Source organism: Pinus tabuliformis, chromosome 5_1 (genome assembly GCF_031772625.1).
Source record: "Pinus tabuliformis cultivar Carrire ecotype Pingquan chromosome 5_1, CPIR1, whole genome shotgun sequence".
Lineage (NCBI taxonomy): Eukaryota > Viridiplantae > Streptophyta > Pinopsida > Pinales > Pinaceae > Pinus > Pinus tabuliformis.
In genome coordinates, this window is record NC_142305.1 from 226,016,998 (window position 1) to 226,161,176 (window position 144,179).

The 144,179-nt window shown below is 37.4% G+C and overlaps 1 protein-coding gene across 1 annotated transcript; it reads left to right on the forward strand.

The window, feature by feature from the left end:
* The first annotated feature begins 63,746 nt into the window (after positions 1 to 63,746).
* On the forward strand, positions 63,747 to 111,607 carry LOC149164234 (LRR receptor kinase BAK1). Its single transcript, XM_089431999.1, has 11 exons — positions 63,747 to 64,225; positions 75,434 to 75,566; positions 75,708 to 75,779; positions 77,330 to 77,473; positions 85,175 to 85,246; positions 85,370 to 85,441; positions 85,654 to 85,772; positions 85,925 to 86,065; positions 86,164 to 86,505; positions 87,206 to 87,600; positions 110,667 to 111,607. The coding sequence occupies exons 1-11, from the start codon at positions 64,141 to 64,143 to the stop codon at positions 110,982 to 110,984; spliced, it is 1,893 nt and encodes a 630-aa protein (XP_089288125.1). The 5' UTR covers positions 63,747 to 64,140; the 3' UTR covers positions 110,985 to 111,607.
* Positions 111,608 to 144,179: the final 32,572 nt, after the last annotated feature.

The following is a 144,179-nucleotide window of genomic DNA, read 5'->3' on the forward strand; positions in this document are numbered from 1 at the left end:
TGAGTCCAACTTAGTTTAGATTCGAACCCTAAGAAGGAGTGGTCCGTTCCTGTTTGTAATCGAACAGGTCCTTTACTGTGAAATTTTAACGAGTCCAGTATAGGAGAAACTCGGCGTTTTTCAATTTTAGAGAGTCTGAAAAACTTAAGAAGACTCCAGGGTTGACCTTTTTCGTAAGTTTGTGTCTCCCAAGCCCGAAAAAGTATAAAATAATACTTGAGAGAACCGCTTGATCTTTACGACCAAGGAGTACTTTCATGATTAGTGTCTCTGATCTGAAAAGTAGAAAGCGATCAAGGACACGTCGTTTTATTTCCAATATCGAATTTGAAACGACAAAAATCCGGCAATCTTTTCATGTTTTTACGGTCAGAAAAGGGCTGTAAGAGGACTGTCTTTTAATTCCGTTTTAACGAGTGTAAAAGAAACGCTCGGCAATCTTTTCATGTTTTAGGAGTCAGAAAAGGGCTTAAAGATGACTCTAAGGTTTCACTTTTTCGTAAGTTTTAACGAGTTCGAAAAAATGATAAAAATGTACTCATGGTTTTCATTTTTTCGTAAGTTTTAATGAGTTCGAAAAAATGATAAAAATGTACTCATATGGCCGACTTTCAATTTAATTTACGAGCAGGAAAAGACGGAAAGAACTCGGCATTTTCATTTGTTTTACGAGAATGAAAGATAGCAAAATAATCTCGGGATTTTCATGAGTTTAACGAGTCTTGAAAATAACTGAAATTGACTCGAGATAGGTTTCATTTTTACAAAAGCTTGAAACAGAGAAAAACTATGCTTCAAAATAGTTTCATTTTTACACAAGCTTGAAACAGAGATAAAACTGTGCTTGATGCCCCCTAAGCATAACTACTAGAGTGCATGCCCCCCTAGCTTCATTTTATTCAACTAAGTACAAGCTGGATGGAATGAAGGTTCATGTACGAGATCATTTGAAAGACTTGACCTAAAACTGTAAGAAAATTATGCAAAAAACTGAAATAACTAACCTAAATATACAACTTAACATTTATGAGATCTAGTCAAACTCTCGACTCAATTAGAGGAGGATTTGTTTCATTTTTTAACGAGCTTGACACAGGAAAAGAACTATGCTCGGATTCAGTTTCATGTTTACGCAAGCTTGAAACGAAAAACTATGCTTGTTATAAGTTCGCATGCCCCCAGCATAATGACGCAAATCGAGGTACATGCCCCCCAAGCTTCATTGCATTCAACCAGGTGGATGAAATGAAGGTTTACTTTCAAGATTTAACTTGAAAAGGGAGTTGTTTCATTTTTTAAGGAGGTTGACACAAGAAAAGAACTATCTTCATACCAACTGATTCATTTTTTAATGAGGTTGACACAGGAAAAGAACTATCCTCATAACCCTTGTTTCATATTTTAAATGAGCTTGACACAAGATAAGGAACTATGCTCATAACTACTCTCTACAATCTACCTAACAAAAAACTCTACTCTAAAAACCTTGATTCATTTTTTAACGAGCTTGACACAAGACAAGGAACTATGCTCATGACGCCTTGTTTCTTTTTTTAACGAGCTTGACACAAGACAAAAAACTATGCTCTAAAATCCTTGTTTCATTTTTTAATGAGCTTGACACAAGACAAAAAACTATGCTCATGACTACTCTCTATAATCTACCTATATAACCTATCCTTGTTTCATTTTTTAACGAGGTTGACACAAGACAAGGAACTGTCCTCATACTCACTGATCATGTCTTCCAACTGGAAGAAAGACATGTCAATGGATACACCTTGATCATGGCTTCCAAGAGGTCTTCATCAGAAGGAAGAATAGTTCTCTGGAAGGAACACATGTCAAGGGACTCAAAAGGGATAAGAACATCGTGTTCAAGTAATCCCATAGAGCTTTCCATGTCAATTACCAGATCTACATCAAAGGACGATGAGCAAACAGTGGGAGGCTCACGTACGTCGGTAACTGAAAACATGGGACCAGTTGCCACATAATTAACCCGTGACGGGGTAGATACCACTTTAGAATCAGGAACATTTAGGGGTGTCATATTATTGGTAGTTGAAACAAGACTAGGGAACGAAAGCTGGTCTACAGTCACAATATTTCCATTGTGAGGGAAAGACATCACGCGAAAGAGTGTCGATACGACAGCTTTCATTGCATAAACATAGTCTCGCCCAAGGAGTAAATTGAAATCCAAGGGACCTTGAACTACCATAAGATCAATACAAACAGTTTTACCTTCCAAGGTAATAGAAAACTTAGGAAGGATCCCTAAAGGTTCACTAATGGTTCTATTAAAAGCTTTCAGATTCTGCGTAATAGGAACAAGCTGAGGGGAACCCAAAGCTTTACAAGCAGTTGAGGATAAAATACTAACAGAAGCACCTTCATCTACCTGTGTGCGGCGTATGTCCCTACCACCAACCTTGACAATGATTTGGAAAGGGATGGAGGAAGGAAGACGAGGTTTTGTCAGTCTATTCCAATCAAAGAAAAAGACCTCAGTACTTGGAGGGGGTTCTGTAGAAATAGGTGAAATGCCCCCCGGCATAGAAGAATCTGATGTAACAAGAAGAACCTAAGTGGTATGAAGTTCACTCTCTAAAGGGAAAGTGGGATCGACCGAATGTGAAATTGAATCGACCACTTGATCAACTAATGGATCATCAATCTGAGTGACATGAGTTTCACTCTCCAATGGAAGAGTGTGATCGACTGTACTTGAAACTAGATCAATCACTCCGTCAATTGACAGTAGGTTGGGAGAAAGTTTACGGTAACCAGTTGGAAATTCTTGCCGTGGAACAATAAGGTTTTCCAACAATTTTTAGGCTTCATCCATGTGAGGGCAAATGTGAGCTTGATGACTCCCTTTGCATAACTTACAAGGAAACCTAACTTTACCCTTTTTCCCAGGAACTTGACTATCACTGGTTGATGGATCAATGGAAAGTTGATGTGATTTTTCTGACCATACTTCCAAGACCTTTGGAATACCAGGACAATTGACAAGGAAGTGGTCACCCTTACAAAGCCTGCAAGGGTATTTGGGTTTACGATGCGTGTTGGAGGTTGCCTCAACACAACTAACACTTACAGCCATGGTTGGTTGGTTGACTTCTTTCTTATCTTGCTTCTTCTTCTTCTTCTTCTTCTTCTTCTTCTTCTTCTTCCCTTCTTCTTCTTCTTAGACACCGGGTTACTAGCGTCAAGGCTTTTACCAAGCGAAGAGGAAGAAATGGAGGAAGAAAAATTAGGTGAAGAAGGTAAAGGGTCAATAGAAGGTTGGTGATGTTGAGATGGTGAACTCTGTTGAGGTGAAGCATTCGGTTGAGGTGGAACAATTGGAGTATTTTGGGCCAACGAAGTTGAAAATAACCATATCGGTAATCCTATTGTAAATCCAGGTAATGACAAAGTAGCCATATAAGGAGGACCAACATTTCCAAAAAAGGAAAAGTACTAGGATCCTCGTTAAGAGGGGTTCCTAGGTTGGTAAATTCCGGAACAGTTGCCATTATATTCAACTTCAGTGAACTTAAAACTAAAATTAACAATTCACAATTCACACCTAACAATTAAAATTCACAATTCACACCTAACAATTAAAATTCACAATTTACACCTATGGTCTCTAAAAGTAAAAACAAACAGATTAACACGCACTATCAAATCTAGGGGTGAAACCACACACAAACAGTAACTTTCCGTACCGAAAACACTATTTGGTGATGAAATCCAACGTCGCAGAATTCAATACAGAAATAGCGGTTGGAACAGTTACCCCGGCAACCTGCTTAATGAATAGACTGGCACAAGTTCCTGCTTAATGAATAGACTGGCACAATTTCCTCCACCTTAACCGTCTCGAGTGAAGTGAACCCCCCAGAAAATCCAAGTGAGTCTAGCCGATGTCTGCTCCAGGTACAGTGCGATCTTCCCTCCACCGTCACCTTAGGAAGAATCCTAAAGATAATAGTCACTAAGGTCACCAACAGCAACAAATATACCTGGGGGAATAGTCTACGATCCGATACACACGCAAGGGCAGAGTAACAAGCTCAATCCCCTTGCCGGCTCCTTGACAATAATCCAAGGTTTACCGACAAGTGACCCTAGGCTCCTCGACAATGGTTAATCCGAGGTTTACCGTTTGTAGTACGTGCATATCTGGTGTCGTTCCCAATGAGGAAGGATTGATTCCCACACTGGTTCAGACACGATCTCGTGCTTCTCCTTTAAGAGGAGCTTTCCCAGAGCATAAATGTAACAATTGGATTTATCCTACCGCAAGATGAGCTACTTGTTTGTTTTTACTGCCTTGGAGAGTTAATTACTCCCTACTCCAAGACACTAGCCTAAGCTATGTTGGTGTATCAGAGCCCTAGAAAATAAAAATATTACTAGATGAATTTTAATTAAGCGTTGTGTTATTAAGGCTGTTATTACTCAAATGGGTAAATGGATACGAAACCAATGGTGTTATGACCCGACTCAAAACTGAATGCAATCGAATATGATAATGTAATCTTTTCAATTCGATGAATCCTAACTAAAGTAAGGAGAGAGTTTCCATTCACTTCCAACAATGCAAGAAATTGATCACTAAGAGAAAATATAACAAATTCTCTAATGCACTAATTTCATCAAGAAAAACTAATGCAAATCAATTCCAAAAAGTTTTTTTTTTTTTTTTTTTTTTTTTTTTTTTTTTTGTATGTTTAAAACAAGAATAAAAATATGTAAATTCAAATCAAAGAAAGCTGATCTAAATCTACAATTGATTTTTCAGAATGTAAACTATGCAATTGTAATCTATGCACAATTCACTTGAAAAGTATGCAAATGTAATCTATGCACATTTTTCATTCATATTCTGAAAATGAGAATTCTAATTATGCAAATGTGATCTATGCAAGAAAATTCTCAAACACAAGATGATTCTAATGTGATCTAGGAACCAATCAAGTGCAAGTCGAGAAAATTGGGCGAGAGTTCCAAAGATCAAAAATTAAAACACTCAAAGGCGATTAACACTCATACACAATTTAGCACCCCCCCCCCCCCCCGGCGAATGAGGGGGAAATTTTTTTTGCAAAAACAAAAGCAAAAAAATGCAAAATTGTGAGAAGACTGAGACAAACCTCCAAGTAATGACCAAAGGAAATCAAATTAAGAATTTCTCAAAAAAGAGACTCAAAACACCCAATTGATAAAAGCTTAAAGCAGGAATGCCAATGAAATTAACCAAGGAAAGTTTCTGACAAGTCACATGCAGGTCTGGGCAGTGGCTAAAAACCTATAAACAAATTCTAAACTGATAAAAAAGAAGAAAATTTAAAATTTCTCAAAATTTTGACAGGGTACGCAGGCAGCCTGTTTACACAGGTGCGGTCACGCTCTGTGCACAAAGTAAAAGTGCGTACAGGTACGCACTGTGCTTAACTCAGAGGGTGCGTACCTCTCCCAAAACTATGAAAAATAAAAACTAACGCAAAATTAACTAAATTCACCCAATCCCACAATCATCAAGTCAAAAACAGAAACAAATCAATGTTTCTCAAATCAAAGTATCAATCAAAAGAGAAATCAATCAAATCCATGGATTCCCCAGTGGAGTCGCCATTTTGTCATGCGAAAAGAGTCAATTTTGCGGACAAAACCGACCTCCCTAGAAGCTAAGGCTTTCTAGTGACAAACAAAACAATCAAGCACTATCTTTCCCTAAATATGCATTTAAAATAAAAGCAACCAGGTGTTTAAGGCTTACCTCTAGTCCAACGCTTGTTTGTAGCAGCCAAGCCTCTTCGATCCAGATGAGCTCCTTCTCCTTGAAACCTGCATTCACTAACAAGCAAACGATTACATAGCACCTGAATAACTCATATAATAAAACATATTCATCATAAAGACCAAGGAGTTTATGAAACAAATTATATATAACAACTTGTTGAGAAAAATGAACTTAATTATATTAATTGGAAACAAAAGAAACCATTACAACCAGTGCCTTGGTGTTGTGCAGGTCCCTCCTAGGGTCCAGCAAGAGTTCTCCTTTACTTTGATCAGCTCACCCACTTCCAAATGAAGCTAAGAAAGGATTGGAATCTCTCCTCTCAAGCTCTAAAAGGGAGTCCTAATTTCAGCAGCATCTACCCTTAGGAATGTTCAGCTTTCAACCTCCCTCCTTCTGGCCCAATGCCTGTATTTATAATGCTTTGGAGGAAGTTAAACAGGTCCACCATCAATGGGATAAGTCCCTCTTTCAAAGGGATAGCTCCCCTCTTCATGGGATAAGTTCCTCTTTCATTGGGATGCATGAACCATCTGGAGGCGCTCAATCCACGTCAAACCATCTTCTAGAATGCTCTAGAATCGACCACAAGTAAGTTTTTTGAAGTAAAACTTGCGCCTTTTGACCTTTACAGGAGTACGCACCCACCCCTTTACAGACAGAGCGTACAAGTACGCAGGTATTATGTACTTGAGGTGCGTACACGCAGGTAAGGGTAGGAGAAACTGCGTAACCAGAGTTATATTGACTTTTAAAGACTTTCTCTCTTTTTTGGAGTTTGACATGAGGAGCAGAGGTATAAGACTTGCCAAGGAGGACAGTATGACTATTGATGGAGCCATACTGACTGCAAATAGTCATGGTGACAAATTTTAGTGTAACAAGATTGTTCATTACATCCATCATGATCCTACTCCAACCTTTTATTTAAAAAGTTTTCATTGATTTCGGGGAATGTTCTGGGCACTGACCACCTACAACCAGAGGTTGTCTCAAGAGTACAACATCAATAATTTAGATTTTTCTTCCTTAAGTAAACTTACACCTTCTCAAGCAAGCAATCTCCCTAGTCCATGAAATCTATGTCCTTACTCATCCCATTTTAATTTAGAAATCCAAATACATGGAAATGTTTACATGGAATTAACAAATAAAAGATAATCGGGGTTGTCATAATAGATTTCACTTCACAAGAAACTTTGGCTAGATCACAAGAATATGTCACACAAAACTATGGCTCTGTCACAAAAGAAACTCAAACCTACAACAATATATTGTCACAGGAATAAGTCACAAAAAATCTCGGCCCCTTTCCATAGAGAACATACCACGAACAATGACCCTTTTCACTTAATATTTATTTCAGAGGAATCAACCCTTTCCATAGAAAATAATCACATATATCTCAGCGCTTTCCACAAAGAATGAGTTTGCTCCTTATATACTTAGGTTTGCTCCGTAATCCCTTCAATTTTCTCATCATACTTCTTTGTATGGTTGAACAGCAAATGTTACATGATGATGATCCGAAATACCCTTAGAGTGGAGATCAAATGGTCTATTTATATGCATTAGATGGGGTATGAATAGGTGTCTCTTGGGGCAAAGCTGACTTTACATCTTGTGGTGTCTAAAAGTTAAAATTTAAAATTCAATTTCCCACTTTTGAAAAGGCCACGAAGAACATGCCTTATAAAAATATTCTTTTGACAAAACAAAATAAATTATCTTTTATCACAAGAATGAAGAACATGAAAAATATAATTTTTCTCTCATCACAAATATAATTTATATTTTGTCTTTACATTTATAAATTTGTACATTATGAAGACCAACAATGGCTACAAAAATCACCCCGATGCGGTGAAATCGAGCTCATTAATGGCGATTAATTGGTTTGACAGTGCTCGGCCCTGCTAGCTGCTGGCCAGCGCTATTACCCACGCCCAGACTTGGCACATGAAGGCTCACCTAAGGCGAGAGCAGGTTCGCCTGCAAGATGTCTTAATGGCTCGCTCCAGCCGAGACAAGGCAGTTGATAGTTTAAACATGGCGCATTCGGTCTTCAACTCCATTGTTTACCCCCCTTCCTTCTGCATATGCCCGCTCCATGCAGGAAACCCCTGCAGCAGAACTGCTACAAGCAATCGCTGTTGGCTCCTTGGCTATTTTGATTTTGGAAATGGGTTTCATTTCTCTCATTCCCAACTCTGCTCTTTGAACCCTGCTCAGGAACCCACTGTGCATTCTCTGCCTCCCATCCAAGAGCCCAATTCTTCTGAGCTTCCCCTTCGCCGCTTAACCATGGTCCGTCACCGCATGAGAAGCCGCCATGGAGGCAGCCGTGGTGGTCGCGCGCGCTCTCAGGCAGCTCAGTCTGTTGATCAGCCACCGCCCCCTACCTCTCCGTCTTCATCTCCAGCTAATTCGCCCCCTCCTAGCCCGTCCCGCAGACCCTTTCCGCACAACGCCTTCCAGTCGACTCATTTTAAATTTCAGAGCAGCCTGAACAGGCCCATTATCACGGCTAATATCACCATTATCTTCTCTGAAGAAGAAGCTCAGCCTCATGCTCCAGCGCATACCTCGGCAGAGCATTCTCAGGGCATTCACAGAATTGCTGGCAGTCATGGCTCTGAGCAGAACCCGGCAGAAGAAGGCAAGGCTGCAAGGCGTGGCGGACAGCATGAGGATGGTGATACTCCAGGCAACCAGGCGGCAGCTCTCTTGGAGCCACAGTTTCGATGGCTCTTGCTGGCAGCTCAAGCGGCACCCGTCAAGCATTGGATCCTCCAGGTGGCAGCGCGGCTGGTGACGTAGCGAAGGATGGCGAAATTTGGTATGGCAATGCTTGCCCCGTCGTTGAGGAGTCACCGGACTAGGACGTCCCCATGTGACGCCACTTGGACTCCCTCGTGTCCTCTCAGAGTTTTATTGCTAATTGGTTATGTTTGGCTGTTTACGGTTCTGTGGTTCTGTTTATGTTTCTGTGTCTCGGTAGTCTGTGGTTCTATTGCTGACATGTACAACAATTCTGTCTTTTGGTGTCTGTCTCGACTGCTTCAAAGGGGGTTATCTCAAGTCCTCATTTTGGTTTTGCCATTGTATTCCCGCTCTTATGCTTGGTTTTTTGCAAACTGTAACTGGTTTTCCCAATTATGGGACAGTTTTGATGACCTGGCGGCACTCAGATGCTCTCAGCTGAGGCTTCTGCCTCATTGTAATTATATTTTTCTTTCCTTTTAATAGAATTAGTCTTTACAAAGAAAAAAAAACAATGGCTACAAAAATCAACAATTCTCAAGTGGAATAAAATTACGATTTTTCCTTTAGAAAAAAAAAATAATAATAATAATAGTGAAAGAGTAATAATCCTTGAAATTTTATATTAAATTAGTGATATGTATTTATTAAAGTTTAATTAAAGTAAACCATTTTAAACAATCTATCATAATGCATATGGGTGGTTTTCCTATTCCAACTAAATCACTTAAACAAAAGCTATCATCATAAACTTATTGGTGAAAAATATCATCATAATTAGCCATTCAAGTGGAGTTAAGAAATTTGCAAAACAATGAAGTTCTCAAATATTATTCTTTAATCTTTATGACCTCTAATTCAGATGAAGCTAAGTATATATTCTAGTTAAGATTTGTTGTCATGCTAATAATGTATTTTGAACTATCATGTATAATAATTAGGCCTTTTAATGTCTTTTTGAGTTATGATTATGAAGAAGAATAATGATATTTTTGAATGAGAAAAATAGTGCAATAATTTTTTTTTAATCAAAAAGTAAGAGCCTTGGAAATGATATTTCACTTTGAAAACCATTTGCATGTCTCTAATACTTAACACACATACTTTCAAGACACAAACTGAATGTCAAATAAGTGAGTCTTAGTCAGATTGTTTTAACTTGCAAAAAAGTGCAACATTGCAAAAATGGCGTTAGTCTTAAACGGAAGTTTAAGGCTCACAAAAATTGATGAGTTAGTGAAAAGCTTGTTTCCATTCTTTAACGTGTATTCTTTTAATATGTGCAATAACCTTTTTAAGAATTGCTTTTTTGTTAAATTATTTTGATTTTCCGAACACTTAGTTAACTCATTTATGAATTGAAAACCAAGTCTTGGTGAAAGTGTCAAAACATTATGTCAACCCAATTTTAAGCACATATAAGTATGAAACCACTTTGAGTAAGTCCAGGTGAGTGGGTAATTGAAAACCAAGTCTTGGTGAAAGTGTCAAAACATTATGTCAACCCAATTTTAAGCACATATAAGTATGAAACCACTTTGAGTAAGTCCAGGTGAGTGGGTAAACAACATTGAATTATTAGAAAGCAAACAGAGTCAATTGGAAAACTTATTATGCATGTGAATAAAATGTGATGAAATAATTAGCTTTTTTGATGCAACAAGCTCGTTATTAAAATTGTGATCATTAAGCTACATGTATTTCATGATTCTTTCTTTTCATTCAACACATGCGTGTAATTTTACTAATGAATTTATTCCAAGGTCATCACACCAAAATCAATCCTAAAGAACTCAAAACTAAAAGTATGAAAAAAAATTGAAAAAGAAATTAAGTCATCTGAGCATAAAACCACTACTTTAAATTTAGAAATGTAATACCATTTGACATGAAAGAGGCAAAGATTTCAAAATTTAATTTGTGGGGTGGGGGCGCCTCTATTTCACTAAAAAATTAAGGGAAGTTTTTTAGGGTTCAACAATTTTGTTGGCTTTGGTTTACATAGTTGTGGTTTGCATAGCTCGGGTTCTCTTGGATTTGGTTCCCATGGCTTAACCTGGTGGTCTAGTAGGTATGTCTCATTAAATTCTTTTTCTCTAGTCTGGTGATTTGAATTTTGTCTACTCCTCCTAAAGCCCTTCAATTCTCTTTATATGGATTTTCAAAATGTCAGTCCTCTCTCAAGTCTTTCGCTTTGCTTCTCCTTTTTCCAAGGGAATGTTGGAAAGGAAATAAATTGTTGGATGTGCTAAATTATTAGTCTGAGTAATGTTAATGTGTTAATTAAAGTATTATGTATTGATAGTAGCATGGACCATAGCCATCCTTGGGGACACCCATTATGTGAGACCATCGATGTTCAAAGGGTCTTAGAAGGAAAGAGGATTATATCACTAATAATAGGAACTCAATTTTCTCATTTACTTGTAGGATGCATTCCCTGAAAAAGTCAAGAATGTTGAATATGCCTTCATGTTGGAAACATTACACAATGAAGAGTGGCAAACTTAAGAACTTCATGCTGAGTATGTTGCTATTTGACAACTAGTTGCGAGTCTAGTAAAAAATACTACATCAACTAATTCAAATCCTAGGCCATCAATTAGGTCTATAATGGAAGAGGTAAAAGAAGGCGAGACTGCAACAACAATAAGAGGATGTGGAAATGTTGCAAGTGGATTAGAAATTTTCAAACCAACTTAAAGGACCAAGAGGAAGTTCACAACCATCGTGCTCATATGCAATAATAGTAAATAATGATTTGCAAATTTTGCTTAATTTTAGGAGTTCTTTTTCAAAATACATATTGTTGATAGTTATCTAAAATCCTTTAGGAAGGATTGATTTGTCTCTTTAGACAATAAATTTCAAATTTTGGACAATTTCCATTTAATCACCCTCTTCCCACATTTACCCCAGCTAACTGATCCACTGGGGTAAACATGTGACGAGAGGCTACTATGATTGATTCAACTCCCCAAGTATAGTTAAGAAAGTGGAACCGACAAAACACAACCAAAGTGACCTTCCCCAGGAGTTGTAGACCCTTCAAGACGTAACCAACCCTTCCAGGTGGTTAACCCCTGAGACAACTTATCTTTTTGTTGTCCTAAAGCCTCATTTGCTCCCATGAAAAGGCATGCATACTAAGAAATCCCTCCAGTTTCTCCCACAACAAAGCATGCCAACAACTGTGGACTTTTCTGGGCAGTTTTGAGCCAGCGACCCCGGATTTTGTGCCACTTTTTCAGGTCCAAGACTCAGGACATTGCCCAAAACTTCATGAAACTTTTAGGAATGATAAATGACACTGAAATAAAGGTACTAATGCAGACACTTGAGTAAAGACTTGATCGGACCCCTACTAGACATGATAGGGATTTCATCAAACATGTCACAAATATGCAATCTACAGGCCATAACAATAAATCTGAACAAAGGGGTATCATACTTATCTGAGATTCGTAAAGAAGCAATGTTGCCATATCACAATAGCTGCATTATCATATATTAGGTCATATATTCATTGCATTTTCAACTAATAATCAAAACATGATGAGAGCCATACATCAAGTTTCTCACAAAACATACTCATAAATAGCATATATCCAACAAAAATAATAGGATATAACAACCATAAGAATCACATATGAACTAGTATATTTACACGTGAAAAAACAAAGAAAAGGAACTCTTATTAATGAATGCAAAATCCAACTAGGTATGGGACTTCCACGAGCCACCCGACCATAGATTGGCTAAACCAAATCTTTCTTTGAGCCAATCACCCTCGTGTCATATTCTAAGCATGAATGTGGGACACAAAACCAAACCAAACCAGGTTTCCTTAGGCTTTACTGCAATCCCCACTAGATCACTAGGCCCTAAACAAGAATGGATGCAACCATATTTCTCCACTTACACCATGAGGAAATTTCCTACCTCCTAGTCTTTAGGATTTACCATATATCCTGCTATACAATGGTCGAGGATTCCTAAGCCTAATCAAGGCTCTACCCTCCACAATTTATTGTATATCTTGGCATTCACTAGTCAAGGATTCCTAGGCCTGATCGAGGGAAAACACCTCTAGGCTTTACCATATATCCCTTCATTCACCGGTCGAGGATTCCTAGGCACACAAAATCTGGCTTTACCGCAAACCCACCTTCTCCAATCCAGGGATTCTTAGGCCTTGTGTTCTTTCTTTCAGAGACCACCTCACTCAGTTTTGAAACCATACAACAATCCAGCTCAACCAAATACAAGAGAACCCATCACACCATGGCTATTCGGAAATGGAAAGTCAAGGTTGAAGAACATTGTCACACCTGGAAAAACTCATGCCAATGAAAATAAGAGAACCAAATACGCACATGCATGTACCATGCATGCCAAATCTAGTAAGGAAATCACACATGCAAATCGATACATGCAAGTAATCCCACTGTAGCTACTTGATCCTGCTCTTTCTTGCTCGATCTTTTCTTTTGTTTGCCTTCTTTTTCCTTCCTTTGCTTTTCTTGATCCAATGCTAGAGTGCTCCAAAAATGATCTAAGTGTCCAAGAGTGAGAGAGAGAGAGAGAATAGGGAGAGCTCCAAAATTGAACTAACAAAAGGTACCAATTGATCCTCATAAGCCTTTTTATTAATAAGGCCTCTAATTTCTTCATTTTCCATTATTTTCCTTCATTTTTATCCTCACATGCAACCTATGACCTTTCACCTTCCCTTTCTCCTAATTTCCATTATTTTCATAAATAAATTTCCAAAAATGCCATTTTTCCTTTCCAAAGCCTTTTCCATTGATTTTTCCAATTTCAGCCATAATAAACCAAATGAACACCAAACTAGGATGTTTTTCCCAACATTAAACATGGAATACATGTCCCGTGACCTTGGTTATTATTTTTCCTTTATTGACTTTATTACGTGAATTTTTTACCAGGGTTGTTACAAAACCCTCCCCCTTAGGGGAACACCGTCCTTAATGTTCAATGACGCCTACAATCAACAAATCTTACTGAGAAGGAAAAAAAACATATTGTCCCATGGAGCTTTATAACTTAGCTCGTTGCAATATTTACGATGATCAAGCTGCTGAGAAGCAAACCAACATGACAACATAAAAACATGACAACCGTAATGACATGACACCCATACCGCTTATTGAAGATTTATAACATAGGTCATGGCAGTATTTACATCCATATACATATGTACATATACCAAAACATCACACCAAAACATATACCAAAAACATTCTCTCAACCAATGAATAAACAAGGATATATAGCCTGCATCTGATCCGCCATCTCCCATGTAGCTTCATTGGGCCCAAAGTGATTCCACTACACTTTAACATGCTTGATTGCTCGGTTCCGAAGCATGGGAATCTTTTTCTACAATATACATTGAGGTTTTAGCTGGAATCCTCCATATGGCTCCACCTGCAATATAGACCAGTCAATCACATGATCAACATCTTTAACATACTTCTTAAGTAATGACACATGGAAAACATCATGGACTTTCATTGTCGGAGGAAGTGCAAGTCGATAGGCTACTGGTCCAATCCTTTCAAGAATCTTGAAAGGTCCACAAAACTGAGGTGCCAACTTGGCACATGATCCAATCCTCAAGGAGCTATTCTTGGGCTTAATGCACAAATACACATGTTCCCCAACCTGAAACTCCTTAAACAACCTATTCCGATCTGCATAAATTTTATGTTTTTCCTGGGTTGCCTTTAGATTATTCTTGGTAACTTGTGTTTCCTTTCCATCTCTTCCAACGTGTTTGGTCCTATCAATACCCTGTTCACTGGATCACTACAACTAATGGGAGTATTACAACTCTGCCCATAGAGTGCCTCGAACGAACTCATCCTCAGTGACTCCTAGTACCCATTGTTGTAAGAAAACTCAACGAACGAAAGGTACTCCTCCCATCTCTTCTGCTAATGCATCAAATTAATCCTCAATATGTCCTCCAATATCCTATTAACCCTCTTTATCTGTCCATCTATCTGTGGATGATAAGTTGTGTTGAATACCAACTTTGTCCCCAAACCTGCAAACAACTCCTTCCAAAATTGGAAGTGAACTTAACATCCCTGTCTCACACAATCTTCCTCGATACACCATGCAACCTCACTACATCTCTGATGAATATATGTGCCACATCACTAGCTGAATACATAGATTTTATTGGAATAAAATCGTGCTACCTTTGTCAATGTGTCCACCACAACCATGATGGAATGATGTTGTCTAGATGTCCTCATAAAACTTGTGATGAAATCCATGGAAATGACCTCACACTTCCACTCTGGAATCGGAATCGGTTGTAGTAGTCCACCTGGATGCTTACACTCTGCCTTTACTTGCTGACAGTCCAAACATCTAGCGACAAACCCTGACACTTCCTTCTTCATATTCGACCAATGATAAAACTTCTTCATTGTTGTCAATGTCTTATGGTATCCTGGGGTGACCTGAATATAGTATTGCATGAAACTCTCGCAATATAGTCTTCTTGAGCTCACTTTCATTCGACACATATATATTGTCCCTAAATCTAACCAAACCATCTATTGTAATACAATAATCCAAATCTTGACCACTTGTACCCTATTGTAACCTATGCATAAGCTCCAAGTACCTGTCATCATGTTGTCCTCCCTATAAAATTTGATCCGGTAAGTCTATCCCATAGGATATCATAGTTGCTACATGAATTACTTGTATCATCTTGCTAAGAGCATCTGCGACTTTTTTTTCCTTACCCTTAATGAACTTGATCTCAATGTCAAATTCACTAATCGTGACCAACCATCGAGCTTGCCTGGCATTCAGATTTGGTTGGTCAAACAAGTATCTCAATCCACTATGATCCCTCATCATTACAAACCTCCTTCTTAGAAGATAATGTCTCCACATCTTCAGTGCATGGATGATCGTTTCCTACTCAAGATCATGTGTCAGATAATTTTTCTCATGCTCATTCAGTTTTCGTGACTCATAGCACACTACTTGTCCTTACTGCATAAGGACTCCACCAAGTCCTCTCTTGCAAGCATCTATACACACCACAAACTCTTTGTCTAAATCTACAATCTTTAACACTGGAGCATTTGTCAACAACTGCTTCAATTTCTCAAAACTTGTTGCACATTCTTCTGTCCATTCAAATTTCTTACCTTGCCTCTACAATGACGTAATAGGATATGCAATGCGAGAGAATTTCTTGATGAACCTCCTATAATAACCTACTAGCCCCATAAATGATCTTACCTCATCCACATTTCTAGGAGTTTCCCACTCCATGATAGCCCTTATCTTCTCTAGATCCATTGTTATGCCTTCCTTGGAGACCACATGCCCCAAGTAATGTACCTTTGTATGAAAGGAACTGCATTTTCTAAGCTTGGCATACAACTAATTATCTCTCAATAATCTCAACATTGTTGCTAAGTGTTCGACATGTTCTTCCTCAATTTTAGAATATATCAAGATGTCATCAAATAGAATGTAAGGACGCAATACATTATTCATCAAGCACATAAACATAGTTGGAGCATTAGTCAAACTAAATGGAACTACAACAAACTCATAATGCCGATACCTAGTCCGGAAAGTTGTCTTGTAAATGTCCTCTTCTTTAATGTGTACCTGATGATATCTTGATTTCAAATCAATCTTCGAGAACATTTCTCCTCCCTTCAACTGATCAAACAAATCATCAATCATTGGTAATGGTGATCCAAGTGGATTTTGGTGTCCACCCACCTATCCCACTTGGACCCCCACAACTGTCTCTTTCAGTTTTCCAATTTCCTTAATTGTAGCACAATTTACTATTTTTGGCAGTTTTTTCGGGTCCTGAATTTCTGGAGCCATTTTGAGGCCCTAAACGACGTTTTTTGGGAAAACTGGGAGCAACATGGGTCCATGGATTAATGTCTCTTCCCAAAGTTGTAGTCCTCGGATAGATTTTTCTAACGAGGTATTGTGCGCATCAAACGGAGATCGTATGCCAAAGTTACGACCCTGGGAAGTTGATGTACCAATTTACCCAAAATGGGGGCCATAGTTTAGCGCTTCATCTCCTAGGGTTAGGTTTTTGGATGTTTGGGTTTTTCCATTGTTTCTCAACAATAAATAGGCCTTCGAGCCTCATTGTAACACAGTTCAAAGGCATGTAGCCATCACATCTCTCCTCAGAGATATGTAACCATCACCCGAGCTAGTTTATTTCCATTTCTCTTTGTAAGCACATTTCAGTATGTTACATTAATGAAATGAAGTATTATTTCTGTTGCATCTTTGTATTTATGGTTATCTCTGTAATTTGTTGCATTCCTGTTTAAATATAGATCAGTGGTATCAGAGTGATCTACTCTTTCTCTGTTTTTCTTTGCATGTCCCCAACGAGGTTGGGATATAAGGAGTTAGGGCTTGAACTGGTCGAGCCTTTGCAAGACCAGCCTCGCAAATCCCAACGGCCTCCCATGGCGGAAGACAAGAAAGACGAGGGGGCAAGAGATCCTATCAAAATGTTGCTCGAAGAAGCCCTCGAGCGACAAAGGAACGCGATGATGGAAAACTTTGCCCAGATCCTTCAACGGCTACCCAGGGGCGACGCATCTACTTCCAACAACTACTCTGGAAACGTCACACCCTTTAATGTACAAGTTAACTTTGAAATCCCCATATTCGAGGGTCAGATAGATGCATATGCCATAGATAAATGGTTAAATCTGCTCACAATTTACGCCGCACCCACTTGGAATTCATTCCGAGATGCCATCAAGGAGCAATACTACCTTGTCAAGAGCTATGAGGACAAATACATAAAATGGACCACACTGCGACAAGGAAGGGACCAAGATGTGCCAGAGTTCACAAATATTTTTCATACCCTTCACATAAGGTTGGGTATGAAGGATTCTGAGTTGCATTTGGTACTCAATTACCGCGACTACCTACACAGGTACATCCAGGATGAGATGGAGTTCCTAAACATCTCCTCGCTCGGCACGGCATAGCAATACGATGTCAAGATCGAGCAGAAGTTTAAACAAAAGAAGCGAGACTTTGGTTCTGCGAATCCAAAGCCGCAAGAAAAGAACAACACCACGAATTCAAAGAAGGGCACAGGAAAGTGGTGTGAGTTCCATAAGTGCCCCACTCATAACACAAGTGAGTGTCGGACCAAGCAGTCGCTGGTGGCAGAGTTGAAGGCTTCATAATCTTATGCATGTTCTGACCCTGAGTCATAACCCAACAAGGGGAATGACAAAGGGAAGCAAATCATTGATGCGGATCCCAGCGCCATTGTTGCCACAACCAAGGTCCGGAAGAATGAGCCTGAAGATCCAAAGGAGGGGGAACATCTTTTCCACTCACAAATGTGGGTGAAGGGTTCGCCACTGAAATTCATTGTCGACAATGGTAGCCAAAAGAACCTCATTTCAGCAGACGTCGTGAAGTGGCTAGGACTACCAACCATCCCACACCCGCAACCATACAGCATCGGATGGCTTCACCAAGGACGAGATCTCTGAGTTCGCCAACAGTGCCGCCTTCCCTACAACATCAAGCCCTTCATAGATGAGGTATTGTGTGATGTTGTATCGCTTGATGTTTGTGATGTATTATTAGGCCAACCATACTTGTGGAGGCGACATGTTGTGTATGATTCAAGACCTCGCATTGTTATTATTTCTTTATGTAATGCATTATACAGGATATCGGAGGTAGCCCCACCTATCGCCACTTCTTTGATCTCTGCTAAGAAAGGCAGTAACTGTCTGGTTCGCCCTCAAAGTAAGGGGAAGATCGTAGCCACATCCATGGCCCCCGGGAAGGGTTCCTCCACATAGCAGAAGCAGGTGGATAGGGTCATGAAAGAAGATAGGGATATCTTCTCCTCACCCACCAGGGTACCGTTGCACTGTCAGATCAAGCATTCGTCTGATCTGACTTCCGGAGCACCTCTACCCAACGGGTTGATCTATCGCCACTCCATTGTGGAAAATGCCAAGCACAAGCAGAAACATGATCAACATCAGGTGCCACACAAGTTTTAGGTGAGTGACAAAGTCTGGTTGCACCTACAGAAAGAATGCCTTTCAAGAGCCCGTTAGAAGCTCAAACCACTACAATATGGTCCTTACACCAGTACCAATGCTGTGGGAAACAATGCTTTAGAGCACAACATTCCCCCATTCCTTTGCTTGCATCAAGTGCTTAATGTGGATCGTCCTCGACCATGCTTCCCACCATTACTGGCCACAGCAGAGGTTGCAGAATGGCTCACTACGGACCAAGTTCAGCAGAAGTTTCCTCATCTCATGGAGGAACTCAACGCAATGGGGACCATTGCTTCCTAAGTGGGGAGGAATGATCCAGATGGATGTTGGTGGCCACCCACCTATCCCACTTGGACCCCCACAACTGTCTCTTTTAGTTTTCTAGTTTCCTTAATTGTAGCACAATTTACTATTTTTGGCAGTTTTTCGAGTCCTGAACTTCCGCAGCCGTTTTGAGGCCCTAAACAACGTTTTTTGGGAAAACTGGGAGCAACATGTGTTAATGGGCCAACGTTGCTCTTCCCAAAATTGTATTCCTCGGATAGATCTTTCTAACAAGGTATTGTGCGCGTCAAATAGAGATCGTATGCCAAAGTTACGACCCCGGGAAGTTGATGTACCAATTTACCCAAAATGGGGCCCATAGTTTGGCGCTTCATCTCCTAGTGTTAGGTTTTTGGATGTTTAAGATTTTCCTTTGTTTCTCAACAATAAATAGGCCTTCAAGCCTCATTATAACACAGTTCAGAGGCATGTAGCTGCCACATCTCTCCTCAGAGATAAGCCACCATCGCCCGAGTTAGTTTATTTCCATTTCTATTTGTAAGCATATTTCAGTATTTTACATTAATGAAATGAAGTATTATTTCTGCTGCATCTTTGTATTTATGCATATCTCTGTAATTTGTTGCGTTCCTGTTTAAATCCGAATCAAATGGGTACTTTTTCTTGATGGTTACCTTGTTCAACTATCTGTATCAATGCATGGCCTGAGAGTATCATCCTTATTCTTCACAAACAACATTGGTGCACCCCATGGTGGTACACTTGGCCTAATGTATACCTTGCCAAGAATTTCCTTCAACTATAATTTAAACTCTACTAACTCTAGTGTGTTCATCCTGTACGGTGCCTTCAATGTTGGTGTTACCCTTGGCACCAACTCAATGGAAAATTCCACTTCTCTAGGAGGTAGAAACTCTAAAATCTCTACTGGAAACACATCTTGAAATTACTGCAAGATCGAGTACCTACTCAATACCTCTGCATCCTCAACATCCTTATCTTTGTCACTGGAAATATGCACTACAAATTATACACACCCTTTTCTGCAATTGCACTTTTCCTGCATAGCTATCACCATTCTAATTGATGTCGCCTTCATCTTACCCTACAAGACTCTTTGTTCTCCATTGTCATCAAAACACTGAATGGCCTTATCATAATAATCCAACTTAGTCCTGTGAAGATACAATCAGTCCATACCCAAAAGCATACTATATTATCCCAACAACAATAGATTCAAATGTGTTGAGGTAGGCATACCATTCAACTCAAATGCACAAGCTCTTCCTCAGTGATACACTCTCTTCTTTGTACATGTAGCCAACTGCACTAACCAAGATTTTGCATGCACTTCTTTATTCAAACCACACTTATCCACCAGGTCAGGACTAACATAACTATTATTAGATCCAGTGTCAATCAAAAAGGAAAAAACTTGATCACAAAGCTTACCATCCATCTCGATAACAGTTGTTTGTTGATCCACCTGCTTGTTATCCAATTCTGCATAAATACGAGGAATACCCTGGTCAACATCCCCAACAATATGCGCCTCCTGTGAACTATAGATTTGAAGCCTACCACCATGATTCTGCAGACAATCCCTCTTAAGATGCTCCTTACCAGCTGTCCAACACTACAATCATCATGTACCATAACCTTTATTATGTTTCCCTCCATGTTGTGACCCATTAAACTTGTAAGGTGCAACATTTTCTTTCTCACCTGCATCCTGAGGCCTTGTTCTTTTTGGCTGCCATTTACCTTTAGCTTTGTCTTTCCCTTTCCAACCTTGCTGAGATTTTGTCTTACGCTTTGACTACTCATAACAATGCTTCAATTTCCAAATAACTTCCTCAAGTGACCGAGGCTCATCATACTCAATCCGATCTCTAAATGTTAATGGCAATCCACTGAAAAATCTCTAAACTTTGGCCTTTTCATCCTTAAGATATGGTACATATCTCAATAACTCCAGAAACTTAGTCATGTACTCCTCATCTGTCATCGATCCCATCTTTAGCTCATATAATTCCTCGGGTTTGTTATCATGACACCGCTCTGACAAATACATCTTCCTGAAAAGTATCTTGAATTCATGTCAACTCAACTATTATGTCCTAATGTCTCTAACCTACTTCACATCTTCCCACCAGATGTTTGCTTTCCCTTTGAGGCTTAAGATAGTTGTTTTGTCCTTCATATTATCTGTGTATTCATGCAACTCAAAGAAATTATTTTTCCCAAGTAGCCATGCCTTTGCATCCTCTGGCTTCTTCAAAGCCCCATCAAAGGTAGGTGGCTTTGCTTTCTTGAAATCATCTAGAAAAAATCCCTTGTCACACCTCCTATAAGGATGATAACGATGAGCATAGATTCGATCAGAACTAGAACTAGAATAGAACCTGTGTCCATCACCTTTCCTTCCGAAGTATCCAAGAGCCTGCCATCTCTAATCATGTCATCCCTATATGACACGTGCACACCATGAGACCTACTGCAATATGATCCATTAGTTATGTCCTCCTTCCCATGGTTGATCTGAAGTGGTCACTACCTCTGCAATTCTGACAAACTTTGAAGGGTTACTACATTGAATTTTTCTTGTTTCTCCTGTGCCTACATGATTCTATCATTATCTGCCTTAGAACTCCTTATTTTTTCCTTCAAACTTCTCAATGTGTATACTAAGTCAGAAGAGTGCCCAACACCACATTGCTCATTTGATCCATAGGGAGAGTCTCGTGAACTGCATTCTACCATATTGTAAGTCATCTTTGATCTCTTTCCTACAATTACACCATGTCAGTTAAAACCAAAACATAACATAATCAACATACCTCAGTATAGTTCAGGGGAGGATATCTCATCCGCAAGATCAACCATATTAGCACGATACATGTATAATCATAATCACATCAGAATATAACACAGTTTAGCCATTATCTAGTTATTAATGCCTGATCATACCAACCACATAACATGACCTCATGCATGAGAAATACAACCATATCAATGTATGCATAACAATACATAAGCACTAACATGCATAACCAATGCATGACCAACATACACTCATGACGACCACATTCAACAACAACACCATCAACTTTCACATGGCGACACAAATGAAACCATGACCAACACCATCCATACACAACAAGTAAATAAACCACAAGCATAAATAACACATATATGCAACTGACATGAATGCATGACCAACACACCGCTCATCCAGTCCAAGGGGTCAATCATGCTCTGATACCACTCTATAACCACCCTCCTCCCACATTTACCCAATCTAATCCAGGTGGATATTGGTGGCCACCCACCTATTCCACCTAGAACCCCCAGTCAGTTTCATTTGTTTCCTTAATTGTAACACAATTTACTATTTTTGGCAGTTTTTTGGGTCCTGAACTTCCGAAGCTGTTTTGAGCCCCTAAACGACGTTTTTTTGGCAAAATAGCAATCACATCAGCAACTGTAGTCCACAGAAAGATCTTTCCAATGAGGTATCATACACGTCAAACGGAGATAATATGACCAAGTTACGACCTTGGGAAGTTGCATGCCCAACTAACCCCAACAGGGCCTATAACTCTTGGTGCTACATCTCCTTGGGTTATGGTTTTGGTTCTTTAGGCTTTTCTCTTATTATTCAATAATAAAAAGGCCCTTGAGCCTCATTGTAACTCAATTCAGAGGCATGTAGCCGCCACATATCTTCTCAAAGATAAGCTACCATCACCCGAGCTATCTTATTTCCATTATGTTTGTAAGCATAGTTCAATATTTTTCTATTAATGAAATGAAGTGTTTTTTTGCTGCATCTCTGTGTTTATGATTATATTTGTAAGTTGTTGTGTTCCTATTTAAGTTCGGATCAGTGGTATCAGAGCGGTCTGCTCTTTCTTTTCTTTTCTTTGCATGTCCCCAACAAGGTCAAGGTATAAGGAGTTAGGGCTCAATCTGGTTGAACAATTGCACGATCAGCCTCACAAAACCTAATGATCTCCCATGGCGGAAGAAAAGAAAGATGAAGGGGCAGGATATCCTTTCAAAATGTTGCTCGAGGAAGCCCTCGAGTGACAGAGGGAAGCGATAATGGATAACTTTTCCCAGATCCTTTGAAGGCTACCCACAGACGATGCATCCTCATCCAGCGACCACTCTGGAAGCACCACTCCTTTTAAGGTACAAGTTAACTTTGATATTCCCATATTCGAAGGCTTGATAGATGCAGAGGTTGTAGATAAATGGCTAAATCTGTTGGAAGGATATTTTTCAATTTGTGACTTTTCCAATCGGGAAAAGATTACGTTTTCACTTCTAAAAGTCGCCCCACACATCAAGGACTGGTGGGAAAACTATTGTGAACAAAAAGACGAGAGTGAACCCTCGCTGTTTTCAGTTGCCTCCACTTGGAATTATTTCTGAGACGCCATAAAGGAACAATATTACCCTATCGGAAGCTATGAAGATAAATACATAAAGTGGACCACGCTACGACAGGTAAGGGACCAAGATGTGCCAGAGTTCACAAATACTTTCTAAACCCTTCACACGAAGCTGGGTATCAAGGATACTAAGTGACATTTGGTGCTCAAGTACCATGGTTGTCTACATAAGTACATCTGTGGCGAGATGGAGTTTCTGGACATTTCCTCGCTCAACATTGCGTATCGGTCCGCTGTAAAGATTGAGTAGAAGTTTAAACAGAGGAAGTGAGACTTTGGATCCACGAATCCAAAGCAAGGAAAAGGTGCCCCCAAACCACAGAACAAGGGACCAAGCCAAGGTGGGGCTACCCAGGATATCCTGCCGAAGCTGCAAGAAAAGTAAACCACCATGAAGTCAAAGAAGGGTGCGAGAAAGTGGTGTGAGTTCCATAAGAGCCTCATCACAACATAAGTGAGTGTTGGGCCAAGCAGTCATTGGTGGCCGAGTTGAAGGCTTCATAATCAAATGCATGTTCAGAACTTGAGTCAGAACTCGACAAGAAGAATGAAAAAGGGAAGCAGATTATTGATGCAGAGCCCAGTGCCATTGTGGCCACCTCCAAGATCCAAAAGAATGAGCCCAAAGATCCAGAGGAGGGGCAGCATCTCTTCCACTCATAGATGTCGGTGAAGGGTTCACCGTTGCAATTCATTCTCGACAATGGGAGCCAAAATAACCTTATTTCAGTATAGGTCATGAAGCGGTTGGGTCTACCGAATACACCATACCCGCAGCCATACAATATCGAGTGGCTTCACCAAGGATGAGATCTCTAAGTCAGCCAGTAGTGTCGCCTTCCCTGTAACATAAAGCCCTTCACAAATGAGGTATTGTGTGATGTTGCTCCTCCTGGCGTTTATGATGTATTATTAGGACAACCATACTTATGAAAGCGACATGATGTATATGAGTCTAGACCTCACTCTATTATTATTTCTTTGGGAAATACATTATACAGGATACAGAGGTAGCCCCACCTATTGCCACCTCTTTGATATCTACTAAGAAATGCAGTAAGATCATCTCCCAGACTAGGAAATTTATTTTCTTTTTGGTTCGCTCTCAAAGTAAGGGGAAGATCGTAGCCACATCCATGGCCCTGGAAAGGGTTCCTCCACGTAACAGAAGCAAGTGGATACGGTCATGAAAGAATGCTAGGACATGTTCTCCTCACCCACAGGCGAACCATTGCACTGTCAAGTCAAGCATTCGTTCGATCTGACTCCCGGAGCACCTCTACAAAATAGACCGACATATCACCACTCTGTTGTGGAAAATGCCAAGTACAAGCAGCGACGTGATCGACATCAAGTGCCACACAAGTTCTAAGTGGGTGACAAATTTTGGCTACATTTGCAGAAGGAGCACCTTGATGGACCCCACTGTAAGCTTCACCCACTCCAATATGGCCCATACACCATCACCAAGCCCATCAGTGACAATTCCTTTGAGCTCAGCATCCCATCGTTCCTTGGTCTGCACCCAGTGTTCAATGTAGATCGCCTTCGGCCATACTTCCACCGTTGTTGGACACATCTAACATTGTAGAACCAACTAACACCAACAGAGCTCAACACGAACTGCATGGAACAGGCCAAAACTAATCAGATCATGGACACATGTATCAAGAACACTTGGCAACAGAGGATATAGCTATATCGAGTTGTCAAAGCAAACCAACTCCTTCACCAGGGCAAGTGGTTCACCAGGGACCAAGTTCAACAGAAATTTCCTCACCTCATGGAGACTCTACACACAATGGGGACCATTTCTTCCTAAGGGGGGAGGAATGATCCAGGTGTATATTGGTGATCACCCACCTATTCTACCTAAACCCCCAATCAGTTTCATCTGCTTCCTTAATTGTAGCATAGTTTAATTTTTGGGCAGTTTTTTGGGTCCTGAACTTCCAGATCCGTTTTGAGGCCCTAAACGGCCTTTTTTTTTTCTTTTTTTTTTTTTTTTTTAGTTGTAGTCCTCGGAGAGATCTTTCCAATGAGGTATCATACGTGTCAAATAGAGATAATATGACCAAGTTATGACCCCGGGGAGTTGGTTGCCCAACTAACACCAACCTGGCCCATAAACTCTTGGTGTTACATCTCCTCGGGTTAGGGTTTTGGTTGTTTATGGTTTTCTCTTATTTTTCAATAATAAAAAGACCCTTAAGCGTCATTGTAACTTAGTTCATAGGCATGTATCTTCCACATATCTTCTCAGAGATAAACTACCATCGCCCGAGCTATCTTATTTCCATTCTGTTTGTAAGCATAGTTCAATATTTTTCTATTAATGAAATGAAGTGTTTTTCTATTGCATCTCTATGTTTATGACTATATCTGTAAGTTGTTGTGTTCTTGTTTAAGTTCGGATCACAAGATAACATGTCCACTAGGGTAAACATGTGACAAGAGTCTAATATGATGTGATTCAACTCCCCTGGTACAGTTAAGAAAGTGGAACCGACAAAACACAACCAAACTGACCTTCCCTAGGAGCTACATACCCTTCAGGAGGTAACCAACCCTTCCAGGTGCTTAACACCTGAAATAACTTATCTTTTTTTATGTCCTAGAGCCTCAATCGCTCTCATGACAAGGCATACATGCGACCAAAGCCCTCTAGTCGCTCCTACAACAAGGCATGACAATGACTGTGGACTTTTCCAAGCATTTCTGAGCCATCAACCCCAAATTTTGTGCCACTTTTTAAGGGTTGGGTCTCAGGCCACTACCCAGAACTTCATGAAACTTTCAGGAATGATAAATGACATTGAAACAAAGGTATTAATTCAAACACTTGACTAAATACTTGACTAGAACCCTACTAGCCATGACAAGTGTTTCGTCAAACATGTCATAAATATGCAATCTATAGGTCATAACAACAAATCTGAGCATAGGGATCTCATACTTATCTGAGATTCATAAAGAAGAATTGTTTCCATATCACACTAGCTGCATTATCATCTATTAGGTCATATATTCATTGCACTTTCAACTACTAATCAAAACATGATGAGAGCCACACATCAAGTATGTCATAAAACATACTCATAACATATAGCCAACAAAAATAACATGATATAACAACCATAATAATCACATATGAACCAGTATATTTACACAAGAAAAACCAATGAAAAGGAATTCTTATTAATGAATGCAAAAGTCAACCAGGTGTGGAACTTCCACGAACCACCCGACCATAGATTGGTTGAACCAAATCTTTCTTTTAGCCAATCACCCCTGTTCCATATTCAAAGCATGAATGTGGTACTCAAAACCAAACCAAACTAAGTTTCCTTAGGCTTTACCGCAATACCCACCGGATAACTAGGCCCTAACCAAGCATGGATGTCACTGGATTTATCCACCTACAGAATGAGGAATTTATCTGCCTCATAGTCTCTAGGATTCACTATATATCCCTCCATACAACGGTCGAGGATTCCTAAGCGTAATCAAGACTCCACCCTCTAGGATTTACTGTATATCTCGCCATTCACCGTTCAAGGATTCATAGGCCTAATTGAGGGCACACACATCTAGGCTTTACCGTATATCACATCATTCACCGGTCGAGGATTCCTAGGCCCACCGAGGCACACAAAATCTGGCTTTATCGAAATCCCACCTTCTCTGGTCCAAGGATTCCTAGGCCTTGTGTTATTTCTTTCAGAGACCACCTCACTTAATTTCAAAACCATCCAGAAATCCAGCTCAACCAAATACAAGAGAACCCATCAGACCATGGCTATTCGGAAATAGCAAGGTAAGGCTGAAGAACATTGTAACACCTGGAAAAACCCATGCCAATGACAACAAGAGAACTAAATACATGCATGTGTGTACCATGCATGCCAAATCCAGCAAGGAAACCACACATGCAATTCGATACCTACAAGTAATCCCACTGTACCTGCTTGATCTTGCTCTTCCTTGCTTGATCTTTGCTTCACTTTTCCTTCTTTTTCCTTCCTTTGCTTTTCTTGTTCCAATGCTAGAGTGCTCCAAGAATGCTCTAAGTGTCCAAGAGTTAGAGAGAGAGAATTGAGAGAGAGCTCCAAAACTGAACTGACAAAAGGTACCAACTAATCCTCATAAGCCTTTTTATTAATGAGGCCTCTAATTTTGTCATTTTCAATTATTTCCCTTCATTTTCATCCTCATGTGCAACCTGTGAACTTTCACCTTCCTTTTATCCTAATTTCCAATAATTTCATAAATAAACTGCCGAAAATAACATTTTGTCTTTCCAAAGCCTTTGCCAATTTCCCTTAGCCATAATAAACCAAATGAACACCCATACTAGAATGTTTTTCCCAACATTAAGCTTGGAATACGTGTCCCATGGTCTTGGTTATTATTTTGTCATTTTTTACTTTATTACATGGATTTTTTACTAGGGTTGTTACATTCCAAACAAGGTTTTTAGGTAATTATCATATACTTGTATTATTGTGCTAACTAGTATGGTTTCAAAGACTTTCTAATACAAAATATATCTTTTTTTTTTTAAAACAACGTTAAAAATGAGAAATTTTAGGTTTTTCTTCTAGAAAAAAATATAAAAAAAAAATAACGAAAAAATAAATAAAATGACATTGACAAAAAATGACAGATAAAAAAATGAAAATGATTGAAAAAACAATATTTGGAAAAGAAATGTTGATACTTTATAGATAAAAAGATTGAAAATGTCAAAATCCACCTCCATAAAAAATGATGAAATCAATATCACCACCTTTTAAAATGAGATTAAAAAACCACTAAATACAACTTTGAAACAATGACAACTTTAAAGGGTTCTTGTCAAATTGATAAGTTAAATATCCAAAATAATATCTACATCAACCATATCTATATAGCATGAAAATCTAAATAAAAATCATATTTATTTATATTAATGTTAATATATTAAAAAAGTTAGACAATCTCACCAACATGTGTGCTTTAAATATGCTTTATAAGTACTTGCAATCTTTTGCAATCTATTAAGTTAACATTGATAAAAATATGCTCACCACTAAGATTTATAAAAATATGAACTCTTTCTTATTTAATGCATTCATAGGAAGTGCTTGATTCTCACGTGTTCTTTATCTTTCTTCACAACATGAGACCACTAGTATAAAAATTCTTACTCATATGCTTCATCTAGAAGTGCCTTAACTTATCATATTCGCGCAACTTCTACCATATGGCAACATGTTTTATTAAATTCATGGATACAAAAGGTCCCCAACTTGTTAGTTATAATTAATCCATTTCATTAATGTATTTTTAAATAGGAGCATTTAGTTATAATACATCTTGCTTGGTATAACCCAAAAATAGATCTAAGAGTTTTTAATAAATAATTTATTTTTCAATAGAGCTCCTTTATGCAAATAGGATTTCAACGTGGCAAATTTAAAATAACCATAACTCCCTCTAACCAAAATAGGGAATGATGTAGCCACTTTGCATCTACAGTTTGATGTAAGTCAAGGCACTATGTCAAAAGAGATCCACTGCAATGTGCATGGTTGTCGTTGAGAAAAAACCCAAAATATTTTATTTTAAATCAACATTAGTTTCACTTTTTGACTTCACATTTTATTTTATTCCCTATTTATTTATTATATATGTATATATTTATTTATTTGTTATAATACTTATGGTATATTAATAATAATAATAATATTCATTTTTAAGGTCACAGTCAAGCTAGACACCAAATTGGTGTATGAGACCCTCTTGTTTGTGGGACAAGGGACCCACTTCCACGTAGCGATTTCACTGCTAAGTCTACGAAGGCATACATGCTCTACCTCCCTTTGGTTTTGAACTTGTGACCTCTTAGGAGGAAACACATGCTCTTAACCATTAGGCCCACTCAAGCTGTATATTGTATATTTATTTATTTATTATAATACTTATTGTTATATGTTTTTTAGTGTAGTTAAAAAAAAATGATTTTTAATTAGTTTTGAAATTTTTAAACCGATTTTATGAAATTTATTAAAATTTTAAAATTTTTACTAAAGTTTAAATATATATATATATAGTAAATTGAATATTTTTCAAATTAAAAAATAGTTTTTAATTTTTTTAAATGTAAATTATTATTTTTAATTGGTTGTGGCTATTTTTATGTGGTTTACAAGATATAAAAATTAAAAATCTAAAAAAAGTTTATATTCGCCAAGTGTCATAACTTTGCACAACATAATGCCATATGGATAGTCGCCCATCATTTTTTATGCAAGAATGCCATGTGGATAAGTTGCTCACCATTTTTTATGCAAGAATGCCATGTGGATAGTTGCCCACCATTTTTTATACAAGGATGTCATGTGGATAACTGTCCACCATAACTTAAGCAAGTATTTGCATAAAAAATGGTGGGAAGCTATCCACATGGCATTATGTTGTAAAGGAATTCTTATTACATTTATTTTCACCTTATGTCTACTAGTTGCAAAGAAATTTCGAAATATGTTAAAACTCTCACATAGTAAAATGTTAATAACTATAAACTTTCTATATTTCTATAATTTTAATAAAATCCATTCATTTCTCTATTGATAACTTCCATACCGTGGTTAGCACGATTAATGATATTGGCCCAAGTGCTAATTATATGACCTTGACTGTCAACTACAAATTGGTTGAAATTGAATCCATTTAGGTTGGAATCTATAGTGCTTATGCCTAGAGTAGTAAACTAGATACCTACTATGGGCCAAGCAAATAAAAATAAATGTAAAATGTTGAAATTTGGGGCAACTATGGGACAAATTTCCCAATAGGATTCCAACTACCCCAAGGAGAAACCATCTTGCCCCATAAGAAGAATTCAAATTATACAAAATAAGTATTATTGTTGATATATTTGGCATTCCTCTTATTATTTAATGTGGCGCAAATTTATTTGGACATGTCATCATCAAGCATGTGAAAAATCTATTTAAAGCAAATTCGAATTTATGTTTCCCTCCTTTTACAAGTCAGCCTCACAAAATTAACAAGTTGGCTTACCCCAAAGGTCTTGACCTTTCGCATATGGAAAAAACTATAAATAAGCATCTAACCTCCATCATTTGGCATGTAATTCGGAATTCCTCTGTGGTGGATTTTTGGCCTCCTAAGGCATATCTCTGCAGTTTATTTGGTATCTCTTTGCAGCCTATTGTAGCAATTATTTTCGGCCTATTTCAATGGATCTTGTGAGGACTATTTCTATTCTATGGTTCATATATGCGTCATTTTCTATGGTTTCTATGTGTTATTTTGAGGATCAAATGTGGCTTGTTGTGGCTTCTATTGTAGCTTATCCAAGGCATCAAATGTGGCCTAAACAGTGGATATTATTTGTGCCCTAATGTTGGTTATCTTTGCAGTATACTATGGTGATTCTCTATGGCTTACCTTGGACTATTTGTGGGATATTTAAGTGGTGATTGTATGGATCTTAACAATGTGTTAGAGGGTCGAAATTGAGGCCTAGTATTATGTGATAAAAGGGTCGAATGTCTAAGACTAAACTTTGTGGTGAAAGGGTCGAGCCTCAGGCCTATATTCTTTGTGATTAAAGGTCGAACCTGAGGCCTATCTATTGTGTATACAGACCTTTCTCTCTATGCCAAACCTTGATATGAAAGTGACTTTGAGATGGCAGTGACCGTGATGAATGGCAGTGGCAATGACCTTGATATGGCAGTGACTTTGAGATGGTAGTGACCTTAATGAATGGTAATGGCAATGACTTTGATATGGCAGTGACTTTGAGATGGCAGTGACCTTGATGAATGGTAGTGGCAATGACCTTGATATGACACTGACTTTAAGATGGCAGTGACCTTGATGTATCGCAGTGGCAATGACCTTGATATGACAGTGACCTTGACCTCTAATGTATGATAGTGTATCTTTGGTGTATGGTTGTATCTCTATATGATACTAATATATGACAGGGATATGAAAATGATGTATGGTTTGTGTCTATGATGATGACATCTTCAAGATGTGTGGCAACAATGCATGTCTCATGTGACTATGACATATGGCAGGGATTCTTGTCCCTAATTAGCATGATACTTGTTTTTTTATGACAGTAATATTTGGTCTAATCCTTCACTGCCAGTAACAGTATTCTAGTTGACGTGGATGCATATAACAATATGGCAACATTACTATGGTAAGTGATCTATAGACTAAGTTCTCATGACAAAGATGTATGATAGTGACCTTGATGCATGACAATGGTGTATATACTTGGTACAAAGATATTTGTTACCTATAATGACTCCCCATGAGTAGTCTTGAAAATTCCTTGATTTATGAGGATCATGTATGATCTCAGGTTGGCCCCTTGAAGCCTAGTGTAATTGAATGAAAGACATATGTCTCATTCTTATTGTATTTTGTATCTCAGATGAAATTTGATGAATAACCAATAGAAGAATAAGAATTGATTTATGGGTTTTCTCCCTTTGGTGTTTTCCCTGCTCTCCAACCAAAATCCTGATGTCTCTATTATGTATATTTCTTTTTGTTCCTTCTATAATTACTTGGAGGAATCCCCATAAGTAGTCTTGAAAATTCCTTGATTTATGAGGATCATGTATGATCTCAAGTTGGCCCCTTGAAGCCTAGTGTAATTGAACGAAAGAAATATGCCCTTATTGTATTTTGTATCTCAGATGAAATTTGATGAATATCTAATAGAAGAATAAGAATTGATTTATGGGTTTTCTCCCTTGTGGTGGTTTTCCCTGGTCTCCGACCAAAATCCTGATGTCTCTATTATGTATACTTTTTTGTTGTTGTTCCTTAATGTTTTGTTGCATTGTTGATGTTATTGTAATTGCTAATGATGATATGATATTATGGGGTGAATGTAATGTGTAAAATGTTGAAAAAGTTTTAAAATGTAATTATCTACAATAGAGAACAATCTAGCTCTAAAAATTAACATAAAGAACATGAGTTGTTGAAACTAGCATATTTGAATATCAATCGGCCAAAATAATCATGACCAGACACAATATTGTTGATTTCTTCCTCCTGACCAAATTTGTAACCTGAATTTGCGAACTGATTCTCAGTAGTTTCCATGTTCGAAATGGAAGTTACCAAAGAACTGTGCATAACACTAAATAGAGAGTTGTCGAATACACCAACTACACCCAACATGTGGAATGGATGCATAAGGATATTGTGCTTAGCTTGGAATACAATCATGAAATTGAAAGTACCAGATATTCCTAGAGGCGCACCGTAAGAGAAGCTTCCTTGAACAATAGGGTAGATCAAGAAAATAATAGTAGCAGCTACAACAGGAGTTGAGTATGCAACAACGAGCCAAGGACACATACCTAGACGGAAGCTAAGCTCCCACTCATGACCCATACAACAAGCTACACCAAGTAGGAAGTGTAAAATGACTAGCTTGTAAGGACCCCCATTATATAGTCATTCATTGATGGAATTTGCTTCCCAAATGGGATAGAAGTGAAAATCGATAGTTACAGAGGTAGGAACAATGGCACCAGAGATAATATTGTTTCCATAAAGAAGAGAAACAAAAACAGGTTCACAAATTCCATCAATATCTACCGAAGGAGTTGCAATGAAAGCACTAATGAATACATATGTTGTGGTCAATAGGGTAGGGATCATTAAGACACCAAAGCATCCAATGTAAAGGCAATTTTCAATGCTAGTGATCCAGTCGCAGAAGCAACTCTATAAATTTGCACTTTTACGTCTTTCTATAATTGCAGTCATGTTCAGAACGTTAGATCCCTGTAATACTAGTGTATTCCCCTTATTGTTAGTGTTAGTGTAGCTCCCTAGTGTTATTGTTGTGCCCATGTATCCCCTAGTGTTATTGTTGTGCCCCATAGAAACTCACTATTGTTATTATTGTTCCCTTACATTATTATTGTTATGTAGGCTCTGATTATATTGTGACCCATTATACTCCTATATATACCAAGGAGGTCTTATCATTTGTATCATCCAAGAATTGTTCATTTATGTAATGTAAAGGAGGTTTCCCTATCAAAGAGGCTAATTTTTAAATTGTTGATTTATCTTTTATTTTATTTTGTTAGTTGGTTGCATAACACAGAACTTCATTAACAAAATCATCAGAGGCTATGTACATACGTATGCATGTACGTATATATATATAACTCATGCCATCAATAACTTTGGTTGTCAATTACTTTTTGCATAAGAGGTAGGTACTCAGAAATAATGTTGCATATTAGACTTGTTCTTTAAATCGATGTTGTTTATAGAGGAATTTGGATTTACAATTAGTTTATTTGGATTCTACAAAAAAAGTTACAAGAATAAATGTGAATCCCATTGTCCTTTTTTTCCATTAAAAAAATCTATATATATATAAAACCAAAAACCAAAAACAAAAAACAAAAAACAAAACAAACAAACAAACAAATAAACAAACAAACAAACAAACAAAACACTTGCACTTTCTTACCCAAGAAAAAGCTCTAATACAACTTGTATTGAACCTTATAGATAAAATATGAACCCTAGACTTCAAAAATCAAACAATTTAATCACAAAAAAATAAAATAAAAATTCATGGAGGCAAGGTAACAACAACAAATATGATCTGGATTTAAGCAGGAACGCAATAGATTACAGAGATAACCATAAATACAGAGATGCGATAACCATAAAAACGGAGATGCAGCGGAAATAATACTTCATTTCATTAATGGAGAATACTGAAATATGCTTACAAATAGAAATAACCCAGCTAGGGCGATGGTAGCTTATCTCTGAGAAGAGATGTGTCGGCTACATGCCTCTGAACTGTTTTGAACTGTGTTACAATGAGGCTCGAGGGCCTATTTATTGTTGAGAAACAATGGAAAACCCTTCACATTCCAAAACCTAACCCTAGAAGATGAAACGCCAAATTGTGGGCCCCGTTTTTGGGTAAGTTGGTACATCAACTTCCCGGGGTCACGAATTGGTCGTACTATCTCCGTTTGACGTGCATGATAGCTCGTTGGAAAGATCTCTCCGAGGACTACGATGGAAAAGACGATTTTTATTAGAAAAATCTAGCGGTAGATTTCCCAAAAAACGTCATTTAGGGCCTCAAAACGGCTCCGGAAGTTTAGGACCCGAAAAACTGCTAAAAATAGTAAACTGTGCTATAATTAAGGAAACTGAAAAAAAAAAAAAAAAAAAAAAAAAAAAAAAAACTGTAAGAAGCACTAGAGGGGATCCAAGTGGAATTAGCGGGTGGCCACCAATATCCACCTGGATCAAAATATTTATTATAAAGAAAAGTCACTCAACAAGCTATGTTCATCACAATGCAATATTTAACATCCAACAATCTTAATGCAATGATACTCATGTGTATATATATTTTTCCATGAATATTCCTAGGTGTCTATGACAACTACCCTTCATTATTATATTCGTTTCCTTTACCTACCTAGCGGTTCTATTTATTACCTACCAATTATTATGTGAGTTTATTCCATGATTATGAACACATTATCTTCATTGCCCCCTTTGGGTACCTCCCCAGGTGCTCCATATTATTCTTCCAAAGTACATTACACCCATAGCCTAAAGGGGCACCACGCAAACATCAAGAGACAAAACACTTAAACATAAGCAATACAGTCTCAAATATCTCAATAACCACAAAAGCAAACAAAGGTACACACAGTTATTAAAATTAAATTTCTTCCCAAAAGACCTAAACACATACATGTAAAAATTCCTTGATTGTTGTTGGATTCTCAAACCACAAAGCCACAGGGATCTCTTTAAATTAATTTCTCTATGAACAATGGAGTAAAACCTTTCTAAGTTTTGTTGCAAGGTATTTATAGGAATTTTGAGTTAGGGAACCACCAATGAGAGGTGATGGTGCGAGAATCATGGAGGGATAGGTCAATCAATTTGGCATTAACCCCCCAAGCCATCAACATTGTCATATTCTATTCACATTAAAATGTCCAAGTGGACCGCTAAAATAATTATTTTTCCTCTAATCAATTAGGTGAAAAACATGTTGCCCATTATGCAATGGCTATCAACACAAGGAGACACACAACCCATTTCACTTTCTTTCTTTTTCATTAAGGTCGTGACTTACATCAAAGGATCTTAGATTGAGCAGTTTTGTTGGCAATTCATTACCCCAGTTGTGTGGATTCAAGTCTCTGTAGACATGTTATAACTGGTATGTTTGTGACATTTATGAAATAGTTGTATCTCGTGTAACAGTGGCAGTCGATCTTTCAAAATTATTGATTCTTTAGAAATTCTCATTCTGCTTTTAACAAAGAGAGAGAGAGAGGTCACAACTTATGATCCTAAGTTGACTTTCAATAAAAGTCAATTACGTATTTCACTTTGGAATAATTAACTTGAGTTTTATTTTTCTTTTTCTTTACATGTTATTTTAACATTCCATTTAAAATGGGTTTCATCTAATTCTTATAAAGTAGGCCATATGATAAAAGAAGGCAATTGACCAATCATGCTATTTTTTATAGGCAAAATTTCATCAATTGGTAATTTTTTGGCTATTTTTTAAAATTATATATTTGTCAATTAGCCATTTTCCCTTTAAAAATTCACACATTTTTAAAAATAAAATATAATTAAATTGACAATATTTTCTAAAATTCACAAATTTTAATAATGAATTATGTGGTTTTTTTTTAAGGAAACAAGTAGCTTTATATTATCAAATTGGAGAACGGGTCGGAACCCTTACATTCACATATCGTTCATCAACTGTTGGAAACCAAAACTGATCAAAATGCATTCTATCGCTACCATGCCTATATACTATATTTTTAAACGAATTAAGCTTATATAGTCTCCTGAACAAGCTGTTATACAACATTGTTTTACATAACATTAAGAAAAATGAAAATTTAGACCAAAATAAACTAGTTTCCTAGAGGTTCTCCACCTGCCATCCCTGTGTCGTTTTCTACCTCTGTGTGCACTGCGATCTCTTCAAATATCGACTCTTCAGGCTCACATGGATTTTCCACTTCAGGAGGGTCCCTAAGTTGTTTAGAGGGTTGCCCAAAGGCGGTGTATAGGGCATAACCAGTAAAGCTTACAAGTAAACAAGATATGGAGATGGTGACTAAGGTTGCAGTTTCCATTATTAGGTGATCCCAATATCATGGTATGTTTACCATATAATAACAAAGTTAATAGATCTCAACCCTTCCAGTGATAGTGTCAACCTTCATTTCCAAATTCACTACTAGAAGTTGAAGCTTCTTAATGTCCTCCCTCATATTTTAAACTTCATAATCAATAATGAGAATTGAGATCTCACCTCCTCCAAAACTTGGGCCCCAACACCACCATGATTTGTAGGATTCTTTGTCATTGACGCCACTTCCTAAACTGCTCCCAACCCGGCTGCACTGGCCTGATCTGAGGATGTCAATCTCAACCTCAAACAAATTGTTACAGAGACACAATGAAGTTCCTCTCCAATTGTTGGCCATTTATAACAAAGCTCGTTGCTCTTACCAATTTTGGCTTTCCCTCCTAAGCATTGTATGCCTTTGCAGTTCATTTGCTCTACAATTTTTTTTTGTCTTGCATCCTTTGCATATTCCAATGATCTATCTTTTCGCATTTACTTCGTGTGCTAAGGAATGCAGGTCTGGCATAAGGGATGTTATATTTTATGCATGGGGAATATCTTCATGCATCCTTTACTATGACATGTTCCTTCACCTTCGTACATCTGGACATGTTTCCTGGAAAGAAATTTGCTCCCGAGGGGCGCCACTTCATGTCTTCCTTTGAATTCATTATCGAATAATTAATGACTACTCGGACATGCCTTAGACCCCTGTCAATCCAACAAGTCCTTGTTGGGTGTGTGTTATATTCTTTCCACGACTAGTTGCACACGCGGGGGGGGGGGCCAATAATCCCCCCCTGTTCATTGGGCGAGCATAGCCCCCTATCGGGGGGTTTCATGGGGGGTGGTAGCCCCCCTACATGGGGTCCAGAGCAGCACCCCGAGAATATATTTTTTTGGACCCTATATTAGGTGGGTGGACCTACCTATGGTTTTGTGCGTGGGTTTTGCACATGGTTTTGGGCATGATGGTTTTCTGCCCATGGTATTTTGTAGATTTGGTAAATGGAACTACCATTATTATAATCCAAGGTTAATGGATTGGGGTTTATGAATGTTTCGACGCGTATATATATGTATTGTAACATTGAAAGGAACATAATGAAAAACCAATCTAGTAGTTCCGATTTTGGGATCCAGGGGCAAATCTCTGTGTATTTGTTTTATGTTCTTGCCATTGTTTATTTTTTGTTTTTACAATTCGTATGCAGGTAATTTATGTACGGGGTTAAAACCTACAGTCCTCCAACGCTTAATGATTCCTATTGTGTCTTTATTAGGATTAATAGATATCATGGGATATGATGATATGTTTGGTCACCCTGATTAAGTAATAAATCTCCTTGTTCTAGGCAAGCAATAATGTTTGCCTGCTCATCGACAAATCCATTATTTTCTCTTCTTATATGATAAAAAACAATGGAGTCAAACTTTGTAATTTGCTCTCTAATCCTTAAATCCATGGGAATCCAAATATGCTCATGATGCTCCTTATCTTTATGGAATTTTTGAATTTTTAACATCGAATCACCCAGAACAATTAGCTAATGTATACATGTTTCAATGGATAGCTTCAAGTTGAGCCATAGAGCCAAAGCTTCTGCTTGATTATTGGTGGGAATTCCCAATCCTCAAGCATATTTAATCTCTATATGTTCGTTGGGGAAAAAAATTACCCCTTCCACTCCTGCCTCCCCCAATGAATTATGTGGCTTTTAATGAATATTCATTTACATTTTTTTCATGTGGAAAATGTTTTTATATTCCATATGAGGAATATACATGTTCCGGTCCTTGAAGAAATATTCATTTTCAACAACAAGGCTCGAAGGCATTACATCAAAGCGTATAATGTCACTTGCATAAATTAAACTTGGGTGGGGAGCATCCCAATAATTTCTCCCAACCACCTGAGATAATCCCAATTGATATTGAATATTCATCTACATATGTATACATATGATTTTTCAAATTGAAATAATTGCCTAAAATACTACACATAAGTATAATATTCGAATCCTAAAAAATACCTTAACAATGACACGAGACTAGTGATATTGCACTTTTACTTGGAAATTGAATTGATCATATGTTATGTTGATATATAGTTGACATCTCAATCATTCTCAAGTACCGTGATGCACTTGAGTCATCTATTACCATGGGCATGAATATTTAGTGTTGTCTGCACATCCATAAAAAGCTTCAATTTGTTCTTGTCAAACACTTAACTTTAGGATATAAATTGAATTAAGCACACAATATCATCCATAGTCCATATTTAATTTAAATGTAAATGAAAAATATTTCAATCAAAGTTGAATGAATGTAAATTATAAGAACATTTTCCTTAGTAAGATGTTCAGCTACAATCAAGGGTAGCATTTGGCCTCATGTATGAGACTAAGGCCAGATGTTACTAAAAAACACATGGCCCCATTAGAGGTAGCCTATGACAACAAAGGGCATTGACTTTCTTGCAAATATTATCTAGGTTGAAACCATCTTTTGGTCCTTGCATAAGAGATAGAACCACTTTTGATGGGCTAAAAACTCATCTTCTTAAATAGATTAATGGTCCAAGATCCAAAAGTCATTTAACAAAAGAGAAAGTCTACCCTACAAATCAATAACAAATAATTTCAAATAAGGTAGTATCTTTAAATAATAATAATAAATCCATGCACATTTACATATACCAACTATTTTGACAAATCATTTATGATCAATTTTACCATTTAACCAAAAACACACACCAACTTAACACCTTACCTAACCCATCTTTCTAATTTAACCCAAAAAAACAATTACACCACATCACTTACACACCTTACCTAACACCATCTTTCTACATGTATTTTATATGGGATAACTACAAAAATATTATTGGATAGAAGGAGAAAATAAAATAAATATCCAATTAGAAAACATGGATCTTTCCACTTAGGTTAGGTGCATCTAGTACACCCTCGCATGGTATTTTAAAAACCTAGGAAAATTCTAAATCACTATTTAGTTGTCACGGTTGTGTTAAAACCATAAGAAAGTAACTTCAATATTTTAAAGTTGCATGTAGTTTCTACCATAGTATAATCTAGATCTTATCTTCTTGGTGGTAGGTATGTGGTTTTCAATGAACCTCAAGTGAAAGCAAGCTAACAACTACAAAAGAAAAAGCCATCCCAACACAAAAAATAAAATGATTTTGACATGAAAATAAGATTTTTGAATATATCTTGTATTTTATGATCAGCATGTTGAAAATATCCCCCATTAATATAGAAGAAGTATGGGTCCACTGAATCTAGGTATAAAGCTCTATACATGGAATTATCCACATAGACATTTAAGTATTTGTTCCTTTTGTCGACATATAGATAGAACACATGGTATTTTGACCTTTAGATGTTTCATTTAAGTATATTTAATTCCTTGTCCATCCCTATCTATATAAGAAACCAAATACAAATAAAGATACAATATTGATCTTTACATGGTCATTCCATGAAGTGACATATAAGTAAAACATGAGAGCATAGTCAAAAAGATCAAAATGAAAGGTTTGGGAATGTGGGCAGACAGTGAAAGCATCATTGACCACACGCATAGTTTTGCAAGCCTTTATTATTATTTTTATATTCCCTATACCATAGACAACTAGTCAAGATTCCAACCACACAATTCAATATTATACATGGCACCCCTTTGAGGTGACATTTGTGCTGTTGGCATGATAACATGGAACGAGATCTCGGAGTCTTGTATCGCCATATATATCACTTTGAATTTAAAAGTGAGGGGAATGCATACTCTCGTGCAATAAATAGCGTGTAGCTTTTCCAATTCGACATGTATTTTTTAAATATTTTAAAACTCAAGGATCTTTATATATTTATATACCTCCTTTTTTGTTCATAGCCTTTTGTTTCTATTGGATGCCTTTTCAACTTTGGAGATGATGAAGATTTAACAATCCAATTTTATAATGGCGTTTAGAGTTTTTTCGAATTCAGTATGATAGAGATGTTGTAATATTTAACATTTTGATTAAATCAAAATAAAATAAATAAAAACATAAAAAAAATTAGTGTGTTAAAAATGTTATAATGTCATGTTTAACATTTAGATTTCGTCAAGATATAAATAAAATAAAATATAAATATAAAAATTAATAATTATATTTGTATCTCAAGAGATTTGATCTCTTGGCGCTTGTTAAATCCGAAGTTAAGATGGATCTATGCTAGTATTAATAAAGTTTATGTTGACGTGTAGATGTAGATCTAAGCATTTACAACTAAGAAAGTTTTTGGTGAGTCAGTTAACAAGCAAGCGGAGTGTCAAGCATGCATAGTCATCTAGATGTTATTGAGAATGATTGCACCATTACTCTTCATGATCTGATTTTGTTCTTTAATATTTTGTGAGATTGAATACAGGTGTGTTTGTTTTTACCACTTTACTAATGAGCCATTACAAGTGATTATGCGATGAAGGTTGGTAAATAGAAGACATTGCACCTTGTTTGTGCCACAACAATGCAATAGATTACTCACGATTAGTTCATGCTTACAAGTATCAATACCAATTAATTTGTTACTCACAATTGGAGATGTACCTAATATGGAGTGAATTAAAATGTGGACAAATCCAACCTTTTTTTTCCTCGAGTAAGACAAAGCTTTGCCTTGATTTGCTCATTTTTTTTCAAAATTCAAAGAACCTATGTTGTCTTAAAATTGACCAAAAACCTCTTAGAAGGAATTCCATATTCAAAATTCCCATCAATCTAGTGAATTATAACATTCAACAAAATTCCAAAAAAATAAAAAATAATTTGAAAATAAAAAGGGTTAAATTTATCTATTACCTAACTCATATCCAATATAATAACTTTTACCTCTACTATTAAAAAAATTAAAATAACTTTTACATTTACTATTAAAAAATAAAAATATATTGAGTTAAATAAAAATACTAATAAATTAAAAATAAATAAATAATTCCAATAAAAAAAAAATCAAATCAAAATGAACACAGATAAAGGTATAGTGCTCTTAAAATTTTCATTTTCATTAGGAGAGTAACAAGGAAAAAAAAGGCTATTGACTCGATACCTTAACATAAATTTAAGAGGAAAACACACAAACATAAAAAAAAAATTGTATTATTAGACAAAAAGTTTGTTAAAATTATATAAATACAATTCCAAGATTTAATTATCCTCATGTTGGTCATGTTGCTCGAGGATTTTAGACACATCCACAAATGATATGAAACCATCCAAAAATATTTCCATATATTGAGAAAATAAATTTAAAAAATACAATAATGATATAAATAACAATAATGATAACAATCATTATCATAATTTAATTAAAGATGGCAATATAGTTAAAAGCCTCCTTGATCATGGGATAAGGGTTCCTAACAATTTGAGTACTTGGTTTGCAGAGATGCACACGCTACCCTACTCTATATTCAAACTTGTGACTTACAAAGAGGAAAACACATATTTTACTCTGAAAGAATGAATGCTTTATCCTGTGGAAACTTAGCTCCATCGAATTTCCATATACCTTATTTCTATGATTAGTCACTCTATACCTTTTTATAATGATTTAAGTAATTCTATACATCTTTTATCAAGAATATAAAAATAATTATTCAAAAACTAACTACCAAAATTTGAAATTTATTTATTTTTAACGAAAAATCTTTCATAATTTTATCCAAAATCAAAAACTTATTACTCTTTGGACCTTATCATCAAAGCCTTTTATCTATTAAGGTCAAGGTCAAAGTTAATAGAACTATAATTATTATTCCCAAAGCCTTTCTCTCTTAAGAGATTTTTAATCATCATATTAAAAAGCAAAAACAAAAAAACTTAACCTAATGATAACAAATTCTTATCATTCCCCGCACTAAGCATAACCAAAATAAATCCAAAAATAGTTTACATGGCAAACTTTTTTGAAAATAGAACTTTATAAGATATCTAGATCACTTGATAAGTATGGATTGAACCAAGATTTTTCTGTGAGTATTCAAAAGAATTTAAAAAAAAAACCATCTATTCATGACTGCACTAAGACTCGTCGGGACTATAGTTGTTGATAGCTAAGTCGTCTTGTTTATCAGTCTTAACAAAAACTATAGTTTGTACCTCTTATTGTATATATCTTCTAAAGACTCGTATTTGCAAAAAAAGGTAATAAGCTCGTTTCCAAAAAACATAGGCTTTCACTGTGAGACCCATAGAGCAGTTGCAAAGTGGAATTTTTAGTCCAAGATAATTACTGGTGATGTTGCATAATTGTTGTCGTTTGGAGATGTTGGAGCTGGATTGTTGATGACTGCCGACACTTCAAAATGTTCATTGGATTCAGTGTCTGAATCTGAGAGCACATAACGTTCAATGGTAGATAGTCTCACCACTATATCATCCAAATTATATATGATGTCCTGAAGAATTCTTTTTATCTCCTCTTGTCCCGTAAACAACTTGTAATTGTCAATTTGCTTGTCTCTTATGACCATAGTAAGCAGAGTATCCAACTAACCGTGACGAGTAATGGAATGAAGACAATGCAACCTTCTTTTATAGAACTTGCCCGAGATAGGAACCCATTTGAAATTATTTCTGTCAATATCTAAGTCAGAAAAGTAGGCACGTTCACCAAACTCCTTTGCCTCCAGATGGAGTATTTCCTTCCGGACTTCGAGTGGAACTGCATCAAAGAAATGTGTCATTGATTCTCATTCAAATAAACGTCGTCCTCTTGTCGAAGATGGACCAGGAGAGCTCCTACCCCTACGACTAGGAAGACACTGCCGAGGAGCCATATAACCAATAAACCTGCAAAAACAAACAAGGAGCATGGTACAGAGACCCACTTGGACCAGTCGAGGATGTGGATACATATGTTCTAAATAAGCCTCCAACACTAAAGGAAAAACAAGATGGAAAACTAAATGTGTTTGTGGTATAAGACCAAACAACCCTAAGATGCGTGCATAGATGAAAATCTTGATACCCCGAACTTTTCATTACCCAGTGTATGAAGAAAGGCAATACCCAGTGTAAGAAGGAAGACAAAATACATAAACATATAGTGTGTGGAGCCTAAATAGTGAAATTGATGCTAAAAATTTGACCCTGAGCCACAACCTTACTAAAACCAAATGGAAAATGTACCTTGATACGGCACTCTACAAACCAAAACTGAGCAGTGAAAGGATAGGTTGACCAATTCCAAATGTTGGAGATTCGTCAAGGGTAAAATTGCCACCAACTCAAAAGTCGAAACAGACCCCGAATTGTGAAGGAAGAGGACAAAAAACATTTGTCTCTATATGTAATGAGGAATGTGACCAACAAACAAAAGTTAGATGGAATGGTACAAACTCGATAACAAATGAATCTCCTTGGTTTCCCTCCGTCATGACTAAATTTGAATGTGGAAACTAGAAAGTAAGACACAGATGTTATACCTCCTCCCCGGGTAGAATAAACCTCATAAATGACCACCTTACCACACCAGTTTTGCCACCCTTCTACCATGCGCATGCATATATAAGGAACCAGGGACGTGAAAGGGAGAGCGTGTATGCGGGGATGAGGAGATGAGTTTGTCTTCATTGCTAGCTCGATGTTTCTCAAGATCCAATGTTGCTTACTATCAAAACATTCCTGCATTATTTGGCCATAAATGAGTTTCCTTCTTTTGTCAGTAGTGATGGTGTAATCAACAAATCCTCCATGGGATGGGAAACGTAATCGCAGAAGGACATAAGGCATGTTACCAACTAAATTTTGTACATAGTGCACTAATCCACCTTCCACCACCTGTGAGAAATAAATGTGAAAGATTTGGTTTCAAATTGCCTCGTCTAATGATCCTATGTCATGCCACGTGAAGAGCATGTGGATCCAAGTCTGGAGTGTAGCACTCACACCGAGGGTCACCACCCTTTGCCCCAAACAAAATGCCTATGTGCTAAGCATTAATAACCCACCCATTAATACCCTCTAGAATACCATATTCGTCGTTAAACTTTCTTTTGGTTGTGTTCTTCGAAGAATACCCATCGTGAAGATTTATGTTGCTATCACCCCTATCGAGGAGTGATATAAATATAACATTGATGGAGATCCTACAAATCAACAAGGAAGTTTCTTTGCACTTACATATGAATTCAACTCTCGCATATGAGGTTTAAATTCATATTACTAAGGTTATACCATATTTAAAACTTGTAACAACATTATGAATCGACAAGGAAGTTTGAATGCCCTCCAATGAGGTTTATAGAAATATTGAATCTTTTTTTATTAAATTTTATTTTCATCACAAGTAACAATTTTTATATTTGAAATTGTCATCACAATCTCAAAATAATTTTCTTAGCAAAAGCCTCTCACCATATTGTAGAAATCAATTTTTAACTAAGTTATTATGGGTGTGGGGTTAGTTTTATTAAAGTTTTCCAAAACTTACATGTAACTTCATTATTGGTTTAATGTAGAATTTGAGTGGGTTTAATGGTTGTGTTTCTTCATAAGAGGTTATAGGTTCAAATTCAGAGGGAGGTAGATTATGTACACCTTCATAGACTTTAGTAATCAAATCGGTGTGCGAAGATGGGTCTCATACACCAATTTGGTGTTTGGCTTGGTTGTGACCTTAAAACACACACACACACGCACACACAAAAGTGCTAGAATACATCTATCACAAGCACAAGCACGAATATATCATCACCAACACAAGCATGAATGTATCATTAGATGAACTTGAAATGTGATAAGGGTATTAACAATCCCTCATTCTCACCATCCTAACAACATTATCGACCTCGTAGTGTAGAAATGTGTTGGAGCTTGAATAATGTGTGGGTTTAACTCCAAAAACATCTTATGTTGTTTTGTCCAAATATGAAAATCTACATGCTCACATTATTGGTATTGTCAATGCTATATGTATAAAGATATCATGAAATAATAAAAAAGATTAAATACATCGAGAATAGTGAGGTGCTCCATAGCCCAATGTGGGGAGGTGGTTACGAGTGAACAAACATAACACTACATTAAAAAATTAAAAGATAAAAGTTGACTCCATCTTAAACAACACAAAATTAAATTAAATAAGAAATAAAAAACTACATAAATATATATGTAACAATTCTCAGGATGGGGTGATTAATGGTGAGAAGAGGGGGAGAGGGAGAGGGGTTGGGTTGTGCCATCACCCCACTACACCAAAGGGCAGGGGGGACGTGGAAATGCACCCTCTGCAAATGTCATAATTCAAAGCATTCTTGAATAAGCCAACTCGGTTATGAAGGGATTTTGTAGCATTGAGGAGGTTTGCTTCGAGCGTGAGAGACAAAAGTATTCAACATCGAGCATGGAAAGTTCAATGTAGATAGGAAAGTTCGTATCCTAGGACGCAAAGGCATCAATGGGAAATAAATACCTAGTTGAGCGCAACACAAGGATTGTCTTGGGAAAAGAGATAAGCAACAATGGAAACTGGTATAGAAAGTAGAGACATGCATTTTTTACAACCCTAGTGTGATGGAAGTTTTTAATCTGTTTTGGATGGGGCTACGTTAGGTAGATATGTAAACCTCTGAGTGACTATGTGAACAAGGGAGGCCACCTTGAGACTTAGTTGAAATGGGGAGCACACGAGCAAGAAAAGCATAGAGTTGTGCGACACATTGTTTTGAGGAAAAACTCACATCTCTCCAGGTAATTGTTATTTTAATACATGTAATCCTTCCACTTCGTTAGCCTGTGTTTCTCTAATGTTCCATTTCTCTTGAGGAATATCCTTCTCCTTTGTTAGTTCTTTGGGTAATACTAGTCTTTGTACCTTTGTTCAATGATCCCCTCCATCGAGTTGGAAGGGGAGTAAGGTGAATTGTTTGGCGAGAATTTCATTTGATTTCTAGGGGGTAATAGGAAGCTTATGCTTTAGAATTGTGGGCTGGTACTCAAGCTCTGTGGAAAATTAGGTTTATATTTCCACCGCGTATTAGTGTAATTCTCTTTATGTGGTCACGATTATTTGATTTTGGGGAAATTGGGCATGATTTGAATATAATCTAGGAGCAAGGGGAAATTCATGGTGGTGGGCGACCCTAGTTGTTGATTGTGACATAGAATTTCTCTACGAAGTGCGAGTTGAATGGTATTTGTGGTCATGTTGTACCGAAGCTGTGGGGTGTGGTTGGTGCTTTTGTTTTACTGTTCTGGTCAGTGGTCCAAAGGAGCATTGGAGCGAAGTGGGGTTGAATATAGTTGGGAGAATTTGGGTCTAGAAACTTTGCAAAGCTTGGAGTGGTCGACAAATACCAGTTGGGGATCTGCCCTCTCAATATTGTTCCCTATCGACCAGTGAGGTGCCAAGTGTAGAGTAGTTATGGGATTGTCGAGAGCACACTGAATTAGGGGCAGAGAGGGCCCTGGGGTCCAGAACATGTTGCATTGTCTAGCTTTGATTGTCGAGACTATAGTCAACATGTCGAGGGAGAGAGGTACGTGAAGGAGAGGTTCAAATTACTATGAGGGGAGAGCTCAAAGAGGAAGCTCTAGGTTACATAATAGAGTGGCAGGATTCGCAACAAGGTTTAGGGAGCGACTCCTAGAACATGTGCAAGAGGAGTCAGCCAGATATGAAGGGAAAGCATAATCACAACGAACTTCCCTCTCAAACGCTAAGGTGGTAACAAAATGGACAAGTAAGATTCCAGATATCAGGAACACATGTAGTCGAGCCAACCATCATGTGTAGGTTGTAGATCTCTATTGGCATATATACACATTGATGGATAATCAATAGGTTAAAAAGGATCTTTTGCAAACCTTAGACCATATGCACACCCAAATGAAGCACTGTGACTACAGATTAGTAAAGATAGTTCAACGATTGACAAGGATCAAGCAACACCTCAGTATCCCTCCAACAATAGCTGGAACCCCAAATGATCTTGTGGATCTTATTCCAATCACGGGCCCAGACTTGGAACCACTCCCCTCATTGTGTGATGAAACAAGTTTATGATTTTCTTTTTGTAACAGTGTATATATGTGATTAGATAGGTTAATGCTATAGCATAGATTTGTTGTTGTGTCAGTCCATTTAATTTTCATTTGTGTGTATATGAAAGGTATAGTTTTATTTGTGGTTTGACCTCCCTCAAAAGTGGCTACAATAACTTTATTTTAATGTTGTTGTAATCTCTAATTTTTTAATTAATATAAATCACCTTATATGTATATATATATATATATATATAACTAAAAAAGGAATGAATTTGTTAATTATAATACAATTCACCTAAAAAAAATTATCAACTAAAAAATGAATGAATTCCTTAATTATAATATAACTCACCTAAAAAGGGATTTATTAATTATAATATGTAGTTCACCTTTTATATATATATTTGAGTTTGTTAATTAAATATATATTTAATATGAAATAAATTATTTATAAATTTAATCTAAATTTAAAATACTTGTATTAAAATTAAAATAAATAATCAAAGTCAGAAAATATTAATATATATTATTAGGATAGTTAAAACATAAATAAAAATGTCCTACTCTAACAATTATGCTTTTATATATATATATATATATATAAACTAAAAAAGGAATGAATTGGTTAATTATAATACAATTCACCTAAAAAGAATGAATTGGTTAATTATAATATAATTCACCTAAAAAAGAATTTATTAATTATAATATGTAGTTCACCTTTTATATATATTTGAATTGGTTAATTATACATATTTTAATATGAAATAAATTATTTATAAATTTAATCTAAATTTAAAATACTTGTATTTAAATTAAAATAAATAAACAAATAATCAAAGTCAGAAAATATCAATCTATATTACTAGCACTGCTAAAATATAAATAAAAATGTCGTAGTATAACAATTATGTTTTTTTCATATATATATATATATAAACTAAAAAAAAGAATGAATTGGTTGATTATAATACAATTCACCTAAAAAAAATTACTAAAAAAATGAATTCGTTAATTATAATATAATTCACCTAAAAAAGAATTTATTAATTATAATATGCAGTTAACCTTTTATATATATTTAAATTGGTTAATTATATATATTTTTAATTTGAAATAAATTATTTATAAATTTAATTTAAATTTAAAATACTTGTATTTAAATTAAAATAAATAAACAATTAATCAAAGTTAGAAAATATCAATATATATTATTAGGACTGTTAAAACATAAATAAAAATGCGGTATTCTAACAATTATGCTTTTTTGCCCTGAAAGTTATGGAAATTCCGGTTATGTTTTGAAAAACTCTGGTAGGGATTTTTATAAATCCAAGTAAAAGCTCTCAAAATTCATAATTTTAGGTGTCCTAGATGTTTTTAATGGTGTTGAATCCATTTCCACCTTGAAAAACATGATTCAAACATTGTTTTTACAAGATTTTTTGAATTTTTTTTGCCCAAATTCCAACCACTTTTGACCATCTAAACAATTCCTCCGCTTCTGTAGACGACCCCAAAAATATATATATATATATAATTATATTTGCAATAAAAATTTTAAATTTATTTCAAAATTACGGATGACGTGCCTTCCAACGTGAAGACGTAATATACAATTTCAAATTTGTTCGTGTCTATTTAAAAACCAACCTCACTGCATAACCTATGGCATGCCATGTAGGCTCATATTTTGGGAATTATTTAAACCCAGGGTAATATATTTTTAGCAATTTATTATTTTGTAACTTACGTAATAATATATGCATAAAATTGTGATTTCGCCGAGAGTAAATCTTTTTTTTTTCAATGCCCTTTCGAGAAAGTTGTGGTCGATATTTACGTACCACCTATTTTACCGAACTGCAAATTTTGCAACACCATTCGTGGCCCCCACAAAATAAAGTTAAATAATATTAAATATAACAATCGCATAAAAATCTTGGGTTCATGATGAGGATAATTTATTATATTATATAGAGAAAAGCTATGTGTTTGGACCATATAGAAAGAATGGAGATGTGACATGTAAGGTTATGTGAGTTGTGCAGTGGAATTTAAAATTATTTTTTATGGTGAAAAGATTTAAAAATTAAAAATTAATGATTTAAAAATATTGAGTAATAGTGTTTTTTAGGTTATGAATTTGTTTTTCTCAAGTGTATTTTTTTCGGATTATTAATGGGTAATTTTAGATGGAATGATTTTTTTTGAATAAGGGTGATTAGTCAACTTGTATTTGTGGATAGCTAACCAAATGGGTAATTTTAGGTGGTATAGTTTTTCTTGAATAAGAGTGATGAGTCAACTTGTATTCGTGGATAGTGGACAATGATAATTGTCTTCAGATGGTATGATTTTGCTTGAATAAAGGTGATGAGTCAACCTGCATCTGTGTGGATAGCGAATTGTAATAATTTAACAAGTAAATTATGATTTATTTTCCCACTATATTAAAAAAAATAAACGTCTACCTCCTCATATATTTACAACAAATAATTTTAAATATTTAAAAAACATCAATTTCATCATCTAACTTTACAAAACCACGCGTTAGACTTATTTTGCAACTTATACCTTTGATGTACATAGTCGGCAGGAGTTTATTGGTGTAGGTATGAAGGTGACAAAGTGTGATGGCAATGTGGAGTTAGGGGGGGCAATTGAGATGATAAAAAGCGATGGTTGAGACGTGAAAGTGACGGGTCCACGTAAGACAGCAATAAAACCATCTCATCAAGATTGCAATTGACCTCATTCCATCTATGTAGGTAATGGGTGGGAATTTTAGTGGTCCATGCGCGCAATGAAAGCGACCTTACTTTATTTAAGTTTAATATAATTCTTACCCACGGGCAGGCAGGAGGAGTTTGAATTTTTTCTGCCTCGTAAAGTGGTTATCTTTGAGAGACGACATCGTATAATACAACTTAGCATTTACTTTTGGCTCATGCGATTAATATTGGACTTTATGGGTTTGTACTTTCTTAATCAATTCAGATGCTTTGAAAATGAGACTTTAATTCGTTCCTTGCCATTCAAATTAACTTTTTCCCTCTAATTTCTATGGGTAATGATAGTGTGTGAGAAAGGATAAGGTATAAAAGTTATTTGGTTTGGTTTACATCATATGGGAAAAAAAAGTTTCTTAGGTGTAGTGTGTAGATTATGGGGCTAAAGGTTGTATGACATATAGTTTTGTGTGGAAATAATGTTAATGAATTATATAATTAGATGTTGATGGTTAGTTTTTGAGATAATTTATTTAGCGAGGGGTTTGGGGTTTGTCGAGAAGTTGGGAACATTTATTTTAAAGCTTCAGTGAAAAATGGTCGAATACATCAAGCAGATGAAGAAGCAATTGGGGTTTGTCGAGAAGCTGGGAGCATTTATTTTAAAGCTTCAATGAAAATGGTCGAATACATCAAGCAGATGAAGTAGCAATCGGTCCCATAGGCTATCTTTAACCTCATGAACATTAAAATAATTTCTTAAATATATTATTTGTTTGGGTATTCAGTAAAAGTGGTTTTGTGTGAAAATAATGTTGATGAATTATAAGACTAGATTTTATGTATGATATTGATGTTATTATATGTAGTATTTATATGAATGTATTATTTGTTTGGGTATATAAAGAAAGTGGATTGTTAAAAAATTTAGTTCTATTTATTGATATTCGTCTTTCTTTGTAAATTGGGGATTATTGTAAGATCTATAATTAATAAATAAAGTATTATTTGCATTGAGAATAATTTTTTTAGGTAATGATAATTTGGGAGAAAGGGTAAGGCATAAAAGTTGCTTGGTGTGGTGTATAGAATATGGGAAAAAAGTTGAATGTATTATTTGTTTGGGCATATAGTGAAAGTGGATTGTTGGGCAGTTAGATATGTAGGTGTTAGATGTGAGATGTTAGATATTTTTTAAATTCATTTTTTTTATATTGTAAATTTATTTTTATTAATAAAATTGCGAACAAATTTTTAGATAAAAGAAAATATAATATACATATCACATTAAAATATATAACATATAAATAGTACTTATAAATTAACATCCATTTTACCATATAAATTAAAATAATGATTCCATAACCATTTTTAAATTTAATTAATAAGGGGAAAAAATTAATATTTACAATATAACAAGATTTTTAATCATGAATATTTACTATGGATATTATTAGGTTTTTTTACAATACCATAGGCCAATTCCCATAAGAGAAAGATAGAGAGAGGGAGAGGAGAGAATAAAATCATAATACCATGGTTTATCAATACCACATGCCCAAAAACCATAACTTATTTCAAAATCAAAATAATTTACAATTACTTTATTTTAATTTAATTTTATAACATTTTTTTAAACTAAATCTAAAATCCAAAAGGTTATAATTACTTTTGAAGTATATCTAAACCCTCCATTTACGACTACTAAAAATATTCTCATATAGATTAAATTGAGGTTTTAAATAAATTAAAAGTAAGAATACTTTTATATATACATATGTGAAATTTATATAATATAAATAATATTATAAAGAACTAGGATAGATGCATCTTAACCAAGGATCCAAGTGAAGAGAGAAAGCAAAGTGACTAACAATGGTAGAGGAGAGATAATGCATGATTCTTTTAAGTTTTTTATTATTGTATTTTCTTTGTCATAATTGATCCAAAATATAGTTTTAATATTTTACAACCAATTTTTTTTTTTTACAATATAATGGGATCACATTTCAGAGAGAGAGTGAGATGGAGGAGGAATAGAGTGGGGGAGAGAGACATAGAGGTGGGAGAGAGAGTGAGGGAAGAACATAGACATTGAGAGATAAAGGTGGACAGAGAGAGGGAGTGACAAGGGAGAGATGAATATGGAATGAGGGATAGAGGAGACGAGGGAAGAGAGAGAAAAGGAGAGGATAGAGATAGGGAAAGAAGGGGAAGAGAGAGACGGGAGACATAGATATGGAGGGGGGCAGGGGAGGAGAGAGAAGGAGAGAGGGAGGGAGATAGTGATAGAGTTGGAGGGTGGAGAGAGAGAGAGAGAGAGAGAGAGATTATGATGGGGGGCGGGGGGAGACAAAGGGAGGTGGGAGACAAAGGGAAAGTGAGGAAGGAAGAGAGAGAGAGAGGATTTGATGGAGAGGGGGGAGAGAGATGGAGTTGGAAGGGGAAGAAAGACATAGAGAAAGGTGGAGAGGGAGAGGGAGAGACGGTGAAGGGAGAGAGAGAGAGAGAGAGAGAGAGTATGTTTTGGAAGTGAGAAGGAGAGACAAGGGGAGATAGAGATATAGATGGAGGGGGGAGAGAGGGCAAAAGAGAGAGGCAAAGAGAGGGAGGGAGGAAGAGAGATAGATGGGAGATAAAGGTATAGATGGAGGGAGCAGAGAGAGAGAGAGAGAAGGGGAAGAGATAGAGAGGGAGAGGGAGAGGGAAATATAAATAGATAGATAGTTATGGAGAGAGAGTGTGTGTGTATGTTTGTGGGTTGATATAGAGAGATCAAGACAAAGAGACAAAGTGAGAAAGAGATATAGATAGAGGGGGTGAGAGGGAAGAGAGAGAGACAAAGAAAGGGAGGGAGGAAGAGAGATAGATATGGAGAGAGAGAGAGAGAGAGGTGTTTAGGGGGTTGAGATGGAGAGACAAATAAGGAGATTTGGAGGGAGGTATAGATATATATGGCAAGGGTCTCTCCTTTTTTATCTCTCTATCCCACCCCCCAAACATACACACACACACTCTCTCCATATCTATCTATCCCTCTCTCTCTCTCTCTCCCTCCCTTTTCCTTTCCCTCTCTCTCTCTCTCTCCCTCCCTTTTCCTTTCCCTCTCTCTCTCTTCCCCTTCTCTCTCTCTCTCTAACACTTCTCTCTCCATATCTATATCTCTCCCTCCCTCCTTGTCTTTGCCTCTCTCCCCCCTCCATCTATATCTCTATCTCCCCTTATCTCTCCTTCTCACCCCCAAAACATACACACACTCTCTAAGTCTAAGCACATAAAAATTATTCATGATGTGTATTGCATTATGTGTTACAATAATTCAACCATAAATACAATACTTGAATTTTCATCGTAAATAAAATGTTCACTTACCCGAAATATTTTCTTCCTAAAACCGCAAACTATTTGTAATTGGCTACATTCTTATTATTCCCATTTCCCATCATTCAACATTGTTAATCACTTTGCATTCAAACGTAGTAATAGAAAATAACTACCACTGAAAATTATTTGGGGTTCAACACTTCATAAGTCACAATGATTGACTTTGGAGAAAACTACTATTAATATTGGAGAGCAATAGAGACAAGGTATGATGTTTACTACCGTAGCTCGAGCTAAATATTTGAATGGTCTATGATTTCCACTACCCTTTTCATATGATAAATATGAGAAAATGGCAAAACTAATAGGTGTGACAATAAGAACAATAGAAGAAAATAGTTTTAGATTGATCGCAATGAAAATTGTTTGTAATTGACTATATTCTTATTATTCACATTTTCTATCATCCAACATTGTTTCAACATTGTCACTTTGCATTTAAAATGTTTATTTCATCATTTTTCATCATTCAAGTTACTAACAGTCTCCCTCATCTCAACAAACTGAGGTAACTAAGAAAATTCAAAATTAAATTGACCAAATTAATCTTAGACATATTTAGCATATTTAAAATGACCAAAATAATTAGATGTTTAACAAAGTTTGTATGACCGCACACGATTGAAACCAACCTAGATCCATCTTAACCCCGGATTTATCAAGCGTCGAGAGGGACCAAATCTCTTGAGGTGCAAACCTTTCCTCAAGTTTTGCACTCAAAAAACAGGTTTGCACCTCGAGAGATTTGATCCCTCTCGGCGCTTGATAGATCCAGGGTTAAGATGGATCTAGGTTGGTTAAAATTTTCAGCTTCATTGATTAATATTTGTTCTCATTTGTAAATTGGGGATGATTGTAAGATCCATAATTAATGAATAAAGTATTGTGCTTATATGGAATAGGTGTAAGGTTTAAATATTTCTCTCTTTACATCAAAGTGGATATTTACACTATATTAATGTTGAATCACATATTAAAGTAAATTGGTTCAAGGACATAAAAAAGGTTTCTAGTTACAATAGCCTAAGGAGATCAATAAGTGCATATAGCCCATGAGAATTTACTATATGGTGTGTTTAAGTAGCTTATTTTTCATGACGATTCTACACTAGAGGGTTTAACTCAGCATTCATTGTTTAATGAAAGATGTTTTAAAGATGCCTTGAATTGATGTATGTTCCTTGTATTTGGCAAGAACTAGCCTTTGGAAGAAGAAATCTTTGCTACATTATTTTAATGGACTATGGTTGAATGTTGACCTACTCCCATGCTATTTACAAAACAAATGGGAAGGTTATTACTTGGTAATGTTTTATTAGAAATGTTTTTTTAATCTTGTGTTCTGAAGTGGACTAATGCATTGAATATTTTAAAAGGTAGATTATGGTTTTGGAAAAGAGCATGCCTTTTCTTAACACCATGGCCCCATATTAACCCTAATAACTATGACAATCTCCTCAACCTTTATAAGAGAGAGGCTCCTATGTTTATATACACATTTTTGGGAGGAAGACATATTGGAATGAATATTCCATTACTTGGGTAATTTCATTTGTTGTGGCAATAATAGAGAAGAGGGAAAACTATTTGCCTTCACAACAATACGTGGAAGTAGACTTTGAGCAAGGATTTTCCAAACATGATCATCTTGGAACACAAAAGAACTTGATGAAATCATGCACTGGATTATAAGAATATTACTTTTCATGATAGAACAAGTAGTGTTGGGGAATAAGTCATTCAATGGTAGAGTATCCAAGGAAAATTTGAAAAGAATGAACAAGTAAGTCCCAATTTTATGGAGGGAAAACCTAAGAAAGCAAATACAAATAAAGGTTCAGGTGATCGTTATCAAGTCATCGATAAAAGAACAAAGAGAAGCTTCCATGAGGTAGATTCCTAGTAAGAATTAAGTTCTTTGGAAATTCAAGCACAAGATAGGGCCAAACCCCAAATAGGGAACTAGCCTCAAGTAATAAATTAAGGATGTCCAATAAAATTTTGAAGTTGTAAAGAATATATCATAAAGGGTATTAGTAGAGCCAATGAACAAATATACAATGGACAATCAAGTATCTTCTCACGAATAAATATACAATGGACAATCAAGTATCTTCTCACACAACTCCTTTGGTGGATGCCCCTCTTCTTGGGTATAGGAATAAAGAAAATAGATTGATGTGAAGAAGCACAAAGAACAAAATGTCACTTTACACATCCTCAAAAAAAGGTGTGCCTTTGTCTTGCATAGTCTTATAGGTACTTATTTTATAGAGAAATTGATTAGTAAAAATAAAACATTTCCAATAATAAATTTTATAAAAATATTTTTGCAATAAATAAAAAAGCCAAAACCATATAACCATTTTTATTCTACTGATTAAAATTATTTTTTATTTATTTACTTAAAAAATATGTATAAAATTTAAAAAATTAACCTTACCTGAATGGAATCAGAACCTAAAGAAGTAGAATTCTATGTTATTAGCTTTACAAGATATGGAATTGTAACGAGAGGAAGTGACCATCATTTTTTAATAAAGGGCATACTCAAATATTTGGAGGAGGAGCTAACATATCTTTAAGGGTGTTTGGAAATAAGTTTTTCCTTACTTAAATAAAGGGCATGCTAAAATATTTCAAGGAGGAGCTAACCTATCATTAAGGGTGTTTGGAATACATATATTTTTTCCTTCTCCCTAGCTATACGTGGATAAGAAAATAGTTTTGGCTTTCTTTTTGTTGTAACCTTATTTTCTAAGGGTTGGAGAGTCATAATCTGATTTTTCACCCAAGTCATTGGGTTCATTGGATGGATTTTATAGATGAAATTTGAAATTCGGCAGCTTTGATATATAACCAATAAATTTGATAAAGCTGTGTTTATTACTCATCTTTGAAATTAACTATGGTTTAATTTCTAATATTGAATGCATTTTTAAATGGCCATCGAATGAATTTGTCATAGAATGTGTTCTACGTTTAAATTTGACATCTATATGAATTTTAACACTTTGTTTACATATGCAGCTGTTTAATATACCTTTAAGGGAATACACTATCCATTCCAATATACCCTCTATAATTTGTCATAGAATGTGTTCTACGTTTAAATTTGACATCTATATGAATTTTAACACTTTGTTTACATATGCAGCTGTTTAATATACCTTTAAGGGAATACACTATCCATTCCAATATACCCTCTATATGATGTGTTATTTATTTTCATAAGCAATGGTTCAATATACCTTATACCTATTGTAGAAATATAATTGCGTAGCATTTTTTATTTTTTTCATATTTTAAATTTCATATATTTATATAAATTTGTTATTTATCTATATTTTTAGTTAATTTTTATTTATAATATATTTTCTTCAAAGTTTGGTAGGATTATATTTTCATTATGTTTAATATATTATTTTGATTGGGGTGAGAAATTGATCGAGTTAACAAAGCACCCAATCACCATCTATCCAAAACCCCATAAACCCTATCCATGATTATATTTTATATATATAAAATTATAATTAATTAATTGATTATAATTATATATCTTAAATAATTTAATAACAAATTTATTTAAATTATATAAAATATATATAATTTATTATAATTATATATCTTAAATAATTTAATTACAAATTTATTTACATTATATAAAATATATATTTTTAAATTTAATATTTTTTTTTTTAAATTTTATGATTATGGAATTCTAACACAAACCAAATAACTCTATTTTTCACTAATTTTGAAAGAGTTGTTTTTAGTGCGATTTTTTGGAAGCTTTTTTGATTTAATTTATCTAAAATCTTGCAGGAATTTATTTAAATCACAAGATTGATAGGTAATCCCTACATAATCGAAGTGCCCTAGGGGTTTTTCAGGGTGCCGAATCCATATGTATAATAAAAAAACCAATTTAATTAACACAAATCAAAATTTCACCTCAATTTTCTCCACCAAATTCCAAAATAATCCAAAAAATCACACTAAAACTCCAATTTTAAATACACAAACAAAATAATTCCATTTTACACCTTTTAAATTCACAAACATATAAAGTTACTATATTCTGCATTACTTCTTTGGAAAATTGTTTTATGTTTCAAAATGAAACGTGAGTTAGAATTTATGGTTAAGACTTTATGGTTTGAAGATGATAAAAAATATATAAATCATATATTTTTAATATACAGATATATATTTAATATCGAATGTTCTCTTCACTTTAAGGTGGAGAATCACACTATGTATTCTAACTAAATTATAGGAAGAAACGTTCCCTTTCAAAATCAAATTTTATGCATAAATTCCAGACAATTAATTTAAAATATTGTATTATTTATTTATTAATTTAAAAAAATATATTTTTAATTAAATGATTTCAAAGAAATTTAAAAGATATGTTTTTATATTTATAAATATCATTTTTAATATTATTTTCAATGAATTTCATTTAAAAGATTTAAATTTAACATTTATTAACAAAATATAATTAGTTAAATATCATTAACATTCATCATGATTAAGTTAATTTCTTAAAATGAATATTAAAATATAATGTGTTTAATATTATTTTGAAATTAGTTTTTATAATAATTTGAGTGGATTTAACAATTAAGAATATGTATTTTTTTCTTGTAAATCAAAATTTTGAATTGAAGGAGGTAAGATATGTATATTCTTATAGAGTAATCAAACAAATCATTACATGGAGGAGGGGCCCTTGTCTCTAAACAGGGGAGTCTTATATTTCATTTCATGTTTTGTTAGGTTGTAGCTTTAACATCTTTGTAGATTACATAGTCAAATCATCGCATGGAGGAAGGAGTCCATATCCCATGAACAAGGGAGCCTCATACATGATTGAACATATGGCTAAATTGTAACCTTAACATCTTTGTAGAGTAAGCAATCAAATTATTGCATAGAGGAGGGAGTCCATTGTCCCATGAACAAGGGAATCTCGTATACCATTTGATGTTTGGCCAAATTCTAACCTTAACATCTTCATAGATTAAGTAATCAAATTGTTGCATGAAGGAGGGTGTGCCTATTCTACGATCAAGGAAGTTCAGTACATTATTTAATGCATGTCTAGGTTGTAATCTTAACATCTTTGTAGAGTAAGTAATTGAATCACTTAGAGAAGGGAATCATTTATCCCACACAGAAGAGAGTCTTATACAACATTTAATATTTGGGTAAGTTGTGACCTTATCATCTTCATAAAGTAAGTAATCAAATTATTGCATAAATAAGGAAGTCTCATTCACCATTTACTATATGGCTAGATTATACTCTTAACATCTTTGACAATCAAATCAATGTATAAAAGAAGAAATCCCTTATCACATAAACAAAGAAATCTCATGCATTTTTAATGAAGATTTGGTTAAAACATTAACATATTTTTATAAAAGTAAGTAATCAAATCACTACACTAGAAAAAACTCCTTATCCATAAACAAAATAATTTCATACATCATTTAATATTTTATTTGAATTATAATTTTCTAAAGTCAAATAAAAGGGTTTCAATAAATGATCTTACTCTCATTGTTATTGATTGGGTTACTGGAATAACATGGTTAAAACAAAATGTATTTTTTAAAATATATTTTGATTAATTATTTACTTAAGTTATTATTATTTAAATTCTATATCATAGACATTACAATATGATTTGTGCTATAAATCTTTTGTTATTTTATATCTTTGTTAATTTTCTTATTGTGATATTTCAAAAACTCTTTACTTTCTTCCTCACCTTTTTCATTGTGCAAATTCATCTCTTATTCTTTCTTTATTTCATCTTTATTATTACAATCATTTATTTTCTCTAACTCATTATTTGTGATTCTATGTTGTGTTTGTCCTTATATCATGCCTCATCTGTGAATGCTCTTCCAAATTTTATGTGTTTTTGTGATCAACCTTCAACCTTCATTACACTTCTGCTATTGTCATATTCCCTTTTAAACTTTATTATGGCTATCACATACATGTTTACTTTGCATTTAAACTTAGTACTAACCTTTTAATCATATTTGTGCTTCTTTATTCTCTCTTTCCTATATTTTGCTACTTCTCCTTTGTTGTCCTTCTATGTCAACATTTTCTATTGCCCACCCATTCTTCATTTTTTTGAAGTGCTTCTACATCAATATGCACACATAAGAATAAACAAACACAATAATTGCATGGACATAATCCCTTCCCACAATTTAAACACACTTCATTGTCAAATGATGCATCCTTGTTGAGATTTGAACTTGGTTCACCATGGTTTTAAGTGCTCCCACTTATTGTTGGACCATGGTGATATATATCTCTAGTGCTATTATTTTTTCCCATTCTACCAAGCTCCCACCCTCTAACCTATAAGTGAGAATGACATTTTTGGCAACTTGCAAGTTCTAATCAATAATTAGCCCATGAGGACCCTAATCAACAATCATATTATAAAGAGTGAATGTGTCACAAATGGGATTTAACTTTGTGTGGGGAGGATAACAACTTCTCCTCTCTACAACTTGAGCTAAACCCAAATGACATCTAGGGTTACTATTTACATAAGAAAGATTTCGTTTTAAACGATCGATTGCACAATCCTTGGTTTAGCTTCCCTTTAAACAATCAAACTAGTTTGATTTAATATTAATGTCCATGAGTGACCAAACACAATTAATGAGACTTGAGAGAGGACATGCAAAAAAAAAACATGAAACACCTAAATTGACTACAAAACATGAATGTAAATATATCAACTTTTGGCATGTCATGAAAGATTGAAAAGGTGGTTTCTCTTCACATTGAAGGTTGAGAAACAAAGCAATATACTAGAATGAATATGTGATTTGAATGAATTTGAAGCATGAGCCATAAAAGAGATACCATGTCGAATATGTCTTTGGATATTGAGAAGACCCATATGTCTTTCCTTTCACTTGAATAGTGGGGTAGTAAGACATGGTTTTAAATGGAATTAGATTAGATGTATGTTTATTAAATTAGATAAACAGTGTTAATGTGAAAATTAACACACATTTATAATAAATATAGGACTCCATGTGCTTTTCCTTCTATTTGAATAATGAAATATTAAGATGAAGTATTAAATGGAACTAGGTTTAAAGTATGCTATAATAACTTCCTTTAAATGAAGTAAGCTTTTTAATGAGAATAACAACACATATTTATAAGAAATATCTGATCTCAAAGTAAAAGGATTTGTAAATGAAGAATAATACCTACCACAAATCTTATTATAGGTTAATTTAGTGGAATCTAAGTGTTGCTTTAAATGCTACTCCAATCTAATTCTCAATTTAGTAAGTATAATAATTTAAAAGCTTAAAAATATTTGTTTTATATAAAATCCAAATATACATGAATATATATTTATCTAAAGCTTTTAACTTCATTTCTAGTATATTTTTTTAGGGTTCAATAAACAATATTTATCTAAAATAACAATCATCATCAATTACTCATAAATATCACTTTTCAAATTAGAAATAAAGATCTTTGAGATTTACAAACATATTAGTAAAAAAGACTATGATTCCTACATATGCATTTGCAAATTTAGCGTGACTTGCTATGTATAATCCAAACAAATTAGACAATACATATGAACCTCCTCCATAATTACTCATCATTAATGTTAGAAGAATATTGATAACTTGTCAAAAGAATAACAATATTGGGGTAGGTCATTAAAAAGTTAGTATGTTTTCACATAAAATCTAAATATCGTTTCATGTATAAATTTTATAGTTTCATGTATACTTAGTGAACTTATTTCTATAATTATTTATAAAACACCAATATTAAACTCACAAATAAAGTTATATATGGTGATTCAATAATTAAAAAAAAATTAATGGTGAAAAATTGTAATCATCACATATCATTTGCATTAACATAGTTGATTGAATACACCATAAAAAAATTAGAAATACTTATGAGTAGAAGATTACTAAGAATTGCAATCCATAAGAAAACATTCACTTTAAAAAGAGAGACACTTGATGGTAAAAAGACATTCACTTAAAAAACAAAGATACTTGATGGCAAAAGATTACCAAAAATTGCAATATCTTATGGGAGATAGAGATATTTAATGATAGAAGATTTCCAAAAATTGTAATCCCTTCCCAAAGATGTGTTGACAAAGTTAGTTCCGTGCACCATAAAAATACATTCTCTAAATTAGAGAGATATTTAATGGTAGAAGATTACCAAGAATTGTAACTCCTTTTTGAGAATATGTTGACCAAGTTCATTCCGTGAAGCAAAATAAAACATTCAACTTAAAATTATATATACTTAATGATAAAAGATTACCAAGAATTGTAATCCCTTCCCAAATATATGTTGACAAAGTTGGTTCCTTGCACTAAAATTAATTATTCACTTTAAAATTAGAGATACTTCATGGTAGAAGATTACCAAAAATTGTGATTCCTTCTCGAAAATGTGTGGACAAAGTTAAAATTTATGTATTCAAGTTAAAGTTGTAATCTCTTTTCAAAGACATATTTGAAAAAGTTACTTCCCTACACCATGATAAAAATAAAAATAGAGAAATATTTAAAAGATTACCAAAAATAGTAATCATTTACGAAAAGTGCCAACAAAGTTGGTTCCGTGATAAAAATAAAAATAGAGAAATATTTAAAAGATTACCAAAAATGGTAATCATTTAAGAAGACGTGCCAACAAAGTTGGTTCCGTGTAGCACAATATCACCGTGATAAAAATAAAGATATACTTAATAATAGAAGATTACAAAGAATTGTAATCCTTTGTGGAAGATGTGTTAACAAAGTTGGTTTTTCTGCATTGGAATAATACATTCACTTTAAAAATGGAAATGTTTAATGGTAAAAGATTACCAAAAATTTTAATAGCTTTTTAGAAATGTGTTAACAAATTAATTCCGTGAACACTAATAAAAATAAAAATATCACCATGATATAAATAAAAGAAATACTTAATAATAAAAGAGTATATAAAATCATAATCTTAATCTTTAACTAAGATGTTTCAACAAAATTGATTCACTGTATTATAATAAAATGTTCTAAAATCAAAATATTTAATAATAAAAAATTAACAAAAATTTCTACCAAAAATTTTTGCTTAATAAATTTTAATTTAAAAAAATCATATTTCCCTCTCAAGTCTGGTAAATGCTTTCTCTCCTCATTAACTCGCTAATACCACAATAAAACACCCACTTTAACTTTTCTTTGCCACATGGTCATATCAGTACCATATGGTATTAGCGAGCTAATGAGTAGAGAAAGCATTTACGAGACTTGAGAGGGTTATATTCACTGGTTTAACTTTGAAAGATTTGGGCCCCATGTGACCACCACGAAAGAATCCAAGGCCATATCCCCAAACGTCTATCCTAACTCGAAAAACAGCCTCCCACCTTGTGAACCTGCAGGTCGCAGGCTCGAAACCGGTACAGGCTGCCCTGGAACCGGTCCCGTCGTACGTCCTCGGGAGCTGCGACTACTTGATATCACTCCCATCACTGCACTGACGGAAAACGAAACAACAGTAACAGCAAACAGGTAACGACAATTGACGGACTGAGAAAAAGAAAAAAACGTTAGTTGACGGCAACCGCAGGCGATGCCGTCAATAATTTCATCCGGACCGCGCAATAATTAATCAGTAGATGTAGGAAAAGCAGTGAGGCGAATAATAAACTGACAAGAGTAAAATATTAACGGGGCGGGGCCCACGGCGGGACTCCCGTTTGACCGTTGACGGAACGGGAGTTTGGTGCCGGCAAATTTAGCAGCGAAGGAGGTTTGACCATGATGTCGGGCAGCGGGCAGGGCAGCGCTGCACGCCAGCTTGAAGACAAAATAGAAAAAAAAGGGCAAAAATATTAAAGCGAATAAAAAAATACATTGCCAACGAAAACACACTCTGCTCTCTCGCTATCATTCATTTCTCTACCAAATCCGGCATTTAGTTTTTGCTGAATCCTTGCAATTCGTTCGCGCTGCGTATTTATTGCAGGTTGCGGGTTCGAATCTCCTCCGGAAGTGGATATGGAGAACACAATGCGGGTCTGATGTCTCTCCGCGGGTTTGAAGCCTGACGAGGCTGCTCCGTAGGGTTGAGTTGGAGGTTGCTGCGGGCGCGGAAGCGGGAGGCGGGGGCGAGGCTGATCATGAGATCTGGATTGTGAATCCGCGTGGATCCGTGGATGATTTAACGGGGCGAAAGATCGAGTCTCGTCCCCGAGGGCTAAGCAGGCGGTTGAAATAAAGAGGTGAAGTTATTTTGAGCGGAGTCATGCAGCAGCCGTATGTTGTACTGGCCCTGTTGTGGATGCTGCTGCTGCATCACCCGCTCTGGCGAGTGTTTGCTAATACAGAAGGTGATTTTCGCCTTATTTTTCACTTTTGTAATGTGTTGTGTTATATAGATGGCTCTGCTTTTGTTATGTTTTGCATTCTCCCCCCTGTTTTATCTTCTTAGTTTATATGCCTAGACTTGGTAAATGCAGCTGTCGTGTTACTGTTTTACTCTTTGACAAATATCTTTTCTTTAAAGCTTTTATGGAAAACAGATTCCAAAACCCTGTGAAGCATGTGGTGAGAAATGGAGATCTAGTTCTTTTGTTATGATTGTTGTTATTCTTTCTCCGTGACGTTGTCTGCACAGTCCGTGAGGTTGTGGAGTTTGGACAAGTGCCTGGGGTTATGAAATTGTTTCAGCGAATCTGTAATTATTTGCTAGCTTTTGTGCTTTGTTGGGGGGCGCGGGGGGAGAAGCGCTGAGATGATTGAAGGTCCTGGTTCGCTGCATTGGGAACTGATGCTGCAAACTAGCCGTTTTGAAGATCATTGTTACACATACTTGTGGTGGTAATAGTTCCTGAGAATGATCGGGGGTCCTAAACTACCAGCTCGTCAGGTTATGTAAAGCTAAGCTGTGTTGAAAGAATTGAAGCTTGTAAGAGAGATGATGACTTACATTGTTGGGCCATGTATTGATCCGTTAGAAATTTATGTAAGTTTGCAGAGTTACATCTAGAGACTCAGTAAATCAGCCCCACGATATTCGATTCTTTAATAATTGTACCAGTCATAAAAGTTTGTCCGTCGATGTCGCCGAGGCTTATAGTAATCTGCATGGAAGTTAGGGGATAAAGTACGGCAGAGTTCTTCACACCATGGCCTTTCGGCTTACCTAGTATTTAAGTATTTTATTTGGAAACGATTCGATTCGAAAGAAATTGAGCTTACTTTGAGAATACCTATTGAGGCAGGAGGCAGGGTGTCTGTGCTGCTTACCTAGTGTTAGATATTTAGTTTGGAACTATTGTGATTCCACAAATCAAACGTGGTGTCAGAATACCTATCGAGGCAGGGTGATTGTTATGTAGTCTTCTGTGTTGGTGAGATGTGACTTGTTGCGGTTTACATAGTATTTTATGATGGAACTTAAACATGAATTTGACTGATTGCAGGTAGCACCCTTTTATGCAGCGTTCATTGTTGATAGGATTTTTCTGAATCAAGTGGCACAGTATATTGGTCCATATTATTGTGATTGATCACGGGTGTCAGTAGATAGAGTGCGCCCCTCTAGGGCATTGCTGATTATTATGTTCTATGCGGAAGTGACACGTCCAACCATGCATTGAGACAGTGTGGAGATCGATTGTGTTGGGACATGTGTAGGACTTGTGGAAGCAACATGGCTCAACAAGAGGTGAACTAATGGTGCATTCTGTCTTCCGATTGGTTCCTCAATTTATTTGCTATTGACACATGGATAAGATTATGCACTGCAACTTGTAATAAGTTTGCGACATGTCAAGATGGATGTTGGTGCTGGATGGGTATAGAGTCTTGCTCATTTCTTGGTATATGATTAACATAATCTGTAGTTTTGCATTTATTGCTGATTGTCTATTTTAGTTTGATGTTGTCTGGCTAGATTTTGGCATAATGTTAGCTAGAGTGTTGTGCCTTCTTTTGCCATAGATGGTGCAGAGGAGAGCACATGTATACAGATTGCTACGTGCCTTGGTCATAAATGCGGGACGACACTCCTGGTTGAGATATGATTGTATCTTATGCTCAAGTTGTGGACATCAGTGTGCTGAGTTGCAACTTTTCAGTATGACTCTGCAGTCTGGTGTACCTCTGAAATATTGGAGTTTGTGCATTCCATCATTCTGATAAATACGTTAGAAAGAAGAGAATGCACATTTGAGAGACGGATGCATGACCAAAAACACATACTATTGTGTTGGAGATGTGAATTATGTGGAACTTTGATGCATGCGATGGTTTTTTACGTGTGTATTATTATGTAGAACTTAGATGCATGGTATGCCTATTTACAGGTTTGTGGTATTGCTGTGTGGACATGTTTCCTATAATTAGTAAGTATATACATGATAGGTGTAACGAATGGTTTGGGGTTAGCAAACCACTTACTACTGGAGAGCCTAATTTCGGTGCCAAGTTAGAGTTTGGGGAGAAGGGATCTCAACGCAAAGAAAATTACAAAAACAAAACCTGGGATTTGGCTAATTAGATTTTGCAAAACAAAACTGAGTAGGTGGGCTTAAGGTCAAAGAAGGGTGCACTGTTGGCTTGAAATAAGCTCGCCGAAGAAGTTTGGGGGAATTTGTTTGAAAACTAAGATGTTATCTACTTGCTGAAAAATAAATGAAATAAAAATGGTTTCTTCCCCAATTTCCATTCTCATTTGCTAAGCTGGTCTATTTAAATCTAATGCTAAAACTTCAGTAAGAGGAAGGGTGTGAGAGGAAATTAAATCTTTTTTTTTCAATGTGCCTCTGAATTCCCAAACAAAAACAAGCAAACAATCAACTATTTCCTTTGCTTAGTTCTCTTTTTGTGAAACCAAATTAGCTACTTGCTATTTGATGGTTCATTGATTTTCTTTGAAATTGAAATATGAAAAGAGAGGCATTTGATGCAAATGGGATTGGGCAATCCAATTTGCAACAAATCAACAAACAACAAGGAATAAGAAATCTTCCTTTTCAATTGGAAAACTCAAAAGAGAAATGGGGGCATCTAGAATTTACCTTGAAACTAGATGGATTTGCAAACCAAAGTTAACGTTGCCCAAGCTCCACAACATAAATTGAATGGAAATACAAATTCATCTTCTTGTATCATAGAAAAACATACATGAAACTAAGATGAAATTTAAATCTAAACTAAGGCGACAACTCCCAACAAATAATAAACAACCAATGGATGCCTAATAGTGCTCTCAACTACAAGAGGACTCAAGCTCCAACATGTGAGTGCTCCACGTTCATTGGAGGAGTGTATGGATGCTCCATCTTTCCCTCAAGTGCTCAAATTGCTCCAAGTTTGGTAGAGAACAAAAATGGAGACAAGAAAAGTAGGAAAAAAAGCGGATAGGAAGTAGTAGTGGGCTTCTTGGAGAAACAAAGTAACATGAAGAGCTCTAGTGGTAGCAAGAGAGGAGAGGTAAATTTGAGTAGTCTTGTTGACCTACCTTTGGTCACTGCAGAGCATTAATAAACTTATTTCAATTGAGTAAGTTGTAACTCAAAAGAGAGAAGCAAGCCCCATAGAGAGATTGGGATTCTAGATGGTCATTGTACAACTTTCAAAGACTTGCAAAAAATCCAAAAGGCGAGAAAAGACCAAAGGATGTCCAAGAACGACCAAGAATGCGAGTAGAGGAGCCAAATCACACCAAGAATGCTATCATATATCCATGGAGAGATTGCAAGTTCAATATTAGAAGTGGCAAGTGTCAAAAAGCCCCTCAAATTAGAGAAATAATTTGTATTTAAAGAGAAATAAGTCGAAGGTTTCCATCCAATATCAACATGTGAGTTTTCTTGAGAAAACAAGCTATTGTTCCATGAATCTTTTGCATGCAACCCAAGAAATCCTTTCATTTGTAAAGTCCAAAACAAGTTACTGTTCCATGGGTGAAATGCAAGTAGTTGCATAAAGTGGAACTCATGTAGCTTCTTTAGCTTTTTAAGTGGAAGTGGGACACATGAAAATGAAAAAGAAAAAAAGGGGTGAAACCCAAAAAGGGTGTGTTCCAAGGGCTCTTAAAGAGGAGGAAAAGGGTACATGGGGCCCTTCATCCAAAAGCTCCTCACACATTCCAATATTCATTGGTACCGGTGAAAGGTGAGGCAAATGGTGTGGTTCCAAGGTGGATACCTAAGAAGGTTCCACTTGGGCTAATGAGAACTTGGATACTTGAGGGCGATCAAGCAAGGTGGGTGGTTATTCATAATCCTACAACAAGATTGCACTCACTAGGCAAAGGAGGGATCAAGAATTGAGGGGGATTCAAAATCAAACAAAAGAGGGAAAACAAGGAAAAGAGGGATTGATGCTTGGAGCAAAAGTTCAATGTGGTTAAATTAATTAAAAGGGTTTGTACAGTAAAATGAGGATGAGAAAGCCCCAAGGGATAGCTCAATTAGTTGAGCTAGTGTTGTCAAACTCGACCAAGACTTGAGAGTTTGGTTGAGTCTTGTTGATTCATCACTACGCAACCTAAGACTTGCTTGATAGACTGAACACTTGGTAGACTTGCCTCAGACTTGTAGACTTGGGGGACTTGCAACTCGACAGACTCGCCTCAAAGTCTAAAGACTAGCCAATTTTTCTGTGCACAAAATTTGCCATATTTTGAGTCTTTTTATTTTTGTATTTTCCAAGTATTCATCGAATTGTCGAGTCGTAGACCAACCAAGTGTTTGCTGAGGTGAAGTTTGACAACTTTGCGTTGATCCATTTGCCCAAAGCTTGTTGTCAACAAAGAGGTCATCGGACATAAGTTCAAGACTGGTTGAGTCCATTGGGGTTAGTAGCCACTATTGTGGCTAGCGATTGAGCCACCCTCCATCCTGATGCTCTAGGGGAGAAAGTGGGATCTTGTGAAGTTGTCCATGAAAAAATAAATAAAAATTAAATGAAGATGAGAGGTGATATTGTCATGCGGTTTTATGGCATACTTGTTGATAGAGCATGAGTAAGAGTTGTAACCAAATGGCCTTGTGTTACTGGGCCAAAAAAGTTTGTACAAGAGCCCACCAAAAGAGGAAAATGAGCCCAAGGATGTGATAGGAGCAATCATACTAATAGGTGTTGACCAACAACATCTCTCACATAGCATGACCTCAGGTGGTATATTTAGCTCATTTGGGCAGACATTTGTAATGGTATGTTGTTGTGTTAATGGGCAAAAAAATTTGATTTAAAATCAACCTAAAGTGGGTGAACCCAGGAAAGGGTAGAGGAGTAATGACATTAATAGGTCTAAAGCGGCCAACATGTCACGAATAACCAAGTGTAGGCAGCATAGGAAAGGGTAGAGGAGCAATGACACTAATAAGTGTGGAGTACCCAACATGTTACACATTAGTTCCACCTTAGGTGGTATATGGCATATTGGGCTGATTTTTCTGCTCGAGTAGACGTGTGTATTCAAATATAACGAGTTCTTCTATAATGTTAGCTCATTTGGTGCACATTGGTAATGGAATGGAGTAGAGTTAGAAGAAGATTAAGTGGTGGAAATATTCCAATGCAAGGAAATGTGATATTAACATATCCTCCATCCTTCCCTTAACATATGCTTTCTTTGTGAGATTATGTTTTGATACTATCCCATCATATAGTTTAGTGAAATCTTACTTGTAAAAGCAATATGACTTGAATGTGACTGAGGTTATTAGATGATTCACCTCGCATCATGTGTTCTTGTTAATGCATTTAGGATTGATAGATGTCAATAGTATTAATATTGAAAAGTTTTGGTGGTTTTGATTTTGTGGTTTTATACCAAATAGAAAATCACAATATATCCATAGGATTGCATCACAGCCTACATTGTGTAGAAAGCAAGTGTCGGCAAAAGTGATCACATAACTTTGGTCTGCTCATGTTTCTTATTCGTTGGCTTTATCCTATCCTAAATTGTATGGGTGTGAATGAGGTTGTGTAAGAAGTTGAGAGTTCGAGGACATTTTAGTAAAACTTAAATCTGACATTGCCATTATGAAAATTTCATTTGAGCATATTGTCTTTAGTCTAGCAACTCTATGTGAATAGGGCTTCTTATGAGTGTTTTGGTGTTTTGTAGTAGTGATGAGTGGTTGTTGATTTGGAGGAGGATTGCCAACGATAATATGCTGGTTCCTTATGGTATTAAATTATAGCCTAAATTCCTTGAAAAGATAAATAATTTGATTATACAAGTAGGCTCTCATAAAAAATGATCATAGAAGTAGGCTCTCATAAAAATACAAGTGTGTTTAGGCTCAATATAGTGGACCCACCAATAGTAGGCCCAACTGTGACAAGCCCAATCCGCAAGGTATAGACCCACATTAAAGTCTACATAGGCCAGCCCTTCAAAGACATTGACTGTTGTATCTAAAGGTGAAGAGGGCTTCATTTTCCCAACATTATAATCATTGCATGGCTTCCCATTTATTGCATACTTTTCCTTTATCTTGAGGAAAGTTGGAAATTGTGAGGAAGCTCAATTCGTAACATAGAGTGACAATTACATTCACATACAAAGTTGAAAGAATGTCACTTGACCCATGATTTCAAGGTCTCAAATGATCTATGCATTGACACACAAACTTTGATTCTAGCTTCTATATTGCACTGTTTATATCTTATTGAGGTACTTTTATCCCCTTACTACTGAAAGATACCAGTTTTGCATCGTTGCATACATTATTTTCCTTTACCAGTTGAAAGGATTGTCTCTGTAAATGCATCATCATGAGCCTTGGATTGTCTCCATTCAAAGGAAGGTTTTATAAAAGATATGATTAAAATTTGGTATTTTACGAGTATTGATGAATGGGATTGTATGATTATCCATATGTTGAGACATATGTGTCGCTAATAAGAATGAACATCGTATTAGTGTTACTAGTGACCTGTCTATAAAAAGGGGATTGTATGATTATCAATTGCCAACCCATAAGAGTCAACCATAAGGAATGCCATGATATGCATTTTGACGCGCTGAGCTCCTTAGGCTATCTCTAAAAATTTCATACGTGTATTGATGTGCTAAGCCATCTAAGCATGAAAGATTCTTTCCTTTGATCACTATAAAAGTTCAAGTGAGATTAAATATTCCAAGCTGGTGGAGCCATAGATTAGTGAGTCTAGATCATAAGAGTTTCAACTGTATGAAGAATGGTGATAAACATGAAATGGTATGGACCATGCGTGTTTCAACAGCATAGAAGGTTTGGATTTGGGCATGCTTCATCCCATCACTTAAGATGACCAGTTAACCAGCTGTCTTCCATGTCATGTGAAGATAAACATTCCAAGTTGGAGTCATAGATTAGTGAGTCAAGGTCATGTCAGTTTTGATTGTATATGAAGTGGCAATAAACATTTATTGTTGCTGACCATGTGTATCAGTGACGTGGAAGGTTCGATGTTGGGCATGCTTCACTAACTCACTTGAGGTTTCTGGTCTAAAGAATGTTCGCCAATTTCCTCTACAGTTAGGTTGCATTATATGTCTTCTATAATGTTACATTTATATGAAGTTGCGGTTGTAGGGTGGTCAGGAGACCAATTGGTGATACTTTCTAGACTTGGATATCCAAACACGGTCTGTGGCATTTACTTTTTGAATCCTAGAATACAGATGTGTGTACTTGTTAGCACGACTATTCACAAGTGTTCAAATTACATTGGAAATTTTAATATGCTACCATATATATTCACAATGGAAACTTCAAGATGTAAAGAAGCCACTACTTGCCAAAAGACAAGAAAAATTGCAATTTTATTCAGTTATACATGTAGACAATGCCATGGTACTATTCACAAATTTTGTATTGGTGGATCCACAAATTGACTTCTTAGAAGGCATCTGTCACTCTGCATAAAGCTGGATGTTACAAGTTTAGAGTAATGGCAATGGAATGGGCTAAGTAGGGAGCATGAGGGTACACATAGCTTAAATATATTAAAAGAAGTTATGGGCATACACTGTACATAGTTTAAATATATAGGACAACAGAAACAAAATTGAAAATATTTACAAGGACACTGAGAATTCCATTATGCTCTTATTTAACACAACAATTTATGTGTGTACACATGATCAACAATCATTCCGGTAAAAAGTTTGGACACACTGATGTTTCCAGTTGTGATCACTGATGATGATTCAATTTGAAAGAGTGGCTTTTCAATCAGTAGTGTTTCTGTTGAATGATGATTCATCTGAAGTTATGAGTTAGACTGTTAGAGTATTGAATATGCGATCAACAAAGATGAAGGTAGAAAGCTTAATGACGTGTCCAGATGTGATGGTGATTCAATCTGAAAGAGGGCCTCTTTTATATTGGTGGTGCTCCAAAGGGAGCCTTCTGTTGCTATGCTTAGGTTTGGATGTTATGAGTTATGGTAATGACAATGGAATGGAATAAGAAGGAAACATGAGAGTGCACATAGCTTAAATGTATCACGAGAAGTTATAAATTTAATGACAATGGAACGTGGAATCTCCACATTTAATGACAATTCAATATGAAAGAGGGGCCCTTCTTTATAGATGTTAAGTCGCTATGTGCATGATCTTATACACATTATGGCTCTATGTACATGATCGTTATGGAACAACTGCTCACACGAATAATTGGGACTTAACTAACTTGATGTTTTTCATGACATAACTTGTAACCCTTTTATGCAACTTATAAAGTGATAAAAGTAATTACATAATTTGAATGCATTATAATTCTGTCAGTCACATGCATAAATCATTATAAGACAAACTAGATTCCTTGACAAAGTATGTGTGTCTAACAGTTTCAGTTACCACCATAATTGTCGTGTTTCAGATACCTCTAGTTTTGTCATTCAACTGAAAGTTGTGTCTTTGCGTGCAACTTCTGCATTCCTGTTTTGCAGCTATCACAGTCCTGTAATTGTCTTTTGTGGGATGAATTGTTCTGCCACCTCTCTTTGCAGGTGACCTGTTCTGAAATCACTTATCTTATGGTTTTCTACAACCCTGCACTGGTTCCCTTAGTTCTGCTTCTTCTGTTAGCTGGTTGTTTTGTTTCTTGATCTTCTTGTGGGAAATGCTACTGCCCTGCCACCAGCTTTTGGGGGAGTCATTGGGAAAAAAACAGGGCAGCTGAATTTCAGATTTAGATGCACTGGCTTGATAATAGTTCTACTGCAATAAGATGTCTTTTGTGATTTGCTTATTTTATTTATTTAGAGTATATTTTACTTGGTGCTACTGCTGATCACTTCTGGTTGTATGGGATATTAATAATTTGCCTTTCTTTTCTCTATGGGTTTGCAATGTGCATTTAGAGGATTTTCTTTAAGTTAAGGCCTCTTAAAATAAGGGAAATCTATCTACTGTGAAAAAACTTTCTGGAACTTAGGTTTGATGTCTATTCTGTGTCATTGATATGGTCCGTCACATCCTAAAATTGCGTTATCTAACCATGTAGTGAGTCCACTGGGGATTGCAATAATTTTGTGTGTATGAAGATCTATAGTGAGAGGAAAGAGGAATTTCTTGAAGTTTGATTATCAAGGGCCTTTGATCATGTGAAATATTTACCCTTAGAGAAAAGTGACAGAATAATGTTTATGTGATCAAGTTTTCTTTGTTCTATCATCTATGCTTCAGCATCTTCTGATGTCTGTTCATCTATACATGTAATGGACATTACTTATTATCACACACTCCAGAAAGTGAGTGAAATCTAGTTTTAGCAGATATTGATGTCTTCTTTGAGTTAGTAAAATGAAGGTCAGGTTCACAAGAATGTTGGCAGAGCTTCATGCTTTACAGGCTCGGAGAGGGTATTATCCCCAATCCATTTATGCAGAGACTGATTGAGTGGGTTGCACAGGAGAGATGTGAGCATTTGTAGGTTAGAAGAACTTGGAAGTGAATTGCTGAGCATTCAAACTTCAACTAGTTAATAGATGCATTGATGGCAGTTCTGTAAATTATGTGTGACAAATCTGCAGATGTTTCAGTTTTAATACCACACTGGCTTCCAACTTGAGAAATCTAGTTTTGCACTGAATGTAATTGAGCTTAGAAGGTGTATTCAGACAGTTTGGTGAGCAGTGAGGATAAATATTGTTAAACATGAGTGCCTGCTTGACTCAAGTTGCAAGGAGGATAGTGGCTGGCAGTTGGCTGCAAATGTAGGTGGCATTATTCAGCTGATGCCATCTGGATAGTTGAGCTTTTACGTGAATGCCATGTGCTCTGCTGGTGTTATAAAATTTGGTGAGGATAAATATTGTTGAATGTGAATACCATCTTGATTCAAGTTGCAAGGAGGATAGTGGTTGGCAGTCAGCTGCAAATGGCAAGTGGCATTGCCATCTGGAATAATGCCAGTGGAACTATTACCTGAATGCCATTTGCTCTGCTGCTGTTATTCCAGGTGCACTTTCTGAATGGTGTGACCTGCCATTTGCTCCTGAGTGCCAGCTGCTATCCTACTTGCAACTTGAGTTGAGCTGGCACTTGCGTTTGACGATTTTTATCCTCTCTATATGATTAGTAGGGCTTAATCTGAACGTATTCTGATATTTCTGATGTTTTATTCTCTTGGCTATCCCAGTTTTTCTCTGTATTTTTCTCTCCTCTTTCTAGTTGGTTTCTAAGTGAATCATGGTTCCAGCTTTTGCAACTATGCATGTTTTGACACTTGGCTTCAAAACTCACAATTTTTGGAAGATGAAAACTTTTCTTCAACTCAAAAGGAAATGCTATTACTTGGGGTGAATCAAAGGCGTTTGCGATTTATTGCTTTCTATACAAAGAATCTTATGCTCCAGATATTGACATCCAGGCCATATACACTGTATACCTAGTTAGAGAGAAAGATCCTGAAGGAGGATCTTACACAAGATGATCTCTTTTTCTACACCTGCAACAATGTTTCACCACTTTCTTCCTGACTATTTTGGTCTTGGATTCTAGGACAGATTACTTCAGGTTGCTTCAGCTTCATTGTCATCTACTGGTTTAAGCTTCAGCCTTGCCTGTTGATGTTTGGAAGGGTAAAAAAGTGACCTGTTTGCAAGCCCTTTGTTTGATCACACACTTCAAGCATTTGAATTCTACTACAGTTTTTACTTCACACAGTGATTATACATTTTGTGTTCTGAAGCAAGAGAGAGGCCTTCAATTTTTAGATGATCTTTTAATCTCTGTTTTTAAGGGTTCCTTTAGAATTGGTATCTAGGCCTAATTTTAGTTTGTAATTTTTGGACAAGTCATTTTTCTTAAATTTCACTTATTTAGATTGGCACATGGAAGGGAGTGAGGCTTTTTCCCTGTGGTAACTTTGCAGCTTGAAGGATATTGTTTATCTCTCAATTGTATTGGCAGCTTTTGGCCACATTGATAAAATCTATCTGGTTAACTATCTTTATTAAATTTTGTATGTTTAGCCAACTATATTGACTGTATTGGTTTTAATTTTTGTTATTGGAAAATCACAAAGGTATCACAATGTACCTGATATATACGTGATCTTTCATGCAATGAGCAGGTGATGCTTTACATAGCCTTCGGTCGAACTTACTGGACCCAAACAATGTGCTTCAGAGTTGGGATCCAACCCTCGTCAATCCATGTACATGGTTTCATGTTACATGCAACAATGATAACAGTGTGATAAGAGTGTAAGTGTTTATATTTCATTTGTATCTTTGCTTATTCTGATTGTTGAGCAAATATCAGTGTAACCAATTGAGAGTTATTATTTCACAATAGTTTGTTTTGTGACTCTTTGTGGACTTATTTATGGCCTATCTTACCTTCAGGGACTTGGGAAACGCACAACTTTCTGGTTCATTGGTTCCCCAGCTTGGCCAACTGAACAATCTGCAGTACTTGTAAGATATGGCAGTTTTTGTCTGACTTGCAAAAGTACAGGTTTTACAGGAGAATATATTTCTAATATTTCATGTACTGAAGAATCAGACTATTATATAGATGTTAAATTGTGTATCATATATGTATTTCAATGCTGATATTTTTGGATATTTTATCTTGTTTACTGAATATATATGATAGTCTATGACAGAAGTTGAAATTTATAACAGCAAAAGGATTCTGCATCGTATATACTATAAGCTCTGATAATTTGAGGGGGTAGGCTACATGATAGATTGTAGAGCAATTCTGAATGTTTGAACTAATTCTAGCAACAGACTAGTTGGTTCGAAGTTTAATTTTAAACAATTTTTTTAAAAATAAAATATTTTAAAGCCTAACATTATTTAATTATAAATGTTTTCTATTTTTTTTATTTAATATTATTTATAACTAATATTAATAATGCAACAATTAAACTTACATAATATCTGCAAAATATTCTATGTTTGTATAATAGTTTTAATTTTTATTATTAAAAAGTTGTAAATATAAATTTATTATACATACAAATTTATATTTAAAATAGATTGTAGAGCAATTCTGTATGTTTGAACTTTGAACTAATTCTAGCAACGGACTATTTGGTTTGAATTTATATTCATGTTTATGATTTCTGAAATGTCGGAAAGATTTTTATGTTCAGGTTGATGGAATAATTGCATATCTTGTTTTGTTTCATTAAGGTAGTCTTTTGTAATTTGTGGAAGCTCATGAGGCTTATTAGTATTATATTTTTCATATTCTTGCATGCTTTCATACAAGGGGTAATTAAATTCTGTGATAATTTTGAGATTGTCTTGAAAATTGAAACAGAACCCTAGACATGCATAAACAGCTGTTTAAAGTATCTTAAATTATATTTCCTTTCAACTAATGTTATGTTCTTTGAGTTTCATGGTTATGTCCAAATGAGGGTTGGAAATTTAACTATTTTCTAAATAGGAAGAAATATGTCTCTCATGTAGTTGATGTGTTGTTTTTTCTTGAGTTCTACTTTCTTTTGGATCCTGCTTATAGAAATTGTAATCTCTTGAAGTTATCCTTGACACGGGCTATTCCAATATGATTATGTCAAGTCTGTTCTTATATCCCCTTGTGTGATTTGCAATCAGAAGTTTGTTTTGTGTGTTTGATATGCTAGCCAAATATTATATTGAATTATAACTGCTACTTTTGTATTAGATAGTTTGGCCAAAACCCTAACTACAAATTTCTTTCAAATTGTCTATGTTTGTAAATGTAGTCAAGGGATATTGTACTGAATGATAAGTACATCTTTCCAAATTTTTATAATTTTAGTCAAAGGCTGATCAGTCAAAGTTAAATTTTATAATTTTAGTGATAAGTATCATCAGTCATGGCTGATCAGTACAATATGCCAAACTTAAAGGTTTTGTCTTGTTTGTTATTTATATAAATCACTGTTTGACTTCTTTTCTAGATTGGTCCGTTGGTTAGTGCAATCAAATTCTGAATTGGATCTCTTCTTGGTTGTATGTTGGTGCAGGGAGCTTTATAGCAACAATATAAGTGGTCCCATCCCCAGTGATTTAGGCAACTTGACCAATCTTGTTAGCCTGGATTTATACCTGAACAATTTCACTGGTCTAATCCCGGAGTCACTGGGCAAACTGTCCAGGTTACGCTTCCTGTAAGAGTAATCACCACTCCTTTATTGTTAATTTTTTTGTATTGCTAACTTTTGTTTGATATGATTAACTCTAATAATTTGACCTGTTGAAACTTGAGAAAAGGGAGGGATATGTTTGCATTAACATTAGGTTCGCTCATTTGTTGTCTGTAACTAGTAAAATTTAAACAAAGTGCATATGATTCTAATCAGTTTTTGTTTTAATATCCATAGCCAATTTTGTTTTGCATGCACTCATGCCCTGAAACCTGTAATTTGTCTTGTCAAGTAAATCCAACTATTTCAATGGGATGGTTACGGCCCATAAATTGTAACAAACACCATCCTATATATTACCTTTCAAAACACAGATAATCTGGAAGCCAACTAGCTCACCTGTACAATACTATCAATCAACATATGATTCTAATAGAAATGGAAAATACAAACTATGCTAGGGCATCAAGAAAACAAATTGTTTTTGAAACAAAAAACCGTGCATGTCCTCAACCAGAACATGGTCATCGGAAAACATTATGAACATATTAAGATTCGAGAGATAATATTTGGGTCTTATTTGTGGCCTGTGGCTAAACAATGTGACTGAACTAGTCCACTGGGTCTTTTTTTAGTGCAATCCCTAAATAATATTGATGAAAGGAGTGCACCTCTGCTTGAGCCACTTGACAAAGGAAGAAGGCTAAATATTCTTTGTTTTCAAACCTTTTTGCGGTTTATTATCGCCAGAATCTGGTCAAGCAATATTTGCCAAAACTGCAATTTTGGATTGTTGAAATTGTTGTTTTTAATGCAGAAATGGATTCGACACCCTTGAATACCCTTATAGCAACCAGATTGTGCAATGTTCACATCTGATATCTACATTTCCATCAATCCAAAATGATTCTTTCTGGATTTCAGGCCAGAATGCTTGTTTCCCATATTATTATTTTGAATGCCTGGAAAAAGTCCAATTCGTATTGCGTTTAGACTACTGCGCTGACAAGTCTAGATAACAGTAAAATATTTGCATTGGTGTATACTAGTAAAATAATCTGGTTACAGTAAATATGTTCTTGCTTTTAAGGTAAAATATTGTATAAAAGAATGTTCTTTTCCATCATGTAGTCTATTTAAACATGCTGGACATCTTTGACTGATTTGATTGATCTACAAAAGATTTTGGGGGCCTGAATAGCTATGTTTATTGGAGACTCAGAATACTGTTTATGCGTAATGGTTACCCATATGATAGCTTCTGTTTCAAATTTCAATAGTCCCTGTTTTGAGAGACTCAGAATACTGTTTATGCGTAATGGTTACCCATATGATAGCTTCTGTTTCCAATTTCAATAGTCCCTGTTTTGCTGAAGTAACCGAATGCTTGTACAATTTCCGTTCTCATTGTCAATACAATGCAATAATTATATGTGTTCAATTTCTCATAACCTTTGTTTGGGAAGCTGTGATAAGATATCAATAATATTGTGAAGTCTCAAAAAGTGAAAACTCACCTGATGGAAAACAAATCATGGTTCAATAGTTTTTATTCTATATATGTAAATTTCTTTGATCACTGTCCTCAATTTAAATTTTGTATCACCCTTTTTCCATGGTATGCTCGTGACATGGGGCATAAGCTATACTCTGGTTTCCTTGATGATACAAAAGGGTAATGCCTTCTCTAGGCTCCAATTTTTTCATTCAGCTAAGTCAATTCCAGCTCCATCACAGGCTTTCAGGCTGTTAAATATTGATCAAATGACACTCTTATTGATAAAAGTTGAGAAATGCCAATATGATTCATAGAAAAAAACAAAGAGAATTTTATCTGTCATTTTCCAGTAAAACAATTAGTATACTTTTAGATTTTTCGCGAAACCGCTGAATTCTTAATTGCAATGTTGCTAAAATTGTTATAACTCATAACTAATTAGCTGAACAAGGATTTGAGGCCCATTTCTCATATCCAAATGTGGGGAGGACGAAAAAGTCGATGAAATTTTGAAAATGAAGAGATAATTCTCCATCTTCTTGTAAATTGATCTCTACATGTTATTTGGAATATTGAAAGAGTTATGTCATTCAAAAAAATCATAATATTCTGACTAATCATATAGTGCTTATAGACATAGAAATCCATTCTCCGTCTGCTGTTTTCTATATAATTTTGACAAGGAGATCATATGCATTCATATGCAATCCTGTATAACAGTTTGTCATTCTAACTAGTATTCAACTGTTTTAAAGGACAAAATCCACAATCATCATCATATCATCTAATCAAATAACCTACTGTATTCTTGCGAGAAGTATAAACTATGAGTTTCCCACTTGGAAGAACCTTTTATTTTTTGGGAAAAATGCCTCATATATTAGTTATTACATTATAATTCAAGATACATGTACATCAAGATTGTTACATCCTGCGGCCAAAAAGCAGTTGGAGGAACTAAAATTGATGCAAATCATGGACTATCTTAGCTCAACTATTAACTAAAAAGGCAATTCATTATATGTGAGCAATAGCATAGATAAATAAAATCTACATACACAGATAATGGATTATGCATAGATAAGCGAAGATAGCTGCATATGCATGATATGGGAATTGGGGACAATCTATAACTCAATTTGTTATGCAATTAGAGCTTCAACAAATTGTCTCAATCTTAATATTATTCATGGTGGTTTTTTTTGTTTTTAATTCTAATTTTAATTTTTATTCCATATAAAACACTCATTATATCCTACTCTAGACACAGGCTGGTTTCTCTATTGTCTTTGGTCGACTTTTGCTTGCTTGATGGAACTTTGTGCCTGCTTGGTCAGCATTTGACCCAAGGAAGGAATTTAATACAAATCAATTTCGAACCATACTAGTTGGTTAAACCTCTGTTTCAATGCCTGCTGACCTTCACATATTGTTGAGTCAATCTTTATTGTTGTGCCTTGTCCACTTTTCTCCTGTTTGAATGATACTATCACATTAGTAATACGTAATACGGGAAACCAGGCTAACATCATTTTAGACACCAAAGAGGAATAAGACCCTTAGAATAACACTATCTTGCAAGAAAAAAAGAATAAGACCCATAGATGACATTTTAGAAGGAAAACCAAGTCTATATTAACTTTCATAGATGATTACATTATGGTCGAGTTTCAGTCGAGTTTCGGAGTTTCGCTACGGGTACGTCTTGAAATGTCGGGTTCCTAGAAGTTTCGTGCAACATAGGGGCTGGCAATTGAACCATTGACTTCACATCAAGGAGTGCCTTTACAGAGCACTCGATCACCGTCTATCCAAGACCCTGTGGACAATCTACCACTAAATTCTATCTCTAATCACAAACTACATTTTCTTCAATCAATCCATGCTTTAGTTCTGCTAAAAAAGCACCTTGTTCTATTTTTGCTAATGAAGATGAGGATGAGGATTATAAGATATGTAATTATTCTTGTCATTAGCTCATGTTTTATTTCATTTTCAGCACATATAGCCACGTATAAACTTAAAGGCTGATTTTGGATGTAAAGACTCATGTATAAAGGCTGGCTTTGGAATCTTGGATGTACAACTTCATCCTTAAAGGATAATTTTGGATTTTGAATCATGTAATCATCTATGAGAGTTAATATAGAGTGGGTTTTCCTTCTAAAATGTCATTTATGTGTCTCTTTTTTTATTTTTATTTTTTAATTTAAATTTTTGTTTGTTCTGGTTTTTAATTTCTTTCTCTTGCAAGATAATGCATTATTAAAATATTTGTAAAAAAATTTACACACACACACACACACACACATATGACGTTTCGCCTGATGTTTCCAATTTCAGGGGGTCACATTTCAAGCCATACCCGTTTTGGAAGCTTCCATACATTTCGGTGTTTTGTGCAACTTAGAACAGAAACAATAAATGTCAATAAATTAGTACCCAGGTACTATGGTTCGTATAAGGTGTTGCATAGGAGTTGAAGTATGGCATACAAATTGGAGTTACATTTAGTCTTCCATGTTTCTTTCTTAAAAAAGTCAAATAGTGACAAGATCCCATTGTAGACAATCTTACCAGAGATTAATGAAGAAGGGAAAGTTATATTAGACTTGAAACAAGGATCAAGAAATTGTGAAATCGAGTAATGATTGAGTACTTCATCAAGTGGAAGGATCAACCAATAGAAGAGGCGACATGGGAAGATGACTTCTTCATGCAAACACATCCACAACTAATCAAGTGTTGAGGGCAACACTTGTTTGTAGGGGAGGAGCATGTTAAGTGTTAGATATGAGTTATTGCATTTCTATTATTATATTAGTGTTGTCCTTACTGGTCGACTAGACCCTTTAATTGTAATTGTACCCTTTTTGTCCTATATATACCAAGGAGACTTAGTTTTAGTGAGCTTCTCTTCTTTGTGCATTTGTTATTTTGTAAAAGAAGGTTGCCCCCTTGAAGAGGCTTCTCATTCATTCTTTTATGATTTATCTCATTCTCAAGGCATGGAGTTTGCAATTTTGCCTTGAAGCGTGGTTGCTATGGACATGGTGGTTGAAAAGTGTTGGTCGTATTGTATGATATTTCATACCCGTTTCAATATTTTTGGGTGTTTCAAGTATCAGGACGCATCTCTTGCAACTTAGGATCAAATATATTACCTAATTTAAAATAAGTTGCATGATATGTGGTGAGCATGAAGAGTGGAATCTCAAGCAAACTAAATTGTTAAAGGGATCAATAATATAGAATGGAAGTGAATCAAAACGATACTTAAAAATTCAGCTTGAGGACTGTTCCTCTGATGCTTTGTTAGTGCTCAAAGTTTAATAGCTTTTTTAATGTCTTTGGGGCAAATAAGTGATAGGGGGTGGGAGAGAACAAGGACTGAGGGTTGGCTTGCCATGTCATAGAGGGAAGTTGCATGTGGAATCCGAAAGTGGTATTCAATCTCTAACAAAGAGTCTTTCTTAGGGGGAGTGTATGCTAGAAGTTTTTAGGGTCAATGTATATGAATAAAAAAATTCTCATCTCCTTGAAGCAAGAATGTCTTGTTTCTTGTGCATAAGGGGATGTTAGTACTATCTCATTTTAAAGTCGTGCCGATGTTGGGAGATTTACATATCACAAATGTCTACAGGAAACTTTTTATTTAAATTTTACTCATATCTTGGTGGCTAAGTCACTTGACACTTCCCTCCCTGTGTCTCGAATCCTTCATGTCTGACACGATATGTGGGTGACATGTGTCTGACATGAGTTTGATTGGTGTCGAACATGAGCCCTACTGGTGTCCTTAAATTTGGACACGTGTCTTGTGAAAAGACATATTGAAACTGATTTATTGTCTCATTCTCACGCAATTCAGTTACAATTTTGGAGCTCTTAAAGGTTTTGGAGTGCAGCTAAGGGAAATTAAACAATGTTAGAATGGATTCAAAGTGTTGGGAAGTGGATTTGTCCATGCCCTACTAATGCTATAAATGGAAATGTTAAAATTTCAAAGTAAAAGGATGAAAATGTCATCCTTTAACTTAAATTTTTAACATTACCATTAATTGACTCAGGATGTTTGAGAGTGGTTTCGACCTCATTGGATTTCATATGGAAAAAGTAGAATTTTAGATCCCTCTCAAAATCTAGCAAACTTAACAGTTTTCAAAATTTCAGGATTAGGGGGATTACAATGTTTACATTGAAATTTATCATGTATGAGGATATGGAACTAGCATTTAACTAAGAGGACCAAGCCCTCTATGTACCTCGATGTTGGTGGCATTGATTGTTGAACACCTATATCATGACCCTAGTCAAAGTGCACCCATCACTCAAAAAGAATATCGATTTGGCATGTTAAGCTTTTTCTATCGTATTTTAATGCTTAGAGGGTGATATTGATGATGAGAATTCCAATATAGGCAATGGTTTTGATGATATATAGTACTAGTTATTTGTTGTTGCATGATTTTTTTTTTGACTATACAGGGCATTTAGGGCCTTTTTGTTGATGTATTTTTGGTTCAAAGATGGATTACATTTTTACTCAATGCTATTTTGGTATATGCATTAGTTGTGTGATTGAATTTGTATCATCATCATGTAAATCATAAATGTTTTATATATTTCATATTTTATGTAATTGACTATTTTTTTTTATATTTTTTAATATATGTTATATTTTTTTTAATATATAGTATATAATTTGTCGTCCATGTCATGTTCTGGGGGCTTTCTGTGTCATGTTTTGGATACTCGTATTTTCGTGTCCTTTGTGTCCTGTGTCTTCATGTCAGGGGACTTAGATTGGTGGAGATAAGATAAGACGAGAGCTGAACTAGAGTTATTGTATGAAAACAAATAACTGTAGATTGTTCATAAATAAGGAAGAAATGAAATATGCTTGGTTGTTAGCTGCTTTGACAAGTCAAGGGTTGGTTCCCCATAAGATTTTCCTGGCTTCCCATGATATTTTATATGATGAGATTCATCAGTTCCATCGGCAATTGCTTGGTAATTTGATTCTTTCCTTTTTCTTTAAGTTATTACTAATAGGATTTCTGGCTTTATATCACTTTTAGCTTGTGCACCTGGTTGGCCTTTCTGTTTATATAGTTGATATCTCCATTGACATGGTTAGTCTTTGTCCTATTTAGATTCATCTTATTAAATGGTTGAAATATGTGGACTAAGTTGATATTCAGTTGCTGGTCACTTGAGTCTTGACCTCCATTGGCCAAGCTTGATATTCAGATATCCTCCAGTGCGTCTCCTATTACCATTTTAAATCTATACCATCTTATGGACCTCTGTGACCTGTCCAAGCCAGTAAATCGTTGCTATTGTGCCATTTGCATCCACGTGAACAACCTAGGTAAGATCTAGCAAAGCTTGTTTTCTTGATAGTATCAAGTTTAATATGAAGAGTTGTATATTATCTGTTCTTTAATTTTGATTCGTTTATTTTCTTGCTACTGTCTTCTAAGTTTGCTCTAGAGGCTTTATTCTCCTGTAACTCAGAAATTTCTTTTTTGGGTCAGCTTCTCATTTGGCATCATTCCTTAGAAGTGCAAATTGATATTAGGACCAATTACCAAAATTACAAGGAGGTGAAATACTTCAAGGATAAACTTTAATATATGCTTGTCCTCAGGCTATGCTGGGTATATTAAACTTTCTTCACTTACATGTGCACAGATCAGATGCTTTTAAGGGTAATATAATGTTTTCTCTCAAGACAGCTGGGGTGGGGTTAGATTAATTGTATTTTAGTGTTCACAAGGGTGCCTAATAGCCTATAGAGGTGGGCACCCAACAGATGCCCCATGGAAACGAGAATCATTTGATTCAGACTAATCCCATGGTTACCTTGACATCTTATCCTATGAATGCAACAAAGGAGCATGTATCGTCCAAGTCATGCTCGAATGTTTACACTTAGTGAAGGCATACAATTGTGTCAGACTAATACTGAGTTCAGAAGGGCATGATCTCTCTAAGGCATTAGTTATTTTTCTTACAACCATTGCCTGTAGCCATTCTGAAGAGATACTCACGATTTTTCTTTCATTGGGATGGGTTCCTTTACTTTTTTTTTCAAGTTGAGTTCACCTGCTTTTCTGGTGAAGTGTTTGTCTTTTATGCAGGAATCCCGTGTTTATCTTTTTTTGAAATTTGTGGAGATTTTAACATCAGCCTTTCCTTTTCTGCTGTCTGTGGAAGAATAGTCGGCTTAATAACAACAGTCTTGTAGGACGGATCCCAATGTCTCTCACAACCATTACTGCTCTTCAAGTCCTGTAAGTTTCTAATCTTTGTCTTATATTCTTTATCGTGAATATCTAATCTCGATTTATGTGATGTATAGTCTCATATATTTGAATCTCATCTCGTTAATTTATTGTGTATTTTGTGAAATGCAGTGATCTGTCAAACAATAATCTCACAGGAGAGGTTCCAGCAAATGGTTCATTCTCTCTATTTACTCCTATCAGGTAAATTGTTAAAAAGGATTATCAGTACCAACAAGGTGGTGTTTTCAATAGACTGAAACATGCTATGTGTAGAACTGAAATTTTGAATTCTTTCATGTTTGAGCTTTGAAAATGGATCCAATGGGAATTGTATTTTCAAGAAAAAGATGATCATTGCTTGAGTTGGTATCCTGATCCTCAGTCCTGATAAGATTTCTGAACGAATGTTGCAGTTTCGGTGGCAATCAATACCTGTGTGGTCCAGTGGCACAAAAGCCATGTCCGGGATCTCCTCCTTTTTCTCCTCCTCCTCCGTTTGTACCACCCCCGCCAGTAACTGGAAGCAATGGAGGTTGATTATCTTTAATTGAAAATTTAACGTCAAACTAGAGATTGCTAGTGGGCACTAGACAATGCTTGAGCTTGTATGTTGTACATGTGTACTAATTTATTAAGTTGTCAGACTTCCAAATGTAGCATGTCTCATTTTACTTTTTTGTTCAGCAAGGATACAGAGCTCTTCCAGCACAGGAGCCATTGCTGGGGGAGTAGCTGCAGGTGCTGCCCTCTTATTTGCAGCTCCTGCAATTGGGTTTGCCTGGTGGCGTCGCAGAAAGCCACAGGAGCACTTCTTTGATGTACCTGGTAGGTTTCATTGTTATATTTATAAATAATGGAATGCTAAATAACTTGCCATGAAATTGTCTACACACATTCACTTAATCCAATATATGGTTGTGCAGCTGAGGAGGATCCAGAGGTTCACTTAGGCCAACTTAAGAGGTTCTCATTACGGGAATTACAGGTTGCAACTGATGGTTTTAGCAATAGAAACATTCTTGGCAGAGGTGGTTTTGGAAAGGTGTACAAAGGGCGCCTTGCAGATGGTTCCTTGGTGGCTGTAAAACGTCTGAAGGAAGAGCGTACACCAGGTGGAGAGTTGCAGTTTCAAACAGAAGTGGAGATGATAAGCATGGCAGTACATAGGAACCTCCTTCGACTACGTGGATTCTGCATGACACCCACTGAACGGCTGCTTGTTTATCCCTACATGGCCAATGGAAGTGTTGCTTCATGCCTACGAGGTATGAAAAGTGTTTTAATTTGTCACCTATAGTGTGTTCATCCTAAAATAATTGGTTGAGATTTCTTTTCTCTTCGTTTGATGTTCCGGTTTTAAAAGAAGATATATAGTCTTTAAGTAAACATATTATGGTCCTTTTCAGATAAATAAGAAAGTATGTTGTTGAAGTTATATTTTATCCTTATTTTAAGGATATTTGAACTTGTCAGAAAATTTTGACCAGTATAAATCTCAAACTCTATGATGGTGGATCTCTTTGAAATTTTGAACTACTATTATCATAATCATCCATGCAGTGCCTTCCTTGCTTGATTTTAAAACTTTTATCTTTATTCGTGAACCTCTCGAAATTATCATTATGAGTATCATGAAAGGTTCTATTCTGTACAATGCCAGATTGGTAGTTTTATGTGTTTACTAGATTTGAAATTTTGAAGTACTGTTATCATCCATACAGTGCCTTCCTTGCTTGATGTTAAGACTCAACTTTTGTCTTTACTTTTGAATGTTTTCAAATTATTATTTTGAGCCTCATGAAAGGTTCTATTCTGTGCAATGCCAAATTGCTAGTTTTATGTGTTTACATGTTCTTCATGTAGAGTGGTAACAAAAAGATACAAGTACGATTGGAGGGGCTATTCAGTATTATGTGAAATGTTTAGTGTTATGAAAATTTTACTTGTTACTTGATTTTCCTGTAGAGAGGGCACCGAATGACCCACCCTTAGATTGGCCAACTCGCAAGCGCATAGCATTGGGTTCTGCAAGAGGTCTCTCCTACTTGCATGATCATTGTGATCCTAAGATTATTCACCGGGATGTCAAGGCTGCTAACATCTTACTGGATGAAGAATACGAGGCAGTGGTGGGAGATTTTGGCTTGGCAAAACTTATGGATTATAAGGACACACATGTTACGACGGCTGTTCGTGGAACCATTGGCCACATAGCACCTGAGTACCTTTCTACTGGAAAGTCTTCGGAAAAGACAGACGTATTTGGTTATGGAATCATGTTGCTGGAACTTATTACGGGACAACGGGCATTTGACCTTGCACGTTTAGCAAATGATGATGATGTCATGTTGCTTGACTGGGTAAGTACTTATTCCTTCTCTTTAACGTTTTTTTATTGTTTGTAAGAGTGAATGTCAATCATATTGTTTCTTAGGTTGATACTTTCCTTTTGCAAATTCTAACATTACTGAATGATCTTCTTTACATATAACTCTCTCTCTCTGATCTTTCAAGCTTCATTCAAACTAAATTTGTGATGATGGAAATTGCTTTGCTTTTTAAATAACTTTGTTTTTAATTTTTGAAAATGTAGAAACTGGAATTTTGTTTTCTTGTCTTCATTAATTGAGTTTCCCTTTGTTGCCAAACTGGTACAATTCATCAATGGGTTTACGTCCATTCCTGATACAAATATTGTAGCTATTCTACTGTGTTAGATAAAGGTTAAGCAATGAAATGCAACTGGAAATTTATTCCCGTGTATGTAACTATTGTGTTACCTAGTGTCCAACCACTGCATTTGAGAAAATTCCCACATATTTTCGGTATTTCTACCTTACCTTACTGTGAGTGCTTGTATTGAAGTCTTGTAGTCAAGGGACTAGATATTGATTATGTGTCAAAATGCTTCAATTTAAAAAGTTGTGAAGAAAAGCAAACAGAAGACATAACTAGTTTGTGTTGAGATGTAATTTCATCATTCTTAACCCTCTTGGATATTGAACTTGTGGGCAAAGACAAGTGTTAACCTGTTTATTGCAACATGCTCTTGTGATCAGGTTCCATGTATAGCCACTAGCGTGACAACATACTATAGGTTGTCATACTTTGCTTAGGCATGATTGCAGATGTATGTAGACAATGAAAACTTTGGATTGGCAGCTAGGTCAACTTCTTGCTTTTATTTATCTCTGTCGTATATTTGGTTGTTGAAATAAAATAGGGGACCCTAAAGCCTCGTTTGCTTTCTGTGTCTTTATCCATGATTTGGCCAAAATTGAGAACTACAGATTGTCAGTGTTATGATTTTGAAGGTTGACATGCTCAAGTTTAATTGAAGATATAGTTTTAATGATTAAGAAAATACTACATAGTCTAAATAATTATTAATCTGAAAGAACTATTGTTAAAGTAACAGCATAAATTAAGGTTTTCCCATTCCTCATATGCTATAGTTGTTGGCATAGGTTTTTCTTTAGGGTGTGGTTTTAATGATTAAGAAAGTTCTACATAGTCTTAAAATATATGCTTAACGTGACAACGAAAACAAAAGGTTTTTCTCAGCATAGGTTTTCTCTATATCCTTTTTTTGTTGTTTGAATTAAATAGGGGATCTTAATGCCTCGTTTGCTTGCTGAGTCTTCATCCATGAGTTGGCTAGAATAGAGTACTAGACATTGTCATGATTTATTCTTTTGAAGGTTGGTGCGTTTGATTTTATTGAAGTTACGGTTTTAATGATTAACAAAATACTACATAGTCTAAATAAAATATTAATCTAAAAGAAATATGCTTGAAGTGACAACACAAACCTAGGCTTTCCAATTTCTCATGTGTTATAGTTGTCAGCATAGGATTTCCTGTAAGGCGTCATTAGAGCTTTTCATTGCCCAAGATAAACATAAGAATTTGGTCCTTTGCAAGTAGGGCCTTCAAAGTGTAAGTCAAACTGATACTTTGATTTTGAATCTGTGGCAACCCCCTCTTTAGTGGTCAAATCAGTTAGGAGGGATAAGGGGAAAATGGGCAAAACTACATAGTCTAGACTCTAAACAAAATGTCAATGTAAAAGAAATATGCTTGAAGTGACAACACAAACTTAGGCTTTCCAATTTCTCACGTGTTATAGTTGTCAGCATAGGATATCCTTTAAGGTGTCATTACAGCTTCTCACCACCCAAGATAAACCTAAGAATATGGTCCTTTGCATGCAGGACCTTCAAAGTGCAAGTCAAACTGATACTTTGATTTTGAATCCATAGCAGCCCCCGTCCTTAGTGGTCAAATCAGGTAGGAGAGAAAAGGGAAAAATGGGGAAAACTTTTAATGCATATGAACATGGGTATATGAGAGATTACTTTAAAAGGATGCAAAACTTGTCATACCATTGTAGGACTTCTTTGCTTTTGGTTGAATTTTGCAAGAAGCAACATATGTGGCCTCCAACGGCGGAATACCATCCTTGCTGAGTCAATTGGGATGACTGCTAGCACAAGTTTTGGAGAGAAATGAGTTCATAATTGTAGAGTTTAAGTTGAGGAGATGCAAGACATCTGCTTGATTGTGGATCTCCAATCTCAAATATTGATAGGGAGGCCTAATATGTTGGTGTCATCACCATATTTATTGGAAGAATCTGCTACTTGGAAGGATGTTCAATTTTAGCTGAAGGCAGATAATTCTTTAATACTCAATTGCTGATCAAAATGATATGGAGTGTCTTAACAGACAATTAAGATTATTATATAAAGGGATTGGAGATATTGAAATATCCTGATTAGTCATTTGTGATGATTTTCATATGAAGTGTTTTATTTATTTGGAATAATCTTGACCAGGAGTGTGTGTGTATCTTGAAGGAAAACTATGAAATTCTATTATTAATAAGCAACATCAGTGGCATTTGTGGTTACATCTGATTGAATGATGGTATAACACAGCACGACTCACAAATGCAACACTGACTCAATGTACAACATTGCCTGGATATGATGAGTGCTAACACTCAATAATATAGTTGTAGATATTGGAATCTTGCTGCCAATGGTTACCTGGAAGAATCTGCAGTGTTTCTGGATTCTTAAACACCTATAAGACACCATACTAAATGAAGCAGCAAGCTGATCTCTGCATACTGAATGAGAATCAGAAAGCTGATCTCTGCCATATTGAATGGGATCTTTTAGTGGTTTAAGGGTTTAGGTGTATGAAAAATTCAATAAAATATTTCAAAACAAATGCAAAATTGTACAATCCCTACAAAATATGTAAACAGGTTGATGAAGCTGCCTATGCTTTTGTCTTGTCAACAAATATAAATAGCACAATGTCTTATGTATCCTGTGTGCAAAAAGAATAGGCACATTGTTTTTGTCCAGAATGAACCTTTCTAGTCCTCGATGAAGAATTGTAAATTGATGTTGTAACCTGAAGGATTTCTGGATACTTTTATCTGGTCCCTACATCGTAAACAAATTATTGAATATCTTATAAAATGGAGAAACTTACCTAATGAAGAAGCTACTTAGGAGAATGAGGCTTTTTAAGTCCAATGATCATCCTTGCCTAGGTGGAGACATATCTCTTGAATCTTGTATTTTATTTATATGTTATATATTATGTGTCTGGCTTATTTAAGACATGAATACTTGCAATCAAATATTTGAAAATTCTTGAATGCCTGTGAAACCACTGGTTCTAGAGTAAGAATCTACCAATGGAGAAGAACATGAGAAGCATTAGAAGTGGGCTAAAATTGATTGGGATTAAAAAGTAGACAATCACAATTTTCTAGTGAGAACCCCAATCTCTTTCCTTAGAAGTTCATTGTAAACCAAAATCTCACAAGGGAGGATGTACTAAGCTATTTTGAGAATGATTGCTCTTCCCAAAACTTCCACAGGGAGAGGAATGTGGCTGAAAATATCCTCCTAACAGAAATATAAAAAGAGTTTAACTTTTTATATTACAGAAAGCTACAAGTACATGGCATGCACTCTTGACAATACTCGTATGTTTTGATTCGTGCTTATATATATTTTTTAAACTTAGCCCATTTGACCACATAATGGCTTACCTAGCATTATTAGGGCCCTAGGGTTGAATATTAGGCTGCTCCACTGATAAATTATTGTTTTTTTATTTTTATTTTAATTTGCGTTCAGAGGGTCCTTGGTTACATTGTGCAGAACTGGCCTTTCCCAGTTCCAAGCCACGGGCCAGTTTAATATTGAACCTGCCTTTTCCAGTTCCAAGCCACTGGCTGGACTAGTTTTGCAGTCAAGACTCAAAACGGCTGGACCCTCCGGTTCCTGGTTCCAATAACATTGTTTGCCATAATGTGGACGAAATCGTTTTCTTGATTTGCACCATAGTTTGTTAAATGCTCCACTACGACCTATGTCACATGGTTCGAGTTCGAATTCGAGTTCGACAACGATTAAGTTCGATTCGAATTCGAATTTTCCGATCAGGTTCGAATGAGGTTCGGCATTAGGTTCGACTATACATATTTTTCAATATATATATATATATATATATATATATATATATATATATATATATATCTATATATGACCTCGGTCTAATGGAGCCAGAATAACCTTGTATAATGGACATTGCAAAGATTGAAGGATTAGACATTCTCGACATATCTGTTTTAGCATACAAATCTACCTAGACATATCACAATTGCACATCTAGTGATCTCGACATACCTGTGAGGATCTCAGCTGAATGGAGTAGCAAAGATCTAGGACAAAGGCACAGTGTCAATGGATCTCGCATAGCAGTCTTGGCATCAAGGCCTCGGTGATACTCCTGTAGAAGTCTAGAGTCTAGACAAAGAACAGCAGTGATAGAACCTCTCTCTCGGCCTAATAAGATTGATGTTAGACGTTGTCTCAATCATATATATATATATATATATATATATACTACAATTGTGGCACAATAACAAAGCCGCAGAAATGATCATTCTCGGAGGATACAATCCCTGCATATCAAAGAGCCACAGTAACCATTACAGTCTCGGAATAAATGAGACAGTAAGGACCTCAGTATAGTGAGGAATAGTATCTCATCTTGGTGGATCTATTTCTTAACAGTCAATGTATATATATATGTAATGGAAAGATCTTCGGATCCCTCACTATCTTTACATGATCTCATTGTCTCGGTGTAAGAAAGATCACAATGATCCTGCAGTCATGGAATACACTCTCGCATGATCACAGTCAACATGATGGTCTAGAGTACAGTGATGAAGGTAGGATAAAACAGCTATCATGGCTGTCATAATGAAGTTCTCGGTGCATCATTAAAAAAATTGAACCTTAAAAAATTCGTTAAAATTTGCTTTCAGTTTCGTTGAGGTTCGTTGAGGTTCGAGTTCGTTCAAGTTTGACTTGAGGTTCGAATTTCAGGTTCGGCGAACCTGAACGAATTTCAAAATTTTTTTTCAGGTTCGCCGAATTTCGAACCTGAACCTTCAGGTTCGCCGAACCCTGTGACATAGACTACGACATTGTAGTCAACATTATGGTAGCTTGCACTAAAGTGATTTTGGCTACAATACGTGCGAACATCACATTAAACAAGAATCCCCAGTGTAAATAATGTTGACAATGCCTAAATTATTGGCTAGTACCAGCTTCCGACTCTTGGTATATCATTGTTGCCTTCTTGAAGTTGTTTGTATCGATTATTGAGCTTGTTCCGACTTGATTCTATGACATTATCCCTTGGGTTTAACTTTGTTTGGGCTACCGCTTGTCTCTCTATTGAAAATCATTTTGCACTGTGTGATCTATCCTCCTCTAGAGCTAGGGTTCCCTAACTTATAATATTATCCATGTAGTGTTGAAAAAACCACCTACAAGCTAATAACCCCCTGTAGGCATTTTGTTAAAACACTTAGCTAAATTCTGATTTTTGACTCCAATAAATATTCAGCAGTAATGTATTAAATTCTCACACATTCAACAGCTATTTATGAACAGAAATACAAATAACTAACTCTGAAAGTAATTGGCAGCAGAAATGAACAGCAAACAGTCATACCTTTTGACTCAATATTTTTGGGCAATGCCCCCAGAAAAACCCTGAGGGGAAAACCAGTGAGAGAGGTTTAAATTTGATTTCTTATCAGATAATTTTACAGTATTAAATAACAGCCATACAGTCTCAAAAAACTGTGCTCAGCCACCCTCGAACAGCCACAGATATCGTGCCTCCTCTCTGCAATAATTGCAGCCCATCTGCCTTGAAAATCATGCTGTCCCCTTGAATTACGTGCCTGTTCTCTGCCTTGGAATTTGTGTTGACTGACTGCTGTATTTACTGTTGTACGTGCTGTACTTTGCCCTTCTCTGCTAAAATTCTCCCTTAGCTCTCCTCCTCTTCTCCAAATCTCATGAATAATTATTGCCTCTTTACTCTCCTTTTATAAATTCATTAATTACTAAAACCATTAAATCTTGCCATCTCGAGATCAACAGTTGTGACTTAGTCTCTCATTGAGATGACTTAAGTCACTTTTAGAAAAAACACTTTCTAAAATCACTTAAGTCACTTTTAGTAATTAAATATAAAAGGTACTTTATAGAATCACTTTACAAAGGTTATTGTCTAGAGAGCCTATCTTCCACATGCTAAGACACCAAGCCAATGTGGAAGTCCTACCAAGCTACACAATCCAACATGTAGAAGTTTACACTATTGCAATCTATCCTTTGAGCTTCCAGTCTTTCATCTAATTGAATTTTGCCATTGCATAGTGCTTTATTTTGGTGAGGTTCAAATTTCACTTAAGAGGGTAATTATTTTCCTTACTCCTTTGTCTGTCCTCCACCTTTTGTAGACAAAACAAATTTTTATTTTGTATATCCATACATTCAATAAGTACAATGGGGCAAGAGTTGCTAGACTTTGAACAAATTTTATGTATGAGTGTACTTGGATATCTCATACCCAGTTAGATAGAAGATATCTTCCCATGTTGAAGCAAATAGGTTCATTAGGAGATCTATTCTTGTCATTAGTTTCATCGTAGTATGTTAACTTTGTTACAATCTAAGAACATATGGTTCAGGTTTTCTTCCCATTCCAGGCACAAATGGGTACCTAGAAGGGTCATGTGTGACCCTTTTTCTTAGGTCGCCCTCTTTTAACGAGCTTTACATGGCTGTCAACCACCTAAAAACATTTACTTTAGGTAAAGAATTAGGAGTCCATACCTAATTCCATTTGATCCTTTCTTGCTTTTGTTTTGAGTTTAAACTTCATGGCTCCTCATAGCCTTCCCTCACTTTAGTAGAAATTGCTTCTTGTTGGCTATCCCTAAATGAGCCATTTGGTTAATAATGTCCTTCTTTACTGTGGTCACTTCATTAAATTTGGAAGACAATACAAGCATAAATAGAATTCTAAAGCAAATGACATCGAATTAGGAAGTGAAAGTGACAACTAATGTAATGTTAACATAGTAGACACTAGGATCAAATGGTTTTTTTGTAGATTTCTTTTTTGGTTATTGTTTTTTACATGATGATTCTTGTTAGCATTGTGGGAAAACATGCCCTTTCCGCTCATGGTATTACAATGGAATGTAGCTAGCAACACTCCAAATATTTCCCTCAGTTTAGAAGTTGCAGGTGGGGGATTTCCATTTTGTCAAATTTGCCCAAGACTTGCACTTTGACCTAACTGCATGAAATGACTTGTGTGCATGGCCAAGGAAACCCATGAAGGGTGAACTGTGTGTATGGAAGATTTGAACCTTGATGGGGGTTATGAAACACCCCGAATTTACTAAACAGTACCTTGTTGACTTTTTGTGTTATTGAAAATATAGCATATATTATATTAGAAGTCAATGTACATGTACATCAAGATTTACTCTGTAGTCTAGTGGTAATGGTGATCATGGATAGATATGTGGATTATAAGTTGATTGAGTCTGAAGCAACATCACTTTAAAAAATACTGATACAAACAAAAGTTAAAGAGAGGACAAACAAGAGCAAGGAGAGATAGCATCTCTGCTTTGGATCAACCTTGAAGAGTATCTATAATATTCCTAAAAATGCAAACATTTCCAAAATTGAGTTGAGTATGTGCCTCTTGAAAACTTGTGTGACAATGATGTTCCCACAAGGAAGAATGCCAGCTATTCTAATCACAATCCAGCTTGTCAGACCATCTACTTATCATTCGGTATTTCTATAAGATAATTTTGCATAAAGCTTTACTAATGCTGAGAGATATTGTCAAGGGAATTTAGATGGCAGGTAGAGTCCATTCAATATCTTATGTTATTTATTGCCTTTGTTCCAAAAGACAATGATTAGATAGAATCTATATAATGAGCCCTGTCACCTTTGTAATGCTAGCTATGAATTCACAGTGAAAGTTTGAACCAGTAATCTCATAAAATTGGTCGATAACATGGTTAAAGAAAACCAAATTGCCTTTGTTCTAGGTATGAAAAACTTACATAATTAACAATGGTAATAGAATCCCTTCATCCATCAAAATAACCTGTTACTGATGTTTGTCAAGATTGACATGGAAATGCCTTGTGATAGGTTGGAGTGTGGTTTCCTATTAGGAATTCTATTCACTAAAGAGTCAAGACATAGTGGCAAAACGTCCTTTTGTTCACAATTGTATTTATACATATAAATGGTGTGCCTTAATAACTATTCCCAACTTCGAGAGGAATGCAACAAGGATTTCATTTGTATCCCTATATACATATTAGTTGTAGAGTCCTTTTTGGGATTGAATGGTTGGTTACACAAGTTGCCTACACAAAGTGGGTCAAGGTAACAATTGACGTCACTGTCGTCCACCAGTTGTTTGCAGAGGACAATTTCTTGATGCGGAAAATTTTGTTTCAATGAAGATTTTGCTTATATAATGCAGGTCATTTAGTAGGGAAATTAAATTTGGAAAAACCATGAGCTTATTCCTTCACATAAACCAAGGGCAAGGAAATGCCATTGTAACAACACTTCATTGTAATTACTAATTTGTAACAACTAGAAAATGAAGGAGTGATTATCTGCATAGGGATCTTCCTTTCTTTCAAACACACCAAGATTGAAGTTTAGATTCATTTTCTCTAAAAGGGCTGGAAGATTTTGGATCTTGACTTATTTGTGTGTGTGTGTGTCTCTCTTTCTCTATTTTCCTAAAACAAGTTTAAATAGATTTAATGAGATTTTTAATGACTATTTGTGATTCTTATCGAAAGTCAAGGCAAGGTCTACACATCATTGACCATGGCAACTATTTGTACCCTTAGGGATAAAGAAGGCATATCCAAATGACTATGCTACCTTTTTATCTTTATGATCAACAACATTGAAAGGCCTTGCAGTTAAAATACTTCAATGACAAAGATTTTCATAATGCTCTTTCCACACCTTGCACCTTTGCTTCAGGCACTTTGAAAAGTCATAAAAATGGGCTAGCCAAAGACGAGTTAAGTTTATTGCTAAATTCAAGACAAGAAGGTCAGGGAGTCAAAATTTAGCCAATAAAATTGTGGCCTGCGTGCTAGGCCCATGTATAGTGTGGATGGTATTCAAAGCTTAAGAAAATTCTCAAGGATTGACCACGTCAGGTTAGGGAGTACTTCTAATCAATAGGGTGTCTGTTGGACATCCTCTAGATGTGCAGACTCTAGATAATGAGAAATTTATTTATTGGACAACAACTCCCCTATTAGAATGAGTCCAAATGTCATGTAGTGTGGAAGTGGACTAAATGAACAAAAATGATTGGTCCAAGTTTTGGCAAAGAATAGTTATTTAAATTGAATGGATTTTGCCGAAATATTTATGGTTAATTGTCAAAGTGATATAGTGTGGTTGGAAGAACAAAGTAAAGTTAATTTTGTAATTTGGTACAATAGGGTCCTTGAAAACAAAACTAACTTTAACTTAAAGTGAATCAATCAGTTTATCAACATGCATTCAACCCAAAAACAAATGTTCAGCATTATTTAATCTATGATGATGATTTAGGATTGGTAGCCTGATAGTCATAATTGAGAAAAAAAATCCTTTACTTGTATCTAAGTTTATTATCTGTTTAGTATGTGTATGTTTTACAACAGTTAAATTGGGCTTTTGGGTTGGTCCTTTACTTTGGGTCTATAGGGTTGACAACTATTATACCATCTTCTTCTTCAAGGTCGAGCATATACTTGTTAATTAGTAGTTTGTTTGCGCAAGGTTTTTGATGCTGCATCAATGGTAGCAACTATATTGTTTGATCTTTGTAAAAATCATTATTTAGAAATAGCAGAAATAATGTTGAAATCATTAAAGTGCAAAAAAACTACATTATTAATCTCATTAGCATGTGATAAGTTAGCATATTGATAATGGAAAATACTAGGAATCGGAGATTTATGTTTTTCTTTTCTGCAAGAAAGGACGAGTGCTATTGAGAACATAAAGTAGAAAGAGTGTGGCCACACAGAGTTGACCTTTTTATTGCTACCAAGTAAGAGATGCAAAACACGTATGAGCTTTGGCTTACCATGACATTGTTGCAGCCATAACCAATAAAGGGCAGAGATGATATGTTGTACACTGTTCTCCATACACATTGTTATTTATGTAATATCAGAAGTAGTTCCTCATAAAAAGCCAAGGGCATTTGTTGCAATTGTATTAAGTAACAGGGCTATAGGACAACCTTGACAAATTGGTCTTTGAAGCCGATTTAAATATGAAAGCTAACAATGTTGACTTGAACTTAACCAGGGCCTTTGATAAGAAGTTTTGACAACAAACCTAAATCTTGTACCAACACCCAACCAATAGAGTATGTTAAGAGAAAATCCACTCAATGCTGTTGTACCCTCTGCTAAAATCAATCTTCTAGAAAGGAGTTTTGTTTCTTTATTCCATGGTCCATTCAATTGTTTCCCAAGTAGAAATTAAAATGACTTCGCCTTTGACAAATCCAAACAGTTTTGTGCTAACGATCTGGTAGCAACTACTAGCCTTTTTGACATTACCTTAGCTATGACTTTCATAAGCAGATTCAAGTATGTTATAGGACACTGGTTGCCCACTGTATATCCGCATGAGAACATTTGTTGATGAGTTTCATGATCCTTGCATTACTTTCTGGCCATAAAGATTTTGAGCCAAAGCTTTCTCACACATTCTGAAAAGTACCATGCTGATAGTATTGCACAGATACTTTTAATACTCAATGGGGAGATCACTCTCACCTTAAGACTAACTGTCTTTCGTAGGTAATAGCCATATTTTGTTTCTGATATATAACGAGTAGCTGCAGCCACTGAATTATACACGTCTAGCAACAAGTGAGAGATATTGCTTTGAATTCCACTTTGAGATTTTGCTTTGAATTCCACTTTGAGATTTTGTCTCAGGTGGATTTGTTTCATGCCATTTTTAAATCCACAATTCAACATGGCTATCTTTAAGTTCGTATTAAATCTAATGATATTTAGAAGAAAACTTCCAAGACCATGTTTGAGCTCTTTGAATGGCTTTTCATGCTTTTCAGGCTCAGTAATTCTCTTGTTACTTTTATGTGCATAATCAAGGACCAGATATAAATTGGAAAGTTTATCATTGCATACCTTGATCACATCTTGGTTTGCAGCCTAACATGAGAGTATTATTGTTAATTGGAGTTAGAGGAGGAAGGGTTCAGGTAAATTTAGAGGTGTACTAAGTTTGGATGAGGGACCCACAGGTGGGCCAAAAACAATTTTACTTTTTTCTCATTATTTTGACTTAGGAAAATTAAAATTTTCCTATAATAAAAAAGTGAAACGATCTTAAGAATCCATTGGGATTTAATCTCAACCATTTGTGGAGATGGTGGGCCTAGGTTGACTTCAAAGGAGGGAAAAGGGCACAGACTTGGCACATTATGCACTAGACAACTTGTGTGTTCAGCGCAATTGAGAGAAGGGTGTGTAGTTTGATGCCTAGGGTTTTCAGATCAGCGCACTAGGGTAGAATGAGAGGTAGAACAACCTCAATATTTTCAGCCAGTGTACACTTCAGCTAGGGACACATTCAACTGTGTAGGAGGGTCGTATAAGCTTGTACGAGTCTGTACAGTGCAAATGTAGGCAGACTGAGTAGGAGAGAGGTGCGCAGACCAATTGTTTTGCGGGTTAGCATAGTGAAGGGAAGTTTTCCCTCATACTTGTAATCAATTTATGAAGATTTTGTTGAGCATAATAAGAACACACAAGTTTGCAGGTTTTCCCTAGTTGGGGTTTTCTGGGTAAAATTTCTGGTGTTAAATGCTGAAAATGCAATAAGAAAATCCTAATTTAATTTTGTCCTTGAATTAAATTGGGACTAAAATTGGAATTCCACATCTCATGACAACTTGTATTAGTTAACTAAGTTAATTTGACTTAGTTGGCTTACTTAATTCGAGTTGAGGGTTTAACTAGAGTCATGTAGAGTGTCTCCTACATTATAGGATCCTTGGTTGAGTTTATTTTGAGTTGTAATTAATTAATTTAGTCTAACTAAGTTAAAGTCAGTTAAACTAGTTCCAACTGTTGGAGAAACTAGTGGGAGGTCTAGTAGTGTGGTGCTAGTAGCCTACAGTGGAGTGTGGTGCTGCCTGCAATGATCAACCAGTAAACTAAAGATTCACTCATACATGTCAGATCAGAGAAAGACCCAGTGGAGATTGGAGTTCAGGGACAATGTACCATCAGTTGTATGATCATTCGAATTGTATAGGGTGGTGCATGTAGTCAGAGGAAGGCCTATGAAGATTACACAATTCATATTGAGGAATTTCCCTAATTAATCGAGGGCCTAATTCCGAAGGAAACAACGCAAGAAAGTTGTCTTGGCTTGGGCTTGTCTAGGAAGTTGTGAGACAGATAGAGATAGTGCAGAGGTTGCTTGGGCTTGAGCAAAGCATTGTAATCTTCTCATATTTTCTGATTAATGCAATATACAAATAAGCCAGGGTTTTTAGCTATGGCTTTCCCCAGGAAATCATTGTGTAATGTGTTGATTGAATTCTTTCTCTTGTATGCTTTGTGATTTCGTGATCGTTTAATTTTTTCCGCTGATGAGTAGAGTAGATTCAAGTCTATTGTTTTAGTAAATTACAATTAGTAGTTTGAATCTACGAGAAATTCTACTTTAAATTTCTAAATGTGCTTGTGTCTTTAATTTTGTTTTTCCGCTGCAAATAGTTCAGTTAGTAAACTCAATTATATTTAATGAATGTATGTTGAAAGTTCAGTGGTTGTTCCTTTCACTTTAGTAAATTTGTTGAATTAGTTGTTGGGCTTTAAAAGTCTAACATGGTATCAGAGCGAGTCTCTGATTAAAGACCAGGAAGCATGTTTATTTCCTCAGGAGTAGCTTAAAGATAGTGAAGGGCGTAGTTTATCAAAATGACATGCACTAGTGTTTTGTAGAACCAGCTCTGCACAAGAGTTTTCTCTTAGCAAGATTTGCGCTAGGGTTTCTGAGCAACACGAACAACAAAATGGTGTATGTGGGGTTGAAGTTTGAGTATTGCCTTCAAGAGGCCTCAAATTTATGTTCTTGGAAGGAGAGGATTGGTGTAGTGCTGGAGGAGCAAGGAGTTTGGGAGTGAAGATCTTGAAAGAAATTGCCACAGGGTTGCCACAATGCAACATAGAACAACATGATGTGTGCAAGGGATGCACATTTGGCAAGTATGCGAAGACATCCTTTAGCAACAAAAACAACAAGGCCAAGATCATTTTGGAGCTTGTGCACTTGGATGTTTGTGGACCGTTTTCTTCTCCATCCTTATGGGATACAGATACTATGTCACCTTCATTGATGACCACTTGAGAAAGATGTGGATCTTCTTCATGAAGAAGAAAGATGAGTTCTTCTTAAAGTTCATGGAGTTCAAGGCCTTGGTGGAAAACTAGACTGGTAGGAAGATCAAGGTGCTGAGGTTGGACAATGGTGGAGAGTACATCTCTAATGCCTTCAGGGGCTTGTGTGTCAAAAACCTCATAACCCTCAGCAAAATGGGGTGGCTGAGTGCAAAAATTGGAGCATTGTTGGAGCGGTTAGGGCCATGTTGCATGACTAGGGGTTGCCAATGGTTCTTTAGGCATGGGCATGTAACACTACAGTCTTTTTGCAGAATAGGAGTCCACACAGGGTGTTGGGCTAAGTCACACTAGAGGAGGCTTTCACAGGCAAAAAGCCTGATGTGTCTCACTTCCATAGATCTTTGGTAGCTTTGTTTATTGCCATGCGCCTTTTGATAATTGGAAGAAGGTGGAGCCCATAATAGATAAGGGAATTTTCGTGGGTTACAACATGACATCTAAGGCATACAGGGTGTACGTCCCAACACTCAAGAAGACAATGATTAGGCGTGATGTGAGATTTTAGGAGGAAAAGGCTTTTAGAAAGTCCTTGGAGCGAGAGCAAGGTGTAGTATAGGAAGAGGAGCAACAAGCTCCCAAGTAGGAGGCTTAACCAACCCCTCATACTCATTACAACTAGTTATTGGGCAGGTTGGGCAACACGTAGATGAGGAGAAAGCGCAGGAACAAGAGGACATAGAAGGGCGAGAGGGGCCCACTCAACTAGTGACTCCCAGTGCAGGGAGAGGACGAAGTAGGTGGGCAAATTAGTTGATCAACGAGGCTCAGGAGAGAGTTGGAGCCCCCAACTCCACATTTAGACAAAGTAAACAACCACAAAGATATATGGGGTACATGGCACTTATGATTGAGGTGATAGACTCAAAGCCTTCTTGCTATAGGGAGGCAGCTTCTCAACAGTGATGGTGAGATGCCATAGTGGAGGAGTATTCCTTTATCATGCAGAATGGCGTTTGTGAGATTGTGCTAAGATGAGTTGGCAAGATGCAAGTTAATGGTTGGTTCGTGTTGGGTGTATAAGATTAAGCATGCAACAGATGGCAATGTGGAGAAGTGCAAGGCTAGATTTGTGGCCAATGGTTTCTCTCATGTTGAAGGGATAGATGATGATGAGATGTTCGCACTAGTGGCTCGATATTCGTCCATTAGAACTATATTGGCTCTTGCAGTGCAGATGGGGTGGAAGGTCCACCAAATTTGTGTGAACACTGCCTTCATTAACAGAGTTGTTTTGGAAGAGATATATGTTTAGCAACCTGAGGGTTGGAGACTTTCAGTAGAGACACACATGTTTTTGGGCTGAAGAGAGCTCTTTTGGCCTGGATAAACAACTACCTTCTAGGACTGGGCTTCACCAAGAGTGAAGCTGACCCTAGCTTGTATTATATTGTGGTTGGGGGGCAACCCCTCATTCTTGTGTTGTATATTGACGACTTCATATTGATAGGGGACGAGAAGCTGATCAGTGACTGCAAGAAGGATCTTGTAGAGGAGTTTGAGATGAAGGATATAGGGTTGATGCACTATTTCCTTGGTTTGGAGGTATGGCAAGGTGATGGGGAGATTTTCTTGGGACAGGGCAGGTACACGCAAGAGATTCTCAAGAGGTTCCACATGCAGGAGTGCAGGCCCATGACCACGCCTCTAGTCACAAACTGGAGGAAGGTGGATGCTACTAGAGCAGAGCGAGTTGATCCCACACTTTACAGGGTGTTGATGTATCTAGTGAACACAAAACCAAACATTTGCTTCAAAGTCAACCAGTTGGGCCAGTTCATGGTTGAGTTGACCGGAGTTTCTTGGGTTGCTGCCAAGCATGTGTTGAGGTATCCCAGGAGCACAACAGATTCTGGGTTTTTGTACAGGCAGGTTGATGGTGTGAGGCTTTAGGGCTTTACAAATGCAATTTGGGCAGGGGGTTCAGCATACAGGAAGAGCACTTCAGGTTGTACCTTCAGTGTTGGATCAACAATTGTTCCTGGTTTAGCATGAAGCAAAGATCAGTGTCACTGAGCTCAACTGAGGTTGAGTACATGGCTGCCAGCTTTCAATTCCATAGTGTTTCATGACTGCTCCAAGCACATCAAGATCCGGTACCACCATATCAAAGATTGTGTTTAAAGGGGTAAAGTCAGACTCCAGTATGTGCCTAACCAAGGCATTGGCAAGGGGCAAGATTTGTCTACTTTAGAGATAAACTGGGTGTAGTATAGAACACCTTCCTCTCTAAGAGGGAGTGTTAAATGGAGACAGAGGAGGAAGGGTTCAGCTAAATTTAGAAGTGCACTAAATTTGGCAGAGGGACCCACAGGTGGGCCAAAGGCCTAGTTTTATTTATTTTTCTCATTTTTTTGACTTAGGAAAATTTTAGTTTTCTTATAGTCAAAAAGTGAAATGATCTCAACCATCCATTGAGATTTAATCTCAGCCATTCGTGGAGATGGTGGGCCCAGGTCGACTTCAAAGGAGGGAAAAGGGCACAAACTTGGCTCATTATGCACTAGACAACTTGTGTGTTCAGATCAACAGAGAGAAGGGTGTTCAGTTCAGTGCACTAGGGTAGAAAGAGAGGCAGAACAGCCTCAGAGTATTTTCCAGCCAGCGTACACTTCAGCCAGGGACACATTCAGCTGCACAGGAGGGCCGTACAGGCCTTTACGAGTCCGTACAGTGTGCACACAGGCAGGCTGAGTAGAAGTGCACAGACTAGTTGTGTTGTGGGTTAGCAGAGTGAAGGGAAGTTTTCCCTCATACTTGTAATCAATTTCTGAAGATTTTGCTGAGCATAATAAGAACACACAAGTTTGCAGGTTTTCCCCAGGTGGGGTTTCCTGGGTAAAATTTCTGGTATTAAATTTCTGAATGTGCTCATGTCTTTAATTTTGTTTTTCCGCTGCAAATAGTTCAGCTAGTAAACTCAGTATATTTAATGAATGTATGCTGAAAGTTCAGTAGCTGTTCCTTTAACTTCAGTGAATTCGTTAAATTAGTTGCTGGGTTTTAAAAGTAACAATTATTGCAACATGTTAAAAATTTTCTGGATCATGTACAGCAACACCAACTCGAGGCAAAACTCAAAAAGCATTTTTTAGGACAACACCAGCTCTTTGTACATTTCATTGATTGTTGGTACAAGCAGATCCCGAGAAAGTCATAATACTCAGAGAAGAACCTATGCCCATTAATGTAACATGGGAAACAAGTTTTATAGGAGCATTAACTTCTGTATGAAAATCTTCTAACACTATTCTTTTATTGGTCACCCTCTAAATCAGCTTATAATATACTGTGAGACTATACCAACTGGGGAACAGACCAGAAGAGCCCATCCAGCAGCTCAAAGATGCCATCTGCTCAGCATCTGTAATTGTATTCCTTGACATTTGGAAATATTTAAATTTTGAGGCAGATGCCTCCAATTTGCCATAGACATCGTTCATAACCAAGCAGGAATGAGAACCTTCAGTAGGGAGTGGAACAAATACCTCCACAACAACCAGTACACTTATAATAAAGCATGCTTTGTTATGGTTTCAAGTTTCAACTGCTTGCAACATATGAACGTCCATTGGCCCTCTCCACCCAATCCATGTCACATGAACAAAAAGAGCAGGACAGAGCCATTGCTTTTCCTAGAACAGTTAGTGCAAGTACATGCCAAATCAAAGACATTCTACTTAAGCTTTGGACCAAATAAAAATCTCTCCAAGATGACCCTAGGGTCCACCAGTTCAAGTGAAAGACAGTTTGGCTATGATTGGACCAACAGAAGTTTGGGAACCAGTAGCATCACAAACTTAGGCCTATTACATATGATCTATATGCCATCCTTCAATCCATTGAACCAAACACCTTTAATATTGACCTTGTGACTTATCTCAGCATTTGTGATGTGGTTAACATTAGCAACCTCAAACTATATGAGCAATGTGACTAGAAGAGCAGGTGCAGGTTTTTCACCCCCAAGATACTATTTCAGTTTTCCAGCCTGGTCTTCTAGAAGGCACTACTGGCTGCCAGGATAAGGACCACCAAAACAGGCAGACTACAACATATCTGATTGTCACAACAGGGCGATCCAAGTTAATGGATCGCCCAATATTCATTTGAGCAACAAGTTCCCTCCATACAACAGAAACTGGGGACAATTTTATCTTATTTAAGTCATGAATCATGGACACATTATCTCAGAATTTGTGACGTGGTTAACATTAGCAACCTCAAATTATATGACCTGCTCGGCTAGAAGAGAAGTTACAGGTTATTCACCCCCAGGACACTATTTTAATTTTCTTGCCTGGTCTCCTAGAAGGCACTACTGGCTGCCAGGATAAGTAACACCATAAACAGGCAGACTACAAGATAAGGGATGCTGCCTTTGCAAGTTGAAGGAACACCCAATGTTCATTTGAACAACAGTTTCCCTCTACAACAGAAATTGGGGACAATTTTATCTTATATAAGTTGTAAATGGTGGGCAGCTTGAGTGTTTTTCACTGTAAATTTCAAGTGCCATTTTTGGTAGTTTGTTCTGTAGAGAGTTTGTACTTCATCAGTTGTCTCTATTAGAGGTTGACATCTGTATTTATAGCTCCTTTATGTAGGTGGCACTTGCAACTTGTAATTCCATTGGAGACTCTTGTTGTTAACAGGTGTCACTTGTTTACAAGGCCTTCACACTTTAAAGTTCCCCCATTCTTGTTAGCAAATGTACATATGAATCCGGAGTTGAAAATACTGTCTTGTGCTTCCATGAGGAAGTTCCTTGTGTCATTTGGTCACACTTTAGGATCTCTGTTTTAGATTTGCTCATCTTGCTTCATATTTTGCCCCTATTAGGGGATGGTCTGGTGGATGGTGTTGCAAGTCCTAGCACTGATGTTGATGAGGGGTGAAGAAGGGTTTCCTTCCCCTTTTCTCTTTTTCCATTTTGGTCTATGAAAGCAATTCTCCTTTTATCTTGTTTGCCCTTCTCTCTATATGGTTAAATTAGTGCTCATGCATTTTTATGATATTTTTTTATAGGGTTTACACTTTTGTTAAACCCATTTTGTAGCAAATTTAGGTAGCAGTTGTTTTAGGCACTCTTTTTGTTGATGTTTCTTGCAAATCACTTCAAGTTCTGTTGACAACTTTTGGTCATCTGTGGACGTTATTATAATGCCCTTTCTTTCATTCTAGAAATAATTCTGTTGTTGTCTTTTGAGGGAGGAAACAAAGATGGCTTCAAAATTCTCTTGGAAAAGATTGATCTTCCTAAATTACCCTGCACCATCCCTTCTTGAGCTGTAAGAAGTAAATATTCTAAATTGCATTTTTTCCTTTATCAAATCCAAAAACTATTCTACCAAAATATTTGAGCAAGTCTTTTGTTTCCTATGCAGTGGCTGTGGCTTTATTTCCTAACAGGAAGGCTTCTTTTCATAGCTGTCACTTTCACATAGGTGCGGCCAAACATGGTTTATCAAATCTCTAGTGATTCTTGTAGTTTGATTTATTGCTACTACCTGGAAAACTATATTATTAGAAGATTTTTACTGCAGACCTAGAGCACAACACATTTTGGGGGTTACCATAAGTCACATGACCTGGACTAGGGAAATGACTGGGCAAAGCCAAAGAGCAAGAGTTTGAATCTGTCAGGCCAGGATAGGTAACTCCATGATGGTCTTTTCATTAATGTGCAATCAGATATATACAATGGTGCAACCCTTTGTTTCATTTTCAAAGGGTCCCTTCATCTTTGCATTCTCCTACTTTATTTATTTACAATTTCATTTATTGGGCAGAAATCCCGGAAGATTATGTCCAACATAATCGAATTGTGAAAACTCAAGCCTAACATGAGTTACCTTCTTACACATAAGAGTACCATAATACCAATGGAAGTGGAAGGGATTGCCCAGAATTATATTGATGAGGAACAATACATTTTCAATACAGCCACAATTGAGGTGAAATTCGGGAAATTTTAAAACTCAAAAACAACTTAAACTAGGTAAATGTTGGTTGAACACAGTCACACTTGCTGAGTAAATTGCATAAGATCAGCCAAACTTGTTGAGTTCTGGTGACTTTGACAAGATTTAACTGAGTTTTGCTAAAATGAGAAGACTTGGCTTGTTTTGGAGTTGAGCTGAGTGAACTCACTGAGCAGTGGACAAATTTGACAATCTTGTAAAATTGGTTAGCATGCAACATATTGTACAGAATCAACCCCAGGGAGTATATTCATTAAGCTAATGTATTGTCTGCACAATGTAGAACCTTGCATCATCAAGGAAATCAAAACGATTGACTGCTAGAATCCAATCTCCTTGTGGAGACCACCTTCCACAGGTCAAACACCATGTTTTCATAACTAATAAATCAAACCGACAAGTAGCTTGACATGACTAGACACTCCACCATATAACCATGGGCACAGGATGACTCTTTGATGCCTTACTAGCACTGAACACTTAACCTAGCTGGAATTTCATGCTACCTGTTATGCAGCAAATGGGAGTAACAAATACAATCATATATCAATTTTTGGCACACGTGTGGGTTGACCCTATATGAACTTGGTGGAAAAAAATCAATTACAATAGACACATCAATTTCGACTAGCTAGGTAGTCCATGTGATTAGCAGGGATATTGCTATGATGATTGATCTTCCATACCCATAATATATTCTGGACTTAATAGATCACCCCACGGACGTTCAACCATGGCACATAGTGAAGCATGATGGATGCAAGAAGTCAAAGTAAGATAATTATAATGGTACCAATAAATATTAGCACATGGTGATGATGATGATGTCTACATCCGTACACAAGAACATGGAAATTAGACACAAATGAACCATACTAGTAAACAATAAGTAAAGGGGAAAGAATAAAACAAGTAGTAAAGGGGAAATAATACTCACTGTTTCATAAAAGGTTTAATGCTAGAATGCTGAAGAAAACTGAAATATTATCGTTCATATCTAAAACCATCTCTCCATGTTGGATTTACGTAGTTGCCATGGCAAATTTGGCTCTTCTGAAACTGGTATGTCTCATTTTAACTTCAAATCTTATGCAAGGCCAGAGAAATTCCATGTAAGACTACAAATATTCCCAGGTAGCCATAGAAACCGGGTTCTAGCTCATGTAAAAATTCCAGATCTAATTCAATTATTCAGCCCATAAAAATTCTACCTTTTGATCCAAATTGCATAGTAAGGCCAGAGAATTGTGTGATTGGAAAACTTGCTGAAAATGTGGAATTCTTCCTAAAACTGAAGGTCACTGCTACATTTTTGATATCTGACATTGTGTTGGTCACTGCCCATCAATTGCATCTCATTGTAGTAATCATGCAAATCAACATATCTCTTGCCTGGAAATTTTGCCCGCAGATGTCAGTGCAGTTTAGATGAATCCCTACAAAATTTCTAGTACCATTAGAAAAATGATGTAAACTTACCTCCAAAGCGTGATTTCTACTGTTTCCTCCAGCTTGTCCTCCTTTACGAGGACAGTAGTGAATCTAATGTTATGCAGGAATGATAAATTGATTACAAAATCAGTATGTAGGGTACTTGTATATTTGTATTATACAAGTGCAGTTTTGAAAACACTCATGGTAGATCTACCTGTTAGACAAACTGCCTATTGTGCGCGCACAAATCTTGTCATGGTATCCACTAGAGGTTGTCTTCCTAGCTTCATTTTGTGTTTAATTATTATCGTTCTTTTAGGTCCAATTATTCTAATTAAAATTTAGAATAAACTAATAATTATCATAACTTGTATGTGTGAACAGTCACTGGCTTGTCATCCAAACCTGTACTCACGAGCAATTTTTTTTCCACTTGTATCTACGTTGTTCTACAGCTGTAATAGTTTTAACTTTTGGCTCATCTGTTCATCTATCTATCTACGCACACTATATGCAGGGGCTGACTTTGCTGCCATGAAACAATTGGCAAGTATATATATTGATTCCATTTTCCACTGATGCTTCGTGGCTTATAATATGCTTTTTAGTGTACATAATTGCTGGCGGCAAAGCTTCCTTTTTGTTAGTAGCTATGGCAAACATGATATACCTATATGAAGATGTTGATCATTATGATGGCAAAGATACGTTTAGCACTTTCACCTTATAATTGTAAAAGATTTCAACTAAGGAGAAAATACATGTTATTGATGACTTTGCGGCTAAAAGGGCTAAAAGGTTTTTATTCCCCAAGTGTTTTTATACTACACTTAATTCAGAGGTATAACTTAGAAAATGTGTTAGGAAATTTACACGAATTGCTGTCCTTAAAAGTTACATCTGAAATTTGAATGTTAGTCGATTATTTTTCTTCATTTCAGGTTTTTATATTAGATGCCTCACATGCTTTAGAGGTTTCCAGTCATGCAGGAATATATAACGTATTTGAAACATGTCGTACCGTAGTCTGTCTATGTTAAATGTTGCAGTGATTGTGTTCTGTACATAGTTGCACTGGGGATGTCTCTAGTGTTTCTTTGCCCCCTAGGGGTGGTAGGATGGGAGGGTGCATCTCCCAGGAACCTGTTTATACTCTAATGTTGGATGCCATTGTTTTGGAGTTTATCCCAATAGAGTTGAATAAATTCCGAACTTTTCAAATTCTTCAAACAAATGTTTTAGCGTTCTTCATAGAAAGCAATTGGAAGTTGGGGTAATCGGCTTAGCAGTTGATCCGTTTGTGCTCATTTGTTAATGTATGGCAACTAACTTTTAAAGCTGACAAAACTAAAAGTGTCGATTAATCTACAATTTTGACAGTGGTAAATGGTGTTCGTTGCATATTGACTATTTGTTTTTATCATTTTATGGACTTATGAATTGTATTTGTTCATGTTTAATGTGGAATTGTTCAATGAGATTTTTTATTATAATTTATTCTGGATGTTCACAAGTGTTTGGAATTGAATTTCCTTCATTTATTGTGTATCCAACATTTTTTTTCAGGGATTTAGGTATTTAATTCTGAATATTCTTTTAATTTTTGAAACATTTTTCTGAGCTTGTCTACCTGCTCCCTGGAAATTGGAAGGTACCTTTCATCCATCCCCAAAATCTGCGTTCCATTCCCGAAACATGGTGCAACATAGGTTCTGTGTATCAATTGTATTTTCCTGCATTTCATTAGGTTGTGTACACTTCGTCGATCTTATTTATCAAAGGTGATCGTATCTGTGGTGGTTTTCCTTTGACATCTTTTCCCCTTGTACATGTTAAGTCTTTTAGAAAATATGTGAAATTTATAATTTAACATCAGTCAGATATAGATGTGTGACTAATTTCTGCGAGTTTCTCGCAACAATTTACTTTCATGATGATTCAGTCTTGAGAAATGTTTATGGATAGTTGAAATCTTGAGAGCCTGGATGATGTCAATATTCCAAATTTTCTGATTGATCCCCAGAGGTTTTACAAGGAATTCAATGATTCAGTGCATTGGGCTTACAGATAATATTGTGTTGTTTGTTGACAGGTTAAAGGCCTATTAAAAGAGAGAAGGCTTGATATGCTAGTTGATCCTGATCTCAAGAACAATTATGTTGAAGCAGAGGTGGAACAACTTATTCAAGTTGCATTACTTTGTACACAAGGGTCACCAATGGATAGACCAAAGATGTCTGAAGTGGTACGGATGTTGGAAGGGGATGGCTTAGCCGAGAGATGGGAGGAATGGCAAAAGGTGGAAGTCGTACGGAGCCAAGAAGTTGAACTTGTTCCTCATAGAAATTCAGAATGGATTGTCGACTCAACAGATAATCTTCATGCAGTTGAATTGTCTGGTCCAAGATGATAAGAGTTGAATTGTTTATTCAATCTTTGCAAAGCCAAAATTTTATTGAGTCCAAATTACAATGTCAATATGTATCGAGGTTGAATCGATGTATCATTTTCAAGCATATTTTAGTAGATGCGTCAATGTGCGAATGTAGAGAATATTCGTTGCAAGTCCTTAGATGGCTATGCTGGGTTTTGTCCCATGAGAATTTCTGTCGGGTTGCAGTCAAACCCGAAAGTTAGAAGGATTTCTTATGGTGCATCCCATCCAGGCAAAGATCTGGGCTCCTGTATTATGAATGGTTTGCTCTAGGAATCGAAGCTCCATTTCTGCTATTGAAGACTTCCTTTTTCAGTGCTAATATGTATTTAAACAGTCTGTCCACTTGACATATGCAACTACTTTTCCTGCCGAGAGTGTACTTTGATAAGACCACAATCTTTTGAGACTAGTACTAAATTTGGTCTCAGTTTCAAATCCAGAGTGGAAAATGAAGGAAAACAAATTTCATGAGTACCAAGCTTCTCCTAAATCCCTTGAGCTGGGCTCTTAAATTCTCGATAATCCTCCGGAGTTTGAGAAAGATGTATGTTGTCAAAGGTAGATCTCAAGCTAGTGGATTCCTTAGTTTCACGGAATTGTTTTCTTAGAGCCAGACACATGCTCCTGAGTTACATTAAATTTACTTTTTATGGTGTTCAAATTGAAATACAGAAACTATGACTGTTTTAATGACATTGGCAGCTAACGGACACAAATAACTTATTGCAGAGTACACTGGTTGAGAGTTAACATTCACTTTCTCAAGATGATTGAGATTGAAACATTAGATCATATTTATAGATGTTCTCTTTTGCCATAGCTTGCAGGAAATCTTTCATATTCATCCAATAATGACTGGCTGTTTCCACCTGTCGAAAGTAAATTTTGAAACTAACTATGAATCGACTTGTTGATATTCAGTAAGTTCTAGCGAGCTGAGTCCTCTTGTGAAGTAATTTCAGTTTACGAAAAATATTAAATATTGCTAAAGTGAACAATTAACTGTTGCCAACCATTCGATATCCTGAATCCATGCACCATTTACAGGTATTTTCATCTCGGGAATCATGTCTAAAAGTTGTATCTACGTGAGGGTAAATCGATTACGTTACCATTCTGAAATTGTTAGCACACATTGTTGACTGGCATCTAATCACATTATAAGATTGCAATCATAATCCTTATTGCCAGTCTCAAAGATAACAGCGTGTGAATTTAAAAGGATGATCAAATGGATTCATTACTTGCAGCAACATTTATTTATTATTTGAAGGCACATTTGAGGATTCTTAATTTACAACTGGTTAAATACCCAAGGTATTATAAAATTGCTGCAATGAATATTGATCAGATGTTCCCTCCCACTCTGACAAAGTTCGTATAGTATTTATCGTCAGGGGATAGTGATGTGCGGCATTGAACTTTTATCAATATTTATCGTCAGGGGATAGTGATGCGCGGCATTGAACTTTTATCAATATTTATCGTCAGGGGATAGTGATGCGCGGCATTGAACTTTTATCAATTTATACTGTCGTGAACGAATGAAGTGGTGGTCTCCTGCAAGGTAAATTTACCCATATTAGTAATGTACTATCGGCTACTAGGTCCACCAAATAGTCAACTTTCAAGACTAGCATCATGATCAAACTTAGAGTGCGTATGTAGCTTTTAAAACTTCATTTAATAAATCAAATGTGAGGTTGTGGATAATTATTATTGAAAAAGGTCTTGCACTAATCTTCCATTATAATAATAAAAAAAATTGACAGCATTACATTGATATGTCGATGAGCACTAATGAAAGAGTTGCTCATCCAAAGGGTTAGGGAGATATACAAGATTTTATTAGAAGTGGTTACATCAATATTTACATCATGATGCCCTCAGTTCCAATGAAGTTCCGATGAAGGTAACAGTTTGTGAAAATGACTTAAGTCATAATCAACAATTCACAACATCCCATATTTGTTCTAACATAAGTTAAATGGAAAATTAAGTGGTTGAAGCCATGTGAAGCTAAAATATTTATGTTAAACAAGACACGATCTAATCCTTGTATTTACGTGGGCACTTTGGTGGAACTTCAATTTTGATTAGTCAATTCGAATTTTATATGATGGTTAAAATCCTGGTCTTCATTTATTTCTAAACCTGGTCTTTGGTCGGTCATATATTGGTGTATTTTAGGATAAGAGTTTAGCATTGCATAAATATAATTTCTCTACTCAAGTCATGTGATTCGAAAGTTTGTGGATAAATATCATTTCTCTGTTGAGTCGTGTTATTTGAAAGTTTGTGGATATATGACTTGAAATGGTTTTTGTGCTTCGATCTACTGTTCGTGCCAAACCTTTTGGTAGAGTTGAATATGTAGAAGTTGCCAAAAGCACATGTAAAGACATTGCAAAATGAAGGGATGCTGTGGAACATAATCTTCTTGCTGTAGTTGTCTTGAATGCAAGATGCTCATGGTGGCTGGAGAATATCAAAGTGGACATGTTACAAGGTGCTGTAGATATTGTAATGCAATAAAAATGTGTAAAAACAAAAAAAACAGTGGTCACAGAGGCACTTGGGTTGCTATAGAAGCATAGTATTAAAAAAATCTGTTTGGTATTTATGGAATAACATAGACATATGAAGTATGATGAAGATGAATTTTGTAATCTGGTGAACAAGCACATGTGCTCATATGCAAACCAAGAATCAATATTAGAGTTGTTCGTTTACTCGTTAAAATAGAAAAGGCCTATACAAGTAGTTTGGACATAACTTGGTCATATAATGCTCATTGGTGGTAAAATTTTGATAAGGAAAAGCTGACAACCATCTCCATATGCCCACCAAATATGAACATCATATTTGTTTATTTCATCCGACAAAAGTTGGAAATATGGTAGTGTCTATTGATTACGAAATAGATGGGAATCTCTTTGCATCCTTGGAGCCAAACATTTTGCATCATTTTGAAGAAAGAACAAACAAATTGGGAAAGGAATTTGAACAACCATTAAAGAGGAGAAAAGAAAGGAATGATCTTTACAGGTTCGAATGTTGCAAAAACGAAGGGGAGGCTTTTTCTAAGTAGAATTGAACAGGACGTTTCTCGAAACTGCCAAATATGCAAAATGATACTCATCTATCATAGGGCTAACCTGTTCCACAATGACACAGAGGCAAGGGCACCATTATCTTTGGCCTGCATACCAATGTCCTTCAAGTGGAAGTTTTTTTAAAAGATGACATAGGAGAGGTAGAAGAAAGTTGGCCAAGAAGAATTTGATGTTGATGCTGCCCAAGAAGCTCTGTTGAAGAAGCCCATCCATTGATGCTAAGGAAGTCACTCAAAGAAGACTGTTTGAAGAAGAGAAGAGAAAGATCCAAACACATGTTTGTCCATGTTTGGAACAAGAAAGAGGGAAAATATTCTGAATTTTCCACAAATCAAAGGACTGTTACAAAATGGGTGAAGGAGATTCAAATATCAAAAGTCTCTCTTCATTTAGAGCAACAAGTCCCATAGCTTAAAATAATGATCTTGGTTAGGAAGGATTGCAGAAGATAGTAGTGATAATAAGTTTGCCCTATTGAACAAATGAGCGGTGAAGAAGTTTGCTTTGCTCATCGTCATGAAGACAAATCTGAAGTGCTGCATGCTGCATGCTGCATCAAATATAGCGAAACGAGAGTAAGAACACTTGTGATTGTGTAGGTCCATGCACTGTAATCCTCATATTAAAGTGTCGAAAAACCATTATTTATTGGTTTCCCAAAATTGAGTTCAGGGTAATTTGTGTATTATCCATGTGTATAATCATTGTCTTTTACATTGTATTGTCTGTATAATTATAGTTCGCAAATTAAACACAAATTACCCCAAACTCAATTTTGGGAAAACCAATGAATAATGGTTTCTCAATACGGTTTAACTATAATTTGCAAATTAAATACAATTTATTCATAGTGAAATAGGAAGAAGAGATACACAAATTAAATCTGTGCTTTAGTATTTGTGTTGGTGACATGGATGAGCTATAGATGGCTACAATTTACGGATCATATGGTATTACACGCAAGTTTGAAAATATGGGGAACTCTCTTGGTACTAGCCCCAAACTTGAAATAACTTGGATCATATGAGTGCCAAGTGCGAGTGATTGGAAAAAACCAATGGTATTAGGAGCTAAAGTTTAGGAGACTAGAAGAAAATTGGTGTTGAGTTTTTGTAGGATTAAAAAATGTGAAATAGGGAGGTTTAATTTGAAATGGTTATGGGCTTGGATCTAGTTTTTATGCCAAAACCTTGAGATGAGTTAAACCTGTAGAAGTTACCAGAAGTGGATGGGAATACATTACAAAACAAAGTCATGCCATAAAGTGTAGCCCTGTTGCTGCATTTATCCCAAATGTAAGGTGCTCATAGTTTCTACAGCAGAGCAAAGTGACCATGCTACACGTCAGTGCAAACTTGTCTTGTAATAAAAATGCATAAAACCCCAAAACACAATTGTTGTAGAAGCGTAGTGGTTGCAAGTAGAAGTGTTAAGTCTTTTATACTAGATCTGATTTATTTTACTTCAACAATTTATTAAAAACTCAAAAATTTATCTCAAATATTTATGAAATTGATGATAAAAGAAACACATTGGTATATTAACTTTCAGAAATAAAATGTAGTGGAAATAAAATGAGAAATCAATCACACTACAACAAGAAATTTGTTCCCAACACAATCTTCTTTCATATTAAATTTCTCAATAAAATTTGGGCTTAGACCAACATAAAATAAACAAAAAAATACAACAGCTAGGAACCTCGAACTCGTTCCCACTCGAAAAAATTGCCCTTAAAGAAATCGACCCCTAGAAATCAGCACTACTAAAGAAACTTGACCTCTAGAAAAATTTTCTTCCCTCACCAACAATTTGGCCTCTTTCCATTCCCTCTCATGGTCTTTGCGCACTTAAGAAATTTAGCCTTTGGATATTTCTTCCCTCCAATAATTCAACCTTCCTCTTTAGCTAACTTGTCTTCTCTTATTTTTAGTTTCAACTTCCCTAAAATTCTCTTGAAATTCCCTGCTGCAATTCTCCTCACTTTCCTTCAATCTAATCGATCTTTTTGCTTTTGAGAAAATTATTTCTTCAACATAATTTGTCTTCACCTCTCTCTTCGGCTTATTTTATAATTTAATTGAGCCAAAATCTCTAACCCTAATCTCCTAAGTGATCAATGGCTAGGATTAAATCTTGTGCCTCACTTGAGATCAATGGTTGAGATTATATCTAAGTCACTTAAATAATTTTATTATTTATTTTTAGAACTTTGGTCTAATAGTCCACAATAATTAATTAAATTAATTATTGTACTTTTCCTAAGTTAACCTTAAGAAATAAATCATAAAATCACTTACTCCACCAACCAAGCACATAAAGAGAAAATCAAATATCTTCTACATGTTAAGACACCAAACAATTTTAGAAGACTTTCTAAAGCTATAAAATCAACGCTCCCTCCTACCAAAGAAGAGATTCTCCACCACACCTAGCGTGTCTTTGTAAAACACAAACTACCCCTTCACTAGAGGCTTGGTGAGAATATCTGCTACCTTCTCCTCTATGGAGATCTACTGCAATCTCGTAGCAACTCTCTGGACCTTGTCTCTAATGAAGTGGTATATAATCTCTAGATGCTTGGACCTATCATGAAGCACTGTATTCTCAAAGAGTTTAATGCAACTCTGATTGTCACAGTGAATCATAGTTGGCCCCATCTTAAGAACAAATAATCTTGTCAGTGTCTTGTGAAGCCATACGACCTTACAACTCGCTAGACTCATTGCCATGTACTCGGTTTTTGTTAAGGTAAGTGCCACTGAGTGTTGCTTCCTATTATAGCACAAGATCATAGTTGATCCCAAGCTGAAACAACACCCTGAAGTACTCTTCTCACCCATTGCACTCCTTGCTTAGTTTGAAACTATGTAGCCCCGCAACTCCATTCTATTAAATTTGACATACCTCAATTCATACTCCACTATACCACAAAGATACCTGAGTACATGCTTCATTGCCACCCAATGAACCCATCTTCGTTCCACGATGAGTTGGCTGAGTGTGTTCACAACAAAACAAATATTCGACCTAGCATGGACTAGATACATCAATGAGCCGATCAACTGTCTGTACAAGGTGGAAGCCACCAACTTACCCTCATAAGGACTCAACTTCCTCAAGTTGATGATAATGGTTTAGACATCACCTTGTGATCTTCTATCCCAAATCTCTTCAGAATTTCAATTGCATACTTTCCTTAACCAAGGAAGATCTCTCCTAGTTGTTGCGACACCTCTAACCCCAAAAAGTAGTGCATCAATCCAATGTCCATGTCAATCTTCGAAGAAAGGTTCTCTTTACACATCCCTATTAGCTTCTTCGATCCTATCAGAAATATATCATCAATATACAATACCAAGACGAGCGACTTATCATCAACAAATGCATACTACAAGATGGATTTATCCTCACTCTTGGTGAAGCCCAATCCAAGTAGATACGCATCAATCTTGGAGTACCATGCGTGAGGTTCCTACTTAAGTCCGCATAAGGCCTCCAATCTACATACATTGGACTCCCTCCCATGCACCTCAAAGCCTTGATGCTACTCAATATACACCTCTTCCTCAATAATCCCATTGAGGAAGACAATTTTCACATCCATATGATGTATCCTTCACACCATCACTTAAGAAATAGAAATGACCTCCTTGATAGATGCATATTTGATGACAAGAGCAAATGCCTCCTCATAGTCTACTCCTTCCTTTTGGGAGAACCCTCTCACCACAAACCTCGCTTTATAATTCTTGACATTGCCACCTACGCCTTGTTCGATCTTATAGATCCATCAATAAGTGACCACTGACTTCCCCATACGCCTGGATATTATGTCTCATTCATCGTCCCTCAAGATGGAACTATACTCTTCCACCATGGCATCCCTCCAAACTTGTTGGCCTATTGCCTCCTCAAAGATAGAAGGTTTGGACTCACCGTCGCTGCTCATCAAGACCAAAGAGCTAGAAAATTTGGTTGGTGGTCTACTCTCCCTGAAAGTGCTGCTATGAGCATCCACGTGCTCCTCAACATCTCTCATGTATACTCAGCCCATCTCGACCTCCCCCTGATTTGAAGGTTGTCCCTGCTACTAGTGTTACTGATCTTTGCTCAACCTTGGAGCCTCTCGCTCTCGATCCTCTGCCATTGTTGGATTTTCCCCATGTGACCTCCTAAAGGTCCTACCCTCCTCAAATTTGACATCTTCCTCACCACTATCTTCCTTTGTCATGGAATATAGAACCTATATGCCTTTGAAGTTCCACTGTATCCAATAAAAATGCCCCTTTGATAAGGGATCCACTTTAGTCCTCTTCTTTAAAATAATGTGGACATACATTAGACTACTGTAGATGCGCATATGACTCACCTCTAGTTTCACTCTTTTCAAAGCCTCCTAAGGAGTCATCTCCTCCATTGCCTTGTGAGGAGTACTATTATGTCGGTACATTGTATTACAAGCTGTTGCCTTCAAGAACATAGGTAGATCCTGATCATGGATCATGGCCTTCGCTGCTATGACTATACTCCTATTCTTCCTCTATGCCACACCATTTTATTGTAGATTGTAAGGCAATGTAAGCTCTTTCTTGATTCCTGATTCCCTGCAGAAATCCTTAAACTAGTTGGAGGTATACTCACCTCCATTGTCGGATCTTAGGACCTTGATATTCTTCCCAGTTTGGTTCTCCACAAGAGTTTTAAACTCTTGAAATTGACCATAGATCTCATCCTTGGCCTTCAGGAAGTAAATCCATGTCCTCCTAGAATAGTCATCTATGAATGTCACAAAATACCTACACCTCTAGAGAGAATTCACTAACATAGGACCACAAGTGTCAGAATTCACCAAATCCAACACACCCTTGGACCTAGTCTCACAGTTAGGAAATTCTCACTTGGTATGCTTACCAAGCACACATCCATTACACACACCATCATGCTCTACACTGAACTCTAGAAAACCAATGGCTCTCTCTCGTAATAGTGGTAGATCCCTGTAGTATAGATGTCGCATCCTCTTACGCCAAATATCATTCTGGCTGTCACTGCTATGTACTAAGACTTTCACTGGTTGTCCTTTCAACATATACAAGTTATTCTCCCCGTTGCTTATAACTTGCCTCATGCTAGGATCGGTGCCTTTCAGCATGACAACTACCTCACCTCCTGTGAAATTGATCTCAAGTTCTTTGTCCTCCATGGCCGAAAATGAGAGTAAATTTTTCTCCAACCTAGGTACATATTTTACCTCCTTCACCTCCATAAGATTCCCTGATTTTAGTTGGAACTGTATGTTTCCAATTCCATCCACTGCATACTTGGTGTTTTCAAGCTCCACATGTAGATCCCTGTGCTCCTTGGCCATATTGGTGAAGATTTCATGAGATTCTATTATCTGACGAGATGCTTCACCATCCACAACCCACTCCCCTCTTATAATGGTGATAGAAAGATATGATACTAGAGAAAATTCCTTTTTGAATTTCTTCGCCAACTCATCCATATGTGCAGATGCATCTGCCACTGTCTTCCCCTTGCCTTTTTTCTTGTTTGGACATTGTCTGGCATAATCACTGAACTTATGACATGCAAAGAACTTGAATTTGCTCATGTCTTTCTTCCTTTGTGAAGGTGCTCCTCCAGCGTGGTTCAATGTGGCTTTACCCTTGCATTTCTTTGCTCACCCAATAAGAGAAAGGTTCTCCTCATCTCCACTTTTCATTTTCCACTAGTTATGGGTTCTTCCCAAATATCCTTTCTGGTGAAATCGCCCCATAATCTAGCCGAATCAGGAAACTTATCTTTGGCTACGTTACATGTCACAAATATAGCCCATTGTTTGGTACACCCTTTCAATGCTATTTTTACAAGCTTCATCTCAGCCACCTCTTCCCCAACAAATTTCATCATGAACTCGCTGAATCCTTGTGAAGTATGAGGCCACAATCTCAAATATGTTCATCTTAATGCTATTTAGCTTCTCCCTTAGTACCATTTTTTATGTTTTGGTTATCACTCTGATACAAGTTTCTCAAGACTTGTAGAAATTTGGTGATATAATTGCAACTGCTCAAGAAATTTAATCTAAATCAAGAGACACAATTATACTCTATTGCTCTGCGAAAATTAATTCACAATTTAGAACAACATTCACAAACATGCATCAATCTTTTTTTTTGGTAGGTAAGCACCCACGGGGGATTTGAACCAGTGACCTATCGCAAGGAGTGCCTTAACAGTGCACCCATTCGCTGTCAATCCAAGGCCCCGTGGGTTCAAACATGCATCAATCACATACACAAGTACACAAATTTATTTAGGGCAAACCTAGTAAAAACCCTTAAGCCTGCTTGCATTAATAAGATGAATAGAGAATGCATTACAATTGCTTGCCCGCTCTGAGCACAACTGGAAAGTGAATAACTTATCTCTATACTCAATGAGAAGCTATGACCCAAACTTAGTCAATTTCCGCCTCTGCTTGAGCCCCTATTTCCTTGTGCAAATCTTGAGGAATTAGGCCCCTAGTTTTTAGGAATTTTCCTCCAATTGATTTCTCAATTCCCAAGGTTGATCTCTAACTGCATGCAACACTTGTACACTCAAGACTAGTGTACAATTAATGTTACACTGCCTTGGAATCTCCACCACAGCTGGGAAACTCAGATTCTCTACATGTAATAGCTATTTTTGGTTGATTGATCAGTTAAATGGATGATCACTGAGTTAGATTTCTGTCCCACTGCATAACTGACCTCCAACTAGTTCTATCAATAGTTAGAGCTAGTTTAAATAAATACAACTAGAAATAACTAAACTGGATTGCTACAAATTAACAATCACACATGCATAACTAAACTCCAAACCCTATAACTCAAATTTACTGAGCTAACCGAGTGACAAGAGCCATGTCACCTTAGTTAACTGCATCCAAGTTGTTCATTGATGTAGAAATTATAATTTTCTCAATTTGATCAAGGCAAAGTCAAATTGAGACTTTCTTGCTACCCTTCTCAACACTCCTTAACAAGAAATGGATTTTCAACCACCCCTATCATGCACATGTGGAATTCGAACTTCTCTCTTGACAAAGCCTTTGTAAAGATGTCAACATCTTATTCCTCTGTCGGAATGTATTGTAGAAACATTATTCGCCTCTGCACACTGTAGGTTTTAACCCTATACAAAAATTACCTGTAAATGAATTTTAAAAATAGAAAGTAAACAATGACGAGAATATAAAACAAATACACAAATATTTTGTCTGGATCCAAAAACCGGGACCAGTACTAGATTGACTTTTCATTATATTTTTTTCAATGTTACAATACATATATATGCATGCCAAAGCATTCATAAACCCTAATCCATTAACCATGGATTAGAACATAATCGTAGTTCCCTTGACCGGATTTACAAAATACCATGGGAAAAAAACCATCATGCCCAAAACCATGTGCAAAACCCATGCACAAAACCATAGGTAGGTCCGCCCACCTAATATAGGGTCCAATTTTTTTTTCCTGGAGTGCTGCCCTAGACCCCGTGCAGGGAAGTGGAACCCCTCGACAGTGGGAGTTGCGCCCCCCTTGTGACCCCCCTGTTGTGCTCGGCGCAACGAACAAAGGGATCTATTCCCCCCCCAGTGACCCCCCTGCTGCGCCTAGTGCAACAAACAGGGGGGTCTATCACCCCCCCGTGACCCCCCTGCTGCAGCCCACACAACAAAGAGGGGGGTCTATCGCTCCCCTTGTGACCTCCTTGCTGCATCCGACAAAACGAACAAGGGGTTCTATCACCCCCTCTGTGACTTCCCTGTTGTGCCCGACGCAACGAACAGGGGGGTTGATCGCCCCCCCTGTTTCTCTCGGTGCAACGAATAGGGGGGTCTATTGCCCCCCTTGTGACCCCCCTGCACATGGAAATAATATAACACACACCCAACACACACAGTGTTGTAAAATGATGATACCATATGTCTATATACTTGGATCAATCGTGAAATACCAGATTCTTAGAGAGCTTAATGCAACTATGATTATCACAATAGATCACAATTGGATCCATCTCCTGACCAAACAATCCCACACGTATTTTTATCATCCAGATCGTCTCACATGCTGCTTTACTTGCAACCATGTATTCTGCTTCTGCCGAGCTGAGCATGTTATGAAACCAACTCAAGAAAAGATAGAAAAGATAGATCAACGCCTTAGAATTCAGCGTCTTCGAGGGGGCAACGTCCTTTACATTACATAAATGAACAATGCTTGGATGATACAAATGACAAAACCTCCTTTCTATATATAGGAGTCTAAGGAGTCACAATATAATCCAGCCGACCTAACAATAATAATATAAAGCCACAAAAATAACAATAGAGGGATTCTATGGGGCACAGAAATAATAATATGGGGGTAATAGGGGCACAACAATATAAATAAGGGGTATAACTACAATAGTAATGGGGTGATCACTAGTATTATAGGGACCCAACATGCCCCTCTCCTTCAAAAAAGTGTTGTCCTCAACGCTTGAGTAGTTTTGGATACTTCTGCATAAAATTCTCATCCTCCCATGTGGAATCTTCAGCGGATAAGTTCTTCCACTTGATAAGATACTCTGAAATTGATCGATTTCGTAGCTGTCGAGTTCTTGTTTCTGTGACTGCTTTCGGTTCCAATATAATTTTTTCTTCCTCATCAAGTTCTGGCAATATTGTTTGAATTGGGAGCTTGTCACCTATAACCTTCTTTAAACATGAAAAATGGAAAATTGGGTGCAATCGAGAAGCTGCAGGAAGCTCCAATTTGTATGCCATAGTACCAATCTTTTGCAACACCTTGTACGGACCATAATACTTTGGTGATAATTTATTATCCTTCTTAGCTTGCTTTAGGGACATTTGCTTATATGGTTGTAGCCGTAGGAATACCCAATCACCTACATCAAAACTTCTTTCACTGCGATGTTGATCTGCCTGTTGTTTCATTCTATTTTGTGCCAACACGAGGGTATCCTTTAAGAGTTGGAGGACTTGTTGTTGATGTTCGATGTGATGTTCCACTGCCTGAACCTTAGAATTTTCTCTTAAATATGATGTGATGGATGGTGGTTGATACCCATAAAGTGCCATAAATGGGGTCATTTTTGTTGCTGTATGGAAGGAAGTGTTATACCACCATTCAGCCAGAGGCAACCATTTGACCCATTGTGTCTGTTTATCAGATACAAAGCAACGAAGATATCCTTCCAAACATTTGTTTACTATCTCAGTTTGCCCATCCGATTGAGGATGATAAGATGAGGTATGAGCTAACTGAGTACCAAGACAAGAAAATAATTCTGTCCAAAAATTTCCAGTGAAAATGGGATCTCTGTCACTTATAATAATCTTTGGGTTTTCATGTAGCTTTTGAACGGTTTCCATAAATGCAGTAGAAACTGTACTGGCTTTAAATGGATGTGATAATGCACAAAAGTGTGCATACTTGGTAAGTCTGTCAACTACCACCATGATGACACTCTTTCCCTCAGACTTGGGTAAACCTGTGATAAAATCCATTGAAACCTCCTCCCAACGTTGGCTTGGAATGGATAAAGGTTGTAATAGACCCGGTGTCTTAATTGTTTCAACTTTATTTTGCTGGCAAACCAAACATTCCGCCACAAACTTTTGAATATATGATTTAAGGCCATCCCAAAAAAATTCCTTCTTAACCCTGTGGTAAGTTTTTAAAAATCCTGAGTGCCCTCCTAAGGGAGAAGTGTGCAATTCCATAAGAATCTTTTGTTTTAGCTGGGACTTCTTACAGAGGTATAAGCGATATTTGTACCATAACGAATCATTTTGCCAGCTAAATGTATCAGAAGTACTGGAATCTTGTTGTAGCTTTCGAATAAGTGCCCACACTTCTTCGTCGTTCTTCCATTCCTCCATTGCTTCGTTTATCCAATCTGGTTGGATAATAGAAATGGCATACAACAATGCTTCCACATCCTCATCCTTTCTTGAGAGTGCATCTGCCACCACATTTTGCTTCCTTTTTTTGTAGATGATTTCAAAGTCATAACCCAACATCTTTGTGACCCACTTTTGTTGCTCTTCAGAGGATAATCTTTGTTCTAAAAAGTATTTAAGGCTATCATGATCCGTTTTTACCTTGAAGTGTCTTCCCATTAGGTAGGGTCGCCATTTCTTAAGTGCATGGAGTATTGCCAACATTTCCTTCTCATAAATAGCTTTGCTTAAAAACTTTCCCTTGATTGGACGACTTTCAAAAGCAATGGGTCTTTCATCTTGCATTAGAACAACACCAATTCCATTTCCTGAAGCATCACATTCCACAATAAAGGTTTTTGTGAAGTCCGGCGTAGCTAAGACCGGTGCTTGGCACATTGCCTCTTTAAGATGTTCAAAGGCCTTTGTTGCTTCCGGAGTCCATGAAAATGAATCTTTCATCAATAATGTTGGTGGGCTCCAGTATTGTAGCAATAATGCTACAACTCCTGGGGCTTCCTTCTCTAATTTTATCAACCCGGTAGTTCGTAACAAACTTGGAAGCGACGGTGCTGTATGCACAAGTACTAGCTCTTGTCGCAGCTGTCACTTGGTCAGCTGGCACAAGTCCGCTAGGGCTCAAGCCAACTTCTATATGTTCTCGAAAGAAGCTTTTTAAGTGATGAACGAAAGCTATCTCAAAGGAAATTAACCTACTTTGCAAGAATGAACTGAAGGCGAACAAAACATGGAAACCCTAGTAAACCCTAATTTGACCAGCTTAATCCTTATGATGCAATGGTGGGAATGCAACTTCTAAAAGTGATGTCATTACTTCTATTGAGATGAGATGCATGGGTCTAAACTACTTTCATCTGAAGAGAACATGTTTTTGTACTTTTGCTCAAGTGGTTGGAGTTATTATGACTGTGCTTCTCAATGGGTCTTGACTGTGCAGGGGTAGATCAAGGGGAGGAAGGCTTGGAAAAGGTCAGGAGGACTTCTGAGAGGGTCCAAGGGATCCCTAAGATCATTCCACAGAAGTTCACAAAGTTCAGATGCCTGGCAACCGTGTTTGCAAGCTTCTACAGGATGTCTGCAGGGGATTCTACAGGAAGTTCAGGATTTCTACATGAAGTCTGCTAACTTCTACAGGATGTTCTGCAATCGGAGTTTTGGGTGATGGATGGGTGAATGAGCTGTGTGGGTGGATAGGGAGGACGAGAGGGGAGCTTGTGATGGCTTATGGACAGAGAGATGAGATGGAGAGGGGGTGTGTAACGCTGGTTGGTCGATAGGAGGGTAGAGGCAATGGAAGGCCGAAAAGATAAAACAACGTGGATAATAGCAGAGTTGGGAAGAAAATGATCTAGCTGGGAGATGAGGAGATGGCTTAGGCATGGCTGAGAAGGATAAGGAAATGATAGAGTGATGCTGCGCAGTGTAAATGAAACAAATCACCTCTGTCTTGCGTATAACCGAAATGTCATCAACCTACTCTAACTGTTTTATTAGAAACCAAAGAACAACAATGTAGTTTAAGAGAAAAGCGTGCATGGTGCTGAAACAAAGAGTTATTCCACAAGATCTAAATGCATGGACACTTCTACAATTGAAAATATTACGTTAAAGCTTGCATGAACATGTAAAACTGTGTTTTTGGTGGGTGGCACGGGCTGCACTTCCGGTCCCCAAATAGAGGTGAAAGTGAGGGTGCATTCAACCCTTTTTTGGAGCTCTGATCACTCTAATCTAAACTACTGAAAGCAACTTTGTTCATAACACTAACCTATGTAACCACACCAAGAAATCCGAATCAGCAAACTGTGTTTCCAAGTGCATGTAAAGGACAAGAAATATAATGCTGAAGGAAAGACAAGTAACAATACAAAGAAAGGAGGCCTATTGCTCTCAGGTTGGGCCCAACCCTGAGAGCTATAGCTCCTCTAAGAACTCAGAACTGAACTTGAATCTGCCTGCCTTTTATTAAAAGATCATAGTCAAAAGTCTAACAACATGCCAAAAATGGCTTACAAAGAGCAAAACAGAGCTGTAGCTCGTACTTCAAAATTTGCAACAAAGGTTCAAAAGTTCCCATCGAAGGCTACAGCCTCAATATTTATACATTATGAGGGCCAAGCTGGCCTCCTAAATTAGTGGGGCTTGGCTGACCAACTAAAAGTAAACTGTTGTTTCTTTAGAATCTGTTGGCTGCCTTCTAGCTCGGTGGTGATAGCTGTTGGAGCTCGGAGTTGGGGTGGAGATCACGAGAAAGATCATTCAAGGCTATGGACAACCTTCCTACAAAACCGCAATGCCACCTTGGCTGTCTCCTTGCCTCCATCTGCGTGGTTTTGCTCCATTTAATGTCAAAAAACCTGAAATAAACATGTATTAGCCACCTAGGCATAGTGACTGCCCTCCTTCCTACAAATAACATGAATATACTAAGAAATGATGCATAAGTGATGAAAAATGAAGGGTTGAGCAAGGCAAGTAGGCCAAATGAGCCCAAAATGTTACCAAAATTTGGGGCTCATCATCACCCCCCAGCTAAAATATTTGCTCATCCTTGAGCAACTAGTCCAACTCCTCATCCTTCATTGCCTTTACTGCCACCCTTACATCCCAAGCCTCTGTAGTAGTGTCCTCCTTGCTGATATGAAACCCAGCCTTTCTGTTCACCTCTTCCCACTGTTCATTATCATCCTTCTCTGTGCTGCCTTCCATTAATCCTAGCAGCAGTGGTGGGCTTAGTTTGAGGCCAATCCAGCTGGCCTGGAGGTTTTGCATGGATTTCTTATAGAGGGCCACCCGTACTAGAGCTTCCCTCATCCGAGTTGGGGTATGGTACTCTCTGATTTTCAGACTGTGGGCCAATGTATTCCATCGACGGGTGCAAGCTTGGACAACATTGTCTCCTAACAGTCTCTCCATGTCCTCAAAATGCGCTATGGCTTGGGCTTGCTGATCCATATATCTCAATGAAGCTTGAGGGTCGGTAGAAAAGTGTTGGTGTGCTGAGATTAGTGCAACTGGATCCCCTGGTTCTGCTCGAATTAGCAATGGCTCATTCAGCTCCCGGTTCATGACCGCTTTGGCTTCTGCTGCTCTTTTGTCCTCATGGTTCAACCATGAGGCAAATGCCATTAATTGCATATCTCCTAAGGCCGTATTGGGATCCCATGAAATTACATTAGGCAGGGCCAAATTATGGAGGTAGAACTCCGCTAATTTGGCCTTATCCTCTGATGAACTAGTACTGCATACTTCAGTGAATTGTTGCGGGTCTTGGAGCTGAGAGATACCTCTTTGCGCCAAGGTATTGATTTGAAATTGCAGCCATTGGTCTTTCAGGTACAGGCCATAGGATTTGGCCGGCTGTCTGCATTGTATAGCATCCATGGCCCAACTGGCCATGCAGGCCAATTGTGCCTCTTTCTGCTGCAGTTGTTGTCTGAGAGCTTGCACCTCAATTTGTGCTTGCTGTTCTGCTTCCTGTAGATGTGTGGTTGGCTCCCCAAGACCGGTGTGCAGTTCCTTTTTGCCTTGTTGTTCTGCTGTGGTGTCATTGGAGGGTGTACCTGTTCCTGTCCTCAGCTCCTGTAGCTGCAATCTAAGCTTTTCGTTTTCTTCCTGTAGGAACACTCTTTGGCAGTTTGCCACGTGTTTAGCCATGGCTAATTCACTTCTGGCCTCCTTGAGTTGCTCTTGCAAGGGACCTATGTCCGCCACACCCTTTGACTTGGCTATTTTCATCCACGTGTGTGTACATACTCTCTCTTCCTCCAATGCAAAGAACAGTGGCACAGTGAATTTCTGAGGTATAATTTTTCCAGCCTCTAAGAAGTAATATGAACTCAGACTTGGCTGAGGGCTAGGCTCTAGAATGTGCTCTTTTTATACTTCTCTTGGTGGCTCTACTTCGCCCTCCCTCGGTGGTGATGAGGGTGCTTCTCCTTCCATTCTTTCTGTTTCTTTAAGCCTGGCTAAGGTTTCCTGTAGAGCATCCTCAGCATCCTGTAGCCGAGCTTTTGAAGCCAATTGGTCTAACCTTTCTTTCCAAGTAGTTTTCTTCGGGCTCCCCCTCTCATAGGTGACTGATATCTTGGAGGGGGACCTCTCCTTGGGCGAAGTAGGGGCATCATCTATAGTGATTGGGCTGCTGGACGGAGGCTGTGGCTTGCCCGTCTTTATTCTCACACTTCTCCTAGCTTTAAAATATAGAGAGGTCTCCCTCTTTCTCTTCTCCTTTGGCTTAGGAGGTGTGCTGAGGGCGGCCAGCACAACTGCTGCCTCCCTTGCAAGAATGTTAGCTTTCTTCTCCTTGGGTTTCGCTTTTTCAGGGCTTCCTGTAGAAGACCCTTTTTTAGTTAATTTCAGGCTTCCTGTAGAAGGCCCTTTTTCAGCTGATTTCGGACTTTCTGTAGAAGCCGGTTTTTGTTTTCCTGTAGAGACAGGTGGCACCACTTTAGATTGCTTTGTTGAGGGTGTTTTACTTTTTGACTTGGTTGCGGCTGCTGACGAGGTGCCTTTGCCGATGTGGACCTGCTCAGCCTTGTCCACTCTGCTTTGTAATCTTTTCTCTCTTGCCATCAAAATGGGTGTGTCATCCTTCTCTTTGGCACCCTTTTTCTCTTGTTTATTCTCTTGCTCTTTCTTCTGCTCCGTGGTCATGGTCTTCTGGCCTTTTTCTTTCTTCCCTGCGGGCACTGACTCTTTCTTCTCACTGCTGGATGAACCGAGCTCTTCGGTCAACATCTTTATATCACCATCCTTGGTCAAATTTTTGAAGGCTTCCCATGAGAGAGGAACCTTGTATGTGTGGAGCGCATCCTTCACAAGGAGTTTAATGAGTCCATGGTGGGCTACCTGGTCTGGTGTGCCTTCTTTCAGCTTGGTGGCACATTCAATCATAGACTGTAGTAAAAAGTAGGGGATACTCAGTTTGTTTTTTACAGGTAGGTCCATCTGGTGCCTTAATTCCGTGAGTAACCGAAAATGTTACCCATATACAATGCTAAAACGACCTTCGCAGGTGATGTACTTCATAATCTGGAGGCTAACTTCACTCCACAGTGGCAGTAAGCTGGTTCTACGAACCCCATTTTTATCTTCCGAGAATTCCTCCTCTGGTGGAAAGAATTCTTTCTTAGCCTTTTGGCCTAGTTTCCTTTCTTCTTTATCCCATGGTAATCCCATTGGGAGCTCAGTAACTCGGCTGATGAATTGTGGGGTGAGTCTGAGACTCAAACCCCTGAAGTTAACGGTGGCCAATGTTTTGGATTTCGGCTTCAGAGCTTGCAAAAACTCCTCTGCCACCTCATCGTCATAGCCCTGCAACTTGTCACAGAACGACATCCATTGCGCTTGCGTGAATAGCTCCACCACCTCAGGATTCTCTCTTAACTTTGTTGAATCGGTTGGTTCCCTTCTGATGAACCCACCCGGCATGGTGAAAAACTGCTGCGTTAGCTGGAGGTGGCGAATGCGGAAGAAAATTGGCCTACTGGGACAGAGCGTAGAATTACGCCTCTGTCATGCATACAATTCACGAAACTTATCTCCCGAGGACCTTAACACAGCTTAATTATACTGACATCCTGTAAGACGACAATTCATGCAACGACAGACAATATTTGCAATTTTTTTTTTACGACCAGACTGTAGACGTCGATTCTGCCACCCTCAAAACCAATTGCATGGAAGGTTCAGGCTTACCTTTTTAATCCACCACCTTTTGACATGAGGAACCCGATTTCCTGTAGAAACAACTTTCCTGTAGAAGCAGCGCACGAATTCTGGAGGATACTGCAGTGGGTCTGCGCTCTTGGTGCTGCTTAACAGGCGTTCGAACGGCCGAAGACTTAGAGTGTCGAGCTTCAGAGGAATCCGGATGCTCACTTGACTTTCAAACGGCGAATGATAAATGCATGGGGTGGCAATCTAGCCGATTAGATTTGAATCCGGCGGAATCCGTGTCGCGGGGGTGAGCTGTCCCTGCCAGACCGTTGGACGACGTCACACCATCATTCTTCTGCAAGTTCCCTTACTGCCGCATCATTCCCCGCAGATCCACCGCCGTCATTTCTGTTACAACTCATTCCTCCCCGACTGGATGGCTCTCACGTGTGCACTGCCCGTTCCTTTTGCCACGACCACCATTTACCATATGACTGGTCGACGTGGCCAGTCGATTGGCCATACAACCGCTCAACCCATTCACTTCACACTTGCAAACATTTTCAAAGTAAAATTCATGCGATTCGACGGAAGAAAGGGTGGAGGCACTTACTTGTGCGGCCGCAACACGATTTTTCAGGCTCTTGGACGACGATGAGTGGATTTGTTTGCTGCTGGTGGATTGCACATGCCCGGAGGTTCCTCTTCACAGGGCGCTAGCGATGAAGCTTATGACTCGGCTGTGTGTGCCTGCGTTATCCTTGCATGTTGCAAGCGCTTGAATGGTGTACACTCTAGCTGGCTTAACTGCTAGGGGACTCCTGCAGGATGTCCTGTAGCAGTTTTTCCTCCTCGGGTGCATGCTGCACGACGAAGACAGTGGCCTCACGATCACGCTCACAGAGCTCATGGATAGCTGGGATGGGTATGGCATGGCATCTCAGCATCTTTTTTCATTTTAAAAATTGCTTTCTCTTGATAACTCAATGATCTGCTTTGATGGTGCAGGTATCTTCATTGCATGTCGACAGGGGTGGTAGAAAGAGGTGACAGCAGTGTGTGAGGGAGAAACTGGTAGCTTGCATGCGTCCATACCAGACCTTGGTCGTTAGATCTCCTCATACAATTAGTTCTGGGCCGTCCAAAACTTCTACAGGAAGTTTCCTGTAGAAATACAAAACTTCCTGTAGAAAGTCTGTACTTCCTGTAGAAAGTCTGAGCTGTGATGAAATCGTGCCCATACCTTGGAGAAGATGAGTATTCTTGGAGGAGGTGCTGGTGAGGTCTCCTGGCAGCATGATAAGGATCCTTGACTTTGAGTTGAGAGACCTCCTCTCCTTCATAGAACACCTGCAACCTGCATGCATTTCCACATTATAAACTTGCTGTCCCTGTCTTCTTTTGCTTATTGTTTTTTTTTTTTTTTTTTGAAAGATAGCAGGGGCGCCTCAATGAGGTTTTCACCCTTGCCATCTGCCTTAAGCGCCTCAGAGAGGTTTTCACTCAAGGATCTTTTTTCAAATCTCCTTTTTTTTTTTGAAAGACAATAGGGGCGCCTCAATGAGGTTTTCACCCCTACCACCTGCCTTGGGAGCCTCAGAAAGGTTTTCACCCAAGGATCTTTATTATTATTATTATTATTTTTTTAGATCTTTCAGGGTATGCCCAAAGCAGAGGCAGAACCCTTCTCTATGACCAGCACTGACTTCTCCACAGTTTTGATGAATTCTTGTCTTGAGAGAGGTTTCCTGTAGATCTTCAGTCGATGCCCATTGACAAGCATGGGGATGGCCTCCTCATCAATGGTCCGAATAAGAACAGATCCATTGTCATGACATTTTTCCACTGCATAGGGCCCCAACCATCTGGTTCTCAGCTTTCCCTTGAAATCTTTGTGCCTAGAGTCATACAACAGTGCCCAATCTCCTGGCTGGAATTGCTTGTCTTTGAGGTGTTGGTCATGCCACACATTTCTCTGAAGTTGAATCACTTCTGAGTGAAGGAGGGCCTGCATTCGGTGCTCGTCCAGTCCATTCAGCTGCAATAACTTTTCTTGTTGTGCATGGCTAAGATCTAGGTCCAGCTGAGCTGCCATCCTCAAGGTGTTGTATTCAAATTCAATGGACAACAAAGCTTTCGTCCCATAGACCAGCTCATAAGGTGTGAAGCCGGTTGTGGTCTTCCAGGTGGTGTTGTAAGCCCATGTGGCCTCAACCAGGCGATCTGCCCAATCTTTCCTACTGCTGCTCACTACCTTAGTCAAAATCCCTTCCAATGCTCTATTGGTGACTTCTACTTGTCCATTTGCCCGAGGATGATAGGGGGTGGAAGTCCTATGCTTGATTTTGTGATGAGCTAGTAGGTTTTCAATTAGGTTGGATATGAACTGGCTCCCTTGATCGATGACCAACTCTCTTGGGTAGCCAAATTTGTAGAAGATGTTCTCTCTTAAGAACTCAGCCACCTTTTCTTCTGTTGCTGCTTTGATTGCCTTAGTTTCTGCCCACTTTGTCAGGTAGTCAGTGCACACAATGATGTAAGACCTTTGCCTCGAAGGAGGGTTGATTGGGCCCACAAAGTCCATACCCCACTTCTCAAATGGCTCAAGAGTCACTTGTGGTTGGAGAGGTTATTGCTACAATACTGGAGCCACCGTTAACTTCAGGGGTTTGAGTCTCAGACTCACCCCACAATTCATCAGCCAAGTTACTGAGCTCCCAATGGGATTACCATGGGATAAAGAAGAAAGGAAACTGGGCCAGAAGGCTAAGAAAGAATTATTTCCACCAGAGGAGGAATTCTCGGAAGATAAAAATGGGGTTCGTAGAACCAGCTTACTGCCACTGTGGAGTGAAGTTAGCCTCCAGATTATGAAGTAAATCACCTGCGAAGGTCGTTTTAGCATTGTATATGGGTACCATTTTCGGTTACTCACGGAATTAAGGCACCAGATGGACCTACCTGTAGAAAACAATCTGAGTATCCCCTACTTTCTACTACAGTCTATGATTGAATGTGCCACCAAGCTGAAAGAAGGCACACCAGACCAGGTAGCCCACCATGGACTCATTAAACTACTCGTGGAGGATGCGCTCCACACATACAAGGTTCCTCTCTCATGGGAAGCCTTCAGAAATTTGACCAAGGATGGTGATATAAAGATGTTGACCGAAGAGCTCGGTTCATCCAGCAGTGAGAAGAAAGAGTCAGTGCACGCAGGGAAGAAAGAAAAAGGCCAGAAGACCACGACCACGGAGCAGAAGAAAGAGCAAGAGAAGAAACAAGAGAAAAAGGGTACCAAAGAGAAGGATGACACACCCATTTTGACGGCAAGAGAGAAAAGATTACAAAGCAGAGTGGACAAGGCTGAGCAGGTCCACATCGGCAAAGGCACCTCGTCAGCAGCGGCAACCAAGTCAAAAAGTAAAACACCCTCAGCAAAGCAATCTAAAGTGGTGCCACCTGTCTCTACAGGAAAACCGAAACCGGCTTCTACAGGAAGCCCGAAATCAGCTGAAAAAGGGCCTTCTACAGGAAGCCCGAAATTAACTAAAAAAGGGTCTTCTACAGGAAGCCCTGAAAAAGCGAAACCCAAGGAGAAGAAAGCTGACATTCTTGCAAGGGAGGCAGCAGCTGTGCTGGCCGCCCTCAGCACACCTCCTAAGCCAAAGGAGAAGAGAAAGAGGGAGACCCCTCTATATTTTAAAGCTAGGAGAAGTGTGAGAATAAAGACGGGCAAGCCACAGCCTCCGTCCAGCAGCCCAATCACTATAGATGATGCCCCTACTTCACCCAAGGAGAGGTCCCTCTCAAAGATATCAGTCACCTATGAGAGGGGGAGCCCGAAGAAAACTACTTGGAAAGAAAGGTTAGACCAATTGGCTTCAAAAGCTCGGCTACAGGATGCTGAGGATGCTCTACAGGAAACCTTAGCCAGGCTTAAAGAAACAGAAAGAATGGAAGGAGAAGCACCCTCATCACCACCGAGGGAGGGAGAAGTAGAGCCACCAAGAGAAGTAGAAAAAGAGCACATTCCAGAGCCTAGCTCTCAGCCAAGTCTGAGTTCATATTACAACTTCTTAGAGGCTGACAAAATTATACCTCAGAAATTCACTGTGCCACTGTTCTTTGGATTGGAGGAAGAGAGAGTACGTACACACATGTGGATGAAAATAGCCAAGTCAAAGGGTGTGGCAGACATAGGTCCCTTGCAAGAGCAACTCAAGGAGGCCAGAATTGAATTAGCCATGGCTAAACACGTGGCAAACTGCCAAAGAGTGTTCCTACAGGAAGAAAACGAAAAGCTTAGATTGCAGCTACAGGAGCTGAGGACAGGAACAGGTACACCCTCCAATGACACCACAACATAACAGAAAGGCAAAAAGGAACTGCACACCGGTCTTGGGGAGCCAACCACACATCTACAAGAAGCAGAACAGCAAGCACAAATTGAGGTGCAAGCTCTCAGACAACAGCTGCAGCAGAAAGAGGCACAATTGGCCTGCATGGCCAGTTGGGCCATGGATGCTATACAATGCAGACAGCCGGCCAAATCCTATGGCCTGTACCTGAAAGACCAATGGCTACAATTTCAAATCAATACCTAGGCGCAAAGAGGTATCTCTCAGCTCCAAGACCTGCAGCAATTCACTGAAGTATGCAGTACTAGTTCATCAGAGGATAAGGCCAAATTAGCGGAGTTCTACCTCCATAATTTGGCCTTGCCTAATGTAATTTCATGGGATCCAAATACGGCCTTAGGAGATATGCAATTAATGGCATTTGCCTTATGGTTGAACCATGATGACAAAAGAGCAGCAGAAGCCAAAGCGGTCATGAACCGGGAGCTGAATGAGCCATTGCTAATTCGAGCAGAACCAGGGGATCCAATTGCACTAATCTCAACACACCAACACTTGTCTACCGACCCTCAAGCTTGATTGAGATATATGGATCAACAAGCCCAAGCCATAGCGCATTTTGAGGACATGGAGAGACTGTTAGGAGACAATGTTGTCCAAGCTTGCACCCGCCGATGGAATACATTGGCCCACAGTCTGAAAATCAGAGAGTACCATACCCCAACTCGGATGAGGGAAGCTCTAGTATGGGTGGCCCTCTATAAGAAATCCATGCAAAACCTCCAGGCCAGCTGGATTGGCCTCAAACTAAACCCACCACTGCTGCTAGGATTAATGGAAGGCAGCACAAAGAAGGATGATAATGAATAGTGGGAAGAGGTGAACAGAAAGGCTGGGTTTCATATCAGCTAGGAGGACACTACTACAGAGGCTTGGGATGTAAGGGTGGCAGTAAAGGCAATGAAGGATGAGGAGTTGGACTAGTTGCTCAAGGATGAGCAAATATTTTAGCTGGGGGTGATGATGAGCCCCAAATTTTGGTAACATTTTGGGCTCATTTGGCCTACTTACCTTGCTCAACCCTTCATCTTTCATCACTTATGCATCATTTCTTAGTATATTCATGTTATTTGTAGGAAGGAGGGCAGTCACTATGCCTAGGTGGCTAATACATGTTTATTTCAGGTTTTTTGACATTAAATGGAGCAAAACCACGCAGATGGAGGCAAGGAGACAGCCAAGGTGGCATTGCGGTTTTGTAGGAAGGTTGTCCACAGCCTTGAATGATCTTCCTCGTGATCTCCACCCCAACTCCGAGCTCCAACAACTATCACCACCGAGCTAGAAGGCAGCCAACGGATTCTAAAGGAACAACAATTTACTTTTAGTTGGTCAGCCAAGCCCCACTAATTTAGGAGGCCAGCTTGGCCCTCATAATGTATAAATATTGAGGCTGTAGCCTTCGATGGGAACTTTTGAACCTTTGTTGCAAATTCTGAAGTACGAGCTACAGCTCTGTTTTGCTCTTTGTAAGCCATTTTTGGCATGTTGTTAGACTTTTCACTATGATCTTTTAATAAAAGGCAGGCAGATTCAAGTTCAGTTCTGAGTTCTTAGAGGAGCTATAGCTCTCAGGGTTGGGCCCAACCTGAGAGCAATAGGCCTCCTTTCTTTGTATTGTTACTTGTCTTTCCTTCAACATTATATTTCTTGTCCTTTACATGCACTTGGAAACACAGTTTGCTGATTCGGATTTCTTGGTGTGGTTACATAGGTTAGTGTTATGAACAAAGTTGCTTTCAGTAGTTTAGATTAGAGTAAGGAGATTAGAGTGATCAGAGCTCCAAAAAAGGGTTGAATGCACCCTCACTTTCACCTCTGTTTGGGGACCGGAAGTGCAGCCCGTGCCACCCACCAAAAACACAGTTTTACATGTTCATGCAAGATTTAACGTAATATTTTCAATTGTAGAAGTGTCCATGCATTTAGATCTTGTGGAATAACTCTTTGTTTCAGCACCATGCACGCTTTTCTCTTAAACTACATTGCTGTTCTTTGGTTTCTAATAAAACAATTAGAGTAGGTTGATGACATTTCGGTTATACGCAAGACATAGGTGATTTGTTTCATTTACACTGCGCAACATCACTCTATCATTTCCTTATCCTTCTCAGCCGTGCCTAAGCCATCTCCTCATCTCTCAGCTAGATCATTTGCCTCCCAACTCTGCTATTATCCACGTTGTTTTATCTTTTCGGCCTTTCATTGCCTCTACCCTCCTATCGACCAACCAGCTTTACACACCCCCTCTCCATCTCATCTCTATGTCCATAAGCCATCAAAAGCTCCCCTCTCGTCCTCCCTATCCACCCATACAACTCATTCACCCATCCATCACCCAAAACTCCAATTGCAGAACATCCTGTAGAAGTTAGCAGACTTCCTGTAGAAATCCTGAACTTCCTGTAGAATCCCCTGCAGACATCCTGTAGAAGCTTGCAAACACGGTTGCCAGGCATCTGAACTTTGTGAACTTCTGTGGAATGATGTTAGGGATCCCTTGGACCCTCTCAGAAGTCCTCATGACCTTTTCCAAGCCTTCCTCCCCTTGATCTACCCCTGCACAGTCAAGACCCAGTAAGAAGCACAGTCATAATAACTCCAACCACTTGAGCAAAAGTACAAAAACATGTTCTCTTAAGATGAAAGTAGTTTAAACCCATGCATCTCATCTCAATAGAAGTAATGACATCACTTTTAGAAGTTGCATTCCCACCATTGCATCATAAGGATTAAGCTGGTCAAATTAGGGTTTACTAGGGTTTCCATGTTTTGTTGGCTTTCAGTTCATTCTTGCAAAGTAGGTTAATTTCCTTTGAGATAGCTTTTGTTCATCACTTAAAAAGCTTCTTCTGAGAACATATAGAAGTTGGCTTGAGCCCTAGCGGACTTGTGCCAGCTGACCAAGTGACAGCTGCGACAAGAGCTAGTACTTGTGCATACAGCACCGTCGCTTCCAAGTTTGTTACGAACTACCGGGTTGATAAAATTAGAGAAGGATTAAGTCAAATTAGGAGGTTGAATGAGCCAAAAAGATGGAAATTAGGAGTAATACTACAAATTTCTCCAAATGGAATGGTGGAATTAAGGCACGAATATGACAACATTGAGCCGATAGTTCCTTTTCCAATTCTCTAGCAATCAGCCAGGAATCATGCTGCGTACGTGTTAGTAAACTTACATGAAAATTAAAAATAAAAATAAAAACAAACAGTGGTAGAGGCTTTAACTCCAGTGCAACTGATTAATAAGAAGATGACATGCAGCTCATCACAGCACTGCGTCTGCATGTGTCCACGTACACTTGGCCACTTCACTCTCTCACACAAATCACGCAGCAATTAAAGGCGGCTCAGCTAAAACTTATGAATTGTTGTTCATCTGCACTTTCCACATCCTCAACTGAAGTGTGCACAATCGGTTAATTGGTTCTCTATCATCAACTCATTGATGGTTGTTTTATTTCTCTCCAAAATGGTTGCAATGATCATGATGCGAACATTGAACCGTGGAAGTTTAATGACAACTATGCTGCTATTATGGGTGTTTATGGGTTTCTTTGCAGGGTATGCATTGTCACGTCTATATCAGATGTTCAAGGGCACAGAACAGAGGAGGAACATGCTGAAGACAACATTCTTGTTTCCAGACATTTCCTTTTGCATTTTCTTTATTTTCAATGCACTGCTATGGGGGAAAAAATCAGCTGGTGTAGTTCCTTTCGAGACTATGTTTGCCTCGGTCCTTTTATGGTTTGGAATTTCTGTGCCATTGGTCTTTGTGGGCAGTTACTTTGGCTACAAGGAACCTACAATTGAAGATCCAGCGAAGACCAATCAAATCCCCAGGCAGATTCCAGAGCAAGCTTGGTATATGCAGCCCATTTTCTCAATACCAATTGGAGGCATTTTGCCTTTTGGAGCTATATCCATTGGATTGTTCTTCAGATTAACTTCAATATGGATGCATCAGTTCTACTGTATATTTGGGTTCCTGTTCATTGTCTTTGTGATCCTCATTGTTACATGTGCAGAGATCACCATTGTCTTTGTGATCCTCATTGTTACATGTGCAGAGATCACCATTGTCTTTGTGATCCTCATTGTTACATGTGCAGAGATCACCATTGTCTTGTGCCACTTTGAATTGTGCAGTGAAGATTACAACTGGTGGTGGAGATCTTATTTGACTATTTCTATGCATGCCTTTGGTTTGTGCAGACAATATACTTATCAGTGAAGATTGACTGAGGCTCTGCACTCTGTTTGTGGGAGCTTAATTCCCTTTTGACAGTCGAGTTTGGGCAGCAAAAGCATTATAACCAGGGAATTGGTATAGCAATATATATGTCTTTGATAGAAATCTGTCCTTTTTTTTGATGTGCCCACCTAATACATTTTATCCTCTGCATCGGTGATAAAAGCACTATTCTGATTTAAACTATGGATGTATTCCTACCATTCTGTTCCCCAACTACTTGTTAGCCCCAAATCCTTTGCAGTTTGCCATACTCATGTACCCAGATTGATGTTTAGACTAACACACCTGAGAAATCCTATCCTGAGGATCAAAAGAGGAAGACATAAAACAACAGTCCCTTTCTACTCGAAGCATTGAAACATGGCACTCTCACCAAACCAGACCAACCAGCTTACATCCTTTTTGGAGCAAGTTGAGTGTGGCACAAAATTGAAGAAAGGAAACACACAGAGGCAAGAGAGAAAGGCAGTGGTAAGAAGACCCATGATAGGCCATCACAGGAAAAGCCACAAGAACAACAAAAGGAAAAGCAAGAAAAAGGGCCAAATTGTTGAGGCCAAAACTGTGGGAGGAATGAAGGCACAAACACCAAGGGAGAAATGGTTTCAAACACGGGCAGAGAGGACTAAAAATGTCAAAACAAGTAGGGACACACCCAAGGCAACCACAACACAGGTCAAGGAGAAGGCATCTTCAGTCAAGCAGGCAAAAACATTGAAGACTGTTTCTAAAGGAAGCCATAACTCAGCTACAAGACTTTCTACAGGAAGTTTGGAAAAAGGGCAGCAAAAGGAGAAATCGGCCGATATTTTAGCTAAGGAGGCAACACCTATGTTGGCCACCCTAAGCACATCCATCCCCTCCATGAACACTCATTCTTTTCAGGGTTCAGACACAATTTAGTCATGGTTCAACTTTCTACAGGAAGTTCTGTATTTTTACCAGAAACATCCTGTAGAAGCCTTTGGGTAGGCTAGAATCAATTATGGAGAGAGATTTGAAGCTTGAAGACTGTTGAGGAGACATGCAACCACTCTTTTCTTCCATCCTCCACTGTTTTCATCTCCTTTCGCCACCATTGTTGCCATCAGATTGAATATACTTGCACACTCATACCAAGGCTGAGAATTCACTAGGAAAAGGAACAGGCAGTGGGAAGAAGCAAAGAAGCATGGTTTCATGACAGAAAAGAGGAAATCACTTCAGAAGCTTGGCATGACAAGGAGGCCACCAGGGCCATCAAAGATGAGGAGAGAGATTGGTTGCTCAGAGGATGAGCAACACTTTCAGTAGGGGGTGATGATGAGCCCCAAAAATGGATAATTATTTGGGCTCATTCAACCTCCTAATTTGACTTAATCCACCATTCTCATTAGTTTATTGCATGTTTTTGATTATATTTATTCTAATAGAGTTAATTTGGTTAGTCATTATGCCAACAAGTCTAATGGGTGCTTTGTGTAGCCTTTTTGGTCAACTTGGAGACAAAATTGAAGGTCTTAATGAGCACTTGACAGCCAAATTCGTGGGAGAACAAGGGAGAGGATTTGTAGGAAGGTGTCCCCTTCATTTATGAGCCCTTACCTTGAATTCTCCACCATCAACTCAGAGTTCAAGGGCCACCGAATCAATTAGCACAAGGGCAGCCAAGCAAGTCAAGTAGGACTGCTGTTAACTACAAGTTTTGGGCAGCCGAGTCCCTAAAGTTTAGGAGGAATGTTGGGTCCTCAATTTGTATAAATAAGAAGGCTTAGGGCCTCATTTTGGTTAGCTAGTGGTTAGTCATTTTGTAGCTGGTAGTTAGTCATTTCATAGTCTTGTTGTAGTCATTTTGTAGTTCGATTTTTAGGCAATATATTAGTTTTGCTGTCAGCTCATTTTCAAGTTCTCCTTGTGGACAGTTTCGATGTAACTCTTCATTTCTTGATCAATAAAGATGAATCCAGCTTTGCACCAGCTCTAAATCTCTCTTAGGAGGCTGTATCTCTTGGGGTTGGGCCCATCTCAAGCGCCCAATACCTCCTTTGTCATCGGTCACATTGGCTGATATACCTTCTGACATCTTGATGAAGTGTGGGCCAATAGTAGCCTGCCTGCAGGATTTTGAAGGCGGTCATCTTTGCTGCAAAATGTCCTCCACAAGGCCCATCATGACAGGTGAGGAGGATATCAAAGACTTCCTCCTCCCTTACACAACGCCTTAAGATCTGATCAGGGCCAAGCTTGAACATGTTTCCCCCGATCCAAGTAAATGAGGCACTTTTTCTGATGATTCTGCTCTTCTCTTTTGAAGATAGGTGCGGAGGGAATTGTTCTGAAACAAGGTAGTTTGCTATATCAGAAAACCATGGAGAAAGTACTGAAATAGCAAACAGATGTTCATCGGGCATCTGGTCATCCACTGTTCCATCCTCATCTGCAGATAAATCCAATATAGATAAAAAGTCAGCAACAACATTTTCTTTACCTGGTTTGTCAACAATGGTCAAATCAAACTGCTGCAACAAAAGTAACCATCTAATAATACGAGCATTCACATTTGGTTTATTCATTAAATATCTAATTGCAGCATGATCTGTATGTACAAAGGTTTGATAGCCAGTGATATAATGTTGGAACTTGTTCAGTGCATGGACCACAGCCAAGAATTCTTTCTCGGTTACAGTGTAATTCAGTTCAACTTTGGATAAATTTTTTCTAACAAAGTAAATGACATATGGAAGTTTTTGTTCAACTTGTCCCAAGGATGCCCCTATGGCTTTGTTCGAGGCATCAGTGTGGATGTGGAAAGGTAGGGCCCAGTTTGGACCTCTCAAGATTGGGGCAGACACCAACTTGTCCTTTAATTCATTCAGAGCCCTCTGACAATCGTCAGTCCATTTAAACTCCACATCTTTTGCCAACAGGCCAAACAATGGCGAGGATAGCTTGCTGAAGTCTTTAATGAATCTCCTATAATACCCTGCTAATCCTAAGAAACTCCGAACATCCCTTACCTTTTGAGGAGGTGGAACCTTCTTGATGAGAGCAATTTTGTTAGGATCCACTTGTAACCCTTGGCAAGAAATGGTATGGCCTAGCACGGTCCCTTTAGTCATCAAGAATTCACATTTTTCAGGACTAAGGGACAGGTTCATCTCAATGAATTTGGTTAGGACTTTTCCCAGATTGGACAATGCTTCCTGGAAGTTGGACCCATAAGGAGTGAAGTCATCCATATAGATTTCCACCGCATCATGGACCAGCTCCGAGAAGATGCTCAAGACAGCTCTCTGGAAGGTAGCAGGAGCATTGCATAGCCCAAAGGGAAGAACTCGGTAGGCAAAGGTACCCCAAGGACAAGTGAAGGTGGTCTTATCTTGGTCTTCCGGGCTGATTTGGATTTGGTTGTACCCGCTGAACCCATCTAGGAAAGAGAAGAACTTATTTCCTGCCAGTCCATCCAACACTTGATCTATGAAAGGTAGAGGGAAATGGTCTTTCTTGGTAGCTTTGTTCAGTTCTCGGTAGTCCACACAGATTCTCCACTTCCCATTTTTCTTGGGAACCAACACCAGAGGGGACACCCATTCGCTATCTGAGATGGGGTAAATGAATCCGACATCTAACAATTTTTGCAATTCTTCCTTGACAATGTCCTTAAGGGCTGGATTCATTCTCCTATGGGGTTGCCTAACCGGTTTACAATCCTCTCTGATGTAGATGTGATGGGTACAGACCGAAGGATGGACTCCTTTCATCTCCTTATAGCTCCAAGCAAAAGCATCTAGATGACTGGCCAACAGGCTACACAGCTCCTTTTCCTGAGAAGGAGATAGGGAGGAGCTAATCTTTAACGTCCTCTCAGGGCCGAACTCCACATTCTTGACTCTGGGAGTGACAGGGTTGGTTGCACAAAGGTCCACTAAGGTGCTGGCTTGGGCATCCTCCACCAACTTCTCTGAGGATAGTGCACTAGGAGGTGGATTCTGGATCAAGGTCTCAATCAAGTCATCCTCGGTTGGGGGGTCTCTTCTAGTGGCGTCCAAGGTGCACAAAGGTGCTGAGTACACCTCATCCTCTTCTCCTTCCTCCAACCAAAGTGGTAAGTCATGCTCTAAGGTGGTTTGGGTAGGAGGGTATAAGACTAGCTGCTTGGACATAGGACCATTTTTGATGGTCATGTTTCCTGCACGACAACTTATGTAAGCATCTGCAGTGGCTAACCAAGGCCTTCCAAAAATGAGAGGGTATCCAGTAAGCTTTGCCTTTGGTTGCAGAATCAAGAAATCTGCAGGGTACTCCCAAGAGTCGACAGAGACCAAGACATCCTCCACAATCCCTTCGGGAGTCACGGTGGAGCGATCTGCTAGTTGCAGGACTGTCGAGGTCTTCCTCAAGGAACCCTGAAGATTGAGTTTGAGCATGGTATCCCTGGTCATCACATTAATGGCAGCCCCCAGATCAATCAAGGTGTGAGGTATGATGGTGCCATTGATGTGGAAATCTACTACAGGACTCCCAGGATCTAGGTACTTTGGGCAGATGACTTGTCCTAACATAAGGTCAGACAGTTGTCCTATGACATTGATTGTTGAAGCATCCCTCTTTCGCCTGCCTGGGTGTTTGAAACACTTTTACTTAACCAGTTTGTTGTATATCGGTACATCTTTGATGGCTTGGAGAAGTGGTATTTTCACACACAACTGCTTGAGCTCTCCCAGAAGCTCATCCTCCTCTGGGTTGGGTTGTGTGGTGGCTGTTAGTCTCTCAGGAAAGGGTGGAATAGCCTTTGGTTCACTTTCCTGTTTGTCTTCCTCGTCCTCTGGGGGAGGAGGTTGGCGATTCGGAAGAGTCTTTCCAGATCGAAGATTGATCTCCTGGATCTCCACAACATAGGTAGGGCATGATGTTTCCCAGTGTATACCTGCTAGGCCTGTCTGTTGTTGGGGTTCGGGTTTGGTTGAGTAGGCATTTGAGGTTGCCTTGGATGAGTAGGAGGTAATGGTTGAGGTTGAACTGGTGGTGGATGCAAAATGGCGGGAGGAGTGTTGTACTGAGGCCTCCACCCCGACTGAGGTGCATTCCACTGAGGCTGTGGCTGGACATGTGAGTGATATGAATGAGTAGTGGGTTGAGTAGGGTACTGAGGTGGATAAGACCATGGAGGAGGCACAGACCAGGAAGGATGAGCAGGGGGACCCCAGGAAGGCATAGGAGTAGATTGGTTGGGGCTGTAATAAGCTTGGGGTGCCCCTTGCATCCCCTGCTGGTAAGGTCTAGGTCCTTGTGGCCTCCTTTGGTTGAGGAAATAGAGAGGTTCAGTGGGGGCTTCTGTCCCTTGGTACATGGCTTTAAGCCCAGGTAAGGTTGGACATTGATTTGTGGGATGGTCCTCCTCACAAACGAAACATACCTCAACCGAATGTAATGGGCATTCGTTCTTAGGGTGTCTCCTTGTACATCTAGGGCAGAAGATAGCCAAGGCCCTCTCAGCTTCTTCATTCTTCTGCTGGATCCTGAATGTATCAAGTTGCATGGCAATGGTCTGTCTCACCTCACTTTTGAGATCCTCTAATTGATTTGAAAACTCATGTTTGGAGAAAGGAATACCAGCTGAGAGGAGGTTTCCTCTACCTCGTTTCCGAGCTGCCCTAGAGTGGTTTCTAAACACAGTCTTTATGTCCTCATAAGGCAGTTGGTA

What these genes read in the sequence shown, in the direction of transcription:
- LOC149164234 (XM_089431999.1), top strand. Translation starts at nt 64,141, where the DNA reads ATGCAGCAGCCGTATGTTGTACTGGCCCTGTTGTGGATGCTGCTGCTG. An exon ending in CTGAACAATCTGCAGTACTT is followed by an intron (nt 75,780 to 77,329) that starts GTAAGATATGGC and finishes ATGTTGGTGCAG; the next exon opens with GGAGCTTTATAGCAACAATA. An exon ending in AGTAACTGGAAGCAATGGAG is followed by an intron (nt 85,773 to 85,924) that starts GTTGATTATCTT and finishes TTTTTTGTTCAG; the next exon opens with CAAGGATACAGAGCTCTTCC.